Source organism: Mytilus californianus, unplaced genomic scaffold, assembly GCF_021869535.1.
Source record: "Mytilus californianus isolate M0D057914Y unplaced genomic scaffold, xbMytCali1.0.p SCAF_1, whole genome shotgun sequence".
Classification (NCBI taxonomy): Eukaryota; Metazoa; Mollusca; class Bivalvia; order Mytilida; family Mytilidae; genus Mytilus; species Mytilus californianus.
Window position 1 is genome coordinate 128,057,891 of NW_026262581.1, and position 120,707 is coordinate 128,178,597.

At 32.3% G+C, this 120,707-nt stretch overlaps 2 protein-coding genes and 1 long non-coding RNA gene across 5 annotated transcripts; 2 read left to right on the forward strand and 1 right to left on the reverse strand.

Annotated features, from left to right (window-relative positions):
- Positions 1-17,195: 17,195 nt before the first annotated feature.
- On the forward strand, positions 17,196-90,705 carry LOC127733868 (atrial natriuretic peptide receptor 1-like). 2 transcript variants are annotated; one of them, XM_052243307.1, is made up of 19 exons: positions 17,196-17,322; positions 40,138-40,255; positions 49,008-49,161; positions 51,126-51,454; positions 52,705-52,856; positions 53,175-53,247; positions 55,022-55,121; positions 70,100-70,186; positions 76,521-76,664; positions 78,076-78,197; positions 79,564-79,745; positions 81,925-82,029; positions 82,644-82,763; positions 83,046-83,139; positions 83,965-84,192; positions 84,880-85,029; positions 88,692-88,790; positions 89,817-89,908; positions 90,373-90,705. In XM_052243307.1, exons 1-19 carry the CDS (start codon positions 17,293-17,295, stop codon positions 90,475-90,477), a joined length of 2,484 nt encoding a protein of 827 aa, XP_052099267.1. In that variant the 5' UTR covers positions 17,196-17,292; the 3' UTR covers positions 90,478-90,705. The 2 variants fall into 2 exon arrangements, with proteins under 2 accessions (XP_052099267.1, XP_052099277.1); XM_052243317.1 differs by lacking the exons at positions 17,196-17,322; positions 40,138-40,255 and adding an exon at positions 40,349-40,429.
- Positions 82,043-84,998, reverse strand: LOC127733913 (uncharacterized). The gene is made up of 3 exons (XR_007997285.1): positions 84,870-84,998; positions 83,974-84,163; positions 82,043-82,573 (listed from the first exon to the last, which is right to left on the reverse strand). It is a non-coding gene; the product is annotated as an uncharacterized LOC127733913 (long non-coding RNA).
- Positions 90,706-94,264: 3,559 nt separating the features above from the next.
- On the forward strand, positions 94,265-100,108 carry LOC127733875 (cholesterol 25-hydroxylase-like). 2 transcript variants are annotated; one of them, XM_052243326.1, is made up of 2 exons: positions 94,265-94,409; positions 99,032-100,108. In XM_052243326.1, exons 1-2 carry the CDS (start codon positions 94,355-94,357, stop codon positions 99,988-99,990), a joined length of 1,014 nt encoding a protein of 337 aa, XP_052099286.1. In that variant the 5' UTR covers positions 94,265-94,354; the 3' UTR covers positions 99,991-100,108. The 2 variants fall into 2 exon arrangements, with proteins under 2 accessions (XP_052099286.1, XP_052099287.1); XM_052243327.1 differs by lacking the exon at positions 94,265-94,409 and adding an exon at positions 94,495-94,569.
- The last annotated feature ends 20,599 nt before the right edge of the window (positions 100,109-120,707 follow it).

The window sequence follows — 120,707 nt, forward strand, 5'->3', positions numbered from 1 at the left end:
CTTCCTTTTGGAAACTTCAGAATGAAGAATTTCCTTTGTAAAACTGTTGGACAGGTTACTGTGTTAAGGTCATTTTCCTCGAAATTCTTCCAAATGATTGTTTCCTGGGAAAACTGACAGGAAAAAATAGTCTTTGACGGAAGTTTTACTGTGTAAAACTTGATTTTCTCAATGGTTTCTTACGAAACCTCTTTCCGAAGGATTTCCTATGGAAACTGACAGTGTTAAACGTAATTTCATGTTATTTCCTAAAAAGTATCCCTTGAAAACTTCTAAATGAATGGCTTCCTGGCGAAACTGATAGTGTCAAATGAAATTTGCAAAACGTTATGTAATCAAAGGTCTCCATAGAAATTCTAAATGAAGTGTTTACTAGGGAAACTGTTGAAATGTTTAGTTTTTCCAAAAAATTTCATTTCCTAAAAAGTTCTTTTTAATGAATTGTTTCTTGAGGAAACTGACAGAAAATAATAGCGTTTGAATGAATGTTTACTTTTTCAAAAGTTATTTCCTCAAACAGAATATGGAAGTGTTTATTAAAATGTTTACTATTTTAAATGTAGTTTTCCTCAAAGTGACACTTCAGTCGTTAGGGCCTTTTATAGCTGACTATACGAAATGGGTTTTTTCTCATTCTCGAATGCCGTAAGGTGACCTGTAATTGAGTGTCTTCGTGGGGTTCAGACAACAGAGAATAATGGGCTTAACAATACAGAGTAAAGGACCAACAACGAAGAATCGAAAAAATTGATATTAGAAAATAATGGGGTGCTAAAATGTAAAGAATATAGAAAAATGGCCTAAATAATAAAGAATACAGAAATTATTGCCCCCAACTCAGACCCTCATGTTTGCTTATATCTTCGTAATCTGAACTCTGGTGGATAGCTTTCATTGGACTTCACACCAAATCAACTATTTATTAATGTTAGATGAAATAACAGTTAATTTCAATTTTCCAGAGAACCTCTATCGTGTATTGTTTCCTAGGGATATAATGATTTGCTCCTTTAATTTGACGGATCCAAAACATTCTTCAGTTATAGTTATTATAGGCTAAGAAGATACAAAGAATAGGCAGAAGATACCAAATGGACAATTAAAAAGCATAAGTTGAAGAAAATCCGATCATGCCATCACAAATAGAAACGAGTACTGACAAAAAGGTAAATAACAGTCTACAAAACAATACAGAGACAACGTAAGACTGAGCAACATGAATCCCATCGGAAGGGTTAACAGATTTCCCGCTCCACATGTTAAAATCGTCGTGTTGTTCATCGATCGCACACACACATTGGGCGATAAGTCTCATTCGTTGATGCCGCAATTGTGGAAAAGAGTGTTATTTTACGGCTACGTAAATGCCTCAATAGTTCCCTTGGAAACCTTCCTACGTTAACTGACATTATCAAACGTAATTTCTTGTTATTATCAAATGTCATTTCCTCAAAATTTCCCGTGGAAACTTGTAAATGAACTGTTTCCTTCTGAAACAGTTAAAATGTTTACTGTTTCAAATGTCATTTCCTAAAACGTTTTTCTAAATGAATTGTTTCCTGGGGAAACTTGCAGAATACATTAGAGCTTTTTAGAATTTTTACTGTTTCAAATGTTATTTCGTCAAACGTGGTGTTTCTAAATGAAGAATTTCATGACGAAACTGTCAATATACAGTAGTGCGTGTTGAATGTTCATTCTTGTGAACGTCATTTCCTCAAATTTTCCTATGGAAAATTATAACTGAAGGGATTAAGGGAAACTGGCAGAATTCATTTTTTTTTTATTTGACTGTTTCTAATTTAATATCATTGATATGTTCATTTTCAGTAGATCTACTGTTTAAAAATAATGATTATTTGAAGATTAAGGGTTTTCACCTCCGGGTATAGAATGCTTGTTTATCGTCTTAATTACGTGTTATAGTGTTCTTTTTATTTGTCTTTGTATATTTTTTTACCTTTAATGTTTAGTGTAGTTTTGGTAATATCCTTTTGGCATGGCTCGGTATTTATTCATCCCGCCATTGTGTTATTGTGCTATGGTCATTTTTTGTATTCTTGTCTTTCATTTTTGCATATGTGCTTTGTCTATAAAATGTCTATATGCAATTTTGGTTTCCTTTGTTGACAAAGGAAAACAAAATTGCATATATTTTTTTATAGTGTTTAAGATTATAACACAATGCTGACTCCTGTACCCCATTTTTGTGACATTTTTACCTTCTAGTATTATGTCTGGTTTTTTTGCTCACACATTGTTGTCAATATAAGGGAATTCTAATCGACTGTCATACAAATGAGAGGTTTAGCTAGCTATAAAACCAGGTTTAATCCACCATTTTTTACATAAGGAAATGCCTGTTCCAAGTCAGGAATATACCAGTTATTTTCCATTCTTTTGATTTTGCCATTTGATAATGGACTTTCCGTTATGAATTTTCTTGGAGTTCGGTATTTCAGTTATTTTACTTGTTAGTAACATTTGGCACAACTTGTCAAGAGTTTCGGTTTTTTAATGTTCTTCAATTTTGTATTTGATTTTGGCTTTCTTACTGTTTTGATTCGATCGCCATTGATGAGTCTTATTGAGACGACTCGCGCAACTGGCGTACTATCTTATAAGCCTGGTATTTATCATGAGAATTGTATTGTTATACTTACGAATTATCAACATATTTTTGTAAATGTCCCCCCATTCAAACTCTGTCGTGTATTGTTTGCTTGTGAAATAATGGTGTGTTTTTCAGAACCAACATGTTCTTAATGGATCATTATAAAATATTGATACCTTTGATCAGCTACTTTTATGCGATTAATTCTAGTAGATGGCTATACATGTACAAGATAGATGGGTGAGATTTATGTACAATTATATGTTCATCATCATATATTCAGAGATCGGCCTTTGGTAAAATTGGAGGCATTATAACGTTCCCATACTGCTAGCATTGTTGACGTTTCATCAGAGAATATCTCGTGGGAGACAATAGGTAACGAATTTAAAGTGTTATTGTGTTTAACTTAGATGGTAAACATCTATCATGCATTTTTGTCTTCATTACAAATTTAAGATGGGATATGGTTGTCATTGAAACAGCTTTCTGTGAAAACAAAGGGACAAGATGTGACGATGACAGGTCGCTGTACTTCCTACAACAATGAGCGAAACCCATACTGTATTGTAAGCTCAACAGTATAACAAGAAACAAACTTCAAGTATTCACAAATTGGTCTGTGATTGTACCGGCCGACAAAACAGCCAACAGTGTAATATGGTGGTGGTATGGCGTAAATACTACACGGAAGTTTTGAGGAATGAACTTATAAATCATTCAACATTAAAGGCCGTGCTCTCCTCGGAGAGTCAAATACTAGTAGTAGACAATCAAATAATAACCACAACTCAGCTTTATGTCTGGTATCTCTCACGAGTTTAAAAGGGCTCATCTGGACATCTGAAGATGCCTTCTATGTATCGGCTATCTAAACCTCACAACGACCCGTGCCAGCTTGGCTTCTAATGAGTGTTCTACAACTATTTTTTTCTGTGCTTTTTATTTATTTACTGCAAATCCAGTAAAGTCTTTTTCTGTAATGAAAAATCAAGTTTTCTATGTGTGATGAGATTATTGAAGCTACAAATGTTCAAAACAAACCACTACCAAGCCCTTATAAATCAAAATTCATTTAAAAAGGGAAATATTAAGGTACAGCCTCTTCAAAGAAGGTTAGGTTGAAGAAACATTACATTGTTAGAAATAAAGATGCTAACAAAGTTTTTTTTAATTAAATGGTCGATCGATAATTCTGATTGTAAATGTATTTGCTGCAACTCATATAAAGCCTTTTTCTCAAACGAGAAAGGTAAATATGCTTGATATACTCACTGGAGGTGTGATGAGATAATTAAAGCCATACATTTTCTCCTTAACAATATTTATGTACGTTTCGGCAATAAGGTTTATCGACAGATTGTAGGTATTCCCATGGGCACCAATTGTGCCCCTTTAATAGCAGACTTGTTCCTATACTGTTATGAATCACAGTTTATGGCCAAACTCAGTAAAGACCCGTCTAAATTCCATTTAATTGATATATTCAACAACACTTACCGTTATCTTGATGATATTTTTCCGTTAAATAATCAAGAATTCTCTAAATATACTGCCGAAATTTACCCACAGGAACTTACCTTAAATAAATCAAATTTTAACAGCAATAAATGTCCTTTCCTATATCTAGACATTTCAGTTTTACACCAGAAACTCTAAACAAAAATTTACGACAAAAGGGATGATTTTTCTTTCCCTATTGTTAATTTTTCTTTTTTGGACGGTGATGTTCCTCTGGCACCATCTTATGGTGTTAATATATCCCGAAGTCGTTCGCTATGCCCGTGTCTGTAGTAACGTTTTGGATTTCAATGAGCGTAATCTATGTATTACTGGTAAATTATTAAGTCAGGGATTTCATTACCACAAATTACTTAAAATCTTCACAAATTCTTCCGTAGATACAAATATTTGGTTTGCATGTTTGGCTGTACATTAAGAGAACTTATTTCGGACGGAATAGCACGTCCTAAATTTTACGGTGATGTTGTTTACCGAGCCCGGAAATTCATATACGATTCGGGTAAACTTATCAATCCTTAAAATAAACTTATTCTAAAAGGATACCAATTCAAAACTGTGATTAGGTCTTTGAATGTTGTTTTTATTGGTATAAAATATTGATTTTGTTATCAGTTATTTAAAAACATACTTAAAAGTATTGTTATACACGTATGCACTTTAACGGTACTACAATCTATCGATACCTTTATGTTGGCATTGCACAGGGTCATATTTTTCTCTGACTGTTAATGACGTCTTTACACTAACTCCCATTGGATGTTGGGTGTGTACTGATTGATAATTTAGTCTTAGATACATGATTTTTTTAATTAGTTGTAATTGGCTTTGAACTAGCTGTCAGTAACTGTACTTAGTGTCCTTTTGTTGTTAGGGATGAGAGATGGATAAATACCCTGCCACGTCCGGTATGTGTTTTTGTTAGATGATTTTCTGCTTTGTTTCGATCTGATGAGTTAAGCCATTTTCAACCGATTTTTATAGTTTGTTGTTATGTTGTGCTGTAACACCACTGTCCTTGGTTAGGGAAAGGGTTGAGCGATCACAAACATGTTTAACCCCGCCACATTCTTCATGTGTTTGTCCCAAGTCAGGAGCATGTAGTTCAGTGGTAGTCCTTGGTTCATGTCTGTCATATTTGTTTTTCGTAAATTGTTTTGTTATAAATTAGGCCGTTAGTTTTCTCAATTGAATTGTTTCATATTTTTCATGTCGGGGCCTTTTATAGCCGACTTCTCGGTATGGGGTTTTCTCATGGTTGAAGGCCGTACGGCTGCCTATAACTGCTTATATCTACTTCATTTGAACTTTGGTGGATAGTTGTCTCATTGACAATCAAACCACATCTCCTTATTATTTATATTTAACACATGACCTAGACAAAATCTCTCTGTTATTACTGTGCTTTAATCTGGATAATGCATTAATTACCTCATGATATACTGCACAGTTCGAATGAACTCTTACATTTATGTTGGCGGATCCTGGATTTTTCAAAGGGTGAGTAATTCCATATAATGAAAGAAAAACCGCCAGGCGCAGCGAGGCGAAATAAATTATTTTGACGATTTTATGCTAAAAAAGATATATTTTCCAATAGAAGGGGGTGTACGCCGTCTACGCCCCATCTGAATCCGCCACTGACCTTGCAATTACGACATAGTTGATCAATTAACAACTTTGTATAAACTTCGTCTTTTCAAAATATGATATAGAACGTGTTTCTCCTTCCTGAATCTGGAAACATTTTATGATAAAATTTGTGTACAATGTAAATTTTAAATCAATGTTTAAAAGTCAAAATAGATATTTTTTTTTTATTTCTGCCAAAAAAGAAATGTATTTTAGAATATTCAAATAATAGAAATCTGACTTGGGTTAGTTTTGTATTCAGTGGAATTAATAATGACTTTTAAATATCTATTTCTTTGTAAAGACTATTTTGGAATGGAATTTAATGAGGTTCAAATTCAAGTATGTGACAAAACAGGGAAAATATCAGTTGCAGATCAAGCAGACTTCGTTTAGATGCGATATGTCTTCAAGGATAATCGTAGAGTACAGCTATAGGAGGAGGGGGGTAGATATTGAAAAGTAAAACTTTTTTCTGCTTCACTTTGCACTTTAAATTTTGGCATATCTCTCTTTGATTAATCTTCCTCTGAACATATTCTTGAGAATACTCAATAAGCTTTCAGTTATAATTTGTCATAAACAGATTTAAAAGTACATCAAACGGAAACAAAACTGTATAAAATAAATAAATAAATACGTCAATAAGACAGCAATCAAAAGACAAAAACAACATAAGGATATCCAGAGGGCAACACACAGCTTTCAACAACAGACAGGTATCTACACAATAAGTCAAGTTCTAAATCGTTCCGAATTTATATTAAAAAAATGTGAATCAATAGAACAGAAACAATCATAGATCCAACATTACAAAGCAATTCTCAAAATAATGTAATAATTTAGGAGAAAGCCTGAATATCAAAAAAAGTTAATGACTTAAAAGTTATCAACCTTATACTACTTAAATCCGTATTTCCTCCTTTCTCTACCCTACAGGAGAACATTCCAAGGAGCCGTCCGCATATTTCCAAAACATGCATGTAAATTGATGGCGTCATGTGTTAAAATAGTTAATGGCTAATCAAATCGGTATATGTCAATCTGCACGGCAGGGATGGCCCTTTAACCCGAACTCCTACGTCATGTAGGATCACCCGAGCCGTGCAGATTAGTTTAAACAATACTCATTCATTAAATCATCACAAAACGATATGATACGATTGAAATAAAAAATTAAGGATTCAGAAACAAGCAAATTTGCTTTTACAAATCTGTCTCTTATTACACAAATAATACACTTATTGAACAATACATAAATATAAATACTGGCATGCTCTGTAATAAATATATAAATATGAAAAAGATGGAAAATGCAATAGAAAAAAAAAATAAACATGAATTTTTGTAATGTATACAGTGTGAAATGCTTTGGTTCCTATTAAATGATGAAGCAGTAACATTAAGGGTTAAAACGTTTCCTTTGATAATATATTTCTGCACCAAACTAAATAAATGACTATTTTGCTCATCTGAGAGTACCATTGATCCAAAAAGCAACATTTTTGTGTCAACTTGGACAGGAAGAACTGAAACAGAAGCTAATAGTTCATGTGTTAAATCAGTGTATATGGGACAAGATAACAGGAAGTGAGAATTTGTTTCTACATCACCACAACGACAGTTTGGGGAGTCCATTAAATTGCGAAGGAATAGGTGAGAATTCAATGAAATTGAATCCGTTCTTAAGCGAGCATGCAGAATTTGACCAAGACGATATCCTACATAATAATACATTGGGTCCTTACTTTTTTGGGTACGAATTTGTTTTTTGAATAATGGTAGAGATTCACACTTTCTTATGTTTAAGTTAAGAGTGTTCCATAGTCTTGTTGTTGCTGGGATAAAATATTCAGAATATAAACGGGTCCGTGTGTTGAGTTGAGTTGTGTAATAATATTTCTCTGTCTTGTATAATGATCATGTCTACTTCCTACTGAATCGGACATTAAGTCTCTTAAATACTCTGGAGTTTTATTATTCAAAATTTTGTGATAAAGAATTAATCTATGATTGCGTCGTCTATCGGATAATTTTTCCCATCGAGTTTCCACATATCAATTATTAATACTGGTAAGTTTAGTACCCCCCGTGACCGCGCTGCGTCAAGCTGGATAGTTTCAAGTTTAGTAATCAAATTCTGATTTTGAGAGTCCCAAACGACATCGTGCAGATTAAACGACTTATACCGATTTGCTTGTTCAATAACTATAAAATATTTAAAGATAATTATAACTGTTATTTTATTTTTGCATAGACATCATAAATATACACGGTGGGGAATCGCGGGTTTGAAGCCGTAACAGTAAAATATTTATTTGTTGGTTAATCTATAATTTTTTTTTTGCGATCGGGAACTTCTTAAAAAGTGAATCAAAATGGCCCGAATATCGAACAGAGTTTTGAATATTGTGATTACATTTAGAAAATCTTTATATAGTATAGCAATCTTATTAAAATTCATATCTATATTAACTCGCGTGCTCGAACATATAAATCGGAGATCTATATTTTAAATAGATTGATATTACGTGTATGGAATGATTGTAAGTTGAACATATCTGAATGGCATGGATAATCTGACCTTGACCTCATTTTCATAGATAGATACTTTATTCTCTAAAACCAATTAACAAAGGTACGGAGAAGGAAACAATAATTTAACATACAATGCTTAAGGTGATACATGGAGTAAATTTGTACAAATGACAATTCAAAAATAGAAAACAAAAAACAAAAATCAAATAAGAAACAAAAAGAAACCCAGAAACATTAAAAGATAGAAATAGATGCACAATAAAATGTCCATTAGCCAGAGGGACTGATTTTTTCAATTATTACTCCAATAAATTTACACAGTCTTTTCAACGTTGGAATCCTTTTTGAATTAAACAGAGAATAAAATTTGGCAGTGTTTGGTCTTATGTAATAACATGGTGGAAGAAGATTTGTCCTTTCGATTTCTATAGCAGGGCATTTCATGATGTAATGATATTCGTCGCCTATTTCTTGCGTATTACAGATATTACATTTTCTTTCTGATCTGTGATAATTATACCAACGTCTACTTTCTATAGGTAATGAGTGGTTTACAGTTCGAAATGTTATAATGTCGTGATTTCCCAGAATATCAAAGTAATCTTCAAAACCCAAGTCTTCTTTAAATATCCTGCAATTTAAACATTTCGGGGAGTTCTGAATATCTGTATACCGTAGTTGTTTATACTGATCAGTGAGTGTTTGTTTTATGCTTAATGTAAGCCACTTATGTTCATTCTGAGGTTGGAAAGTATATGCAAGTCCGAATTCGTTGAGAATTGAATGAGCATGTGTTATCCAAGGCAGATTATAACCGTTATTTGTATAATGAAAATATGTTATATATACTGTATGATAACTTCTCACCTCCATTTACAAGTTTACACCAGCATGAAATAATCCTTGTTTTAATAGATATACTTAATGAGCATTGCCCAGTTTCTCCATATATATTTTGCTGATGGGGTGCTCCTTTTCATATTTGAACTGTACACGTATACCTAACAACAAAATTATTTTCATTTGCCTGTGTTTAAAGTAATTGCAAATGGCTGATATTTTTGTTTTAGCATATTGTTTTTCTTAAATTGTTTAACATTTCACAGCGGTATTACATGTTACTTTAATTATTCTTCCCTTAGTTTATTTATTTTGTATTTATATTGTATCATAGATCAAATGTATTTGTTCAGTGTATGTTCAGTGGTGTTAATATGTCTTTTGATTGAGTTAAGCCATTTCAATTGGTATTTTATAGTGTGTCTTTCTATGTTGTGATGTTACACTATTGTTTCAGATAAGGGTGAAGGTTTGGTACCATTAAAACGTTTAAACCCGCTGCAATTGTTTGCACCTGTCCTAAGTCAGGAATCTGATGTTCAGTAGTTGTCGTTTGTTGATGTGGTTCATAAGTGTTTTTCGTTTCTCGTTTTTTATATAGATTAGACCGTTGGTTTTCCCGTTTGAATGGTTTTACACTAGTAATTTTACTGTGGCCCTTTATAGCTTGCTGTTCGGTGTGAGCCAAGGCTCCGTGTTGAAGACCGTACTTTGACCTATAATGGTTTACTTTTATAAATTTTGACTTGGATGGAGAGTTGTCTCATTGGCACTCATACCACATCTTCTTATAAATAAGAAGTCTATCATATCGTTGATATATAAAGAAAATAACAATGAAGATAGATTTTCTCCTTGTCTAACTACATAGATATAAGAAGATGTGGTATGAGTGCCAATGAGACAACTCTCCATCCAAGTCACTAGTTTGAGAATTCAAATTTTTCGTGATAACTCTTGATTTGATGATATCATACATATTTCTTATTACTTTATACATTTTGTCATTTGTGTGGTTGAGAATTAGTTTATACCACAGTCCATTTCTCCAGATGGTATCAAAGACCTTTGCAAAATCAATGAATGCACAGTAGAGCTTTTTCTTTCGACTAAGCAGTAAGTATAAGATTGAATGAATGAATGATAAATATATTATCAACAGTCGTGTGGTCTCTCCGAAATCAACTTTGATTATTATAAATCAGGGAAAACTACTCGGTGAATTTAGTTAGTCTTTCATTTAGTAGTGAAGTAAACAATTTGCTAAACCAGCTCAATATAGTACTCTCAATATAGTAATTGGACTATAATTGTTTGAATCTAGTTTATTCCCTTTATTTTTGAAAATCGGATTTATGTTTCCTGTTAGCCACGAATTTGGTATGTGCTCGGACTCAAATATCAAATTGAAAAGAAGTACGTAAATTTGAATAAATTGGTCTGATGTAGATTTTAAGTATTCGTTGAAAATTTTGTCATCACCGCTTGATTTGTTATTCTTTAACTTCAAGATGAAATTTTTTATTTCGTCTGTTGTTATAACTGAATTCACTATGTCGTTTAACTCACTAGTAGTATCGTTTGTGGGATTTGCAGGGTCGTAAATATCTTCGTTATCATCAGCATTTAGATTTTTAAAGAAATCATCCAATTGGGAGATTTACTCCTTTGGCCTCGATTAAGAATATTCCCATATTCCCATATTCTTTAGGATTTTTACTTTTCCATATTTTTTATATTTTTCCTAATATTCGTTCAAAAGTTATTTAAACTTTTGTTAAGTATCTTTTTGTACTCCTTTTCACTTTCATTTTTTCGTTTTTTAAGTTTTGTTCTGTGAAATTTTGGCAAACAAGTCTTTTATTCTTATTGAGAACTTTTTTTGCTATTTTGCTATTAAAGTTATACCAAAGTTTGTTATTTTTTGTTCAATGATTTTCAACCTTATTTCCTAGGGTGGGTTGTTGTACCAAATGTAAGAGTAGCAGCTTCCGTACACAATTAATATATTTCGCTTATTCATGGATCATTGTTAATGTTAAGTTTATATGATGCTTGTAGTAGAACCTTCATATTACAGACTTCCAACATACATTCAATCATAGGTAAAGCAGGCGAGACATTTCAGCGTGTAATATTTAATATACAGATTTTAACCTTCCCGCTTTTTTCATCTAGATTAGAAGATTATTCAAAGGTATATACAAGAACAAATAATAAAATATAGTTTTTGACTTTTTGCTTGGATGTCTTCCTATGAAGGAAGGCGTCCAGCAAACGAGCAGTAAAAAATGTCAATTATTTTGACTATGATAGACTTTTTACGTGTCCCATTCCAAACTATGTTTATTTGCCCCCCCCCCCCCCCTCCCCCTTTTTCATCATCCTTGATCCACATCTGGTAAGGGGAAGCACCGCTACAATGTACAATTTTAAAAAGTGGTTACTGTTCTCTAATTACCACGATTACGATCCGACCTCACGTCAAAAAGCGTACGGGGCACATCTGGAAACTATATGACAACGTCATAGATTTCAAATATTCATAGCAATAATTATTATCTTACTATCGGATTTTTTTGTATTGAATGGTATTGTATGATGTCTTTACGACGAAAGAGATCTAAAAATATGTGTAACCAATGTAACAATCGAAGCGAACACTGTTGTTGAATAAAATAAAAAAAATCGGTATACTTGTCATTCGTCCCATTGTTTTTATTTTTGGATACCCTCGGGACCTCTGAATGAACCACATACAAGTTATTGTTCCGCGTGCACTGTTAGTATGATTCGATAACTCGAATTCTGAATGGTTGAAAAAGTCACATCCTTCAGAAGTGAAACTATATCCACATCGGTGTTAGATCTCATATGAGGATAACGATGAAGTCTATATTTTAATTATATTGATAGTAAAGTGACAGCAACTAGCATATTTTAACTGAGCCATTAATTATTTAAGCACGACTTATTGGAATCATTCAAATATTTAATTATCTAATAGACACATACACAGACGACGGTTCATATCACATAATTCCGCTTCCAGACAAAACAGATTTCTTGATTCATGTAGTTTTGTGATGAGATTTCTTCATTTATGGTTTATAGCACATATTATTTGTTGGAAATATAGTCTGAATTCTATACAGCATCTTTGACTTTGTTATACATGTATATCAAATTATTAAAACACCCTTTTGAGTTGCAGATTAAGTATCTTAATTGCCGACCTAGGCTTAAAATATTATAAATATTTTTTTATCTATTTTGCTAAAAGTTTTGTGTTCACTCATAAGTTTATGTGGAGGATCTGTTGGTTCTGAGATGATTATTATCATTGTATTGCAGTAAATGCTACCACTGTTTATTATTTAGGGAAACGGAAGGCATACTTAAAGCCTAAATATTTTAATTCAAACCAAAATGATAACAGCTAAATTTCGGAAGAACATTAATTCATAAAAGTCTTTTACAAACAAAACAAACAAATATGTTTAATCTATATCAAACTTGACCAGTTTTATATAATCAAACATGAAATAAAATAACAATTGTCAGCAGTGAAAAATCAAAAGTTAGGAAAAAAGAGAGTTTCAGAATAGATGTCCCCTTGATTTAGTTTAAACTCTATCATTGTTTTTTGTCCTAAGTTATGCACCGTTTGGCCACTAGATATGAACAGAATTAATCCGTACCAGGGTCTCAAATTTCTCAAAGATGAATTCAAATCATTTGCATGAGCAAGAAGTGTTCCTTTATTCTGGTTTAACTGCCACTCCATTCGTTTTTGCCATGGCTTACAAAAGTCACAGTCTGACTGCAATAATCTCCCTTACAAAAGTCAGTCTGACAACCATAATCTCTCTTACAAAAGTCACAGTCTGACTACCATAATCTCCCTTACAAAAGTCACAGTCTGACTGCAATAATCTCCCTTACAAAAGTCACAGTCTTTCTGTAACAATCTCCCTTACAAAAGTGACAGTCTGACTGCAATTATCACCCTTACAAAAGTCACAGTCTGACTGCAATAATCTCCCTTACAAAAGTCACAGTTTGACTACCATAATCTCCCTTACAAAAGTCACAGTCTGACTGCAATAATCTCCCTTACAAAAGTCACAGTCTTTCTGCAATAATCTCCTTTACAAAAGTGACAGTCTGACTGAAATTATCTCCCTTACAAAAGTCACAGTCTGACTGCAATAATCTCCCTTACAAAAGTCACAGTTTGACTACCATAATCTTTCTTACAAAAGTCACAGTCGGACTGCAATAATCTCCCTTACAAAAGTAACAGTCTGACTGCAATAATCTCCCTTACAAAAGTCACAGTCTGACAACCATAATCTCTCTTCCAAAAGTCACAGTCTGACTACCATAATCTCCCTTACGAAAGTCACAGTCGGACTGCAATAATCTCCCTTACAAAAGTCACAGTCTGACTGTAATAATCTCCCTTACAAAAGTCACAGTCTGACTGCAATTATCTCCCTTACAAAAGTCACAGTCTGACTGCAATAATCTCCATTACAAAAGTCACAGTTTAACTACCATAATCTTTCTTACAAAAATCACAGTCTTTCTGCAATAATCTCCCTTACAAAAGTCACAGTCTGACTGCAATAATCTCCCTTACAAAAGTCACAGTCTGACCACAATAGTCTGACTACAATAATCTCCCTTACAAAAGTCACAGTCTGACTACAATAATCTCCCTTACAAAAGTCACAGTCTGACTGCAATAATCTCCCTTACAAAAGTCACAGTCTGACAACCATAATCTCTCTTACAAAAGTCACAGTCTGACTGCAATAATCTTCCTTACAAAAGTCACAGTCTGACAACCATAATCTCCCTTACAAAAGTCACAGTCTGACTACCATAATCTTTCTTACAAAAGTCACAGTCTGACTACAATAACCTCCCTTACAAAGGTCATAATCTTACTGCAATAATCTCCCTTTCAAAAGTCTCAGTCTGACTGCAATAATCTCCCTTACAAAAGTCACAGTCTGACTGCAATAATCTTCATTACAAAAGTCACAGTTTGACTTCCATAATCTTTCTTACAAAAGTCACAGTCTGACTACAATAATCTCCCTTACAAAAGTCACAGTCTGACTACAATAATCTCCCTTACAAAAGTCACAGTCTGACTGCAATAATCTCCCTTACAAAAGTCACAGTCTGACTACAATAATCTCCCTTACAAAAGTCACAGTCTGACTACTATAATCTTTCTTACAAAAGTCACAGTCTGACTGCAATAATCTCCCTCACAAAAGTCACAGTCTGACTACAATAATCTCCCTTACAAAAGTCACAGTCTGACTGCAATAATCTCCCTTACAAAAGTCACAGTCTGACTGCAATAATCTCCCTTACAAAAGTCACAGTCTGACTACAATAATCTCCCTTACAAAAGTCACAGTCTGACTACCATAATCTCCCTTACAAAAGTCACAGTCTGACTACCATAATTTTTCTAACAAAAGCCACAGTCTGACTACCATAATCTCCCTAAATATTTGATATTAAAATTGAGAACTCACAAGCATATCAATTCATACTAATAAGACAATCTAAATCATACAAATGTAACATAAACAACACTATTTCATTTCTTTGAAAAAAAATCTTCTTTAAAATGCGAAAAATCTTTCGACTAATAACTATTTCATTATATATATGTGCTGTGAATTCGGGCATTTGGACTTCAGACCTGTGTCAATTTATCATCTGATTGGCAGTCTAGAACTAGTGAAATATCTGATATACAGACATGCGATAATCAATAACAGGACTATTATTTCAATTCATAGCTATACAATACATATTAAATGCTTATTTCAATCAATGCAAATATTTTGAAAGTCCAAAATGCAAGACTTCAATTAGAGAAACGAAAAAAAAAATTCCATATCATAGTTTGTGTTTGACCGAAACATTACGTTTAAATGGAGTCTTATGATAACCCTATAATTTGAAAAGGCGGAGTAGCACAGTAAGTTCTCTGGTCATTGAACTAGAAGCAATATTTTAGTACTTTTCAAAACTTTTACATAAAAAAAACACAGAAGAGCGCGACACATCTATCCAATACATAAAGTGTTATTCTCATTTTTTAATGTTTAGTGTTATAAATGATGTTACAGTAAAAAGCTGGGTGATAAGTACCACTTTTTAAGAATATTCTGCAGGCTGAATATATTTCCACTATAAATGTCTACATTTGTGGTAAATTTATTAAAAATTTAAACAGAGCTGCACAAATTGGACGAAGTTTCATAAATTTTGTTGAAATATTCGGTCCTATATTATAAAAGGGTTGTCGCACTTACATTGCATTTGTCTTCCCTCGCAGTACATCATTTTGCACCGTCGCATTGTTTCAGAGAAAATTTCGCAAGCATTGTTAAAAATATCTATGAAGTGTTGTTTCGTAGGCTCGTTATAAAGTTTATTCATAAATTAAAGGCATTAATCAACAAAAAGAGGGACACTGTTGTTCTGATCGGAAGACCAATCACTTGAAGGTATATTCGATAAATAATAAGTGTATCTTACAATAACTTTTTAGATGGCTATTTGGATTTCCGACTTTGTCTTGTCGTGTTTGATTGTCACATTCTCTGTTATATATTCAATACTAGTTTAAAAAAAGGCTTTGCTTTGACCTCAATTCAGTTGTCAGGCTTTCCCGATGAAGGTAAATCCAGAAAAGCGCTTTGAACGCATGAAATTTATAAAGTGATGTTTTCATTTTTTTGTAACAGAGAGTCGAAAGATACTAAAGGGACATTCAAACTCATAAGTCAAAAATAAACTGACAATGCCATGGTTAAAAAAGAAACAGACAAACAAAAGAACACGAAACAATTGTAAATTCGTTTGTATTATATTTTTAGTATTTGTTTTGATTCCATTTTGTAATGGAATTTCTGATCTAAAAAAAACCTTAAAACGGGGCTTTGGTGCAATATACAACTAACGGGACTTCATTCCTTTGATTCATTGGTTTAAATGTTTTTGCTTGTGTCACTTGATTTAGAAATTGCCTAGTAAACTTATTTCTTAGTCTAAGATAGTAGGAGAGGTGGCCTATGCAATGTCAAACTACTTCACCCAACACTTTCCATCATTGTATCGGAACAATTCTAAAATGCAGTTTTTTTTATTCTGCATTGAAATTACTTGCTTCTAGATTTTTTTGTACAATTTACTTTATTTTTTATAGATAATTCAAGACTGCTTAACTCACTGGTCATCAAGAGATCGTAAAGTTGTTAGTTGTCTCTTCAAAAGTTTAACAGGTATCATTATGATTTGGTTGACCGTTATAGAATATCTCTCTGATAGAAGACCACGGATATGTTCCACTTGTCATAGTTACAATATCGTCCTCCCTTCCGTGATATTGACATCACCGAATGTGACTTGTCACAACATTTTAACATGATATGAGCAACTTGGTGAACGTTTTTAAATTTCCCATTGGTTTCTAAAAAGTAAAATCACAAAAATACTGAACTCCGAGGAAAATTCAAAACGGAAAGTCCCTAATCAAATGGCATAATCAAAATTAATGATAAAACACATCAAACGAATGGACAACAACTGTTATATTCCTGACTTGGTACAGGCATTTTCAAATGTTAACAACGTGTCTTTTTTGGTACGAAAAAGACTGTGGAAACACCTGTAATAGTTGAGAATTGACTACAATTGAATCATTAAGAAATGAAATCAAAGGCAATAAGCTGTCATCATTAATTACTAGAAATTTAAAACTGAGACACATAACAACGATACGAAGTGCATATGTTTGGGGAATTCTGCTTTGATTCCAATACACAATACATGTTTCGTTCGCATTTCTATATTTTCCTATGATTTTGGATAATTGTTCATTCATGTTCATTCTATAAAAATACTGTAAAAGTTAAAGCAGTTATTGGAACCTGGTTGGAATCATCGATTATGAAGCTTTTCCTATTGGTTGATTAAAATATTGATAACGTGCCTAAACTATAACATCTATGATTGAGATATTTCATACTCAATCTCAATCAACAATCATCAAATTGAATAACAGGAATAATGCTTATAGATGTGGACTATCGGTGTAAATACTAAACATGGAAATTACATTTCAATATCTTTTTCTTGTGAGTACAAATTGTCTATACATATCACATAATATGCAATAACAATGGTAATAATAAATTGGTAATACGAACTTCGGACAGTTAAAGCTGTGCAATTATTATTACGCAGTAATAAATTTTAAACGTTCATTCCCATATTTCCAGTAAAATGACATTTAATGTCTGTTCATAACTACTATTCAATCGAATATTTTAAAAAAGGATCATATCTCAAATTGTATTCATGATTGTTTATTTATAAGTCTTTATTGAAACAACAATTGAAATGAATTTTGAGAGAAGTGACATACACAACTCAGTTAATGTTTTATAAAGTCTTCCTCTACAAAAGGACAAATGATGATATGATTAAATGAGTGTGCTAAATTTAAGAGTATAAAACGTTTTCTTAAGATTGAACAACGGGGTTTTGACACAAATGCGTAACATTCTTATATATCCGAGAACATAAAAATGAAATAGAATGTTTAGTAACATGAATTGATAATTTTCTCTAATCAGACAGATGATATCTCAGTTAAACTTTTAAATAACATAATCACACACAAGTTTCGCCACGACTTAATTTTTTAAGAAATTCTCGTTTATACTCTATATTCGGGAACCTGAAAGATTCATAATCATGATGTAATTCATAATGTTAATTTTTTTTCACAAAACCATAGTGCATTGTTTTGTGTGCATAAATATCATGCTGCCTACAAATGCCCTTAATTTGAACGAACAATAAGCATTCTTATTCTTATCAATCTTATAATCGTACACAAGTGCCGTTTTTATGACGTCATTACTACCTTTAGTATGACTTTATAGAATCTGAAATACTATTTTGCAATATTCCAGTTCTGATAGAGGCATTAACAGAAATTGAGACTACCAGTTGTTAAAAAAATTTCAAATGCGTATAAGATACTTCAAATTAAATTCAGTAGCACGTAATTGTGTATTAGAACCATGTTAGTAATTAGAGACCTTTGTTGGAAAACATTGATTTGTTTTGCTTCTGTTTTTAAGTGTGTTCTCAACCAGGTGAATATAGGGCTATTATGAAAATTCAATCTAAATCAACTTTTCTTGTAGAATATTTTCTCTTTATTCATACATGGTTAAGGGGGTAGGGTGCTCATTGAAACGTTTAACCCGGACACATTCTATATGTGCCTGTCCCATGTCAGGAGCCTGTAATATAGTGGTTGTTGTAGGCTGTTGTCTAGCATATTTGTTTTATGATTGTTTTGTAATAGTCAGACCGTTTCTTTTGTTTTTGTTTTAATTGTTTCACATTTTGTCTTGTCGGGGCCTTTTATAGATCACTATACGTTATGGGTTTTTCTCATTGTTGAAGACCGTACGGTGACTTATAGTTGCTTTAAATCCACGAAATTTGAAACTCAAATTACGAATAATTGTGAGACAAATATCCCCCATTTAGACGGTCTTAATCAAAATGTTAAATGTACTTTTCTACAGTTGATTGAGAAACATCATCAACTACACAACAACAAATCTACATGCTTAAATCTGCTTCCAGTAACAATTTGACTGTATGGAATAAGAAATAAAAGTATGACCAAATACATTAACTGAATTGATTTTTGATTTAATGTCAATAGTGGGAGATCTGGGGACAACTTTCAATATACTTAGTTCGATGATGCTCTCGCATAAGATTTACTAAAACCGCTGGACGGCCCACTCAAGATCCCCAAAAAGAACAGACCGTCACACAATATAGGACTACATAACAAAAAAGCTATTAGAGGCCAAAGAGAGAAGGCAGAACTAGGCCATTGTTTTGGCTGTTTGATTTCGTACTCAGATGTTCAATATATAGGTATTGTTATGTCAGATATAAAGTATTCATACTTTTTTTTCTTTTTTTCTTACATATTTGCTTTTGGCCTTTACACTTTAAGATTAAGGAAAAAATATCAAAAACTCCCATAAGCCTTTTTACATTTTAGATATTCACATCAATATTCAAATATGAGCTTATCTATTCTAAAAAGGTGTTTTGCTACAAGATGTCCTGGGCAAACTAAAGATGCTGCTATGATTAAAATAAATTTTTGGGTAAAGGCTGAACATGCTAATAACAAATTTAACCAAAACTATGTAAAATTTATGTTATCGAAGAACATTCTATTTTTTTTTTTATTTATTTTTTTTTTTGCAATTTTAAGGAGCAGATCACGACTCTTCTTAGTCTTGTGCGTTTTTTTTTACCTTTTGGTTCATTTAAATGTTTCGCATTTTAGTGTGACGTCCATTTTCTCTGAACTAGTATACATTTTTGTTTAGGGTCCAGCTAAAGCCCGCCTCCGGGTGCGGGATTTTCTCGCTTTTTGAAGAACCATTGGTGTCCTTGAGCTGTTGTCTGCTCTTTGGTTGAGTTGTTGTCACTTTGACACAGTCCCCGTTTCCATTCTCATTTTTATCTTATCATAACTGCATCTTTTGTCTTCAATCATAAATAAATATTATTACTATTTGTAAAGCCAGACCGATTGGCCTCGATTTTAGACCACTTATTAATGAGTTTCAACAGATAAGTCGAATACTTTAACATTTAAACCCATTATATACGCTGATCCTATCGACATACCCCATTTGAGTTATAATTCCCCATTTGGAATCAGTTTTTTAATCAGGATAAAGACCTGTTGTCCTTTTTAGACAACTGCTATTTTAAAGATATACCTTTGCATCAAATTAATATTTTTTCAAAGGATCAATTGTGCCAGGATACGAAAAACATTTGCTAAAAATTACGTGTTTGTATACTTATCAAACGGCTTATGCTTACCTGATAGATATAGTTTTATAAATCTTTCATAAATTTTGACGACTTTAAAACAATAAAATACGGAATAAACAGGACTATGTTGGTGGTGTAATCGGATGGCACTGTACAACAAAAGACTGTACTGTTTCGTATATGCAGATGAATAATGTTCGACTGTGTTTAGTGGATTAGACCAACCCACAGAAGAAGCATCATATACTTCGAACGGCTTTAAACAGAAAGGCACCAGCAATGGTATCCTATAAATATCATTTGCTCGATGTTGTTCAATATTGACGAAGAGCGTCTTGAAAGGAACGTCCGAATTCAATGAACAGAGAAAGAAGAACACTGGATCTAGCTCATATGGAAAAAGAAAAAAAAAGTTTCAAGAAATTTTACAAGAAGTCTAATCATGACGAATAATGATAACGACTTTGTTTCTGTTAATGATCGAAAGTGACATTGCAATTATCATAATAATCTTGTAATTGAAGCTGGGACTGTTATATTAGGTAGTATACTCGGGATAATCAGTGTGCAACACATTTTTTATGTTATTTCTTCATAGACAGAAAAACTATTACAGTCATTCCTTATTTTTTTTCCATTACTAGTCTATAATTTTAAACTCTATGTTAAAGACTGTGTCAATGTGAACTAACTAACCACAAATATAAGTTGAATTCATTTACCCTAAAAATTACAGGTAGACGTGCTGTGCCCAAAATTCAAAATGTAGGAATAACCAGAATAAATCAATATAAGATATTAAAGGGGCATTAGCTACGATTAAGACAAACGCAATGAAAATATGATTTTTTGTTCGTTTGAAACATTTATTATTAATATACCTCACATTATATAGTAAGACCCTCGAGGAATGACCCTTACTCGGGTTGACAATTTTGGATATTCACCTCCTCAGCGGGCCATAATTGTATATAGTTGAATATTGAAATACGAGACAGTCTTCTTTAATTCTGTCTAAATTAGCCCCAAAACATCGCTCATGTATTATTGGCTTACAAGTCAATGATTTAACTGCATTTTAATCCATATTCATGCGACCTTTCATTTAACCTTTGTTGGAGATATTTTGAGTATGTGCTCAGTATGTCCATGATTGCAACGAATGTCAGCTGAAAATTGAAACTGCGGAAAGCAGCAGAAGTTCGACCGATATCGTTGATCGCCATCCAAACTGTCTAACGCTAATTTGATCAGTATTACCTTGTATAAGAGAGAGTAATATCTCCATTCTTGTAAGTAAGTACAAGTGTACAAAACAAAATTCTTGAAATAGACACAAACTTAAAGCACTGAAACAAACCATTGTTAAAAACAAACATAACTTATCTGTATCTGTATTTCCCACTTCTGTATATGGATGGGTACGTCACAGATTCCTTTCGGCTATTGTGTGACGGGTTGGTCTGCGCACAAGTTAGTCGCGCTTGCTGAGGAGTGCTGATTTAAACTCCTTGGTTGTAGTGACGCACACTACTGAGTCCTCCAGATGGTTCCAATCTACTGCAATGCGCACAAAAATAGAGTTTTTGAATTGGTCTGTCTTACTATTTGGAACTATGACCGCTCGTTTGTTGTTACGGACTTGTTGGTCTATAATATTCTTAGTGACAAAGTTATTAAAGGTTGTTGCTCTAATTTGTCGTTTTGGTCTGTAGAATTTAATAAGGTCGTCCGGAGGGAGCGCTGGTATCTTCCCCTAAACCACTTTGAAAAAGAAAATCAGTCGTTGCTGTTGACGTCTTGATTGTTGTGACGGAAGCTGAAGTTCTAATAGCAACTTAGACAAATAAAAACCATGGATGTTAACTTTGATACAATGTAACTATCGTCTTGATGAAAGCATGAAATTCTACAGCCAAACCAGAAAATATCATGTTTCTGCTTGAGAAGATAAATACAGAAAACTGTAATTACATACAACAGAAAATTCTTTTTAAATAAAAACGTGTCAAGTTTCATGCAATAAGAGAATTAATTCAGCGATTTCCTTCAAAACAATATTTTAAGTTGGATGTGAAACTCGTACAAACCAATATGTCAAAACGTCTGAGCCCCAGGAGAGCTGTCCTTTAAATCACATACTGGATTATCTTTGGATGATTTCCTTTCTTAAAGGTGCATTTATAGCTACGATATATAAAAAAGAATAGTATATAAAATATGATTTTTTTTCCATCTTTAATGAAAGCAAAATAGTGAAATAATAATTCGTTTTTAGCAGTCATTTTGGTTCAATTTGATCAAAATAAGCTAAATAACATCGCTGGTGAATTAGTGTTCAGCTATTATAAGGAAAAAAATGTCGACATTAAAAGTTAAACCAGGGTAAACCATTTGGTTGACTGAATCGATCCACAAAAACCTATTCTTATACAGGTAAAAACGATGATGAACATATTTTTAACCTATATTATGAAATCAAACAGACTTAGACAAAAATCAGATATCACATGTTCGCTATCTATTTATAACTGTATTTTTGTTTATAGTCGGCAGTCTTCGGAGGTCACCTTTCTTTTCTTACTTTCTATGCAGTAAATTTCTCCGCTATCTGGAACTCCACAGGATATATGTGTAACAGAGCAACGGATTTAAAAATATGCGTGTTTTAAAAAACTTCTTCAGTGTGTGCGGGCCGAAGTCTTCGGTAATAGTCTTCGCAACTATACAGTAGAATATGGTCTATACAGCAACATTGTTATATATACATTTACCCGACACCTATAAGATAAACGAAATGTACAGCATTCTTAATTTAAAAGTCTATTATTGGTTCTAAAGGTCTTTCTTGTATTTAAAAAGTCTATTTCTCGTGTGATTTAAAACAAACTGTTCTAACAACTGTCTCTGTTAGCCTTTCACTATAAAATGTCCAATGTGTAACATCCAAACAATATGAGATACATTTTCTTAAGCTTAAAAGTTATCCTTAAAATTAATCTATTGAAGATATTTTCGCTTAACTTAATCTAAATGCCACAAAATGTGTCTACTTTATCCATTAAAACCTTAAACATTTATCAAGTTGTTACTAAAAGGTTAAAGGACTATGAGGTAAAATCGACTACTAGCATAACCAGCCCTTGGACTATCCCAGTCTCACCCAACATGTATATCAAGCCTGGAACATCTTTCCCGGTGTAAGGCAAAACCCTCTGGAAATCGCTTCTATCTGAGATATCCTACTGACTTGTAATACCATTAGCAAAGACGGATGTGACATGTCTAGTATCAATTGAAAAAATAGTCTACTACACTTTATATGATTTAAAAACTGTCCATTTGTTCCACCAAACTTTCCAGGCTATTTATATAAAATGTTTTCTAATATTTTCTAATGTCTTACACTTTAATATAAAATGTTCATTATCTTTTTTGCCATCATTTCACAACGGACAAATTGGTTTCTCTCTGTCTGTTTCCGTAGAATTTGGACCTATCCTTCTGTAGGACATATACTCAGTAGCAATTCTAGCTCTGATACATAAAATTGAGAATGGAAACGGGTAATGTGTCAAAGAGACAACAACTCGACCAAAGAGCAGAAAACAGCTCAAGGCCACCAATTGGTCTTCAACACAGCGAGAACACCCGCACCAGGTGGCCCCTGAACAAAAATGTATACTAGTTCAGAGAAAATGGACGTCACACTAAACTCCGAAACATACATATCAGGGTTGCGTTCAATATCGTAGCGGCTACATAGGGCTACGTAGATTTATGACTATTGAACTAGCCTAGCTGCTACATAGATATTGATAGCAGCTAGGCTAGCTACTCGTTCAATAGTCATAAATCTACGTAGCACTACGTAGCCGCTACGATATTGAACGCAACCCTGTTACATGCCTTCTTGATCGACACGGTTTCTAAACCTGCAGATATCCAGATATTATGAAGTGCACCAGTTGTCACAGTGCGATTTACATCGATGGTTAATTAGATGGCGTCTAGAATAAAATACACCTGAAATGCTGATACATATTGTACATGTATCGTAAATTGTTTACTTTAGACTTTTTTATAATTTGGATATACGTTTTAGTATGTTATAAATCAAATATGAGAATTTGAGTCAAATCGGTGAACATGATTTTGACAGCTAATGCCCCTTTAACATAACAATAATAGCGGGATTTTCTACATTATAGTATGCTGGACGTACTCTACAATTTCTATTTAATGTATATTATGTTTTAATAACTGTATTAAGCACAAATGACACACACAAGAGGGTCAAAGGCATAATAAAAATTACATGTATAAACAACAATATAATGATGACATTTAAATTTACATAATAATGAAACGCAATATTAAATACACATTACAACATTAGACCTCAAGCGCCCCCTGTCCTCAGTTCCATAGACTGTTTAATAAAGGAGCCTAAAGATTTCACTTGCTGACTAGTAGTTTGATTTAGAATATATTTCATTTTATCATCAGAAAAAAAAAAAGAAATGTCTTAAATCATTATTTATTACTAAACTATATATAAAAATATTAATTTGGGTGAACCATTTAGGTCGCAAAATCCATCCATAATTACCAAGAGTGAGGAGAGTTGTAATAATAATGTGAATACACAGAACCCCTACCCAATCCTTCTAGTGCTAAAAGAGTTCATTATTCCCTGTTGTATATCTACTAAAAGCATTCTATTGTACTATAATTTCCATTTTAGTCTGCAAATATCTGCTCAAAAAAAGATATAAATAAACTCATCATAGATACCAGGATTGAAATTTTATATTTGCGCCAGACGCGCGTTTCGTTTACAAAAGACTCATCAGCGACGCTCGAATAAAAAAATGTCAAAAAGGTCAAATAAAGTACGAAGTTGAAGAGCATTTAGGACCAAAAATTCCTAAAAGTTTTGCCAAATACAGCTAAGGTAATCTATTCCTGAGGTTGAAAAGCCTTAGTATTTCAAAAATTCAAAGTTTTGTAAACAGTTAATTTAAAATTATGAACATATCAATGATAACTCAAGTCAACACAGAAGCGCTGACTACTTGGCTGGTGATACCCTCGGGGAATTAAAACTCAACCAGCAGTGGCTAAAATTCCGCTGATAGGTTGAAATTTACTTACCGGAACGCATTCAATATATGCATCATAAATAGTTATGTTAAAATTAAAGTTCCGCTAACTGGATGGTCAAATTTAAAATTCCGCTGATTGGTTAAAACTTACTTTTCGGAACTCATTGAATGACGTCGGTGGTCTTCGGAATAACCTCAACTAAACGAAACATCTAGAAAGAAATATTTAGGCCATCGTTTCAAAAGTAAATCGAGCCAACTACAACACTAACGCATTGGTGAAAACTTTTTCTGTTTCAATTTTGAAATGGGTTACATATAGATATCTATATTTAGCTGGATAGTTGATTGAATAATTGAGATTATAGAAAATCTAGTTTTACATAATAAAAAGAAATGGGTTTCATCATTCAAAACTTTGCACTTATTACAAAGTCTTTGAGGGCGTGGAATATTTTTTTATATCTTCTAGTGTCAACAGCGGGGGAATGATCACTAATTCTAAATTTGCATATATGTTTTTTCTTGTATCAAGATAAGGGTATGTCACATAAAATTCTTGTTTATATGCAGTGTTTATATGCTTAAACAAAAGGAGTTCACTATTTTGATCAAGAGATGATATCTTATTGTCATATATTTCTTTACATCTTTGCTGAAGTTCATGAATCCTCAAATATTGAATAAAAGTTTTAATAAATTAAGCTTATTTTTCTTTGCTGTCTTTGTTAAGAATTTGAAATTAGTTTTAGCAAAATAATCAATGAAATTTAATATTCACGTGCATCTTGATGTAACCAATATCTTTTAAACAATACATCATCAGAGTTTGCTTTTGAAGTATGCACAAAGGCAAAGGTGCTCAACTAACAACCTAACAAAACAAGAAGCAGGTACTATTCAAGATAAAATGGGTCTAAAGTATGGCATGGTATTGGTTGCAAAAATTTAATATTTTTCATTTAAATGCAATATTTCTTATTTAATTGGTATATTTCTTCATTTAAATGCAATATTTTTTTATTTGAATGGTATATTTTTCATTTAAATGCAATATTTTTCATTCAGATGGTATAATTTTTCATTCAAATGGTATAATTTTTCATTCAAATGGTATAATTTTCGTTCAAATGCAATATTTTTTATTCAATTGGTATAAAATGTCATTTGAATTCAATATTTTTTATTCAATTGGTATAGTAGTTTTTATTTATTTTATAGCTTGCTGTTCGGTTTGAGCCAAGGCTCCGTGTTGAAGACCGTACGTTGACCTTTAATGGTTTACATTTACAAATTATGACTTGGATGGAGAGTTGTCTCATCGGCACTCATACCACATCTTCTTATATCTATAAACAACGTAAACCAGACGTTTCTCAGACTGTTTTCTTTTTTTAATAAATCCTTTGCTGCACGTTGTGTACTGACTGATAACTCAGTCTGGGAGAACAAGATTTATTTCAGTACCAGTTGTAATAAGTTTGAGCAAACTTCCAGTAATTGCAAATACTCTTATGTCGGTGCTTTGTGTCTATTGTCTGAATGTTAGTTTTTTTGTGTGTCTCGTACCGATCTTATGAGTTAATTTGCTGATTTGTGCAGGTTGTTATTTTATTGTACTGTTACACCACTGTCCCAGCTTCGGGATGGGTTGCTCACAAACATGTTGTTGTACTGTTACACCGCTGTCCCAGATTAGGGGGAGGATTGGGATCCCGCCAACATGTTAAACCCCGCCACATTCTGTAAGTATGTGCTTGTCCCAAGTCAGGAGCCTGTAATTCAGTGGTTGCTGTTTGTTGCTTTGTTATACATATTTGTGTTTCGTTCATTTTTTTGTACATTAATTCGGCCGTTAGTTTTCTCGATTGAATTGTTTTACATTTTTGATTTCGGGGCCTTTTATAGCTGACTATGCGGTGTAGGCTTTGCTTATTGTCGAAGGCCGTACGGTGACTTATAGCTGTTGATTTCTGTGTCATTTGATCTCTTGTGGAGAGTTGTCTCATTTGCAATCATACCACATCTTCGTTTTTATATCCACCCTGCTATATTCTTTATTTGCCTGTCCCAGGGATGGAGCCTGTAGTTTAGTGGTTGTCGTTGGTTCCTGTCTCGACTCATATTTGATATTTTGTAAATTGTTTTGTTATGTATAATATCACACTTTTCATGTCGGGCCTTTTATAGACGACTTTACAGTATTAGGTTTTTGTCATTGTTGAAGGCTTTACGATTGTCTGCAAAAAGCATTTGTCTACATGACGGCAAAAAGCTCTACAGAGCTTATGTTTGTAGTATTTCATGTAACCCGACTTAAAATATTTTTTTCTTATCTTATCTTATCTTATCTATAATTGCTTACATCCACCTCATATTTGAACTCCGGTGGATAGTTGCCTTATTAGCAATCATATTCCATCTCTTCATTTTTATATTATATACGTTACTTCTAAATTCGTGTTTTCATGAACAAGCATGAAATAATTTTCACTGGGCGTTTAAATTAGCAACAAACAATCAATCAATTTAAACTTGTGTTAAATAAGAGGAAAACCATTTGATCTTTATTTATTTGTTGGGGTGGGGGACAGAAGGATATCATATATGAATTTGGTTGCCTGGTAAGAGCTGAAAAATAGGCATGATTAGCGACAGATTGAAATGAATAATAATGCCCTCTTTTTCATTCCCCATCTATAAATTTAAACTGACCACCACGGTATAGCCCAATAGTGTTGAAAGTAGCGTTACACACCAATCAATCAAAATCCCTTCCCTAGAATATCAAATAATCGTCCCTTAACTGTTATTGTCCGTGTAGTTCTTATATTTATCCAGCTTATCGTCCTACAGGGGTGTCCTACTAAGGCTGTCATACCATAAAAACGTTTATAAAACAGCTCACATTCTAATATATCTGCATTCATAAATTTATTAATTTCATTTAGACTAAACGACGCCATGTGTTATGTGCCTCTGCCGTCAACCTATCAAAAAAGAAGAGGTGGAAGAGAGCCAGAAGATCTCCCCAATGCAAAAAAAAAACAGAAATGGACTTTTCTGGCTCACTTTTTTCGAAGAACAAAAAAAAAACGCGCCCCATTGATATGTTTTAAAAACGCCTTGCCCCTACCCTTTTTTCCAAAACAAATGGCATTATTAAATACATAAACATATATATAATCATCAAAATTAAAATGCTATTGTATTTTTATAAGACCTACTTTATTACATGACCTGGGACTAATGACATCTATCTATAAGTCCTAGCATACATTAATTATAATATGAATATGTTTCTTGTTTTAATAACCACATATGATGCTATGCATAAGTCACCATCTATCAGGACATGAATTGGGTTTACATAGAGAGGATAAGGGACGACATCAGAAAATCAATGAAGGATGAAAAACTTAATTCAAATAGTTTTTTTTTTGGGGGGGGGGGTAAAAATTGCTGCAAGTTTTGTTTAATTAACATCGATTTTTTATATATCCTTATTGGTCAATCAATTTTTCCCAAATTAAGTTAAGAGGGGGAGGGGGGGGGGGGGGGGGGGGGGGGTAGGGGTCAGTGAAAAAAACTATATGAATTAAGTTTTTTTTTATCCTATATTGAACTTTTGATGTCGTCCCTAATGTGCAAAAAAATAGATAAGGGGCGGGACCAAACCTATAGATAACATAATAAAGAAATGATGAAATATACAGAATACGTTGATTGACTTTTGGTTGCCTTATGTCCAGTGGCAAATATGTCACGCATGTTTAGGACAAATGTAATAGAGATCAAAGGATAAAGAATAGAGTGAAATGGCAAAAACTAAAAGATATAGAATTATAGAAACGATCTTTGATCTGAAGCCCCTACCCTCACACACACCATAACCATTACTGCCAATACTCGCATATATACATCTCTATACAAATATCTAAATTTGAACCTATATACCCCCTTCCCAATGCAGTATTGAAAAGTAAATCATTTAAAAGTCCTGAAGATAAAATATGTTTTGAAATTTGCCCTGCATACTTATTTATGCAAAGACATATACTAATTATTGAACTACTGTGGGGCTTGAAAAAAAATCTATTTAAGGGATTCGGAGACGAGAACAGTAAAAAAAAGCCGCTCAGCAACGAATCCTAAATGTAAAATGATTTGCAGCATAAGACATGAGAGCACATATTATAGATAGTATTAAATATGAAGTTCACGCCTCATATAGTGAAGTCCTATGTCATAGGACTATTGTTGTAACATGGGTTAGTAACTGGTTCCAATTTATCCTGAATTGTCTTTATTAAAGAATTAGTTCCGGAGTATAACAACTTATGTCTCTACTTGTGGGTTTCTGTTTCTGCTGTCGTAATTTGGTGATTTTTTTTCTACATGTAGTAAAAAAGAGGGAGCTTAGTCCAAATAATTGTAACGTCCTGGATGCTTTTTATTCTTTTTTCATGTGTGCCTTCCTGCAACGTCTCTGAGGATCAAGAAAAGTAAAAAATGATATAGCACTAAAGAACGTCATGATTACATGTATCTGGACTTTGAAGGGGGAGGGGGCTAGCTATGTATTTTTTTTTTTATTTCAATGTGTAGACTGTAGGAGAGTTTCTTCAGAAAAGGTTTTCATTGGAGGTGTTTTTACCATGCACGCAGGCATCTGTTTCTATCCATGAACAAGTTGTGTGTCAAATTAATTATTATTACTTGTCACTCGCATTTTTGCTCGTCCTGGCCATTATTGGCGTTAACAGCCAGTGCACCAACTCGCACGAACGCCAAATTTAGTTAGAGGGGCGATATTCTGACGCGTTTTTTAATTCTTGGTCACTCAAGTTTAGAAAGAAAGAAGAGAAATCCAAACAATTACCGACCAATCACAAACGTTGTTGCAAATTTGACCTTATGACGTCAAATAATTTCCCATAATGCAATTATTGCATATACATAAAAAAAACTACTATACCAATTGAATAAAAAATAATGCATTCAAATGACATTTTATACCAATTGAATAAAAAATATTGCATTTGAACGAAAATTATACCATTTGAATGAAAAATTATACCATTTGAATGAAAAACTATACCATCTGAATAAAAAATATTGCATTTAAATGAAAAAAATATACCATTCAAATAAAAAAATATTGCATTTAAATGAAGAAATATACCAATTAAATAAGAAATATTGCATTTAAATGAAAAATATCAAATTTTTGCAACCAATACCATGCCATACTAAAGTCAATAATATTTCAAACGTTCTTCAATTGCCCGATTTAAGGTTAATTTTGTGGTCCTCTAATACACGTAGATATTTTTCTGGAAAATTCTTTCTACAGTTACACAATTGTGAGGTGACTGTAAAAAATAACGATGAAGGTAGGACGAGATAATGAATACGACAATTTGTATATCCGTTGTCATCTGTCATACTGATACTCCAAAAGAATCAACCAATTCACGATGGTAAAACTTTAGAACGGATGATTTAACTTTATTTTTAAGAACACTTGTGGTTCAATAGCATCTTCGTTAGCAGCAACAAACTAACAAAGAAATCATAATAGGAAACACAAGCCTCTGAATATTTTGTAAACCGAGAGATCTACAAGGTGTTCTGCTGGAGTATTGATGCATAAAAGGGAAAGTACAATGGAAAAAAAATCATCTGTTATATGTATTGTCTTAATATTAAGTTCGCAACCTACCCTCTTCATACCAGTTACGAAATGAAGGAGACCAACGGTATCTATGAAATCTTTATTGGTAAATAAGAAATAGTCTTCAAATTTTATTTTTTTTTCAAATATTTTCACAAAATGTAAAAGAAACAAATTACTTTGAAAGCTCCGACATTTATCAGTGCTTTGTGCTTTGCTGAGTGTAACGTGGAATACAAGAAATAAATAGTATCTAAATACACATCTCGGGTAAAAAAACTCACTTGGAAAAACAGAGGTTATTTTTTCCTATTAACATCGGTAAATCAAGTGTCAAACATGATATTATTACCTCCCATGTAAACACTGAAATTTTTTCCCCGTTTTTGTAAAAATGTTATTAATTATTAATTTACAAGAAAAGTTTCTGGTAAATAGTAAAAACAAAAAATAAATTTCCATAAAATGTTATCATTTTCCTTTCAAAATAGCAAACAAGGAGTACATCAGACTATAGGAGTTTTTTGTGTAAAATTTGTTTAAAATGTTGCTATGCGAATAAATTCCTGGAGTACCTACTTCAATTTATTTTTCTACTGGTTGTATACCTCTCTTGAACTTATCCGTATATGTATGCAGCTAGATCAGAGAAGTTTATGGAAAAAAATATCAAAAGAATCGATTGATACACAACAAAGATTAACCCTTTTGAAATTATGTTACAAAGCAAATTCAAATTGACTTTATCCCTATGTAAATGCTAATTCATCGAGAAAACAGCAGATACATGTACAAAAATCTGGACGACTTATTTTAATCAAAGTACTGAAGTACTGAACATCGGATGACCACAAGTTCTTGAGGATGGTCAAAAACACTTGTCTCAGAAAAAAAACAACATATCTCTTAACCTGAAACTGAGGTTAATGTACAGAGATATTTTTTTTTCTGAGACAAGTTCGTGCGTGGATGATGAATAAATGACAGGAAATTCAACTTCACCGTAATAACTATTATATTGTAGTGATACAAATCAGTATACACTGATTTGTTGTTATATATTATATTAAAATAACAGTTACATATATATATGATTTACATCCATGTGTATATCATTCTATTCTACTATTATAATAATAGTGCAATGCAAGTGCATGGTGGACACTTTTCTGTAAAAATTCGATTTTTCTAAGATTAGTTACGAGTTACGAGTAGGCATTCATATTTTCCCCCAAAAAAAAATACAGAGTTACCGGTCCTTGCCGGTATTGTCGCAAAACGTTCTTTGAGATATTCTTCCGCATGCTTTAACAATTTTTCGGTACGTGTGCATTGATATGATCAATGATTTTTTACTTATATATATATATCTAACTACAAAATATTTTCATATTATTAATTTATGTTGTAAACAAAAACATTTTTATCAGTATTCATTGAAGAGATGTATTTATATCAAACGATAAGGAATGTTATTTTGCACTCGATTATGTGCGCATATTTATCATGTTTATAGATCGGTTACAAACCCAAAACTAATTTACATAATGGAAATCTAGGCGATAGCAATACATCGGAATGACCTCAAGGTCATCGCGATGTAAAAATTTAAAAACAAATTAGTAAAAATCTTTTACAAATAACCTACTTTACAAAACAGTTATCTTAATTTGTTTTAACCTGCACAGACACAACTTATTAATCGTTATATTCACAAAAAGACACAATTTCTATATTGAAAGTTCACAATACAAGAGCAGACTGGGTGTACTTGAAAACTTAGATGTGAAAATTGGGTATATTTTGGGAAATTGTAACATCTGGACTATGTGACACACTCCAAGAACTTGTGACTTTAAAGAGCTTTAGATTTTGTATGCAAATGAGTTTTTCAATATTTTATGCATCAATATGCAGCAAAGATTAACATTGTTTTTAAATTTCAGTTGCAATTTCTCGACAAATAATGAGAATAAAACATCATATATTTGCATGTTTATTCCTAATAACACAGTTTAACAAATACTTTCTTTTAAATGTACGATTGATGTTTAATTAGAAATTATTGTTATCTTAATCAGTATCGTTACTAGCATAGTTTTACTATTGATTTTGTCGACTTTTTCATAAGAAGAGTTACTTTTCTATTGTTTTTGCGTCACAAGTTTTGCCACTGATAAACCGGTGCAAAATATCAAATCATCGGGGATGAAAAATTCAAAGGAACGTAACTAGATTCCTTAATTTCTTCTTTAATCTTGCTTCATTAGGAAGTTTGCAATTACATGTATTATATTCAATTCCGTCTTGTATTGAAAAGTGTGATTCAAATGGTTATATGAATAATTGTTCAATTTTAAATGACTTTTAGTGTGATTGTCCTGCGAGTATAACCTTAAGCAATACTTTATGACTAAATTATTAAGCTGTCCTTTGTGTGTACTATTTTATTCGTACCTATTTCACGGGTGTCATTCGGTTTATCGAGAGAAATGATCGTGAAAAAATGACTAACGTTGGTCAATAGAAATAAGAAGATGTGGTATGAGTGCCAATGAGACAACTCTCCATCCAAGTCACAATATGTAAAAAGTAAACAATCATAGGTCAAAGTACGACCTTCAACACGGAGCCTTGGCTCACACCGAACAGCAAGCTATAAAGGGCCCCAAAATGACAAGTCTAAAACAATTCAAACAGGAAAAGCATTGCGATCGGATCGTGAATGCAATTAAGTGTAATTCTACTTAAATCTATGAAAAATCTGCTGTATTTTCAAAAGGTGGGACAAATCAGGAAAAAAAATTATGTCTGTCAAAATGATTCAACTTCCTTAATAATACTGTGCACTAAGTTAAAGAAAAAATGCAGTACTTTTTAAGAAAACACAGAAGGCGACAGATAATCCTATGAAAATCACTAAGAAAAAAATCACGTTTTGTATCTGTAATGGTCACATTCCAATACATCATGATATATTTGAAACTTAATCTTTATAGTGTCAGATAGTCCAGTAAAATAAAAGTATGTTATTACTTGAAAAAGTTCATAATACTTTTGAAAGAGTATATTTTTACTGATTTTTAATCAAAATTGATCGTGAAAGATCATTCAACGCATTATTTTGATCGTGAAAGACAAGGCGTACCAGACTGAATGATAAAAAAACAGCATCCCTTTAACCAATTAATATACTTGTAATTGGTTGTGGCGTGTAATTACTTACTAAGAACGTAAATTAATGCTTTAATTTTTGTTGGTGATATATATATTATATACATATATAGTCAAGTCTAAATTGAAAACAATGTTCAATCCTATATATATATCCTATTTCGACTCCTCAAAATTCAAGAGTCTATCCTAAATTGAGGTAAATTGTATGGCCTTCCAAATACCGTTTCGATTCCTAACATCACTGAAGAGACATTAATTGTCGAAATCCGGATATGGTGTACAAAATTTTTTGCACCTTTTGTTTGCGTTATACCATCTTTTCCGCAAGTTTATTGTTTTCTGTTTGGTATTAAATTATGAATTAAGATCCATTTTGTTACAACTGTGATCCATTTATTTGGCAATCGCCAATGGCAGTCAGCAGGATTTAAGAACATTTGTTGTTGGGCCTGTTAGTCAAATGCGTTTCCTTAAAATATACTTTTTCACTTTTTTGGTCTTTTGAAAAATGTTGTTTGTGCTGTATTTAGACCCCTCTACCAAGAAATTTGTTTTGCATGCACACGTATAAAAGCTGCGGTTTTTTATATATAAACAAGTCTAAATTGAAAACAACGTTCAAACCTATGATTGCGTTGGATAAAAACCGCAACTTTTATACGTGTGCATGCAAAACAAATTTCTTGATAGAGGGGTCTAAATACAGCACAAAAACATTTTTCCAAAAGACCAAAAAAGTGAAAAGTATATTTTAACAAAACGCATTTGACTAGCAGGTCGAAATACAGATGTTCTTGAACCCTGCTGACTGCCATGGCGATTGCCAAATAAACGGATCACCAGATGTAACAAAATGGATCTTAATCATTAATTTAATACCAAACAGAAAACAATAAACATCTCGTCCTTTTTCTCAAAAAGTTTATTGGAAAGTACCAAGACCTAATAAAATAATATTCACTGTCTACTTAAAAAATAATACAGGATGGTCTTGAGTGAAAGATTATATGTGCTGACTTTGTGTAGCATTCTATATATATATATATGCCCATATTAAAACCTGTTTTCATTTAAGAGGCAATGCTACATGTAACTAGGCATTCACGATAATAAGACCTCCAGGAGCGTAAATTGTCGAAAAGTAAATATCTTTGTATATATAATGCGTAATGCATCCACAAATGATTGATATAGTGGGGATCTGGTGGTCTTCCCCTGGAAATTTCTTAGTGTGTATGTTTTTGTTTTCGTAAGGGTTAGATCAAAGAAGCTATATCGTTCAATTTTACATTCAGGTGTATTGGAGATGTTCTTTCCATTAACAATACAAACTTTTCTGATTGGGACCCATTAATAGTCATGAATAAGAGATTACAGACACAACATATACAGCTTCCTCGGCCGCTTTTTTTAGACATATATCCCGAATTTGCTTACACCGGTCATCTCAATACCAGAGTCTATAACAAACGAGATGATTTCAATTTTGATATTATAAATTTTCCTCACCTTAGCAGCGATTCACCAACTTCATCCGATTCACCAACTTCATCCGCGTATGGAGTATACATTTTTCAACTCATTAGATTTTCAGGAGCTTGCTGCTGCTACTCAGAGTTTGTAAAACGTTATTGGTGCCTGAGCAAAAAATTAATGAGCAGGGTTTTGTGAAAGAACATCTCGTCCTTTTTCTCAAAAAGTTCATTGGAAAGTACCAAGACCTAATAAAATAATATTCACTGTCTAATTAAAAAATAATACAGGATGGTCTTGAGTTATAGATTTTATGTGCTGACTATGTGTAGCATTCTATCTACTTTACAGTTTTACCTTTATTTGTTTTTGTACTATTATGTTCCATTTAGTCGTATGCCTCTTGGCGTGGTTCGGTATATGTGCATCCAGCTTTCAGGTTTTTGGCTTTTGGCGTTCCTTATGTTCCTTATGAAAGTCATGCGTACAAGTTTGAAAGTCGTGCGAACTAGTTCTTGAAAGTTGTGAACACCATGTTTTAAAGTCGTGAGCACGAGTTTGCAAGTCGTGCGCACCATTTTGAAAGTCGTGCACGCCAGTTTGAAAATCATGCGCACCAGTTTAAAAGTCATGCGCACAAGATTGAAAGTCATGCGCACCAGTTTGAAAGTAGTTCTTGAAAGTCATACACATCTTGTTTGAAAGTCATGCGCACAAGTTTTAAAGTCATGCGCACAAGTTTTAAAGTCATGCGCACAAGTTTTGAAGTCGTGCGCACTAGTTCTTGAAAGTCGTGCACACCATTTTTGAAAGTCGTGCACACCATTTTGAAAGTTGTGCACACCAGTTTGAAAGTAGTGCGCGCCAGTTTGAAAGTCATGCGCACCATTTTGGAAGTCGTGCGCGCCAGTTTGAAAGTCATGCGCACCAGTTTAAAAGTTATGCGCAAATGTTTGAAAGTCGTGCGCACGAGCTATAAAGTCGTTAGCACCAGTTCTTGAAAGTCGTGCACACCATTTTTGAAAGTCGTGCGCACCAGTTTGAAAGTCATGCGCGCCAGTTTGAAAGTCAAACGCTCCAGTTTGAAAGTCATGCGCTCAAGTTTGAAAGTTGTGCACACGAGTTTGAAAGTCGTGCCAACGAGTTTCAAAATTGCGTGTTCGATTTTTCAAATACAATACAAAATTTTCTGATTGGGACCCATTAATAGTCATGAATTAGAGATTACAGACACCACATATACAGCTTCCTCGGCCTCTTTTTTTAGACATATACCACGAATTTGCTTACACCGGTCATCTCAATACCAGAGTCTATAACAAACGAGATGATTTCAATTTTGATATTATAAATTTTCCTCACCATTGCAGCGATTCACCAACTTCATCCGATTCACCAACTTCATCCGATTCACCAACTTCATTCGCGTATGGAGTGTACATTTTTCAATTCATTAGATTTTCAGGAGCTTGCTATCTACTTTACAGTTTTACCTTTATTTGTCTTTGTACTATTATGTTCCATTTAATCGTATGCCTCTTGAGGTGGTTCGGTATATGTGCATCCAGCTTTCAGGTTTTTGGCTTTTGGCGTTCCTTATGTTCCTTATGAAAGTCATGCGCACAAATTTGAAATTCGTGCTAACTAGTTCTTGAAAGTCGTGCCAACTAGTTCTTGAAAGTTGTTTGTTAAGTTGTATCAGTTAATTGATTATGAAGATATTAAATGTTGACGGAATGACTTCAGTTTTCAGTCATGAGCACGAGTTTGCAAGTAGTGCGCACCATTTTGAAAGTCGTGCACGCCAGTTTGAAAGTCATGCGCACAAGATTGAAAGTCATGCGCACAAATTTTGAAGTCGTGCGCGCCAGTTTGAAAGTCATGCGCACCATTTTCGAAGTCGTGCACACCATTTTGAAAGTCGTGCACACCAGTTTGAAAGTATGGCGCGCCAGTTTGAAAGTCATGCGCACCATTTTGGAAGTCGTGCGCGCCAGTTTGAAAGTCATGCGCACCAGTTTAAAAGTCATTCGCAAATTTTTGAAAGTCGTGCGCACGAGCTGAAAAGTCGTTAGCACCAGTTCTTGAAAGTCGTGCACACCATTTTTGAAAGTCGTGCGCACCAGTTTGAAAGTCATGCGCGCCAGTTTGAAAGTCAAACGCTCCAGTTTGAAAGTCATGCGCTCAAGTTTAAAAGTTGTGCACACGAGTTCGAAAGTCGTGCCAACGAGTTTCAAAATTGTGTGTTCGATTTTTCAAAATTCATAAAAATAAAAGACGAACAACAATAACAAAACACTACATGAAAAATACAAGAGATTGAACCCCACCAGTAATCCGGGTAAAGCTCAAGCGCTCCGGGAGAGTAAGCAGCGCTTAGTCATTCCCGTCGTATTACTATTGTTAAAATACATTTATGAGTCATATCCTGTGATTAGGCATCTTTCAATAGCGGATTTATAATTGTTTCTTATCTAACCTTAGACATAACCAAATGCAAAATCCATAGGTACATGTAAAGTCCCAAAGAGTTAACCTAATATTAAAGGTTAAAATTAATGAAAACATGTCAAGGACAAACGAGTAGCGCCAACATAGACATTGAAAAATTAAAAAATAGCTAATAGCACAATATACAAAACGGAAAACCAAAGCATTAGGGGACGACCATTTGATATTCTGGGGGGAGGGGGGGGGGGGGGGGGGGCATTTGAAAATAAATAACTCAGCCTTGATAATAACAATTATGAATGGTTTGCTCTGTGCTAGTTCGAAAACAAATAACCTGACTTACAATGTATTGAAAATAAATAACTCGCCAGGTCTTTTAAGCCATTTTATAAATGCTATTCTAAAGTATGAGATGACACCAGATTCTTCCAAAATTCATCTTTTTCATATTTTTTTCGGGAAAAACTTCCCAAATATTTTAATAATACAATGTATAAATATTAATGTACTCAGTGAAATGTCTGAAAATGGGTTTCATTTAACTTGAGGTATATTGTCTCAGGAACATTTACCTCACTTTTATCACAGGGCCGTAACTACATTGAGGCAAATGCCTCATGTAGGAAATTACAAAAACAAAAGCTTGTCTTCATATCAAATTGTTTTTAGGGCGAGTGCCTTGCAAGAAGCAAGTTCTGTTCACCCTCTGACATAGCCCCCGTTTTTTAGGATCCATGTTTCTCATTTATTTTTAGTTTTCAGTGTTGTTTATCTATTGTTTGTCGTTTTGTGCTTTATCTGTCCCCGGGTTTGCCCTTCTTTAGTCTCTTAGTGTTGCATTTCATTTGTAATTTAGTAATTTTGTTTTAATCTTGAGTTTTATTTTATTTAAGGACTTTTTATCTAATTTTACAAACTACTTTTAATTGTATCCCAGTTAGGAACTACATCAAGTTGTAATTGAAATGTGTTATAAAAACTTACTTGACATAGCTATATCAATAATAATCAGCCCCCTCTTAACTTAATTTGAAAAAAACCACATAATTGACAGGTATAAAATATTTTCTGCAAGCCGAAACACAAAAAAAAAAAACAGCAGCCACATACTTAACTATGTGAATTATTTTTTTGCTTTATCCTACATATTGGTCTTTTGATGTTGTCCCTAAAAACTAAAAGTCTTATACTGAATCTATATATTTTGCTTTGAGACCAAAATATGGTCGAAAAATTATTAAACAGAATTTGCGTTTCAGATTAAGAAATAAAAGGGTCTGAGAAACGCGCAGAATGCACGATTTTGCATCATTTTTTCTATAGCTTCTTGGGGCCTTCAGTGGAGTGTCCCCCAAACCCTTCACCGAAAATTTATTCGCCTCGCTGTAATGATTGACATTACTTTTAAAAGAGGCTAGTTACAGCCCAACTTTAATACCTTGTATGTACGCAATATATGGAGTTGGGAATTCAGAAGATTCACTTCCAGACGAGGAGGATTAATTCTGATTAAATGGTACATAATGACTTGACTATACATGTATTATTTATTTAAGAATAAAAAAATGAATTTAAAAATTGTGTGTTCTCAAATATCATAAATATAATTGTGAAAATAAATAATCAGTCCCTTGTTTTAATAAAAATGAAAAATCATGCTTCAACAGTGCAGAAAATAAATAATCTGCCCTTTTAGTCCATAAAAGTATATAATCGATCCAAAACAAATCCTCCTGTCCCCCCCCCCCCCCCCCCCCAGAATATCAAGTCGTCCCCTTAGCAAAAGAATCCCCTATAATTTAGTGGTGTGCTCCGGAAGGGTAAGCAGTTTCTGCTCCACTAGTGGCACCCGTCGTGTTACTACTTGCAAGTAAAATACGATGATAAGTTACATTCTGTATTTTCAAAAGCAAGAGCTTCCAAAGATTCAACACTTTCTTTTTTTCTTTATGAAGATAGAAATTATAAACAAATTACTAATTAATTTTATGCAACATGCTTATCAGAGCAAGAGACGATATCGTAGATAAAAAGTCCCCAAAACAGCTCCGACAGCAGTTAAATATGTATCTATTATAGCGTAACATTCAGGCCAATGAATCGTAAAATGATGCATGTAATATAAAAAATAAATAAATAAAAAGAGTGCATCATTGTTTTTCTATTCACAGGTAACACTGTACTCGGAAGTTGCATGGTCATGGCATAACCTTGATAACGTAGATTACCATTGTTGGTCATTATCAGCCAGTGCTGAACATCCAACACCACATTCGCCAGTATGCACAGGTTCGTAGGTACATAAGATAGATTACAATTGTTGGTCATTATCAGCTAGTGCTGAACATCCAACACCACATTCGCCAGTATGCACAGGTTCGTAGGTATATAACGTAGATTACCATTTTCGGTCGTTATCAGCTAGTGCTGAACATCCAACACCACATTCGCCAGTATGCACAGGTTCGTAGGTATATAACGTAGATTACCATTTTCGGTCGTTATCAGCTAGTGCTGAACATCTAACACCACATTCGCCAGTATGCACAGGTTCGTAGGTATATAACGTAGATTACCATTTTCGGTCGTTATCAGCTAGTGCTGAACATCCAACACCACATTCGCCAGTATGCACAGGTTCGTAGGTATATAACGTAGATTACCATTTTCGGTCGTTATCAGCTAGTGCTGAACATCTAACACCACATTCGCCAGTATGCACAGGTTCGTAGGTATATAACGTAGATTACCATTTTCGGTCGTTATCAGCTAGTGCTGAACATCTAACACCACATTCGCCAGTATGCACAGGTTCGTAGGTATATAACGTAGATTACCATTTTCGGTCGTTATCAGCTAGTGCTGAACATCTAACACCACATTCGCCAGTATGCACAGGTTCGTAGGTATATAACGTAGATTACCATTTTCGGTCGTTATCAGCTAGTGCTGAACATCTAACACCACATTCGCCAGTATGCACAGGTTCATAGGTATATAAATACTTCCGTGTGTGCTGGATATGGTCGAGCTCGGATTTTTATCTGAAAGTTTCTGTAACAAATTATTGTAATAACAAAGAAGATACTATCTTTAAAATAGGATAACAAATCAATGGTACTTCTAGTAAACTAAAAGCACGCAACTTGTACCTTTCTATTTATGACTTTACAGCTATGGGGTATTGGGAGAATATTAAGTAGTTATATTATTATATAGTTTTCATTTCTGTGTAGGTTGTGTTATACTCAAATAATCAGTTTCGACAATTAAAGTTCACACATTTACCTCCCACGAATTATCTCTTATTTTCCTAATAATCTTTGTCATTGTTAATATTCTATTGTAATGTATTATACATTTTATGACGTTATTGTGATTTATTGACATTTTTTCTGCATTTATCTACACTATTAGCTGTCGTGAATTTTTCTGTAAGTCGCCAAGTCTTCAGATCATTGTTGTTTAACAAGAACATTGTTATTTCTATGTATTCAGTGTAAAATACTGCGATCGTCTAGTTAGGTACATCCTTTTTTTTTAAAGCTTGCATTATGTAATGACTAAAGCCAAATAACTCGTTGAAAGAAAAAAATCCATAAGTAGCAAAAGTATCAGTTCGTCACTGTTTATAATCAATACTTAATAAATGTCTTTGTATGCAAGGAAATGGTAAAAAAGTCCAAGGTACGATACCAAGACTTAAATGTTTGTCCCACTAGTTCAAATTTGACCAGAAAATGATACAAATAGCAAGTAACTACATATTACAATACTAATAGTAACTGAATACAAAAATGTAAAATTCAGCCCATTCAATAATAACTTAACTTGTATATTAAATTTCAAGTTGTAAGACAATTTTCTTAAAAACCAGACTTGGGGCCTATCTTATAACCCAATGGTTGATATAAGTAGATAGGCAGTAAATTGATGTCAGTTTTAATATCTAGGTACAAACAAAAAATATAGTCTGAATTGTAAGAACACTAAAAGGAATAAAAGCACTTGTGTTGACAGGGTATGTATCTCCTGCTATGTACTAATCTATCGTTATGTGAATCCAAAATTTAACTATCACAGCTAGATATTTTAACTATCACAGCTAGATATTTTAACTATCACAGCTAGATATTTTAACTATCACAGCTAGATATTTTAACTATCACAGCTAGATATATGATATCAGTTGGTCAACAGTAGAAAGGCGGGTTCCATGACAAAGATAAGTAGCCCCCAAGAAGTTGAGACTTTAGGAAAAGTTTTACAATCAATAGTTTTAATGACATTTGCCAAAATTTGAATAATGTTTCTTCATTTAGTATTCGCCGAGAGCAATGACCAATATAATTAAGTAGGACATATACATCATTAAGTTGATACCAAAGGGTCAGTTTCATACAAATTTAATACGTTGAAAAAATACAGATAACAAATAACACAAAAAAAAATGTTTAAATCCCCAAACCCAAAAAGACAACATAAAGAAAACTGCACACAAAGTAATATCTCGACAACTTCAGATTAGCAACATAATTACAAAGAGAAAAAAAAAACTGGGATGAACTCATCATGGGTTTTTCTCATTGTTGAATGCGGACGGTGACCTATGATTGTTAACGTCTACGTCATGATTTGTATCCGAAAGACAATATATAACTTTACTTCCAACAAAAAAGTTTGGTTTTGATTAAAATCATACGAAATTATTTTCTTGAAATCATAATGTTAAGGAAAATTTTGAACCAATGCATGTATATATACTAAACTAAAATGATTTTAACATCTAATACCAATCCATAACATACAATCGACATGAAATATGTCATTTAGTGAAAACTATTCCTACTAATTAACTTTCGTGTTATTTTGCCGAAGTTTACCGAACGTGACCATAATAAACATGATAAACACTCAACACAGAATCGTGGAGCACGTGAAAAGTAAGTGAGATGAAAGACATGCAATAGAGAAATGTTTCTTTTTTTATATATATATATTTTCCATACGTTTCTATTTGTTAATTAAACTTTTTCATAACAGTTGTTAAATCATTTGGTGTGTTAAAAATTTTTTTCGGAATCAATCAACACTATCTAACTAATCTAAAGTTAGTTTACCTTTTCTTTCATCACGATTTTCCCTCGCAATTGCGCTGTGCGGTGGCCGAAATAATAACGAAAGGTCTCGTGGTTAAGATAGTTGCATATGGAAAAGCTATCGGCGAATTAGAATACGGGAAGATGATAACTCAACAGCAGTACATTTCTGAAGATTTTGATAGGATAAAGGATTTTCTATTAAAAGAAGGTCCATATACACGTGTTTTATAGTAACACTTAGCCATTTAAATATATAAAACATATTCAACTTAAAAAAAAATGACTTTAAGAATTCCTTTTTATATTTTTTTCGATAGATATATACTATTTACTAAAATCTGTTAAGATTGCCGAATTGAGCTATCTACAGGCGTTTATAATTTGATAATCAGTCTAGATATAACCATACTATATATAGAACTTCAAAGTACAAACATGCTCCTGTGAATTCAAGTAAAGATTGTTAAACTTTTTCAAAATTGCCCTTGTGTGAAATAAATTCAGGGGAAATTGCCCCCACATAAAATGGGAAAGCTCACAAAATTAGAAAGTGGAAGTTTATCTTTAGTTCTCCACACACCATTACTATCGATTTCTAAGTGTAAGACAAAATATGACGAAGACCTAATTGTATCTGTAGAATCCTTTGTTCAATGGGATAGTCATCAAACTTAAAATTAATCGTATACAAAATGAAACGTGAAGTTTCATGATAATGCTAGCTTTGGAGGTCAGGAACACAACTGACTGTCATAAGAATGCCGACTCTCTGTTTTAAGCACGTAGAAAATACATTTTGAAAATAAAACACGGAACTTGATGATATCAATTTTAGAGTCTTATTTTAGAATCAAAGTGTTGTTTTTTTGGTACAAAGTTTGATATTTGGAAACGTTTAATTTCTGAATAATCAAGCCAATTTGATCTATAACAAAAAGACATGCCAAAACAGGAATAAAATGTTGGTATGTTTGCACTGGTTTGAATTTTAAGTGTAAAGTTTGTATAGTTATCCCTTGACTTTTTTCATGAAATGATTCTCTTGTATTTTATCTAGTTGAAAGTACCGCCTCGGTAGTCTCGTGGTACCATGATCGCCTATGGGTTAAACCAAATCCTCCATCTTGTTATTTGCTGCTTCTCGTCTAAGCATGTTATATTTGAGAATAAAAACAAAGACTGGTTTCGTCAGAGTCAGAATAATGTACGGTGACATGTCTTCTTGAGGGCTGTGAACTAGCACGTTAGTTGAACGTAGGTTCTCAGAAGATAATGTAGGGTTGAAACAATACACTGACGTCAGATAAATTGATTAAGGCTTGGAACACATTATCATATACTTTCCAGAGTAAATATAAAAAATACTTACACCGTTTAGTTTTTATCATAGCAAACATTTTCTTTTGTTGTTTGCATGTCTAACAGGTACAACACAGAACTATAGAAAATATAACGTTTCATAAATTTCTCTCTCTTACTGAAAGTAACATTACTACCGTGAGAAGAAAACTTTGAAGTATAAAACTTTCGATAGTAAGAAAAATAATGAACTAATTGTTTCATATTTTTCATGTCGGGGCCTTTTATAGCCGACTAGACGGTATGGGTTTTTATCACTGTCTATAATTGCTTACATCCACTTCATTTTAACTTTGTTGAATAGTTTTCTCATTGGCAATCATACCACATCTCCTTATTTTATACAGCATGGAAAACTCAGTGTAAAATAGTTATGACTAATTTCAACTTCCGGTATATTTTAGGAATATGACAGTTGTTTTCCATTCGTTTGATGTCTTTGAGCTTTTGATTTCGCCATTTGATAAGGGACTTTCCGTTTTGAATTTTCCTTGAAGTTCGGTACTTTTGTTATTTTACTTTTGAGTATTTATATTTATGAAGCCTATAGACAATATAATATTTATGAAACCTATAGTCATTTGAAGATAAAAAAAGTCACATTATAAAAAAAATGTTGCATGATTGCTACTATCCACCAGAGACCAAATGTGGATAAAGATATTATTACCTTTATAATCGAAATGTTTTACTGTTCAAAACAATTTTCTCTCTTGATTCAAAAAAAAAATCTGTTGAGGAAAATTTATAATGCAAAGACATCCGCGATACAATTTGAAAGACATTCTCACCTGTTAAGATAAAAACTAACAATTAACCAAAATTTATATAAAAAAAATGCAGTTTTGAACCACTTTTAAGCCTTTAAAACTTTGTCACATTTTCACAAATACGACAAAAGGTTGTTTGAACTTCAGAGTACAAACATGAAGCTGTGATGATATGAATCTTAAGTGAAGATTGGAACACTCTTTGCAAATTGCTTTTGTGTGAAATAAGTTCATTGAAAATTGGTAAATCCTCTATTGCTTGTGGATATAGGCCCGACATACATAACATATACACTCATACAATGAGGACAGGTCTCTATGAAAATTAAAAGAATATTAATTTACAATCTTTCTCAATGTTATTTTTTAATGTGTAAATGTCCTGATTAAGAATTGTATTGTCATAAATAACTGCTTTCTTTGTTATAAATCAAAAATATTTTTAGCTATGTTAACTCTCTTATAAATAGCATGTCGACATGTATGAAATGTTAATGTGCGTCTTCCGTTCTTTATCAGTACGGATATCAACTAGATCATTTCCGAGCATCTAAAACTCAATCGATAAAAATTGAAATTTTCATCAAACTACACTACTAAATGTTCAAATGCTAAAATAGAAAAATGTGTGAGCCAAAAAAAAATCGATTAAGTTGAAAGAATTCATGGTAAACGGTAATTTAGATTATGATTCACTCACTCTCGGAAATTTTGAATCCAGAAGAAAGACAAATATAATTATTTTACCAACGTATAGGACAAATATAGATTATAACATGGCATTTTTCATATCAGACCCCTTATCAGCCATAGGGATTGATATCAGCCCGAGAGCCGACAAGCTCGACGGATGATTTTGACCATGGGCTGATAAGGGGTCTGATATGAAAAATGACGTGTTATGTTCTTTTTATCATATACTTTAGCAGAAGACATACAGACAAAAATTATTTTCAAAACTTTGAAAAAATGCATTTGTTGTAATATTTGTTTTGCATTTTTTAATAATATATTTTCTTGATTCCTAATATTTTTTTCATCCAACTTTGTTATGTTTTACACAAAATACGTACCATTGAGGTGTATTTTCCGGAATTTGCCGAATGACGTCGAATTGTCATGCGATAACGTTACAGAAAAGCATGCGCTAATAACCGGAAGCAGTTGATATAAAACGGAAGCAGTTGATATAAACCGGAAACAGTTGATAACAAAAGTCATATCACACGGCTAAAGAAATTCTTCAAATTTAATGAATAAATATATGTACAAATTAGTTTTATCATGGGGTACAATTATACCATTATTTTCTATAAGTATATGATAAAACAACATTATCTTACGGTTGTGGCCTGTTATCTATTTCTTGCGGCATGAAGACGGATATTTCTCTATCACACTGCACGTAGTCTGATACGAAAAAGTGATACGAAAACTGCGTTAATTTGATTGGCTTATCCAGCATCATGAGACGATATTACGACATTTTCATTGGCTATTTATAGGTCATTGATGACTTTCAAAGGTTAAGACGATGTACATTTCGTCAATGGCAACGGACATATGTGATCTCTTCAATAATATACAAAACACTCACACTTGACACCTGAAAATCTTCTTATTGTCAAATTTTATTTCATTCTGAAGCGTACAAAAAGTTTTAAAATGTCAAATATTACTGTTTGACTCCGGAAAAGGACATATGACGTCATACAGTTATGTGCAAAAAAATAGACCAACGATTCGCGGAATTTCTAATTTAACACAATGAGAGTGTTGACCATAAGGGAAATAGGTTTATCAACTCTTGAGAATTGGATATCGCTGGATATAAACTCTCGTTATTTAATTTAAACAGTAATAACAAACTCGCCGAGGCTCGTTTATTATTATATTGAAATTAAATAACTCGAGTTGACATCAAGCGATATCAAATTCTCACTCGTTATGAATCCTATAATTGTGACAATAAATCTACAAAATGAGTTATCACATCTGCAAATATTTCTTATATTAGCATTAAACGGTGTTTAAACCAACAGTAAAAAATTACGGAGATCTTGTGATTTCACCGTTAATTCTTTCAAGATAACTTTGCACTTCCACAGAATGACATATATTTATTATTTACATTATTTTCAAACAATCCTCAAATAGTTTTACTGAATAAAGAATATTATACCAGAGTTCTTCAATTAACGGCACTGATTTACTACGCAAGCAGGAACATGATACATTAAATAGATGTATGTTTAAAGTTTACACATTTCTTTTTTTCTCAACAAACCGAATTAAAGTCACATGATTCTTCAAATTTAACCAAAAAAATTAATAGCTACTATTTTACTATAAACACGTGTACATAGACTTTCTTTTAAAAGAAAATTCTTTGTTTTATCCAAATATTCAGAAATGTACTGCTATTGGATTGTTGTCTTCCCATACTCTAATTCACCGACAGCTTTCCGTATGCAGTAACCTTAACAGTGACACCTCTCTCTAGAATTTTGCCAATCGCGGTGCGCAAGCGGTGATGAAAGAAAAAGTAAACAAACGTGGAAAGAAAATAGCCGATTTAAAAAAAAAACAATTAAATACTCCAAATCATTTTACTACTGCTACAAAGTTTAATCAACAAATGGTTACTGGTGGAAAACATTAAAAAAACCAAATAAACACTGGTAATTAGCAGCCAAAGTTTTCGATCAACAATCACTGAATGAAATTTTTTAGTAGATTAGACTTGGGACTATAATATATATTATGTCCCAGATTAGACGTTACGGATTCGTAACGTATGTAAAACAAAAACGTACACAGAGGACTTAGTTTAACATATATGCATGGATTATTCAATAATTTCCTTAACACCAGAAACTCGTCCAGACAAATGGTTTCTTTCAATCCTTTTTATATCAATCAGTATTGAGTATGAAAACGTTTAGAGACTTATATGCATACAATGTGTATATATCAAATTGGTTTGAAAGCGTCTTTTTCGCTGTAAAATATTCGCCTATTTCAAGTCCGATTAAATGATGCCTTCGAGTTTTAACTAATTTTCTGTTACCTGATTTATTGTACAATTGGTAATGCTGTTAGCATTTTTAGGGAAAAGGCTGGTGGCTTTTTATGATGTCAAAACTAGTTTATGTACATAAACACATGTGAAAAATATATTGCCACTGTTTGTGTTTGGATAGTTTAATTTTAGAGATTCTTGTTGTAAAATCCTTAAATGTCATTTTGCACTTAAACACTCAAATGTTTAATTACCAAAACCAATAATGTATAACCAACACACAGGAAAACTGTCTTCCTCAATGCATTTTCAACATGCAAATATGCTATCCAAGTTAATAGCATTAAAATGTAACAACAAAATGGCAACTATAATTTAGGACAAGGTACGGTCAATATTTTGCTACATCTTCTTTCATGTATGTTCCCCTTTTCATTGTTAAATTTCAATTTGTTGCCTGTTGCATTTACTACATAAGTTACAATAGTTGGTGATCTTAACAAAGTCTTTAGAGAATGCAATATTAGGAATATACATGAATTGGTTTTTGATTTTTTACTGAACTACCTTGTTTTCATAAAAAAAAATCGCAGATTTGTAGAGAACAAATTGAAACTACAATAATCATCGGAGTCTGGTTTATTTGAGTAAATGTTGTGAATTAAATGCCCAAGATATCATGCCACCGACTGTTGTGAATGTAGTTTTTTTATTATTATATATCGTTGGAGAAAAAAAATACATATAAACTAGAAAACAAAATGACTTATTTATCTTTATTTACTTAGGTCTTCTTTTAAGATGGGTTGAGCCTCCTCCTGTTACAGTTAGAATGTCACAAGGATTCAACACAACAACGGAACTTATTCTAACCCTACCGTTTTACCAGTGGCTCATAGACGAGGGCTTTTTTGGACAAGCGAATTTTTCATCGGGAATCACGTAGGTATTTGTAGTGAAGGGTGTACCAATATATAGATAGCATATAGCTGAGAGGGTAATAGAGCATATTGTTACCCCGGAAAAACATGGTAAATCAAGGCGAAGCTATGTGATATTAAAGTGAATGTTCTGTTATTGTATTTTAAATTGAAAGTAATAAACTATTACGTCATATATAGATACTTGGCCTTATGCTTGCGTACTGGCATGGCAATATATATGGTTTTATAATGATTTTATTTTCAATAAAAGTGTATGAAGGTTCACAAATATACGGATTCTTTTTTGTGGAAGAAACATTATTAAAGTCAAAGATAAAAAAAAATCTAGTTATAAAGCAGACATGACACCTTCTTTTATTGAACCCCTTTTGAGTACTAGTATATTTACTCTTATGGTCATGTTTATTGACGATGCGACATGAAATGTTTAAAGGTGTATAAAGGTATATTTTAGTCAAGGAAAACATGTCTTTTTTATATCTTCGTGAGCGTGAACTACCTAGAACTGTTGGATCGTTTGTCTCGTATTTATATGTAACTATCACTACTGTTTAGCTTTTACAAACCGGTCATAGTTTCAAACACTATCAAACATATTTACCTCTGTCGCTCTCATACGTATTTTCCTCTTGAAGCCGGGAACACTGTCCAATGGCTTTCAGTGTATTATATTTGTTTTGCGCTAAATTTAAGGTAAATTTTAATATGTTGGATTGTCTTGAACTAGAATCTGACACAGGAAACATTTAGCATATAGACGAAAACACTTAACATATAGAAGAACACAATAAGCATATAGACGAAAACACTTAATATATAGACGAAAGCACTCAGCATATAGACGAAAACACTCAGCATATAGACGAAAACACTTCGCATATAGAAGAACACCTTAAGCTATAGACGAAAACACTCAGCATATAGACGAAAACACTCAGCATATAGACGAAAACACTTGGCATATAGACGAAAACACTTAACATATAGAAGAACGCACTAAGCATATAGACGAAAACACTTAGCATATAGACGAAAACACTCAGCATATAGACTAAAACACTAAGCATATAGACGAAAAAACTTAGCATTTAGACGAAAACACTTAACATATAGAAGAACACACTAAGCATATAGACGAAAACACTCGGCATATAGACGAAAACACTTAGCATATAGACGAAAACACTTAGCATATAGACGAAAACACTTACCATATAGAAGAACACACTAAGCATATAGACGAAAACACAGCATATAGACGAAAACACTCATCATATAGACGAAAACACTTAGCGTATAGACGAAAACACTTAACATATAGAAGGACACACTACACATATATACGAAAATGAATAGATACTGCTCCGGTACAGACATTTTCTGATTGAAAGAAGTCAGTTAAATCAGGTTTTAAAGCGCCACAATTCAAATATTAAGATGATGAAGATTTCGTCCCTTTTGCCTGTATTGGGGTGTGTTCTAGCTGTCAATTGTACCACATCTCATTTATTTCATTGAACAATTGCTTTCGTTATAGATGCATATTTTGTTTTCTTATTCTATGGTTTTCTGCTGTTTTTCTAAAGGTTTTTTCTTTGATTGAGTTTTTTTTTATGTTGTGATTTGATATATCGGTGCTGAATAATTAATCGAGGGCACGGTAAAACAAATAAAAGGACCACATTTCTTGGAAATTTCTCTACCAAGTCAGAACAAATATAAATCAACTGCTGCTATGACATTGCCAATTACTAAGTTACTAAGTTTGAGGATGGGTGAAATTAGAGGGGGTTCATATTGTTTATAACTTTGGTTAACTTACTTTTAATTTGAAGGACATACAAGTATAAATCAGATCCATATTTGTAGAAATTTGGGTGTAAAACAAACATACCTATTTTACAACATTCAAAGCGCTTGTCGGATTAACTTTTGTTTTTTTTTTCTTCTTCAATTTCTTAGCAACTTAGATGACGCAAAATATTGGTGTGAAACTACGACATGTCCCGCTCCATCGTCTGCTATACAAGAAAATTGCTGCATACATCATATGAATTTACACAGTTGTCCTCTGACGGATGTAACGAATGGTTTGTGTGGACCTTGGATTCCTGCACGAGGTCAGATAATAACACACTCGGAAGTTTTGGTTGGAACTGCTTTAGTTGGAAATTGGACCAATTATGTTCCTGGGCTGTATGTCCTCGGACAAATGTCAATAATATCACATTTCAAAATTGCTGGATCTAGTATTGCCTTAGTGTATGATCTAACAGTTGAACCAAAAACTGGTAAGAGTACCTCTCAATTAATGTCTTGCCTTTGTATATAATCAAATGTTTGCAACCATATGAATATATGGCGGTCTTATTCGTTAGTCTGAAATATAAAAGTACAAGTGGAAAATAAAAATACTTTGTACGTCAGCTTCATGATCTTTGATTAATTTATTAAAGTATGTTATGGATAAATTCCTCTAATTGTGATTTATACCTGCATGTTTTCCCATAGATACAGGTTAAACCATTAATATAAAACGTAAATCAATATGTGTTATATATGACATATAAATTGAATCTGAATGTCTAAAGTTAACTATATAAAGAACTTAATTAAAATTTCCATCATTTTCTATTTGTACCTGTATATGATATTGAATTACACACTTTCAGGACCTATAAATTCTAATATCACAAAGCATATTAAAAATATGTCCATATGCAACAGCCTTGAGGAGGACATAACTCATAAAAGATTATTTTATTATGGATATGACGCTGCCTCTGGTGCATGGTCAACGAACACTGAACATTAAGGTTTATTTGGTTTTATTATTAACTTGTGTTATATTCCAAATTTGGGCTGTTTTTTTCTTTTGTATTATCTTTATTGTATATGTTTAATGTGCGAATCTGGTTATACGTTGTATGTCCCTTTTGGTCATAAATATTCAAATAATTATGCATACTTCTTCGGTTTTGAGCTTTCCTGATAAAGATAAGTCCTGAAATGCGTTTTGGATACACAAAATTTATAAAGTTTTAATTTGTTTGAATATTTGTACAAGAACAAAAGCCTTCCACAAAACAATCGGATATTTTGTAAAAAAAAAAGGTTTATAGGGAAAAAGATATTGTTAGAGATATATCTCTTATTATATGTAACGTGGCCATTTTTGTTTGGTCAAAAATGTAATTTATGTCATGTAAAGGGCGTCTTAGTGACGTCATCATGACAATTTATGTCATGTAAAGGGCGTCTTAGTGACACCATCGTGACAATTTATGTCATGTTAAGGGCGTCTTAGTGACATCTTCATGACAATTTATGTCATGTAAAGGGCGTCTTAGTGACGTCATCATGACAATTCTGCACTAAATGTATCGCCAAAAATATTATTTTATTATATATATATTATTATTGAATAATTTGTAATTAATAATGTTTTTGTAAGTGATGGTTACCCTTTGATAAGCAAAACAGTTTTAGTGTTTTATATTAATTATTATTTTTTTCTTAATAAAGTATTGATTTTATTTAGATTGTGGAAATGACCTATGTGAGTCAGACGATGGAGAAGACTGTACTGTTTGTCCTAAAGATTGTGGAACCTGTCCTCTTCAAGACTGGCATTACGGAATAATAGCTGCTTCTATTCTACTAATATTTATTGTAATTGGAGCTATATATGGTGTACGTTTCAATTAATATGGCTAAATAAATATATGCTAACAGCACAACTGATAGTAAAAACATTGTCAATTCAAAATTTAAGATATAGCATTATGCATAAGTATCCGATTGACAAGCAAGCAACGAGAAAAAGTAGAGGTATATGCAGCGCATACATGCCTACTTCATCAAAAACAATCATACCACATCTTATTTTTATATTAATATATGGCAACTGAAATGTAATATAAAGGAATATACTTAATATAAAAGTAAATATTGTCCTCGTTTTGAATAATGACAATTGTTATAGTTTTCTTTAAACCTTTTTATTTTCAGTATTTCTCTTACCAAAAAAGAAAATTACTATATGATAGCAGTTGGATATACAAATATGATGACATTAAAACAAGTAAGCTCACGTATACCACTGTTGTGTTGTAGTGTATTAAAACAGGTCAGGTTAAAGATCGGTGAATCGGAAGAAAACGACTGGCGCTGTAAAACGTCTTGACATCCCTTTTGTGGGAGTACCATTTAACTACTAATAATATAACTTGTGAAGAACATTTGATTTGTTTTAACTACCGTCAAACACGCTTGAATGTCATCATACTTAACAATAAGGCTTGTATTCATGAATATTGTGTTGGTCAAAAATAGCTTTTAATGATTGTTATTTCTTACATTTAGCAGTGAGTCAATGATGATGTCGCTAATTGACTGATTGTGAATTCTAGTATGGCTACTTCTACTAAGCATAACAAAGTTACTGCAATGGTTTTGGCATCATTAATTGCACATTTAATCTTCGGTTTATAATTCTATTTTTTTTTTTTTTTTACTTTTCATCAACTTTGATGATTTTAATAGCAAAAAAAATGATTACCACTTGACGATCTTTATAAAATGTTTGAATATTTTCTAATTAATCATAACCGATATATTAAAACTGGACCAAACGGAGGACGTATAGCCCCCGGTACAACTGGGGAAAGCGCTAAATCGGTTTTGTGCCTACTTTCGAAAGATCTATATCATCAAGGAAAGGAAAGGAATGATGAAACTGTTCAAGAACGAAAACAAGAAAATCTATGTTTGCTTTGTCACAAAATTTGTAGATAAATTGCAATTTGTTGCCCTTTAGATGCCTTTTGGTTATATGTGTCGTTGTCTAATTGACGTATAGCTTATCCTTGTATCCCACTATACTAAAATACTAGGTGGTAGAATAAAATATATTTCTGGTAAAAACAATACTGAATAGAATTATAAACCGCAATTAATGATGCCAAAAACATTGCAGTAACTTTGTTATGCTTAGTAGAAGAAGTAGCCATAAAATACTAGAATTCACAATCAGTCAATTAGCGACATCATCATTGACTGCTAAATGTAAGAAATAACAATCATTAAAAGCTATTTTTGACCATTGGATTTTTTTTTTCATTCATGATATCGTGTTGGTGGAATAATTTTGCTTTGCTCAAAGTTGCTTTCGAAGTGTTGAATATAATAACCAACTTGATTCATACATTTTTATAAACACTCTCAAAGGATTTTATCAGCCTTTCCTCTTATGCATTCACGACTGTGTAACAGATATATATACCGGTATAAAGGCTATATTTCGAAAGATAGACATTTTTTATACAATAACAGCAAAAAAAGGTTAAGTTCAATATCTATTTCTTGAATCTGAAGACATTTTGAATGATCCTATTTGATTCAAAATCATACCTTAGTCTTAGTTCAGTACCCGTTTTTTTTCCACTAGAAAATGTATACATACCTCAATGAACACACACACGGGATATGAATACATAGGCGGCAAATTTGGGAGGGAAGCTATGTATACCAACCTTTCAGTCGAAACTTTTTGACAGGCAGTATATTTACTCATAAAATAAGCTTTTTATATATTGTTTCAACTGATGTGATTGCAACGACTCTTTTTATGAAAGGAGGATATGAGGGCCTGTGGCAATCCTGTACTCCCTGGATTACATTAATAATTATATGACATAATAGCTTGACCTTTACGTTGTTAGTTTGCTACAAAATATTGACTTTTTTCATATCTTCATACCATAACAATTATAATGCAAGTTCGTGTATGATACCAATGCAATACTTGCTCTAGTGTTAAATAATATAATGTCTAAAACTATCATTGTTATTTTTAGATGAAAATCGTATTTGGATGGGCAGCATGATTAGTCGGACAGACGACAAGTTCGAGACAGGATTTAATCTGACACAGGTCTTTGTTTCAACTGGAGACGTGTAAGATCATTTTACAATTCAAATAAACTACGTTACCTTCAAGAAATATTGAAAGTGTCGCATTTATTATGTTTATAACAAATCCACATATATATAAACTACGTTAACCTCAAGCAATCCTGAAAGTGTCGCATTTATTATGTTTATAATAATCCACACATATATAAACTACGTTACCCTTAAACAATCCTGACAGAGTCGTATTTATTATGTTTATAACTAATCCACATATAAACTACGTTACCCTCAAGCAATCCTGAAAGTGTCGTATTTATTATGTTTATAATAATCCACATATATATAAACTACGTTACCCTCAAGCAATCCTGAAAGTGTCGCATTTATTATGTTTATAACCAATCCACATATATATAAACTACGTTACCTTTAAGCAATCCTGAAAGTGTCGTATTTATTATGTTTATAACCAATCCACATATATATAAACTACGTTACCCTCAAGCAATCCTGAAAGTGTCGTATTTATTATGTTTATAACCAATCCACATATATATAAACTACGTTACCCTCAAGCAATCCTGAAAGTGTCGTGTTTATTATGTTTATAATCAATCAACATATATATAAACTACGTTACCCTCAAGCAATCCTGAAAGTGTCGTATTTATTATGTTTATAACTAATCCACATATATATAAACTACGTTACACTCAAGCAATCCTGAAAGTGTCGTATTTATTATGTTTTATAACTAATCCACATATATATGAAAGTAAACAAACAAGTACACGAATCATTAACTGAGAAATTAACACGTGGCAAATGAACACATGTGACAAATGAACACATGTGACAAATGCAAAAGCCTCTGGCTTTTGGTTTAGAAAATGTGATTTGATCAAATAGATATAAGAAGATGTGGTATGAGTGCCAATGAGACAACTCTCCAACCAAGTCACAATTTGTAAAAGTAAACCATTATAGGTCAAAGTACGGCGTTCAACACGGAGCCTTGGCTCACACCGAACAGCAAGCTATAAAGGGCCCCAAAAATGACTAGCGTAAAAAAATTCAAACAGAATAACCAACGGTCTAATCTATATAAATCAAAGTACTGAAGTACTGAACATCGGATTACCGCAAGTTCTTGTGGATGGTCACAAGCACTTGTCTCAGAAAAAAAAAATCACATCTTTATACCTGAAAGTGAGGTGTACAGATATGAAAAATTTTCTGAGACAAGTTCGTGCGTGGATGATAAATAAATGACAGGGAATTCAACCTCACCGTAATAACTATTATATTGTAGTGATACAAATCAGTATACTCTGGTTTGTTGTTATATATTATATTAATATTTGTATATTACAGTTACATGTATATATAATTTTCATCCATTTGTATATCATTCTATTCTACTATATTAATAATAGTGCAGTGCAAGTGCATGGTGGACACTCTTCTGCAATAATTTGATTTTTCTAATAGATTGAATTTGAGTAAGCATTCATATAATTTCCCGCAAAACGTTCAACCTGCCATGCAGAGTTATCGGTCCTTGAGAGAAAGCAAGGACCGATAACTCTGCATGGGAGATTGCAAACGTTCTTGAGATATTTTTCCGCATGTGTTAACACAATTTTTTTCTGTACGTGTGCATAGATATTAATCATTTTATACTTATATATATATATATAACAAAACATTTTCATATTATTAATTTATGTTATAAAAAAATATTTTATGAGTATTCATTGAAGAAATGTATTTATAACAAGCGATAAGGAATGTTATTTTGCACTCGATGATGTCCGCGTATTTATAGATTATAGATCGGTTACCAGTCAAACACGAAAGTTACGTAATGGAAATCTCTCTGGCAACAATACATCGGAATGCCCTCACGTTCATCGCGATGTAAAAACGAGAAACGAGAAACGAGAAACACTTATGAACCACATCAACAAACGACAACCACTGAACAACAGGTTCCTGATTTAGGACAGGTGCTCACAAATTCAGCGGGTTTAAACGTTTTAACAGGCGCCAACCTTCACCCTAACCTGACACAATAGTGTAACATCACAACATAGAAAGACATACTATAAAATATCAATTGAAATAGCTTAAGTAAATCAAAAGTCAAAAGACATATTAACAAAAACAACTAAACATTAACTGAACGAATAAAATTGATCTATGACACAATGTAAATACAAAATTAATACAAAATGAGGGGGGAGATGCAAAACAATATCAGAAAGACAACCATAACCTTGGACAAAATGCCACCAAATAAAATAACGTCACAGGTAAATAAAAAATAATTTTATTGTAAGGTATACATGGAGTACGGAAATATTTTTTAAAAAATAAATAATTTTGTTGTTCATAGTACGAAAACAGAAGTGAAAATTCATCGTCATACCAAACACTTATCAAATGTGGTATATATTAAAAATAGTGAGACGAGATATAACACAAAATAAGTTAAAATTAAATAACAAAAATGCATTACAAATTGTATCAACAGGTCAAATTAACACGAAAGTGCGATTTGAGAGTACTCGCAATTACTGAAAGCTAGTTAAAAACCAAAAACAATTAATAATAAAAAATCATGCATCAGAGACTAAAATCAACTAAAACACATCCAAGGGATTTAGTGTTTTAAGTCTATAATGACGTCATTAAACTCCCTTGTGAACCGGTGTCATATAGTCATTTTCCCCCATGCCAGTTTTTCCCCCGGGGGAAAAATTGGCATGATCTCATTTCCACCTAGGGAAATTTTGGATCATTACCATTCTTCCCCCGCGGAAAGTTGACAATACTAATACATATAGCCACTTTTCCCCCATGCCCTTATTTCCCCCCAATATGGATTTCACTATACATGTATATATGTAGGACTCTAAAGTGCGATGGTACTCTAAAGTGCGATGGTCACGCTAAGATGGACAAAAAGAGTAAGGTTAGAGGGCTTAAAACGTTAAAGTACATGGATGTTAAAAAATAGTCTTTTTGCAAAAGCTAATATGCTAAGGTATAACATATGTGATAGGCTTTATAATTTACCGGTAGGCTTAAGCGATTGTTTCTAAATTTAGAAGACCGACCACGTAATAATTGCTAGAAAGGTAATTTAGGTGTCACCAAATACTATATTTCCTGTAAATAAATTGTTTACAATTCGGGCGTATTAAATATTTGGATAATTGGTGTAGCTTGCCGTTCACACAGTCTATCAATAATGTGAACACCTCCCTTACATTCGTCATTGTAAATTACAAATACAAAATTCATTCATTGTCGGAATATGTAACATTTAATTGTTTAAGGTTTAATTTAAATGAGAGAGAAAGGCGATGTTCTCCGAGCTTTCTCCTTTTTCGTAGCGAGTACAAATACATGTTATATTTTCCTGCAATGTACAAACTAATGTTTTAGCCGACAACTTATAATTTACGCATGAAAACATGTACCTTTAATTTTACCGACGTTACTTTTCAATAAAATCGACAATATTTTAACGGGGACCGCAAAATAAACTGCAAGTTACATAAACAATGATTTAAATGTATCCGTTCGCTTCCAATAGAAGCAGGATACAGGATACTTATGCGTATACTATTTTGTATCTATATAGTAAAATGGTCGACTGCAGGTTACAAGTCCTTCTTCCAGCACCCGAAAAAAAAACCACATTTGCATCAGCCGACAATGCACGGTAAGGTTTAAATTAATTAAGTCATGGACATTTGGTTTAAAAGTTGTTAATCAAATAAATTTATCTTCCGGCATGTTCATTTTTGATTTATATAAACGACTGTTAACGTCATAATCCAACTACATTTCTTACGTCTATACTTTCGCGGACCATCGGACTTTAGCGTATGGAGGCATCGCACTTTAGCGCAGACCATCGCACTTTAGAGTCCTACATATATACATAATATTACGGTCATATACTGCATATATTAATCGTATTTTCTGAAGAAATGATTGATTCCTGGAATGCTAAAATAATATGTTTTTCGGCTTGGGTTGCATAGAAGAAATGTTGGGTACAAATTGTGTTCGTTTTGTTGACACGCGTGGCACTAGAAAGGTCTGGCGTCTGGAAGTGGGTTGGGGCACCTATAATTGTTACAGGGGTGCATTCGAAAAAAATATCCCGATTCATATATTGACTCTGTCCAAATATTCTATTTATTCGTATGGCTTACATGAAAATGTGTTTCTATTCATAATTACTGTGGATGATAAAATGCCACTGTAAAATTCTGAGATTTTGTGGATTGTACATTTTGTTAATGGTTCACCCTAACAGATAAAATGGGATATTGTGGTGTTACTCTAAGGGTCAGATTAAATGGGGTTTTGAAGTTTTACTTTTATTTACTCGTTCTCAGGGTCAGGTTAATTATTTTTTTTTAAATTCAGAACGAAATTGAGTGATAGATGTTTTATAGAGCTTATAGAAAATATGTCTATTAGACGATCGAACCTCGTTCAAGCATATCGTTGGAGCGGGACGTAATCATAGAAGTTTTTATACATGGTACAACTGAATGTGCTTATCAGTAATCAGATACTGAACTTTTAATTTACTATGATAATTAAACAAATTGACGTTTGGATAGCTAAAACACTAGACTAATGACGTTTTTATTTCACGTATTATAACGTATCCCTTGAATTTTATACAAATTCTACAAATATAGTTTCGTTTCAATTACAATATTCTGTTTTTGTTTTTGTCGATTATTCATACTAGTAATTTAACTTCAATGGACAACAGCAATTCTGAGATGAATGAAAATGAATTGTCATTAAAATGGAAGTAACGGCCATTGATACGTATAATTACCTCTTATTGATATTATGTTGATTGAATTTGTGAACTTTGTAAACAGACGAATCGAATAAAACCGCTTAACTGTTTTCATCAATCAATATTTTTAATTTGAGTTTATTTGTACTGAATCTTAATATCGTTTACAGATAATTCTATAAAATTCAGATCAAAAGTTCAAACACCCAATGAAAATGCATTTGATTCATAAGCAAATGTAATCCATCTCAATTCTTAGATGCATTTAATCAATTTCTCCTTTAAAAAAAAACAAATAGTAAATATAATATGTAAATGTACTACATTGGCATAATAATCAAGTCAAAAATTTAAATGGACAAATCCGGAAAAGAATAACACTTAACTTTTTCTGATATCAGATATAAAAAACATGTAGAAAAAAAATTAGTCAGGACACTGGAACAAAGGTTTAGTAAATTCTCAACAACCAGTTAAAACAGGAGAAGATACTAAGGGATAATCAAAAACCAAAAATCTAAGTAAAAAAAAAAAAAAAAGATAAGAGCATGGCCAAACGATTGTTGATAGCTGGTTACTAGCGACAAATGGTACAGGCATATTTAGTTTTAAACTACCATCGTTGTCCATTTCTAGTTGTAAGTCAAGATATGAAGCAGACTTAAGTCTGAGAGAACATGATCTATTTACCTGTTGCTATTCGCTGGTTTTTTTTTCGTTAGGAAATGTTTCACGATGTATTTTATCGGGGCCTTTTATAGCTGACTATGACGTTAAAATTTTGATCGACTTCTGTACTAAACGTCAGTTTGCATTTTTTATACAGATAACATTTTGATTTTTAACTATTTCTTTTAAAAAATGGACACAGCAGGTTTAAATGACTGATTATATATTTTTGGCATATTAATAAAATTGAGAATGGAAATGGGGAATGTGTCAAAGAAACAACAACCCGACCATAGAGCAGACAACAACTTCTTTTCTTCATAATCCTAACTTTTTTAAAGTATATATGTCTCATATTTGTCGCTGCCCAAGACTGTCAATTATTGCAAAATGCGTATTCACTAGCATGGTCAAGATTCTATTATGATGGATATCTAAGTCTAGTCATAGATTCGCATGCACACAACTGGTCCCAAGGCTGTTTTGGGATTCAAGGGTTTAAATTTTATGAACTCGCCTTAAACTGATAATCTTTAAAACTTCAGTTTGTGAATAATTTCAATGCCTTTTAGAAATTGAGCCCCCCCCCCCCCCCTTCCCCTTTTATCCGTACTATCGACATCTGAATATCTGTCTTTCAAGAAGCTTTTAATGAAAAATAATCCCCGTTTGGATCATCGACAGCAACAGCAACCATATATCCTCTGTTTACTAGATCTTAAATTGAATTATAAATTCAACCTCAAATTTTGGATTAAAAATTTCAAATTGGAATTGTTCATTTTAAATTATAAAATGATTTACAGTCCTTGAAATCCCATGAATGAGTATTTTTCACATGCGTCTGTTTGTCGGATGCCTGGAAATGACTGTATGTGTATAAAACAAACACTCGTTGTAGCAGAGACTATTATGTCTCTGTAACTAGGTTCGAAAACAAATGCTTCTGTGTTATCAAAACATATGCTACATAAAATAATCTGAAAATGTCGGGTAACTTTACCCAAAAATTACGAGTAAGTTAACACATGAAAATTGCATGATTATTTTAAGAAAATCGTGCCTTGCAATTTTTCAACCAAATTTCACGCCCAAATCACAATTTTTTGCATGAAAAAAAATAAGTAACCTTTTGCACAATATTATAAGAATTTATCCGACATTTTCGACGCCTTTAAGATCAGCGCATGGTTTATAAAACGTTGATGGAAGTAAAATTTTTCATGTTGAATTATTACTTTTAAAAGAAGTTTATCAAACATATTGTCATTATGCAGAACGTGTCAAATGCAAAAGATATATATAAATGCGAAACTTGCAGTCAATGGAAATGAAATTATATATATGAAGTTACATTGACGTTCCATGAAAAAACGTTTAATTTGCACGTGGTGAAATATTGGGGAGATACGGACAACATTTCCTAAACATTGAACACTGTCTAAACTACCCCGGCAAAAAATGTTTGGACTCAATAGTATCTAATATCCTGGACGGTGACGGACCATCAAGAAACAGATAAAAAGGATGATTTCTGTTTATTTATTTGTTATTTTTATGATATTGAAGAATAGAAATACACATATAACTGTTTTCGATTGTGAGATGTAATATTTTCTACAACCGTTCTATATTAACGGAGAAATAAGTAAAAAGGCACGTCAAAATGACGATTTGAGTGAACCTTGCCTCGAATTTGTTTAATATCTCGATAAATTGTGCACATTGTACGGAAAGAAAGGTACAAAAAAAAATATATTAACATGGAGATTATAAGACTAGTCAATTTGAGCACCTCAATATTTGTACTTCTGTGCATGGAACGAAAAAAATGGGTCATGTCAAAATTAAAGGAACCGGTTTTGTGTATGTGTACGACCCGGTTTCGTCTTAAAAATTTCCCAAAGCAGGACCACGTTTTTCATAGAAAATAACGCATAATCGTATTACTAAATTAAAATCCGTCGTTCAATAGGAGTTTGGTGGACTGTTGGAAAACTTATCATTTATTTGAATCCGCAAACGCTTGAATTCCTGCTTTATCAGAAACATTTTTTTTTTAATTTTTGCTTTGTATAAAAACGAATACTTTAACGGCGAAATACAAAGAAAAGAAGGTTGTAACGCAATTTGAGGTTTAAGCTCTCTGTTCGTTTGTTTGTTTTTTTTATTTGAAAAAAATTAATGAACACTAAATGTTTATTATAAAGCAAGAGAATAAGACAGATGTAGATGCATAAATTTTCCTGCAGCGCATTGGATCACAATAATCATGCGTTAAAAATCTGTTTACCCCTCCTTCTAACTATTATACTTAGTATAAATTAGTAAAATAGTATCAGGTCATTCAGAAAATGCAATACTGATTATTTCATTAATAATTTTATAAATAAACAGTTCTATATCTCTCCAATGTGTTATGATTATCGTACTTTGCTTTACATTTAAGGGCATTGGTAAAGTTTAAAACTGCCAATATACAAGGGCGGATCAAGGACGATTTTATGCTGAAAAAAATATGTATAAATCGTAAAAAATATGATATAAAAATCTTTTTTGTCAATAATGGGGACGTACGCACTCTACGCCCCCTGGATCCGCCACTAATAAATGATATGAAATATAACTATATCGTATACCATCTTAAAGTTTTATAAGAATGTGAATTGGATTATCATGTTTATTTTCAAAATTCACATTGATATTTTGGTCTCGTCGGAATGCGAGACCAAGGGATGGAAATTCGTGGCGGCTTGGACTACTTGTATAAAACAGCAAATAAACCCAGACTTATCATTGGTGTTGTTTAAAAGCAGTTGTGACAGCAGATGAGCTTTCATGAATAAGCATATGAAAATACTCATCTGCTCCCTCAATAGTCACATTTTCTGTCATCTGAAGTAATTAAAAAAGATTATTTTGGTGTTAGAAATGTTTAACAATATTATTTTGGTGTAAGAAATTTTTTACAATATGATAAGTTTATACATTTTTGGGGAATCGTAATATTCTAACCAAGTTGAGTTTTAGACCCTCCCCCCCCCCATTTTTTTTTTCTTTTATAGTTTGATCAAGCCGTTAGTTTTCACGTTTGAATTGTTGCACATTTGTCATTTCTGTGCCTTTTATAGCTTTCTATGCGGTATTGATGTTTCTCATTGTTGAAGGCCATTCGGTAACATATATTTGCCAACTTTTACGTTATTTGGACTCTGATGGAAAGTTGCTTCATTGGCAATTTTCATGGGGTTAATGGCTACTTAGGTTGTTCTAAATAAGACGTAGATCTTGTGACGATAATATGCTGCAAGCCAACTTATAATCACATTGAAAATACATAATTCTAATATACATTTATTTCAAATTTTAACTTGAGTTTTCTTGGAATTTGAAATATGAAATGTGCCTGCTCAAGTTTATGTAGTAACAGAAAATTTAGTGGCGTTGGATGCACAATTTTAAAATTCGTGAAAAATAGTATAGACATAAATTAGGCCGTTAGTTTTCTCGTTTGAATTGTTTTACATTGTCATTTCGGCCTTTTATAGCTGACTGTGAGGTATGGGCTTTGCTCATTGTTGAAGGCTGTACGGTGACCTACAGTTGTTATTTTCTGTGTCATTTGGTCTCTTGTGGAGAGTTGTCTCATTGGCAATCATACCACATCTTCTTTTTTTATATAAAGTCTTTTTTCTGACTGTTCGTCAATGATTTAAAGAGTAAACTATCGTAAACATAGCGCACAGTATAGAATAACACACTAGCTTTACTCTTTTGATAAATTGATATGGTGACGCAATCATACCACATCTTCTTATTTTTAAATCATTTCGTGCTAAGGTATAATAAACAAACATACATCATAATAAAGTATAAAAGATTTAATGTAAATGCATGCTATAAATAAGATAGGTGCGTAAGGTATACGTATAACATTAAAAAAACGTGTACTCTCTATTTCGAAAAGTTCCCGTGTAAAATAAATGTTAAAACGACAGGTGTGTTTTATAATAGCATATATATTGAATTCTTTTAACGGAGAATGTTCAGATCCGTGTTAAGGTTGCTTTTCATAATTTGTTGGTTTTCAAACGAAACAAAACCGGGTCTTATACAAAGACAAAACATGTAATCATCGCTTAATTATATGATAAAACATAACACTAAATGTATTGAAAGCATTTTTTGTTTGATTTCGATTCAAATAATGAATCAAGACAGTTAAATATTTGATAATACGTTGAACTGATTTGTTTTAATCCTATTTATGCATCAAGAAAGGGTCAATGAATAATAGGGCGAACACCATTCGTATACAGTATGGGTTTCGCCTATCGTTGGATGCCTTGCGATGACCAATAATTGCTTACGTCCACATCATTTGGGTGCTAGTTGTCTCATTGGCAATCGTAGCACATATCATTATTTCATATACACTCTATCTGTGTATACTTTATTTCAAGTTCAATAGGAACGCATCGTTCAACATGGCCACATATCTGAATCATTCAATCAGAGTACATTGTGTTTTTGGCGGAACGTGAAGTTGAAGGATAACGTTAGCTTCTTTTCATATTCTCGAGAAGCCAACCGATTGAAGTTCAAAGTAATGTTTTTATATGATTCAAGCAAAAAAAGTATTTCAGACAAATCTTTCCCCAATTTGTGTCATTTGAAAAACTTAATTTGTTCAATATGATATTCATTTTACGCCTCACTTCTGAAAACCACAAACACGCACAAATCTTGAACACATTTGTATCACCTTAATCAGCGTAGGAAAAACATATTCCATTACTATACAAGCACGTTTTCGTATAAATCTGGGAAAAGATGGCATTCAGAGGTCAACATAAAGATCAAAGATCAATGATTGTATAACGATGAAATTTCATTTTCATTGTGAAGACATAACGATCGCGAGGAAATGTTTCGTGTTAAAGTAAACATTTTAGCCACAAAACCAATAATAAAAAAAAAAATATAATACGCACAGTCATCACGTAATACTTTTACCAATATTTTCTTTTAGCTAAGAATAACAAAACTTTGATGACTAGGTTTTTTATGAATTGATTTTGGTTATATCACTCTGTAAGTGCTCCATACATAACGGTTTCCAACGTGCTGCAAAAGGTTTCCAACGTGCTTCAAAATGTGACTTGTATAGTGTTGTCAAGTTTTTCTTTTGAATTCATCCTCTTGAAAATGATATTTGTCAAATATTATTTTTTTAATTTTTTTTACTAAAATATGCGCACTGTATGATTTTCTCTTATTGCTTCGCATCACGATGCGGAGCTATTAGTTTCAGTCGATATACACGCCATCTTGAAATAATTACTTATCACATAAAGATTCTGATTGGTTGCTTTATGATTCGGCTGCGATACAGCAACAGCTATTGGCTTAAATGAGATAAAGAATTACAGACTTTTCTCGTCTCAGGATAAGACATCAAATGCCGGAAAATTAACTATGTGTATTTCAGTTCCGATCAAGTGTTACTAATTCATGTTCGTTTTATTATGCAAATATTGCACACTGAAATTCAATATTGAAATATCAATTCTTTAACACCTGTTTATTTGCTTTGTTAATCTGTAAAATGCACGATTTGTTTAGCTAAACAATGTTCCTATACAATGTTTACAAAAATGCATTATCTGTATTTAATAACTTCTGCCAATCTGGGCACACCCCGAGAGTCGTGTTTTGGGGACTTTCCTTTTTGAATTTTCCTCGGAGTTCAGTATTTTTGTGATTTTACTTTTTTTTTTTTGTAAATGTTTTAAATTTCAACAAGTAAATCGAATTTTTTTTAAAAGCATGGGTGTATAACGTACAACACTGAACAGCCAGTTTAAAATTTTAGAAAAGTTCATCTTAATATATATACGAAAATTGATATTCCAAGACTAAGACATCTATTTTATATCAATCAATATCTAAAAATACCACATTTCCAATACTAAATCAACAACCACATGCACACGTATTACCTTAAATTAGGATAGAGCGAAGCAGTCCACAGCTTTTTAAAAAGCTCAAACTTGTGTTTAATTGTGGTCAGTCTGGAAACATTCTTTCATTTCAAATTTTTTCAACGTTTTTTCATGTTTATTATCAGAATTTTTCTTTCGACTTTGATGAACAGTAAAAACTTCAATGTGTATGATTATTATAAGAAGTTATCTCATTCTCAACAGATAAAAAAAATCAGTATGACTTGGAACATCATTCTATACTATTTTGTATGACTTGGAACATCATTCTATACATACTATTTTGTATGACTTGGAACATCCTTCTGTACTATTTTGTATGACTTGGAACATCCTTCTGTACTATTTTGCATGACTTGGAACATCCTTCTGTACTATTTTGTATGACTTGGAACATCCTTCTGTACTATTTTGTATGACTTGGAACATCCTTCTGTACTATTTTGTATGACTTGGAACATCCTTCTGTACTATTTTGTATGACTTGGAACATCATTCTATACATACTATTTTGTATAACTTGGAAGATCCTTCTGTTCTATTTTGTATGACTTGGAACATCATTCTATACTATTTTGTATGACTTGGAACATCCTTCTGTACTATTTTGTATGACTTGAAACATCATTCTATACATACTATTTTGTATGACTTGGAAGATCCTTCTGTTCTATTTTGTATGACTTGGAACATCATTCTATACTATTTTGTATGACTTGGAACATCATTCTATACATACTATTTTGTATGACTTGGAACATCATTCTGTACTATTTAGTATGACTTGGAACATCCTTCTGTACTATTTTGTATGACTTGGAACATCCTTCTGTACTATTTTGTATGACTTGGAACATCCTTCTGTACTATTTTGTATGACTTGGAACATCATTCTATACATACTATTTTGAATAACTTGGAAGATCCTTCTGTTCTATTTTGTATGACTTGGAACATCATTCTATACTATTTTGTATGACTTGGAACATCCTTCTGTACTATTTTGTATGACTTGAAACATCATTCTATACATACTATTTTGTATGACTTGGAAGATCCTTCTGTTCTATTTTGTATGACTTGGAACATCATTCTATACTATTTTGTATGACTTGGAACATCATTCTATACATACTATTTTGTATGACTTGGAACATCATTCTGTACTATTTAGTATGACTTGGAACATCCTTCTGTACTATTTTGTATGACTTGGAACATCATTCTATACTATTTTGTATGACTTGGAACATCATTCTATACTATTTTGTATGAATTGGAACATCATTCTATACATACTATTTTGTATGACTTGGAACATCCTTCTGTACTATTTTGTATGACTGGGAACATCCTTCTGTACTATTTTGTATGACTTGGAACATCTTTCTATACATACTAGTTTGTATGACTTGGAACATCCTTCTGTACTATTTTGTATGACTTGGAACATCCTTCTGTACTATTTTGTATGACTGGGAACATCCTTCTGTACTATTTTGTATGACTGGGAACATCCTTCTGTACTATTTTGTATGACTTGGAACATCCTTCTATACTATTTTGTATGACTTGAAACATCATTCTATACATACTATTTTGTATGACTTGGAACATCCTTCTGTACTATTTTGTATGACTTGGAACATCCTTCTGTACTATTTTGTATGACTTGGAACATCCTTCTGTACTATTTTGTATGACTTGGAACATCTTTCTATACATACTAGTTTGTATGACTTGGAACATCCTTCTGTACTATTTTGTATGACTTGGAACATCCTTCTGTACTATTTTGTATGACTGGGAACATCCTTCTGTACTATTTTGTATGACTGGGAACATCCTTCTGTACTATTTTGTATGACTTGGAACATCCTTCTGTTCTATTTTGTATGACTTGGAACATCCTTCTGTACTACTAGTATTTTATTTAGTCCTTCCCGAGGGTAACACCAACCCGGTGATCAGCACTTCTGTGTTGACACGAATTATCATTATATGGTCATTATTACAAACTAACTGTTCAAAGAACTTTGATTTTTTTGAAATACTAAGGATTTTCTACCACAGGAATAGACTATCTTAGCTGTATTTGGCAAAACCTTTTTGGGGTCCCCAATGCTATTCAACTTCTTACTTTAATTGGCCTTTTTAACTTTTCTGATTCGTGCGTCACTGATGAGTCTTTTGTAGACGAAACCCACGTTAACTTAGCTGTATTTAGCAAAATCTTTTTTGGGGTCCTCAGTGCTTTTCAACTTCTTATTTTATTTGGTCTTTTAAATTTTTTGATTCGGGCGTTACTGAAGTCTTTTGTAGACGAAACGCGCATCTGACGTGCAAAAGTTTAATCCTGGTATCTATTATGAGTTTATTTTCAACTCCATATTTTTTGTTTCTCCACATATAGACGTAAAAGGTAGATGGTTGAATAATCACCGAACTATCTTAACATCGCTGTATGATAATGTGTCCGTCTCAAGTTGGGAAAGCTCTTCAATAATTGTTGTTTTTCATCATTTATGCTAATCATTCCACTACCCTGTAACAACATGTCATCATGCAAATACTTGAGAAAATGAACTTAACATAATAAACTATGGCGTATCTAATGGCATTATATTTCAAGATGATCTGAAATCGGTTAACTTGTATAGGTGTCAAACCACCAATTCAGCCACTCCAATTTAGAACGTATGGAAAAATAGCCCTACTCTGACAAAACATAGTGCTTTTGATGTCATTGTTTACTTAAACTAACCAACAAAAATGCAGAAATGAAACTTTTGGTGAAAGAGAAATATATTTAGACCATTTTGAGCCAAAATTTACTTGTATATAAGTTTGCATTAAAATCTGAGGATTAATGCGCTCCATAGTATACTAATTCAAGATTTCCAGAAAACCGGGGTTATTTTTAGTAGTACTTGTCTTCCGAAAGACAGTTCTTCTTTATAAGACTTTAAACATGGGTTAAGAATTGACATGTAGAAAGGTGATACATGTATAATTCAGGATATAACTGGTTTCTAAGGAGTTAAACTTAAGGTAAAATATTTAGAAAGCTGTGAAAATTGCAAAATTTGGTTGAATAGATAGGTATTTTGAATTGGAGGTCTGACACCTATAAGGTAAGTGTAGGTATTATTTTCATCTGGTGTGTTTTTAAGGCCATACTTTTTTGTACGAAACCTTTAGGATTTTATCATTGTGAAATGCAATGTTACAAGGTCCGCATGTATAGAGGAGAGTCTTCTTGCAGTGAGACGGCCGGGAAACTATGAGAGTCTTTGTCCGTTAAGTACCGTGATTTGTTGTTATAACCCTGTGTTTGCGTGCTTCTAGCCTTGTAGAAATGAATTTCAGTCAAAACTGGTAAACATACTTATAAAAGTTATCACCAAGACTTTAATCAGATCTTAGGACAAGGAATATGTTTTCTTTAGCATAAAACATGAAAACAATTAAACAATTTAGTTATATATAATCATTTTACTTTTCAGAGACGGAAAGACGGTGGCAATTAAAAGGATTGAAAAGAAATCTTTTTCATTGACAAAATTTATAAGAGAAGAAGTTAGAACTGTGAGGTATGTATAAAAGATAATTGCAATTAAAAGGTTATCTGATTATATTAGCCTTTATATTATTGACAGAAAATATTGCAAGGATAATTCTATAGTGACTTAAGTGACTGGCAATAGTGCTGTTGACGTCTCTTTAACAATATCTAATAAAAGTGTCCAGTGTTATTGATTTAGGATATTGATGTCCGGGTCTGGAATTTGCAGAATGATTATAATTCAATAGTCAATTGAAAAGTAACGAGAGAAATGTATTGTATAAGCATGAACATTTTTTTCAACAAAGATAGAGAGCCATGTTACATTTTACCTGCTAATTACCGCTAACAATAGCGGAAATTATTGCATATTTTCATCATACACAAATGAGTCAAAATTGGAAAGGTTACCGTAGCCACATTTTTGCGCCTGTCCCAAGTCAGGAACCTCTGGTCTTTGTTAGTCTTGTATGTTTTTTTTAATTTTTGTTCATTTATATGTTTCAATGTTTAGTGTGACGTCCTTTTTTGCTGAACTAGTATACAATATTGTTTAGGGGCCATTCAGCTGAAGCTCGCCTCCGGGTGTGGGATTTTCTTGTTATGTTAAAGATCCATTGGTGGCCTTGTATGGAACGCCACAGCTGTCTTATGTGGAACTCTGATATTACTTTATGTTGTTTTATTATTACTTGATGATATTTTGTCTTTACTTAATATGGTTTTGACATTACGTAATGATGTTTTGATATAACTCAATATGGAATAGTCATTACTTAATGATATTTCGATATTACACGATATGGTTTCGTATTGACTTGATATAGTTTTGTCATTACTCAATATGGTTTTGTCATTACTCGATGTGGTTTCACCATTATTTAATGTGGTTGTGTCATTAGTCAATGTGGTTTTAACATTACTTGATGTGAATGTGACTTAACGTTATGTAGTTGTTTCATTACATGATGTGGTTTTTTTATTTCGTAATGATGATTTGCCTATTCTTTATATGGTTTTAACATTACGCAATGATGTTTCAAAATTTGACGATTTTACACTACATGATGTGTTTGTTTCATTATTTGATGTGGTCCTGTCATTCTTTGGTGTGGTTATCCCATTACTTGATGAGGTAAAACCACGTGACCAATTCGGAAAAAAATATGTTCTATTTTTAAACATTTCAATATATCGTTTGTTTAAGGTGCTTTGGATGGGTATCGCTAATCCATTGAGTTAAAGTTCAAATTAAAGTTCGAGTGGTTGTTCAGAGTTATTTGGTATGAAAAAGGGGAACGGCAGACAATAATAAGAAAAAAAGTATTAAAAAGTTTACAGTATTTCGGACATAATTGGGATATCCCCAAACCACTTGGTCCTGTTGTTTTTATCCTAAGTTCTCAAACGGAAGCAGTATTTTTGTAATAAATTTGTAAAATATTCCACGGAACCATGTGTCTCGTCTGATATTGCTGCTGTAAGTGTAAAAGCGTCATGTTGATCGACTGTACATTTATCTATACATTTATCGGTAAAAACAAAATTAAAAAAAAATGTATTTCTGTAGATGCTTTTTCTTGAAATTGAGGAATAACTCCTATACAAGTTTTAAAACACTTCATTGAGGTTTACAAATTTATCATGTCAAAACAGTTTAATTCGGTTTTTATTAACTAAAACAAAACTATATGGTTTTCAACAATGAGCAAAACCCATACCCTATAGTAAGCTATAAAAGGTCCCGAAATGAAAAATGTAAAAAAACTAGAAACCTAACGATCTATAGATACATAGATACTTTATTCTCTAAAAACTAAATACAAGTTTACAGAGAAACATACAATATAAATACAGATACAATAGTCGAGGTAAACAAATACAGTATGATATTCTAAAAGTACAAAATTATGATGGCATACATGTTTAGTAACATGTATAATGAAAGGTTAAACTCAATAGAAATAAAAAAAAAATGGAGATGGAGACGCCGACGCCACTATCGACGACGAAATATAGGTTTGTTGTGTCTCACTGCCGCTACATTGATGTCGCAGGCTCGACACAAATCAAAAGACTTGAACTTTATTGTTAACAAATGAAACACTTCAAATCAACTCACACTAAAGTTACAGGGAAACGGGGGTAGAAGGGGCTCGGACATAGCGACAAAGCATCAATACTATAAAATAAGAATTCTCCGAATTTTTTTTTAGCGTAAATGATCATTTGAACTTATACGAATATCAATCTTTTATTTGTAATCAATTGAATTCCCTGATCTACCTCGCACTAATTGAAAAATAAACTTTTCGGAATATCTGTTTCACATGTGACGACGGACATGTTCCAGTGGTCGTAACCATAATACCGTCATCTTTTCCTTGAATGTAAACTTCCAAATAAACCCAAATCACTGGGTTTGTACTTTCTCGAATAACACGACGGGTGCCTTTCTGGAGCATCCGAGATCACCCCGATGGATTTATATTACCCAGTCATACCGATCTATTGAATCAGCCAAATGAAACTGTTTTGTATGCTACCGCAACTGAAAGCTGGGGGGCATATTGTTTTACCCCTGTCCGTCCGTCCGTCCGTCCGTCTGTCCGTCCCATTATGGGTATATAGTTATTCCGCATAACTCCTCCTACAGTTTGAATCCTAGGAAGTTTTCTCTTTACTGTCTGTTTGTACATATATTGAAGGTGTGCATGTGGTCAGGGTTTAATGTTTATTAATATTTGCTTTTTTGGGAGATAGTTGAACTTTGTAATTTTTTGGGAAATTTCCTTGCATAAGAAGAACATTTCCAGATAACTCCTCCTACAGTTTGAATGCTAGAAAGTTTTCACTCTGCTGGCTGTTTGTACATATATTGTAGGTGTGCATGTGGTCAGGGTTTTTATTTTTATTATCTTTTGCTCTTTTTGGGAGACAATTGAACTTGTTTTTGTCATTTTTGGGGTATAAGCGGTTAAATGAGTTGAGTGCGGGGGCATCACTTTGTCTAGTTTACATTTTTTTCTCGTGTTGTGCTGTTACACAACTGTAACAGTCCGATGTAAGGTTAGGATTTAGCGCTCACATACATGTTAAACTCCGCCACGTGCACTTTCTTTATGTACCTGCCCCAAGTCAGGAGCATGAAGTTCAATTGTTGTCGTTGTATAAATGTGTGTCATTTTTTTTTTGTAGATTGTTTATTTATAAATAAGACCGTTTGTTTTTTCGTTTGAATTTTTTCACATGGTGCATGGTGGCCTTTTGTAGCTGACTAAACGGTGTGTTGAAGGCTGTACGGTTGCCTATATATGATTTCTTACATCCACTGCATTTAAACTCTGGTGGATAGTTGTCTCATTGTCAATCACACCACATCTAGCTTTATTTCAACTTCTATGTTGCGTTTTGTATACTGTAACATTGTTTATCTTTTGTACGCATAACTCGGAGCCCTCTTTTCGGAAGCCCGAGCAAAAGTCCTTGTTCCGCGATAGAAATTTAATTACGAACCCATATAAGATAGCTCGAATTTCAACTCATAATCTGAATTAATCTAAATGAGACTTAAATTCGAATCTTACTCAAACTCTACCTCAAAAAGTGACTCAAATTTAATGTTGTAACTAGAACTCTACCCTTAAATGTGACTCAAACTCGAAGTCCAACTCGAAACTCAATGCTAACTAAAATTTTAATTCTGATAATGACTTGAATTCGAAATCGAAGACTAACTCAAAGTTTAACTCAAACAGTAACCCGAACTCAAATTCGATGGATGGCAACACTCATCCCAGGTACATACAACCTGAAATCTATCTAAAAATAGAACAGGTTTTTCCGAATCGGTCACGTGATTTTACCTCATCAAGTAATGGGATAATCACATCAAAGAATGACAGGACCACATCAAATAATGAAACAAACACATCATGTAGTGTAAAATCGTCAAATTTTGAAACATCATTACGTAATGTTAAAACCATATAAAGAATAGGCAAATCATCATTAAAAAATAACAATACCACATCATGTAATGAAACAACTACATAACGTTAAGTCACATTCACATCAAGTAATGTTAAAACCACATTGACTAATGACACAACCACATTAAATAATGTTAAAACCACATTGACTAATGACACAACCACATTAAATAATGGTGAAACCACATCGAGTAATGACAAAACCATATTGAGTAATGACAAAACTATATCAAGTCAATACGAAACAATATCGTGTAATATCGAAATATCATTAAGTAATGACTATTCCATATTGAGTTATATCAAAACATCATTACGTAATGTCAAAACCATATTAAGTAAAGACAAAATATCATCAAGTAATAATAAAACAACATAAAGTAATATCAGAGTTCCACATAAGACAGCTGTGGCGTTCCATAGCCTTGGGCTGTTTTCAACTCTATGGTCAGGTTGTTGTCTCTTTGACACATTCCCCGTTTCCATTCTCAATTTTATTGAATTTGAACATTAAAGTCTAAAAAAAATATCTCCACACAATATCATCTATTTTACTCTGTAAGTGCTCCATAATATTAAAACAATATTTCAAATTTTACACGCTTTTGTAAAATCGCATCGGCAGGCATCCATAACCATGAAGAAAAATTTGTAACTATAAGGAAAATACTTAACTCCTGGTAAGATTTCGGTTTCGGTTATTTTCAAAGTGTGTTAAATTTGTAGAATTGAAGCATCTTGCAGCTTTTATACTTGAGTAACATGTTTGACATAAGGTTTTTCATAACCTCAAAGAACATATATGTGGCGTTGATACTGTAATTGTTAAAAAGTGTTGACAGACTTTTAGAAATAGCTGCAGTGAAAAGTAAAATACATTTCGTGTCCAACGCACTTTATGGATAACCAATCATCAATACAACGTTCAAAACCAAACTGTAGAAATCCGAAGATGTAACATCCGGGGTATCCAACGTTTATGTTGTCTACCAATGCTATGGTAATTCAATTTCTTATCATTGGATTTTACTCTAAAGGAAGCGAAACGGTTTACAGCTCAATAGAATGTCTAATCCGGCGATTTTATTTTGCCATTTTTTTTTTTACTTTTAACTTTATGTTCTGATTTTGAACATTCTTACTATTAACTTTGTGTCCTAATTTAATGATTCTTATGATAATATTATGCTCTTTTTTATTATTTAGGTTATTGGTTCGCGTACTCTTACATTATTATTATTTTAAATATGTAAAGCATGAAAAGAATTTTATATATGATGATTATCCTTCTCAATTTATTGCAAATATTGTGCCATTGTCGATATTGGTGTGTTTAAAGCACTATTAACAATGCTAATAGATTCTTAAGAGATTAAAAGTGTATTTCATGTTTATCGTCAGGTATGTCGGATTTGTTGCAAAATGTCGGTGCTATTTTATGTAATAAAGCAGGTAGACATTTTTTTCGGTTAACAAGATCGTGTCAGTGTTATATCAAATAAGATTTAGTTTAGTTATTGAAAATAAAATCAGATTATATATCAATCTTGATTAGGGCTTCATACTTGAATTAATAAATGTTTTCATAATATATATAATACAGGTTAGTTGCAATTAGTAATTTCTACTACAGAATAATTATTTCCTGGTGTCTTGTTAACCATATTTTTATGTAGAAAAAATCTTAAGATCTTTTACAGTACACACAATCAAGGTCTATCCAAAGCAACCGTATCAAAAACATTTGATGGCCATACGGTGACCTATAGTGCTAACCTTCTACGTCATTTGGTCTCTGGTGGAGAGTTGTCTAATAAGCATTCATATCACATCTTTTTATTTTTATATTTGACATCTTTTTAAATAAGTATTCTTCATTCTAAGCATCTATACTCTTGCCATATATCCTATATCATCTTTTATTTTAAAACGGGCGATAAATAATCAAAGTTTGGCAACTATTCATGTAATCAAATCCCATCCAACTTAATATAAAGAATCACAGAGAATCAGATTTTACTATAAAAGTGGTTACTTTAATTTTCTTACCGTGCACTTTCCATTTATATGCAGTAAAATCATTATCACTTACAAGTGGAGTACATTCGTCCAGGTTGATTCCATTTTCCAGTGCGCTTTTTACATTACTTGCGTTTTAAAGGGTTGCATTTACAATACAGCTACTAACTGTTTACTTTTGTAAACTAAGTCACCAATTCGGAAATCAACAATATACATCGACTGTAGCTTATACACATAACTTCCTCCTGTAGATATTGTGCAATCAAGATATTGATTACAAATAAGATCTGTTTTTGTACATACGCTATAAGAAGTCAATTTAAACAATGTTTAACTATGTGTTTGTAGACAAATGGATCATCAGAATATCTGTAGATTTGTTGGGGGCTGTATAGAAGTACCAAATGTTGCTATCCTAATGACATATTGTGCCAAAGGAAGTCTTAATGATGTGTTACTGAATGAAGAAGTTCCTTTGTCTTGGTCATTCAGGTTTGTTGCATTTTCGACGATTGCTGTCATAAAAAATTTGTTACTCGAACACATGATGCGGTTTCATTGTGCAGTAATACAAAATCGCCTTATTTTTATACAAAATGTATTACTAAAAGAAAAAGAAAATCACTTTATAAATTTTGTACATCCGAGCGCTTTTCCTGATTTAAATTCATTAGGAACGCTGAAGCCAATCATTTGAAAGTCAGAGAAGTATAAATACGTAGAAACGTCCGTAGGAAAGCTATATTACCGAAAAGGACCCAAAATCAATAAACAAATTAATCTATGGTCAACTTTGCATGAGGGAGTTGGAAACCTAATTTCTTAATAATTTCATAATTTATCAACGGGAAGTTATTGACAAAATTTGAATAGTCCCGTAATCAGGCTTGGTCCACGTGGAAAGGATAAAAGATTGGAACGGAGACTTCATAAGTTTAATGCGAATTAGCAGAATAACAGACTCCATTTTTATAAATCATGTCTTTTTATTGCAAATAAAGCTAAGATGGAGGCATATCACTATGGCTTCTTAGTTCATTACACAGGCAAAATTTGCTATCGTGAATTTCACATGAATCTCACATGAAATTTTTCATGTGAATTTCACGTGAATTGAGATTCACATGAATCTCACGTGAAATGTTTTCACATGAATTTCACGTGAACTTTACAAAAAAAAAATAAAAACAAAAATGGTATTTTTCATGATTTTAAATAAATTTGAAAATTTAGATGTTATATGAATTACTTTATTTTAAAAACCACGTGAATTTCATGTGAAAAAAATTCATGCGATTTTCACGTGAAATTCACATGAGTTTCACATGAGATTCACGTGAGTTTCACATGAACTGATTTCACGTGAGTTTCACGTATACGCTCTTTGAGGTGAAATTCACGTGAATTTCACGTGAGATTCACATGAATTTAAATTCACGTGAAATTGATGTGCGTGAAATTTCACTGTGTAAAAAGACTTAAAAAAATGCATATTCAAATGTTTAATCATTCATATTTGTTCCTTTTTTATTTGCCTGAAATATGAACTAAATACACCATACTAAATTTTGCTCATACTAAAATATTCGGATGCCCTTTTTATATTTATCATGTTTATCATGAAGACAAATGATATACTAGTACACTTCAAAAGCTTACTTGTATTTATACCAGTAACCCGATTATTCATAATGATCAATGTGGTAACGATCTTTTATCACAACCCAAGTTAACCGATGTTCAAATATCCTAAATTCATTGAGAAGATATAAAGCAATCATTGTTGAGCTGAAGTAAAATATAACATGCAGTTTCAAATAGAAAAACAATAGCAGATTGACCATTAAGAAATCATATGACAATAAAATAATCACTTGGTCAACCATTTGATCTCTGTTTACAGATTTTCTTTTGCTACCGATATTTCGAGAGGTATGAAGTATTTACACAGTCATAAAATAATACATGGGAGGTTGTGGTCCAGCAATTGTGTGATGGATGACAGATGGTCAGTTAAAGTAACAGGTATGCATCTTAATCAAATACCATAGATCATACATTTTTCCACTGTGTTTGGTTCCATGATATAAAAATTTACAATATTCAAAGATATTTTTCCATTTCTACCGAAAACATGTATAAATTTAGGTAACAGTAGTTTACCGATGTTCAAATCTCACTAATCGATGAAGAAGACACAAATCAAAGTAATAACTAAAAGAAATCACGGTGACATTCAAAGCTGGTAAGTCCAATAAAAACTGACAACTCTGTGGCTTAAAAAAATCAAAACAAAACAATACATAGAAAACTAAAGACTGGTCAGTGAGAAACCTCACCAAAACCCCGCGGTTGATCAACAGATACCACGAAAGGGTAAGTTGAGATACTAATCCTCATATGACACCCGTCGTGTTACTCCTATATAATACGTTGATAGTTTATAGGTGTCATACCACCTATTCACTCCCTCCAATTTAGAACGTATGTAAAAGCAGCCCTACTCTGACACAAAATAGTGCTTTTGATGTCATTGTTTACTTAAACTTACCAACAAATTTGCAGAAATGAAACTTTTGGTGAAAGAGAAATATATTTAGACCATTTTGAGCCAAAATTTACTTGTCTATGAGTTTGCATTAAAATTTGATGATCAATGCGCTCCATAGTATACTAATTTAAGATTTCCAGAAAACAAGAGGTTATTTTTAGTAGTTCTTATCTTGTGGTGGGCATTTTTTTCTTAGAAGACTTTATATATGGGTTGAAAATTGGCATGTATAAAGGTGATACATGTACAATTCAGTATATACCTGGTTTCTATGAAGTTAAACTTAAGGTAAAATATTTAGAAAGCTATGAAAATTGCAAAATTTGGTTGAATAGAAAGGGATTTTGAATTGGTGGTCTGACATCTTTAAATCAAGCGATTAGGCATTGCTAAATAGCGGATCGGTAAAGATGTCTTTCATTTTCATTTATAAAAAAAGATAAAGAAAGATACATGAAATGCATTTAAACATACTTTTCCATCACAACTAAAATAATCAAATGTAGTCAAATATAACCTTTCATTACAACCAAAAATAATGTTTTAAATGGCATATTTCTATCACACCCAAGATCATGAATTACAAAATATATTTCCATTACATTTGATAAACTGTAAAAGCTACATACACAGAACTCAGGTTATAAGATTTAAAATTCTGCAATATCATTGCAACACTTTTGTGTAAGAAAAGTATACATTTCTGTTAATAATTCTAATATAATTAAAATTTTGATGACACCATCGTATCTAACATATTTGCCTGAAGTAATTCTCATCGCTTCCAAATTACTGTTAATGGAATTTTCAAATAACTTGGGTTATCCTTCTACACTCTAGATTATGGTTTGGAAAAATTCCGAAAATCTGATGTCTGTGAAGATGACAACATTAAAAAGCAAAAGCAAGTATATTTGGAGCCAGATCTTGTGAAAAGTCAAGCTATTCCAACTGAATACAGTGACGTATACGCATTTAGTGTTATACTGATAGAAATAGCAACGAGGGGAGATCCATTTCAGGTAAAATTTGGATGTCAATTTTATACTAGTGTACTCTGTAACGGTATTCCTCACGTATGATAGTGATAAATGTAATTTTCTGGTAAGTAAATAAACCTACAGACATGCAGCCAGAGTATAAAAAGATCAAATTCTATACAAGCTCTTTGCTTATATAATATTAAAAAAAATGTGGTAGCGATGAAATTAAAATTGGGTTCAAAAGTAAAGTTTTTCTGTGTGAAGTAATTTTTGTCCTTCTGTTTAGAAGGACTCCTAATGGTAAAGAGATCCATTTCAAAAATGTTAGGGACACCGACTTTATTTTATTGACCTTATTTGTGTATCTGTGTGACAGATGACTCTAGGTTGTTAGACGACCTCGAATATCGACACTGTACATGATAGTGTTGCCCAATCTTTAGCGTTCTGTGTAGTGTTTTGTAGACCGTTGTGTCTTCTGTACTTTTTTCTTTTGGCAATAATATGCCTGTTTTTCTTCGACTAGCTTCACATATTTAGTTGTTTAAGTTTGTTGCAATAAACAGAAAATAAGAGACCTACAAATATTACATTTAATTAAGTCTATACATATATTGTTTATACAGGTGTTACAAACTCATCAAAGATACGACATACGACTGATCAATGTTTCTCGAATGAAACAGTTGAAAGGTCAAATTAAAAACGAAGTTGTACAGCTTTAAAAACCAAAAATTCAGAAAAGTTGTGCTAAAAACGTCACATTTTACACTAAATTTACAGAACAGTAACATATCAATGATATTTTTAAAACTAAAGTTTATTATTGTATGCAATATATCACTCATTGATGAAACAACACACTAAAAGACGGGACATTTTTTGTTTGCTAATGTAATGATGTTAAAAATATGCATAAGCAATGTCAATAGAGATTATACGTTTCTGGAATTCTTATATTTTGTTATGTTTACTGTAAGTGGTAAGGCTGATACATGTAAGTAGCAATCAACCCTTTTTATATTTCAAGCAGCTTAGTTGTTTTATATAATGAGGAATGAGTATAGGGTTTTTTTTTCGCAATGGGAGGAAAACAAGTTCACCCCTTTCCATTCATGCGGATTGCATCTGCCGTTTTCGATTCTATTACTCAAAGACTAGTTTTACTATCCAAATTGACATCTTCATATTCCAGCTTAGTTCTAACGAAAAACATTTATATTCTTCTTATGAGTGTCTGTATCCAAGATCAGTTTATGTGTTTTATGCTTTGTATTGCCGAAATGCGCATCTGGTGCATTAAAATTAGTATCGTACATGTTATTTACCAGTATAAACAATGTGATCGTATCATGAATAAATCCTTAATGTTTGTGTGTTTTTGTTTTCACCTCTTGTAAATAACTGGTTTATATTAGGAATCTGTGTTGTCTGTTGCACAGAAAAATCAAATAAATTCACTACATTGTCAGTAGATACCTTCAAATATAAGACTTTAACTCTTGCAGTACGAACGCTTAGTTCAATAGTATCCTTTTAAGCAGCAACACTTAATCAAGGAGTTGATAGTTGATGTTTATTTTTCAAGTTTGCTTGTTTTGGTGATCTACGTGAACTGTTTAAAGTTCCTTTCTGTTCTGGTCACACTTCATTTTATCGCTAGCTTTGTTCATATTATCCGCAGGCCAACCAGTCTACTAGATTCCTAGAAAATTAATATTTCCTTTTTTATGATACCAAAAAAGTATAACAAAAATACCAAACTTCAAGTTAAAATCAAAAAGGGGAAGTCCATAAAAACTGTTATCAACCAACTAAACGAGTGGAAAACAACTGTCATATTCCTGACTTGGTACAGTTATTTCCCGAAATAATGGTGGGTTAATCCGTGTTTTATTTCAAGCTAAACCTCCCACTTGTATGATAGTTGTTAATATTTCCGTTGTATTGACAAAATTGGGTTAACCAACTTATACCAGACACGATCTAAAGATTTACTGAAATAGCGAACAAATAACATGTACTCTGTATTTCTTGAGTCCTTATCATTGCCCTTCCAAAATTTATTAGCTATGTTAACAATCCGATTGATTCCCGAATCACTTGTCATGAAACAATATCAACAAATGCTGTACTTCTTTATATACACGACACTCTGCTTAGAAATAATTCTGAAAATAAAAAAATAGGCCTACAGTTTATTTTTATTTCTACAAAGGAAGAAGATCCATATTCCGTGCCTATTGACTGGCAACCGCCATTACCGGTTTTTGAGAAAACGTCAGACGATAACAATTGTCCATGTCCGGATGAATATTGTAAGGTAAACGAAACAGTCTAAAGACATGAACAAATTTTGCAACAGATTTTTGACAGAATATATGTATTAATACTGAATCAATATGTTTGATACGCTACTGATCGCGTGATTGTGTTTTAAATTGAAAACAGAAATACTTTCGTTTTAAATTGCCTGCCAGTTGCGTGTGAGAAATACATGCAGTACTTTTTCTATTCAATGATCAGTTATTGCGCTTAACTACACATTAAGAGGTTCTTAATACAATTAAATATTAATTTACGGTTAAATACAATTATTATGTTATAATTGTAAGAACATATTCTTAAAAGTGCACTTATCGTTATTTGACTGTCTGCTAATACACCAAATCTATATACAAATCTTTTTATACAACCAATCCAGGATTTACAAATGGTCTCGACTAAATAGGTTTTTTTGTTGCTGTTTTCTTGCTGGACCAGGAACATATATATTGACATATTAGATATACTATTCCCAGGCTGGACGTAGGACAGTAAAAGAAACTATGTCACGTGACACTGGGATATTTTTGTGTTCTACCAACCTGAAATTAGAATTCAATGCTTTTTTTCAATTTGCCTCAAAATAAACATTTTTATGTTGTTTTTTTTAAGCTTATTTCAATATGCAGATCTCATAATCCAATAGAAAGACCATCATTCGAGAGCATCAAACGACGGCTGCAACGTATGAATCCTAATAAACAAAACCCTGTTGATTTGATCATAACAATGGTGAGTTCTTTTTACACTAAATCCGACAACTTATAGAAAAAGTTTAGAATAAATGACACAGGCTGCTTAAAGACTTCATTTCATTTACTTTTTTTATTTTGACAATTAGATGATAAGAAGTAGACAAAATGATTCACAAAAGTTTATTTGTTACCACCAACGTAAAACAACTTGCAACAATATTGTTTTTTTAATCCAAATTGTATGCCGCAATTTCCAGGATTCAATTTCTGTTTCCTTTGCCTGTGATTAGTACTACAATTATCATTTTATTATTTTCAGATGGAAAAATATTCAAAACATTTGGAATCTGTTGTTGCAGAACGAACTCAAGATTTGATGGCAGAAAAGCACAGAACAGAGACATTATTGTATAGTAAGTGGTATTATAAGAGAGACTTATTTTCTGAAAAATTATCGACAGATTTATGATTTTGTTGCACGAAAGTCTGACTATGTGTTCGGATACATAATTCTGTGAAGTAGATTTTTTTCAAAGTGAAATTTTAATTTCAAGGGAAAGCAGGAAATTATACAATATAATATTAGCGCAAACTCTATATAGCATGAATATAGGACAATTATGCTAGGTTCTGGTTCATTTTTTTAGGGATATAAAAGTTTTGTAATGAAAAAAATCCTACAAAGCGTTATAAATGAAAATTTTAATATCGAAATATGAAAAATCAATAAGGGATACAAATCTTGTTTGATTATTATATTATTAATTTAGTATTAAACTACATTCGTGTCAAATTATATAAGGACATTTATTCTTTTTTTTTGTACCTATGAATAAAAGTTTTTGAGTCAAGAAATTTTATAACAAATTATAACCTGATGCATTTATACAATACATTTAAAATATATGCCTCTTGTCGATTGCAATAAAAGGGATATTATAATATTTAAATAGAATTTTATTTTATTACCAAACACGAATTACATACTTATATGACTATGAAAAATACAGTTATACACTTTTTGGAATTTTGGGTTCGGTTTCCAATGCTCTTCAAAGTCGTAGTCGATTTGACCTTGTATCTTTTGATTTGTGCCACTGATAAGTTTGTAAGAGAAACACACACTTATAAGTATAAACATGCTATGATATCTTTGGTGACTTTAAGATGTACAACCCGTTTATCCGAATACATCAAAACATGTCTTAAGAATTGCTAATATCTTTTTTGAACTACAGGTATGTTACCTAGATCAGTAGCTGATTCCTTAAAGACCGGACTATCTGTGCAGGCAGAATCGTTTGACCAATGCACCATATACTTCAGCGATATTGTTGGTTTTACAGTACTATGCTCCAAAAGTTCGGCATTAGAAGTTGTAGGATTACTGAACAGACTCTACACAGTATTTGATGAAATTATAGAAAATTTCTGTGTCTATAAAGTAGAAACAATAGGCGATGCATGTAAGTGATAGCATGTAGCATTATAATCTTTCAAACGTCGAAACGGTATATACAGACGTGCCGCTGGTATGGGTCACTTTTTTTGGAATGTCAAATATATCAGTGGGGTGCAACTTCACGGAGGTAATGTAACAATGGGTAAAAATGTGTATGCCAATGTGTCATAAATGTTCATCTTCTTTTAAGATGTCTGTAAAAACTGTGTTCTGATAATATGAAAGATCCCATGTGGTTAACGTCTAAATAAGATTTCATGATAGCTAGGAAATATATATATAAATGGGTTGTGATTTCCCTATAAAATATATAAACGGATAGAGTTTTGAATAAATCAATATATGAATGGAGTGTTTTTTAAACCCGTCCGGGCGTCTGTATCCAAATTTGTACGACAGTTGAGATCCCCCTCCTCGTGATTTTTCGTAAGTCGAATAAAACCTTTTACAACATAAAATAGAGATTAAGTAGGTCATCATGTTCATCATACTGAATGTTTACCCTAGAAGTATTTGGGAAATTAGAGAACTGCTGTCTCATTTACGTATACACACATTATCTTTTTATTTTTATATACCAATATCTCCGTTTTACATAGAAAAATCAGTTTTATAATTAGATGAAAAAATCATTTTATTATCAGGTATGTGGATCATACTATTGAACTGAAAGTATCTTACTTTATTTTAGACATGGTTGCATCAGGGTTACCCAAGCGTATTCCAAACCACGCATCAGAAATAGCTAAGATGTCCCTGAAAATCGTGGAAGCAGCAAAACATTTTAAAATTCCTCATCTGCCAAATGCTCCTCTGAAAATAAGAATTGGTTTGCATTCAGGTAAAGTAATCAATTATATTTCGTACTGTGCTGTACCTTATTGAAGAAATATTATAGTATTAATTAGTTAATATAGTCGAGGATGCCTGTATTAGAGATTTACGAAAGTCTAGTCTCGGTACCGACTTTGACAGGTAAAATGAAGGGGATCGTCTCAAAATAAAAAAAGTACGAAGCAATTGGCATTTCAAGGTATATATAAATTGCAAATAACTGTTAAACAAGATTTTACATAATGACTTATTTAATTCAATAGAGATTATTGTCTATTCACAAGTCCTGCAGAGGTCTCCACAATATGTCTGAGCTTTTGTCTTGCGTTCCTCCATAAAGGTTTTCTATTGAAATTAACATGAGGAGATGTGGTATGACTGTCAATGAGACAACTATCCACCAGAGTTAAAATGAAATCGTATTAAGCAATTATGGGCCACCGTACGGCCTTCAATAATGAGAAACCCCATGCTGTATAGTCGGATATAAAAATCCCCGACAGTTCGAACTAGAAAACTAACGGCCTAATTTTATAACAAAATTTACGAAAAATAAGAATGTTGCGGGGTTGAACATGTTTGTGAGCGCCAAACCCTCCCCTTACCTGAGAAATATTGGAATACATGCATTTATTTTGTGGCAACACTTACGTCGAAAATCAACAAGAGAACATGGTATGATGAATACGACTGAAATCACATTATATACAAAATAACCTGATTTTTTTAGGTAATTTGTAGGGACTCCTAGTATCTTGTAAAAATGAGTCCTTGACAATCTGCAGAATATCTAGCATGTTTCAGGGTTTCGCCAGTTGCAAGATAAAAAAAATGTCTGTGATTATTAAATATTTTTTGCTACCGTCATTTTCTCAATTTATACAAGAAAATAGTGGAATTCTAAATTCGTAAAGCTTTTGATGGACAGATTGAGATTGAAGAATGCATCTAATATCAAAAATAAGATAAATAATAATATACTTAAACAAGTCTAAATTGAAAACAACGTTCAAACCTATGATTGCGTTGGATAAAAACCGCAATTTTTATACGTGTGCATGCAAAACAAATTTCTTAGTAGAGGGGTCTAAATACAGCACAAACCACATTTTCCAAAAGACCAAAAAAGTGAAAAAGTATATTTAAACAAAACGAATTTGACTAACAGGTCGAACAACGGACGTTCTTAAACCCTGCTGACTGCCATTGGCGATTGCCAAATAAACGGATCACAAGATGTAATAAAATGGATCTTTATTATTAATTTAATATCAAACAGAAAACAATAAACTTGCGGAAAAGATGGTATTACGCAAACATGAGGTGCAAAAATTTGTACACCATATCCGGATTTCGACAATTAATGTATCTTCAGTGATGTTAGGAATCGAAACGGTGTTTGGAAGGCCATATAATTTACCTCAATTTAGGATAGACTCTTGAATTTTGAAGAGTCGAAATAGGATGAACGGATCATATAAACCCGAAAGCAAATATAATACAAGCCCAAACGAAAAAATATAAATGAGTCTAAATTGAAAACAACGTATATATATATATATTATTATACCAAATGCAATATTAAAAAGAAACTTTTTAAGTGATGTGATGGAATAACATGTAAATGTAAATATAGTTTTATTGTTGTCCTATTGAAAGCAATTTATGGCATAAAAAAATACAAGATTTCATTCTAGATTTTAAAACTCAAGATTAAATGAATTGATAGACATGATGGAATGTATTATGTGATTATCAACTTGACATCTGGGTCAAATAAGATGTCATGAGTCTTGGGAACTTTCAATTTCTTGATGTTTCTTTCCCCAGAAATGTATTTGAATTGATAACAACTGAACATCCGTAATAGCCCTTATTGCGGACCTGTTTCTGTATTGTTATGAGTTACAATTTATGACTAAAATCAGCAAAGACCCATCGAAACAACATCTGATTCAAAAATTTAATAACAATTTTAGATATTTAGATGATATATTGGCTCTCAATAATGACGACTTCAGTATGTACACTAAAGGGATTTATCCTGCCGAACTGACTGTAAATAAAGCTAATACTAACAATGAACACTGCCCTTACCTGGATCTTGATATCTATATCTTTAACGGGAAGCTTAATACCAAAATTTATGATAAAAGCGATGATTTTTCATTTCCTATTGTTAATTATCCATTTTTAGATGGTGACGTTCCCTTGTCACCATCTTATTGTGTTTATATATCTCAACTTGTTCGATTCGCTCGTGTATGTAACAACGTATTTGATTTCAAAGAAAGAAATCTCTGTATTACTGAAAAATTATTACACCAGGGTTTTCGATATCACAAACTAGTCAAAACATTTACTAAATTTTATCATCGGTACAAGGACATCATTCGTAAATATAAATCAACATGCAGACATCTTATACGTTCAGGTATTTCACATCCAATATTTTATGGTAATATTCTTTACAAAGCACAAAATTGTCGGCATTCACCTCAAAAGCTAACCAAACCTTTAAACAGACTTATTCGGAAAGGATATAGTTACGATACTGTTGTCAAGTCATTAAGGATTGCATATTTTGGTATTAATATTGATTCACTCATAGGGTCTTTGCATCGGAAATGCACACATTTATTCTAAAACCAGTTGTTGGCATGATACGGGTTATGTTAGGTATGATACTAAACCCCTAACGGGAGGGATTGTACTTGATTTTCATATGACGAAGACATAATTTTTCAATCAGTTTAATTGAGGTCTGGAGCTGGCATGTCAGTAACAGCTAGTAGTCCTTTGTTCATTTATGTATCATTGGAGGGTTGAGATCTCACAAAACATGTTTAACCCGCCGCATTTTTGCGCCTGTCCCGTCAGTAGCCTCTGGCCTTTGTTAGTCTTGTATGTTTTTTAATTTTAGTTCATTTATATGTTTTGGAGTCTAGTGTGACGTCCATTTTCACTGAACTAGTACACAATTTTATTTAGGGGCCAGCTGAAGACCACCTCCGGGTGCGGGATTTTCTCGCTGCGTTGAAAACCCATTGGTGGCCTTCGGCTGTTGTCTGCGCTTTGGTCGGGTTGTTGTCTCTTTGACATACTCCCCATTTCCATTCTCAATTTTGCTGATTATTCATAATGGCCTTTTTTTCATAATGGCCCTGTTTATTCATAATGACCCTGTTTTAATGCGCTGTTAGTCTGTAATGGACCAGTTTTGCTTTTATTGATAAAGGGGCAGTTTCATACAAAATGCACTAAACTGGTTAATAAAAGTGTTGTATTTACACCAATAAAAGTAATGTGAATAAAGTCTGTCCTCGTTCGTTGCACTTTATGTTATCTATAACTGCAAATCATGTTATTTTCATTGTCTATATCATATAATAATTAGTAGCATTATAATAACATTTAATCCCCGTTCATCAGGTAGGACATAACGTTTAAATATAAAGCCACCGAAAGGACATCCCTTACTTGAAAGATTCCTCACTAGTGTCTTGTTCATATTATTGAATCGTCTCAAATTGTATAAACCTTGTTCGCTGGTAAATGTTATCCATAGATTAATCAGTGGAGTTTTCATTGGCTACAGTTCTTATCATTTCACCCTAAAATATATGTCTGTTCTAAAGATATGGGTACTATATGTTTTGGATTTTTTAGGGTATGTCTGTGCTGGTGTTGTAGGTAGGACTATGCCAAGGTATTGTTTGTTTGGAGACACAGTTAATACAGCGTCAAGGATGGAATCAAATGGAGAACGTAATTAAAACAATAGTGTATCTCCTAAATAGTAGTCCAACTATTAGTTTATCTTAAAAAAAATAATAGGAACAAACTCCCTAAATATTTTATATGAACACTTTTATAAATCATTTAATTTTGTTTTATATCTGCACTGATATTTAAATGAACACAGAACTTTCAATACGATATTGGTTTTGGTAAGATTTGCAGACCGTCCGGAGGTCTAATTTTTGTCTTTGGTTGATAGTTGACCCATATAAAAAAGATCTTTTTATTTTTAAATAATAAACAATACACGTTTTTATCAATTTTCATCAGCTAATTTAATGAATTCCATGTAAGATATAGAATATAAAATCATCATAGGTACCAGGACTATAATTGAAGCAATAGGAATTCACAAAATCACAAATTCATTGAAAGTATTTAAGATTTATGGTTTAAAAGACAGAAGGTATATTACATGAAATGAATTTATGATTTTAAGTTGATTCGAATGGATTAATTTATTTAGATTGATAACAGAAGATGACTTTTGAACTCTATCAAATATGTGGCGGCTGAGCAATTCAGATTTGACATACATATTATAAGTTGGTTTTGTCTTCTCAAACGTCCATAGAGGTTATTACTTCACTAGGCTTGATGCACAAAATCATTTCACTAACATATGTACCTATTAGAAAACTGAAGTATGATGATTGTAGATGTGAAGTTTTTGTATAGAAATATGTAATCCAATTAGTTTTTACGAAAAACTACTTTTTCCTCAAAATATAGTCAATATTTATCTACGTTTACATTGATTTAGTATTAATATTAGAAATGTAACATGAAAAACTATATCATACTTATGAAACAGGTCAACTTAATCTTTTTTATGTTTCAGGTTTAATATGTTTAATGCAAACATACTACCAAGCATCGAAATTTCATTCATATTTATGATAAACATCAAAACAAAACGTGAAATAAAACATTATATGATAAATAATATAATGAGATTATGTATACTAAAAATCATACTGTTGTTCTTTTCAGCTTATAAAATTCACATAAGTGATGATACATATACAGAGCTGGCAATTGCTGGAGGGTTTCAGGTCGAGGAAAGAGGAGTAATAAGTGTAAAGGTAATGTTTGGTATTTTATTGTTGATACTTCAAAATACGGAAATCATAACCTAATGATAACATTTTATCATTTGAAATAAAAATCTAAGGACAGGATGAGACACAATAGGAAAACAAACGAAATCGGCAATATTTCTAGTAGTTAATTCTGACTTTTTTTCCTTTTTTCATTCTTGGCAGTCAAACAGTATATACATAAATCTTATTAAAAAAAATGAGCATTATATTTAGTGTGCATTGAGTGAAGAATGGGAGACAACTCCGATAATTTTAAATGAAAATTCAGTAAAAAATCAATTAGTCTTTCACAAAATTGAAATGGCTTAAATATCTAAATGTACATGCAACTTTGCAGCCTGGACATTTGTTATTGGCTTCAAATATCAAACTTAATTTGGATAATGCTGTTCACTTTATTGAATGGCTATATTTTGATTTAATCAAGATTATTTATACATTTGTAGGGAAAGGGCGATATGCGAACATGGTGGCTTACTGGATATGACCCTTGCAAGATGGATCAAAAACAATTTATGATAGAGAACAGTAAGGGGTATGAGATGTTTTGAGGATGGGATTAAAATCAGACGTGTTATACATGAAGAAGGCTAAAGTATACTACGATTTGCAGAGAGATTTTGTGCAGCAATTTAATTCTTATATATGTCCACGAGAAACTAACAATTGTTTTATTATTTTGTTAACCATACCAGGAAAGAAATATTATGTAGAGCATAAAAATGTTCGACATCACTAAAATAAAGGAAGTCAAATCGACATATCAAATCGATATATATATATATATATATATATATATATATATATATATATATATATATATTCGACCGAAAAAATATTCGGTTATAAGAAGTTTAGAAGTTGCCGAGGCAGTCCCATGTTTACCGATGTGATTTTTTTTAATAACAAAGTAGTTTTTCCCGGCCGCCTAGCCAGTTTCCCTATTGATTATTTTAAAAGTACTAAGTTCTTAAGTGGTATGACAGAGGGAAGGAAGTTGGCTGAATTGTATACATATTTTACTTTGTGGTTTGCATATCCGCCATGGGTAATGTCTTTATCGAAATAAAAAATTATTACATTTTTTATTTTTTTTAATTGATACCAATCTTTGATGTTTTGATTTTCATTATGTTTTCAAATAGAATTTACAGTGTTAATGGCATAATAAACTGCATCATCTATTTTTTGCAACCTCATGTCGTCGCCAGGTTTTCATTGATAAATTATAATACTTTCCATACACTGTTCAACGGTTATTTGCAGATCTAGGAGACATAGTGACGGCATAACACACAAAGCTTAGAACACGGGGAGCTTATTCACAAAGCATCCGTTAACTAATAAGAAATGCACATATTGTTTACTGCTATACACCTAAAAACCAACAATTAACCTACACTACATCTAGGTAAGGTGTCATTTGGTCATTTTTCAATTTATTATATTTTCAACTTATCATTCAGTTGATTTTGCTAGGGGTACCGTATACACCTCAAATGTGGGACATCGCTGTTTTATGTTTGTCCAAGTCCGTCTAAGTTTTTAAATGTATTTGCTACGTTTTCCCGAAGCATGTGACGTTTTTAAGAGTAAGAGCAAAGTATTGTCTGCTCATAGTAAGAAAAAATATGTTCTATCAGGGTTGACATGTCTTCTTAACATTACATCCTTGATAATCTCTGCAAAAATATTGAAACTTGGCACAACTTAACACTATACTTGTATATTGTGCCATAGGGTTAGGAATTTTTGATATTTGTCCTTAGATAGATGGGTTAAGATTACATGCGACGAATATCAAAGCATTTTTGATTATCTCCATTGCTTTGCTTCATTAAGCACGGGATAATGAAAACTGAGTTATGATATAATGTAATCATTTTCCTATAAAAAAAACAATGACTAGAGCAGCCTATATGAGTGTTTTGTGAAATTTGTTAAAAATGTTGAAACAGGAACACACCAAATCTCTGTACATGTATGAAACCAAACCAGGGAAGTTAAAGAAAATAAAAATATCAGATTGATAAAGCAGCAAAGATTTATATTAACAATTCTTACTGTATGATTTTCAAGCAAGCTGAAACGGACCTTATTCTGACATAAACATCTCATTCGAATAAATCAATAACTTTTGCAAATGGAAAGTTTGTGGTTACATGTGTACGCCAGTTTACGGGTAACCAATAATGGTAAGTCATTGGTAATTGGTATGCAGTTGTATCAGCATTAGCACATCTTATATCCATGGGAATTTCTTAGGTCCGCCCCTCAGTCATTGTCTAATGACTTCGAAACTTTTACTTAGATTAAATATGAAAGTTTATGATTAGGCCACTTTTGCGTTGCTTCATGTAAAAATAAGTGATTAGGTCAGTTTTAGATAAACCGGTAATGGTAAGTCAATGATATTTGGTAAACAGTTGTAATATAATTAGATTATGTCATTTCAATGGATTATATGGCCCGCCCCCTCAATCATGGTTCAGTGATGTTAGAACTTTTCAATAGTTTACTTGTTAAAATTTGAGATCAGGTCAATTTAAGGGGAACTACCGATGATGAGTCAATGATATTGTATAAACATTGGGATATCTCATATCCATGGAAATTGATTAAGCCTTGCACCTTCAGTCATTGTTCATTAGCTTTTTACGTTTTGCATAGTTTACATGTTAAAGTAATAATTTGCTTTAACATTTGATTAAACTATTAAATTAAATAAAGGCGAGACATATCTCTGTGTCAACAGTTACTTGTTAAACTATTTGCTTTCATATTCATCCCTGAAAAAAAACATTTATTTTAAATCGGTGCATGGCTGGTGGCTTATAATCCTGTTAATCTATGCAGACGAGGCATAAACACCAATTAAATTGCTACAGAAAGTATTTTTTCTCTTTGAATGTCATCATATTTAATAATTAAACGTCTATCAAGTTTATATAGGTGAAAATAGATGAGTTTGAAATAAAATTGTCGTTTTTTTTTTAAATTAAAAATCAATGAAAACTAGGAAATTTTTATATTGATGTTATTGATGGATCAGCATCTTTAAGTACAAAATAGCTCTATTTGAAACATCACAAACATGATTGTATAAGGAAAGTGACAAAATTGCATGACCATAAATTACAATTTTGAGTCTAAACTAAGATTTTTTCATAAAATCTCCGAAACAGGAAACCGGAAAACTTGTCAAACGTAATGCAAATTCAGACTTTTTTGTTGATATTTTTCAAAATATATACTGAATAAGTTGAAATATTTAAAATCTCTCATGACAAACAATATTTATGCTATGTATCTTGGTCATAAGCTTTCTCGAGTCTGTTCCTTGTTAAGTAGCACATTATGGTATTTACTATTAAGACTGAAACACAAATAAAGTAACCGAAAATTAAAAATAAAAGTAATAAATACTTGTAAAAAAACGAAAAAACAACCTGTCGTTTCCCTTAAAAATTACGCTACAACAATAACAAAGGCTGACATAAATTTATGATACTTCGAAACACTCATAAGAAAGGAAAAACCTGTACTTTTATTTATGTGTATTTCGGGTAGTATATAATATAGTATATATTTAAAAAAAAAGAAATGTATGTAATTTAATTCTTTATAGAGGTTATTTAACTCTGAGATTTATCATGCATGTTAACGAATACAAAATTGTTGTAGTTATACTATTTAAATATCATCGAAGCAACCGGACGTAATAAAACGGACATACAACAGGAAATAAGCCGAGTACAATCATAAGTGGACAATAATACATTCGAATTAAACAAAACGTTGTTACTGGCATTCTTAATAGACTATTCATACTCATCTAAAACATACTTGTAATGATATATATGTTGTGGTTCAACGGAAATTTGAAAACCATGTTATTCTTATTTGAAGTAGATATGAAAAACCCTTTTTGAATGTATCTTTATGCTCAGATTTTATTATTTATATCCCCCCACTTCCTACCCCATGTTACATGTATTGTATGACATTTATGCAGTTTTTTGTCCGTTAGACTTGATTTGATCTTGTTGAACAACTATATATGATACCATCGTCCTTCCATATTACAATTGATGGCTATCTATATCATCTCCTTCCGGATTTGAAGTTATTAGGCCGTGTAAAGGACATCTCACTTCACATTATTTATTTCACCCTGTACAATGTAAATTATGGTGACTGTGCACATTCAAATAATGAACTATGTTGAATAGTGAACCGTAAATCAACGCTTTGTGATTCAAGAAATACGATTTATTTTTAGATAAAGCGATCACGAACTCCGGCAAATAAAATAGTATGCTTGTCAAATATTTTAAATGGAATTGTCGCGCTTTATTTCGATAGCAACACATTTTTTATTAGTCAATTAAGTAACTAAAACAGACACACTTTACCAGAGACAGGTGAATGACATACAGATCGATTGTATTTCAAACTCAGGATTTGATAACCGTACACACAGGTAAGTTAGACACCTATTGTATTATTGACCAGTTGGCTGCATTGATTTTGATATCAGAATGTATTTTAAAGCTGGCGCATGCATGCTTGGTTACACTATTTTCTGTTTTAATGTTTAGGCTTTTTAAAACGTGTTTCCTGGCTCAGTGTTGATCTTCAATGTACGTTTATGTAAGTAGAGTTAACATGCTGTTCAATATCATAAGTTGATGAATACTACACCCAAATAAGGCATACAATTGCATGATTTTAATAAGCTCACGCGTGTACTGAACGACATAAACTTTTTACTATACCTAAAAAAAATAACCATTTCATGTGTGAGGGCTTGGAGTTCAAAGAAATGTAATTCTCATATAAGCCTTATTGACATGTATAATTCAAATACACAGATATGAAAAGATAAATAATATAAATCGAATATTTATGAAAATATTGTGTTGTTTTAAGTCAGTCAATGGATAGCTTAACACTATTTTATTTCGTGTTATTATACACCGTTAATTTGTTAATGATTTTTATAAGTTATAATCATCAATCAAATAATCTATAAATCTTTTAAAGGGATTTTAAGAATTAATGCAACTCCTATCAGGTTTCTTTAGATTTTAAAGCGGAAGCAATCAATACTAAAATGATGTATTACAAAGGGTAGTATATATCAATTAAAGGGGGGCAATAGAACATACGTTGAAGAAAGACAACCAGCTAAAGTGAATATTGAACATATAAATCATGTTTAGGAGGGGTATTTGGGAAAAAACAGTCGAAAAATTTCCTGAGCCATAAGGCGAATAGAAATTTCTTCACAAGACTGCTATCTTTTGCATGCCCTTATGAACATGTTATATCTGTTTTAATAAACCGAATATTAATATAGAAGTGGTTAAGTTAAAACATTCTTAATCTTATTGCATTATTCAGAATTTCTCTCCCCTCAAGATGTAAGCAAATACAACCGCCTTCCATAAAGCACATAAATGATCAGGTGTCTCCATGAAAGGTAAAAAGACACGTATACGTTTTTCCAAATACCACACCAGAGAGGATAAAAATGCATATCCTTGTGAATATATTCCGGCGATGATGTAACATGAAAAAAAACCACCATATTACACCCATCATCTGTCGACAAGTCAACCATCTCCTACTTTACACAAATCATCTTTCGATAAGTTTGCTATAAATAAAGGCAACAGTAGTACACCGCTGTTCAAAAGTCATAAATCGAATGAGAGAAAAACAAATCCGGGTTACAAACTATATGAGAAAAACAAAGGAACAACAGAAACACTGAAGTGCAACAAAAACAAACGATTAACATGTACAGTAATCACTTGTCACACCGGGACGCCAAAAGGTAACCATCTTCTACTTTACATCCACCACATGTCGACAGGGCAATCTACTTCTGCTAAACATCCACCAGATGTCAGCCATGCAATCTTTTCTGCTTACAGACCTGGGGTCAATTACATGCCAAATAATTAATTACATTTCAATTACATTGATTTTTAAATGTAATTAATTTCATCACAATTACATTGATTTTCAAATGTAATTAATTACATTACAATTACATTGCCAATGTAATTAATTACATTTCAATTACTTTTGTCCAAAGAAATATAAGAGCTACATTATTTAGAATAAAATCATAAACATGACAACAGGCTAGAATAGAACGAAACTTTTATCTATGCATGCACTTTTTAACAGTTCAAACATTTGTAAAAGATTTGTTTTAAGTTTTCAAATTTCTAACATTATTGTTACATTTAATCACTATTAGATTTTCACTTTGATTATTTGATTGCATTTCTTATTTCTATGGGAACAAATTTATATAATATATATATATATATAGATCCAGATGAATATATATTTTATTCTTAAAAAACTTTTTCTTAAAATTTCAAGTTTATATTTAAAAATGATAATTCAGATGTTAAAGGTTTTCTTGTGTACCTCGTGTGAAATTTGCAGTAACTTTCAAGCTTCCATACAGAAGAGTAATGGTAGCATTTTCCAGACTTGTCTTTTGGCAAGTCAAAATTTTCAAGTATTATTGGACTCCATTCTTGTATGTTTTGACTGCTGCTGTATTTAATTTTTTTTAAGAAAGTATTTAAAAAATATCCATCCATTTAACATATAAATATGATGGTTTAAAATAAAAATTGCCTTTGGCATTTTAATCAAGGGAAAACTTGTACTTTAGAATTAGTAAAATGAAAGGAATAACCTCAAGGCTAAGATTATTGTTACTTAGAATATAGCAAAGTACTCTCGACTAATGAAATTGTAGGATTGGATGCCTCTTAATTGTGAAGAATGAATGTAAATCATGTTCTTAGTAAGGGATTATCCTATTATTTGGGTCTATTTACAGTTCAAAACAAAGAGTTTCTATAACTGAGTTACAACTGCCCCGAAGCACATTTATCAGATTGAAAGGATTTATCACACAGTGATTGAAACTAACTAAAAGTTGAATTGTGAAACAAACAAAAATCTCAAAATAAGTTGAAGTTTACTGGTGCAGAAAAATTGGTACCGTGAATGTTATTATGAAAATATTAATAACTTCAAATTACTATAAAATTAAACAACACCAAAGCAATGCAAAAAATAAGAAAAAAAATCTTTCAGACAAAAAATAACCTAAATCTTTAGCTTTCCAAAACTTTGATAACTTGATCAGCGGTTGGGGAAAATAGTTATTTCCAATACATGTATTCCGATAAAAAAACCCAGGAATTTAATTTTGAACATATTAAAAACTTTTAAGGGCACTATTTTTGAACATTTCCCTGACACAATGAAACAGTATTTGATGTAAAAAGCCGGACCAAAATATTGGCTGTGAAATAAAATTTAGTTGTAACTCAAATGTATTGATTGGTTTAAACTGTAAATAAAAAAAGGATAATTCCTCACTAAAATATTATATGATTTACATTCATACTCACAATCAGGAAACATACAATTCCTACCTTTTCTTTCTATTGTTGTGTCACCTAATATATATAATGCTTTTTTTTTTAAATATTTCCCAAATGATAAGATAGTCCTCATTTCACTAAAACTAATCTATAAATGACATGCCGAAAAAGGAAGTCATGCATCAATTATAAACATTGCACTGACAATGAAATTAATTCTTGAATAGATCATTTGAGCCTTGAGCACTTTACAATATTCTAAGTTTGTAAGAGAATGATAATCCCTTACTTCATGATAAGTACTCGCTAACGCTCGTACTTAATCATGAAGAAAGGGATTATCATTCTCTTACATATACTTGTTAGAACAACATATTTACAAATTGTAGGTAAATAAATTGGTATTGTTTTTAATTTTTAGATTTTTTATGTAAACATGTGAAAAAATCAATGAATTTAAATACAGATAAAGATTATTATACATGCTATTATGTTAAATGAAATATCAAGAAATGTTATATTTTTTTATCATGATAAATATTTAAAAATATTTAAATCAATGAAAGTACCAAGTGTATACTAAATGCAGTGGAAACAAATTATAAATTGCATTAGAAAAGCCAAAAATGTTTAAAATTTCTTAGAAAATGTTTAAATGTAATTCAAAGTAATTCATAACTACATGAGAAAAAGGCAACGTAGTTCATTACTTTCAACTACATGTAATTGAAAATATGCTCAATGACACATTACATTGAATTACTTTCAAAATTGTAATTAATTACAGCTAATTACAATTACATTTTTAATTACCCCAGGTCTGTCTGCTTAACATCCACCGCATGTCGACACGGTAATTCTTCTGCTTAACACCCACCACCTGTCGACAAGGCAACCATCACCTGCGTTACATCCATCACCTATCACAAAGTTTTGTCGCCAAGGCAAAAATATCCTGTTTAACACCTATCACATGCTGACAAAGCAATTATATCCTGCTTGACAATCAATACCTGTTGCCAAGGCAACAATAATCTCCTTTACATCCATCACCTATCACAAAGTTTCGTCGACAAGGCAAAAATCTCTATTTTCACATCCATCATCTGTCGACAAGGCAATTGTTTCCTACTTTACACAAATCACCTTTAGTTAAGGCAAATTTTTGCTTTAAATCCATCACCTGTAGACAAGGTAACACTCTTCTTCTTTGCATCTTTCACATGTCGACAAGACAATCATTTTCCATTTTTTACATCCATCACCTGTCACACAATTAGTCTGATACAGTATGTCGGCAAGGCAACCATCTCCTGAGTAACACCCATCACCTTTCACATAGGTACGTCGATAAGGCATTCATCTCCTGTTATACCTTTATCACTTGTCACACAATTCCAACATCATGCCCAGTATTAATGAGTAAAGGATCCAAAATGACAAAAAATAATAATAATTTTTGGACGAGAGTGTAAGATGCGTACCGACTAGTAAATACAGATATCTTTGTCATGGTATCATTTAATATGCGCTGCTTAAAAATAAATACTATTAAATGATTTCTCGTTTGACGTTGTACCATCATCTTGATGTTATTTCAAACGTAACTGCTTTTATCGCGAAAATTAAGTTAAAGTATTTATTTCCTTAAGACACAATACAATTATGTATTTTTCAGATAAAGCTATAATGTCGACAACCTCGAATAAAGTATCTCCAGTTTCTAAGCAACAGAAGAGTAAGAATTATCAGCAGAAAGAAGCCTTATATGACGAAAGATATGATTTAGTATTGATGACAAGAATAATAATCGTTGGTGTTTTAGTATTAACGTACATCTACAATAACCAAGTTCAAACATGGATTGACCAACTTTGGTATTTTTTACTTACATCTACAATATACAATTCAGTATATTTTGAGACATGGTTTACAACTTTTTGCTATGCGTTTATAATTGCAATTTATCCATTTGTACTTCACTACATTAAACCGTTAGAAAAATACAAAATCCATCCATCAGTTACTTATGAACATCAATCAGTTTTATTTCTTGTGTGGAAAGCTATTCTTTATATGGCGCCATTAGCTACCATGGACACATTCATTGTTAAAAAGTATCATGGAGTGCAACCTGACGTTTGGGATGACAAAAGAGTCAATTGGATTCAGACGTCACGTGCTTTACCGGAAATGCCACCAACAGTATTGCAATTGGTTGTTCATTTGATTGGAAGCGTTTTGTTGTTTGATTTAATTTTCTTTTTTATACATTATTCACTTCATAAAAACTTTTGGTTGTATAAAACATTTCATCGCTACCACCATGATCATGACGTTCTTCATCCACACATCACTGACCAATTAACGGTGACCGAAAGATTATCTCTCGTATTATCTGCTAATTTTGCACTAAAATGTTTCAATAGCCATCCACTTACAAGAACATTTTTTGTTCCAGTATTTGTTTTTTTATTAGTAGAAAACCATACTGGTTATGACATACCTTTAGGAATACACCGAATAATTCCATTTGGAATACTCTCAGGGCCTGTCAAACATTACAACCATCATGTTAACGGTGAAAGAAACTACCAGCCTTTTCTTAATTATATGGATTATATTTTTATAAAATAGTTTTGTATGATATACTTTTAATATTTGCTTTTATATCGTATTTATATAGAAATGAAGATCTGTGATAACGAGCACAGGGGAAACTTATATTTCTTTAAATAAAATTACAATAATCAAATTCGTTGTTCATTGATACATATGCTATGATATACTGTGAAAACAATACCATGATACAACTGTTCTTTATTACTCTATAGAGTAAACTATAAGTTGCGTTTTTGTGTTGATACATGTAAAGCAACGTTTTCATGCAGAAAAAAAAAATGTTTTAAGGAGTGGGCTCAATTGGAGCCCATTTGAATGCCAGTTGTCAATTTTTTGAAACAGATTCATTAGCAAATATTATGCCTTCTATTGTTACACCTTATCGTGAGTAGCCTTTTCACTGTTTTCTAATTGAAATTTATTGTTGTTCAGATGTACATGAAAGATATCGTCCTGTATATAAGAATAAGAATAAGAATAAGAATATTTATTGAATCCAATTAAAGGGCCCATTTCCGAGCATATACATATATATATAGTATTAATTATACAGTAATTTTTTAGATATATTACATTAAAAATAAATGATTAAATAACTATACTCCATACCAGATGGGGTTTGAAAATAAATAAAATAGAATATTAACCCTCTCGAATACATAAAAATAAATAAACTACTGTAACAGCTCTACTACATGTATATTTAGTTAGTTACCGGAATGCAAATTTTCTCTTATTTCAAAGCAAGTACTTATAAATCTTGACACTGACATATTAACATTTTCAGACTCACATGACATTAACCAAATAAATTGTTCATACTTTGAAATAAAAGGGAAGTTTTTACATTGAATGCATGCTTCATTAAGAATACAATTCCGTTCCTTTTCATAAGCAGTGCATTCCATTAAAAAATGAAACTCGTCTTCAACCTGCATATTTTTACACTGACCACAAAATCTTTTATCTTTATCGATTTTTTTTTATATCTACCTTCCTCAATAGCTAACTGATGAGCACTGATTCTATTGTATATAAGAGTAGATAATAGAAGGACTTCAATATGTTTTTTTTTATAATTTTTTTTTTCTTCATGAATTTACAGGTATTAACATATATTTATCTTGTGGCACAAAAATCAAGCAAGTGAAATAAATAAACATAATAAGCATACTATGATATAACAGTATGAAATCTATGGATTAAGTTTGATAATAACATTTTCATTAATATAATAATAGTAGTAATATGATAGTGAAAGAACATATATGTACATACATATGGTATAACAGTATAATATACATTCAAATATACACCAGTCTAAATTGAAAACAACGTTCAAACCTATGATTGCGTTGGATAAAAACCGCAATTCTTATACGTGTGCATGTAAAACAAATTTCTTGGAAGAGGGGTCTAAATACAGCACAAACAACATTTTCCAAAAGACTAAAAAAGTGAAAAGTATATTTTAACAAAACGCATTTGACTAACAGGTCGAACAATGGATGTTCTTAAACCCTGCTGACTGCCATTGACGATTGCCAAATATATTGATCACCAGATGTAACATGAATCTTATATTTAATTTAATACGAAACAGAAAACAATAAACTTGCGGAGAAGATGATATACCGCAAACATGAGGTGCAAAAATTTGTACACCATATCCGTATTTCGACAATTAATGTCTCTTCAGTGATGTTAAGGATCGAAACGGTATTTGGAAGGCCATATAATTTACCTCAATTTAGGATAGACTCTTGAATTTTAAAGAGTCGAAATAGGATGAATGGATTATATAAACCCGAAGGAAAATATAATACAAGCCCAAACGAAAAAATATAAACCAGTCTAAATTGAAAACAACGTTCAAACCTATGATTGCGTTGGATAAAAACTGCAATTTTTATACGTGTGCATGTAAAACAAATTTCTTGGAAGAGGGGTCTAAATACAGCACAAACAACATTTTCCAAAAGACCAAAAAAGTGAACATATACATATACACATAAAATATACACACATATGTATATGAATTTACACCATTAAAATTTATTCAGTGACCTTAGCCCAGGAGTTCCAGTACAAGTTGTATTCTTCCACACTCAATTTTTTTGAAGAAATATGTTTTTTTCTAAAATCAAGTTTTCTTTAATCTAATTTTGAAGTCCTTTTATATGAGGTTTTACATCTGGCATCTAAGATCTGTAAATGAAGTACTTTGTCAGTAGAATAACTTTAATTTTGATAAAATTCAATTTATAATTTTCATAGAGGCCAAAAATGACAATATCCAAATTAAGTGGAATTTCGATATGTACTATAAACAAGGTATTAAATAAAACTGGAAATCAACATCGAGTTTAGAAAACCTGCATTACTTCTTACCGCTTTATTTCATGCTGCTAGTAAGATTATTTTTTAATTTGATGTTACTATCATTTTTTTCTTCTTAGTTGATTTTTTCATATTCAACCTATTTATTATGCTTTAAAGACATATTGTGCATAATAACTTACCTTAAGAAATAAATTGCAAACACTTGATAGTATGACTAAACCTTTTCATGTTATGTAAACATGAAAACTTGAGAACTAAGCTTACTCCATGCATGCATGGATGAAGGAAACTAATGTTAACTTAGTCCATGCTTGCATAGACTAAGTCTACTTGAATCATTGAATAATTTCAAATATCTATGTAAAGTTAGTTTAGCTCATGCGTTCATGGACTAAGTCTGTTGTGTTAGTCCATGCAACATAAGTTGCCTTCGTCCATGCATGCATGGAATAAGCTTAGTTCCCAAGTTTTCATGTTAACAAAACATGAAAAGGTTTAGCCATTCTATCAAGTGTTTGCAATTTATTTCTTAAGGTAAGTTATAAAGCACAATATGTCTTTAAATCATAATAAATAGGTTGAATATGAAAAATCAACTATATTTTTTTAGGAAAAAACCTAATCCGAAATCACGAATTGGAAACCGACATCACGGATTATTAAACTGAGATCACGGATTATAAATCCAATATCACAGATTGAAAACTGAGATGACGGATTGGGAATCCAAAATCACGGATTAATTTTATTTTTTATGTGTCCCTTAATGGCTTCCGTATGACGTTATCCGACAGAATCAAACACCGAGAACCTTGTACTTTTTTTTCTTTTTATTGTGTGAAATTAGGTATTATTAATCTTTACTATGTGATTATGATACACACTTTATTTTTACTTATTACTTATAAATTTAAGCCTGTACTTCGTACTACCGTAAAATACGTCAAGATATATCCTGGTTTATAAAATTGTTACATGCTCGAGACTAAAACTACCCTTAACAAACATGTCGTATATATAACTTCTTTGATATCCTATAATATTCGAGTGAAAAGTACTTATCTGCTTCCTGATTACAGGTTGAACCATTCATTTTCGTGACAACTGTATTTATGGATTAAAGTAAATTTATTGGATATGACGTCTAAGTGTAAATTTAGCGAAAAACAAAAGTAAATTATTTCATGTATTTTCCGTCATTTAAATTTCTTTTTTTTTCACTTTTATTTCATTTTTTTCATAACCAAATCAAAAATAAGGAGATGTGGTAGGTTTGCTAATGAGACAACTCTCCAACAGGGTCCAAATGAAATGCTTGTTAACAACTATAATTACGACCTACAACAATCATCAAAACCCATATCGTATAGTTGGCTATACAAAAAACCCAAAATGACAAAAACGAAAAAAAAAAAAAACAACCTGATTTATGACAAAACAATAAACGAAAATCATTTACGACAGACACCTACCAACGACAACCACTAAGCATGTTACATATTAAAATTCCTAATTATACAACCATTTGTATTATATAAGCTATCTTATTTTCATAAACCATTCAAATCCCTTTCGCCATTCTTAGTTATTAACATCTTCCCATGCTTTATAACGTGATCTCGTAGTGATTCTTTGTTTAAAATCGATTAAATATATTTACACCTTCTTATCTAAAGCATGGGAATCCAATATGAGGTACGAGCATATGACAATGTTTCTCTTATTTCCGTATAAAAACCCTTCTGCCGACGGGATAAGTATCGAAATGTCAGATTTGTTCCCTAAAATCTTAAGATTTGTTTAATTAGCCTTCATCATGTTCAACTTTCTTGAATGCTGAGATATGTGACAAACATAAACATTTTATGTATTTTGTATTTTCATTTGGTGTATGATAAACAAAATAAGTAAACCTGTAAATGGATTAAAATTGAAACTGAAATATGTATAATAGTATATCACATCATATTCACCATGTAATTGAACTTTGCGTCGAGTATAAATTTGTAATCTACTCGTCCCGATTACGTATTCATTCAGTGATATAAGTCTGTTCAACGCCATTAATTGGAAAATGTGAAAAATACTGGAATCGCAAATCAAGAAAGATCTAGGGATTCAATCATGTAAACAACCCTTGCAATACATACATTTCCTGTTTCCAATTCCAAATTCACACCACAGACCAGTGACACGACAAAACCGGTCATATCCACCATTTTCTTCATAAGGAAATGACTGTACCAAGTTAGGAATACATGTTTTCCATTTGTTTGATGTGTTTGAGCTCTTGATTTAGCCTTTCCAATTTGAATTTTCCTTGGAGTTCGATATTTTTGTGGTATTCAAATTTTTATATCATTAGATAGAACATAGTGACCATTTGGGATCTGTAACAAATGTAAGAGGAGGGTCGGGTGGCTATGCATCACCGTCCCCTCGTGTTTGATTGAACCAGTCCGGATCATCCGGACAAAGATTAGTTCCACTGGGACTGAGCTCTGGCAAATGAGACCAAAAACAGATGTTCAGATACTTTAATATTCTAAATAAACATTATATATGTATGATGAAGCAAAAACGTAATTTAGATAGATAAAATCCACAGTCAAAGTGTGCGGAGCTATTTCAGCTCCTCTTGGTCCATTTCAACACCAATGACCTGTGTTTCTTTGATAATAAAATTGAGAATGGAAATGGGGAATGTGTCAAAGAGACAACAACCCGACCACAGAGCAGACAACACCCGAAGGCCACCAATGGGTCTTCAATGCAAGGAGAAAGTCCCGCACCCGGAGGCGTCCTTCAGCTGGCCCCTAAACAAATATGTATACTAGTTCAGTGATAATGGACGTCATACTAAACTCCAAATTATACACAAGAAACTAAAATTAAAAATAATACAAGACTAACAAAGGCCAGAGGCTCCTGACTTGGGACAGGCGCAAAAATGCGGCGGGGTTAAACATGTTTTTTGAGATCTCAACCCTCCCCCTATACCTCTAGCCAATGTAGAAAAAACAAACGTACAACAGTACGCACAGTAAAACTCAGTTTAAGAGAAGTCCGAGTCCGATGTCAGAATAGGAAACAAAAGAAAATAAACAAAATGACAATAATACATAAATAACAACAGTTTACTAGCAGTTACTGACATGCCAGCTCCAGACCTCAATTAAACTGATTGAAAGATTATGTCTTCATCATATGAATATCAGGCACAATCCCTCCTGTTAGGGGTTTAGTATTATACCATCACAAAATATATGAGTAGAACATAACACGTATCATGCCAAATACTGGTTTTAGAATAAATGTGTGCATTTCCGATGCAAAGACCCTATGAGTGAATCAATATTAATACCAAAATATGCAATCCTAAATGACTTGACAACAGTATCGTAACTATATCCTTTCCGAATAAGTCTGTTTAAAGGTTTGGTTAGCTTTTGATGTGAATGCCGACATTTTTGTGCTTTGTAAAGAATATTACCATAAAATATTGGATGTGAAATACCTGAACGTATAAGATGTCTGCATGTTGATTTATATTTACGAATGATGTCCTTGTACCGATGATAAAATTTAGTAAATGTTTTGACTAGTTTGTGATATCGAAAACCCTGGTGTAATAATTTTCAGTAATACAGAGATTTCTTTCATTAAAATGAAATACGTTGTTACATACATGAGCGAATCGAACAAGTTGAGATATATAAACACAATAAGATGGTGACAAGGGAACGTCATCATCTAAAAATGGACCCGTTTCATGCCAACAACTGGTTTTAGAATAAATATGTGTAATTCCGATGCAAAGACCCTATAAGTGATTCAATATTAAAGCCAAAATATGCAATCTTTAATGACCTGACAACAGTGTCGTAACTATATCCCTTCTTAATAAGTCTGTTTAAAGGTTTTGTTAGCTTTTGAGGTGAATACTGACATTTTTGTGCTTGGTAAAGAATATTACCATAAAAGATTGGGTGTGAAATACCCGAACGTATAAGATGTCTGCATGTTGAGTTATATTTACGAATGATGTCCTTATACCGATAATAAAATTTAGTAAATGTTTTGACTAGTTTATGATATCGAAAACCCTGGTGTAATAATTTTTCAATAATACATAAATTTCTCTCGCTAAAATCTAATACGTTGTTACATACACGAGCGAATCGTACAAGTTGAGATATATAAACACCATAAGATGGTGACAAGGGAACGTCACCATCTAAAAATGGATAATTAACGATAGGAAATGAAAAATCATCTCTTTTATCATAAATTTTTGTAATAAGCTTCCCGTTAATGATATAGATATCAAGATCGAGGAAAGGACAGTGGTCATTGTTAGTATTAGCTTTATTTAAAGTAAGTTCAACAGGATACATTTCTTTAGTATACATACTGAAGTCGTCATTATTGAGAGCCAATATATCATCCAAATATCTAAAAGTATTGTTAAATTTTTGTATCAGATGTTGTTTCGATGGGTCTTTGCTGATTTTAGTCATAAATTGTAACTCATAACAATACAAAAACAGGTCCGCAAAAAGTGGTGCACAGTTAGTCCCCATTGGAATTCCGATAACTTGACGATATACGGAATATCCAAAGCGAACAAAAATGTTATCTAGTAAAAATACAAGGGCAGATATAGTATCAAAGCATGTCCAATTGACATAGCTCTTTTGTTTGTTGCTACTAAAAAATGACCTAAAAGAGTTTGAACATATGTATTCGCATTCCAACTTTGAACAGATTCAAAATCACCAATATATGCATGCAATTTATCAAGTACTTCAAACGAGTTTTTCACACTCCAAAAGTAGTTAATTCCACTATTTTCAAAGGCCTTATTTGAACAATTTATTATCAGGTTTTTGATTGTACCAAGTGTACTAGTAAGTAGAATAGACAATTTAGTAGTGGAACAATGACTTGAACTTGAATCTATATTTGTAAGGTGATTTGTGTAGCTTCGGAAGCCAGTACATAGTGGGACTTTCATTGTATTTGGTTCTGCTTGTAAAGAAGTAGCTAATAGTTTATGTTTGTTACAGATATCGTTTTCTGAAAATGAAGTCAGTTGGAATGTTGGTGAATTCGAGATTTCCTTTTGCAGAACCTCAATGTAAAATTTACGTCAAACTATAATGATATTATTAGCAGCTTTATCAGCCGGGACAAAAACAAATTCCTTGGCTAGTTCTTTTAGTTTATGTTTGATACGAGAAATAGGATTTTTATGGTTGTTGTTAAGAGTAAAATGTTCTTTAAAATGTTGTATACGTATATCAACTATCTTCATTACTGAATTAAAAAAAGAGTTCAAAGATTTTTTGTCAGCTTTTTCCCGTTTTATCCATTTCAAACAGTAAGCACGAAGTGAGAAGTGGATGATATTACGACACTCATTCCAATTAATAATTGACGGGGGACGATATTTAGGTCCTTTACTGAGGAATGATTTTAACTCTCGGTCGCGAACGATGTTAAGGTCTCCTGTTATAACATGGGAAATGGGGCCATTAGTGTATTCGGAATTACTACAGTTACATGACGTAGGTGTATTTTCACTGATATTTACATCTTTACAGACTTGGCTATAATTAAACACAAATTTTCGGGTAGATTTCTTGTAAATATAACAAATAAGAGGGAGTTCAGTTTTATCAAAATATCCAGGAATTTGTTCTTTAACAGAATGGTCGTTAAAAATACCGGCAATATTTACAAAATCAAAACCTTTATTGACATACTTTATTTTAATAAAATGTTTTTTATGATCTTCAGGGCGATCAATTTTGGGAAACAGTTTAGAATAACAATATGCCATTATAATTTGAACGATTTCATACTTAGGACTGCAATATGAAATTGTGTTGCAATCCTCTAAAATTTTATTTAATTTATTTATAGGTAAAGAACAGAGCTTGGTTAATAGATAATGTCTGCCGTTGTTTTTTGAAATAGAAATTAGGTCCGAAATATTTGTATGGTTGGTCCGAAATTTACTTTGATTGCAATTTTTTCTACGCCCATGAAAACGGTTTTTACGAACAGTTTTAGAAACTACATCCAAAATGTTAACAGAATCGGTTCTTGATATATTACCAATTCCCATGATATTATCATTAAGACCGAGAGGGTAGACTGTCTGTAATTTTTTAATCCAATTTAATTCAATTATTTTCCGTGATCGTACAAACTTTGAATGAGATTCACCAGGCTGCTTATTTACTACTTCTAAAGGTTGAACTGTTAAATATTTAATAGGATGATTGTGCTTTTTAAGATGTTGATAAATGAAACTTTTGAATTTATTGGGTCTTTTAAAACGATACAGGTGTTCTTGAGTGCGTTTAGATAAATATCGTCCAGTCTCACCTACGTACTGAATACCGCATCCCGGTTTGTTTCATGTGAGAAAATAAATAATACTGTTTGTTTTTCAAGTTATATTCAAGTCTATTCTTTTCACAAGTACATCTTAGTAGGTATAATTCCTCCATAAGAATGGCAAAGTCTTCTACAAAATATCATGTAAGTTGAAGAAACGTCTACAAAATCATCACAATACAATTTCATTTAAATATTCAACTCATTATTCTGCTCTTGCACAGTGATATTGTTCATTTTGCGTCATCCAATATTCTTGTCAAAGGAGATTATTTCAGCATCTCCGTTACACAAAATAAATTAGTCTCTATAGGTTGCAGTCTTGTAATTGACTGCTCCATAGGCTTACATGCAAAACAGCTGATCTTTGAAAATAAAAAAATAAAAAATGCTACATAGAAAATGTTTTTCATGTTCATATCATGTATGCACTAATGTGAAATTGTGATTAAATCGAAAAAAAGTGGGTCATGCCACGAAGAATAAAAAGTTATGTAACCCTGAAGTCAAAACTGTTCTTTTTTTCTACTTTCTGTTTGCTGTTTTTACTAGACCGCACCACTTCCAGTAAACATGATATCCTTCCACTTTTCTGGATTGATATCCCCAAAAAGATGCAAGATTTTTTTTAAATCTATATATATGTTTCAATTCAGCATAAACTTTTAATCAAACAGAAAAAATTGAGTCCAGAAAAAAATAAAGAAAAGAATAGACTATTTTATTTCTCTCCATGTTTCGACATGCACCGGAAACTGGAGTTGTAATACAAGACTGGTACCTATAGTATGGTCGGATCATATGTTTTCGAAAGTCATATGAATTCGTACTATGCATGCTTTTTCAATGGAAATTGTGACGTCACAATGCACTCCTTATAGCATCAAAACCCATGAGACGATGATATTTGAAAACAGTGTGAACTTACTCGTAACCACAGAACGTATCACACGATGGTTTCAGTTGTACTTATTTCTTAATGGAGAAGAAGGGATATGATATGACAAGAAATCCTTACTCGCACTTGACAAAACAACAGTGCTATGATAAACTGGATTGTTTTTATTTTCATTTGTCAACTTTTCAATTAAGGTTCATGTGGACCCTTTGACTAAAATGGCTGCGTATTCACCTAAAAAGTTACTCTTAGTACAGACAAACTGGTGTATCTGAAAAAGTTTTAAGGCATCGCATGCCCTAGATAAATAAAATTCAAATGCATTGTATGTTTTAGAAAATTTAAAAACTTAACTGGATTTTGCAGTGCACTTTTTTCGTCTCTGCAGAAGATGATAAAATTAACAAACAGTTGAGTATCACTTGATATGGTCCACTCAGGTACACAGTTTAAATCACCAATTATTGCCAGGTATCTAATGTCCATCTATTGTTCATGTCAATCAATACAGTTAACTTCAATTATTACCTGTGGGGAATTTCTCAATCCTCTTTCCCAACTTAGTCTATTTTGGCACCTTCTGGAGGAACAAAAAAAGTGCACAGCAAAATCCTGTTAATTTTTTATTTTCTTAAACATAAAATATATTTGAATTTTATTTATCTAGGGCATGCTATGCCTTAAAACTTTTCCAGATACACAGGTTTGTCTGTACTCACAGTAAATTTTGAGGTGAAAATGCAGCCATTTTAGCCAACGGGACCACATGAACCTTAAAGTAACTTACTCCTCCCCTCATATTTTAGTTCTGACTTTTTCACCAACAGAGGTTTTAAAAAACTACTCCAGCCAGGATTTAAGGAAGAAAGACTGAGTTTATCTTTGAATAGGATGTATTGAATTACAAATAATAGCTTGATCGTTGTAGTGTCATTGTCCTTACTGGTGTTCAGTAACTTTCTTTAATCTTTTAGTACTTCATTTAAAAGGTCTTATCAATTAGAAATCTCATGATTTTATTTGGAATTTACAAATCAAGGTAAAATCATAACCCCTCTAATGTCATGAACCACGGAAAAGAAGTGAGATCAAGTATGACGACTGGTAAGCATCTCCTGCTATGCATGCATTAACCATCATGCAATTAAAATCTCAGTCAAGATGTCACAATCACTTAATTTATAGACCAGGCGTTTATCCTGGAATCTAAAGGTCTAATAAAAAAAATATTCATAATATTAAAAGTTATCATTGCCCAAGAGGGACAATGAAACTTAAGGAATGCAGTGTACAAAACATAACATAGAAAACTAAAGATTGAGTAACACGTACCCCACGAAAAACCGAGGTTGATATCAGATGCTCTTGAAGGGTAAGCAGATTTAATCGGTACTTCATTAGAAAGTTCCCATTGAAATAACAAAAAACATCGACAGCGAGGTGAATTCAAGTGTCTATGTTCCGGACCATATGGGTATTTGGACCATACGCGTATGGTCATGACCATATGCGTATACTCATATTGTTATCAACGGGCCGGAACATATGAGTATTTAAACCTTGTAGGTATTTTTTCGAATAATCCTTACTTCCTTTGCAGGAACACACAGCTCATTCTCTAGACTATATACGACACAAGTTACTATCTGAAGTCCTTTATCTTTTACACATTGTATGAATCTTTGGTGTATCTGTTACATTCGTCTTCATATTGTCGATATTCGTCCGTAATTGAAACCGCATGCGTTTGGGGCATGTAATTTTTTCTCTCTTTTTTTGGGTTTAAATTATACTAGTCAACAAAAGAAACTATACAAGGCAATGTATTATCCATATATATTGAAACTGGATAAATTGTAGCAAGGTAAATAATTGCCCAGTTAGTCTAATATTTAGAAGCTTTATTTTCTTATCAAAACCATTGATTTAAGGCAAATACGCGAACTTTTTATTTCAAAAATTTATTTTCACCCCAAAATTCTAAATTCGACAATAGAACTTAAAACTTTAAAATTAAACATGGTCTGCCTAAAATTTGTTTATGCCTGTGCAGATATTTGAATACTTTATTCTAATCTTCGAAATAAAGTGCCGACTTTTGTCATCACTTTCCGGAAAATAAATTTGACCCCTGTGTTTAATAACACGGTATTTTCTCATTTCCCAATTTGGTCAGATTCTTTTAATCATATGCATTTGCTTCGCAAATGAATGCTTTTCATTTGATAATTTAACAGTTTTTCCTATTTATTATATTTTATGATAAATTAGAGTTCAATCTTGTGTATCGTTACTTTTGTTGACTAGTAAAAATTTTTTATTAACAAAATTTAATCTTATTTCTGTTTATTTTCATTTAATTGGTGTGTTCTGGCTCTTATTGATACGATCTTACTGTCATTGTTAGATCGCATGAATAGGAGCAAGAAAACATTAAATGACTAAAAATAATAAGAAGTATTTAAGAAATTTCAATTTAATACAAACAAATTTAAACATCAAACTAAATTAAAAAAGAAGAAATAGGGTTCAATGATCAAAGTTCCTGTGAGTTAAGCAATCGACTTATTTCATTTCATTTATTAGATATTTCTTGAATTTATTTTCCAAAGTCGACATATTGCGTTTCGAAAGGACAACTCGATAATGATCATGTAAAAGTTATTTCATCATAATTCTAAAATGTTAGTAATATTCTCTTTATCAAATAAATCATGTAACAATGTGATTGGATAAGTCAAAATTTCATTTTTAGAAACTCTTAATTCATGTGACACCTTTTCGACGTTCACCATGTTAATTACCCGGACCATACCATTACGCGTATGGTCGGACCATAATATTACAATAATAACAAATATTGAATACTATACGCGTATGGTCCAAATACTCATATGGTCCGGAACATCTATTCAGAAGAAAAACCATGCTCTGAACTGATTTGCTATCAAATTAAATCAAGTTTTATTAGGCTTTTTTTAGAACGAAACTAATCAGTCTTATTTTAAATAAGACTTTCATTCAATCTATTTTTAACAATATTTAGGAATAACATCTGAACGCATATTTGATATAGTAAGCTATTTTTTGTCAACTTGAAAGGTTTCTATTTTTAAAATGACTATATTTTAAAATATTACATTCAAATTCTCTATCTCATTATCATAAACCCAATCAATAACTTTTCAAACTTGTTACGATTGCACAGAAGTAAACATATTTACACGGACTTATTTGAGAATTATATATCTAATTTGATAGGTACTAGGATATAGAAAATAATTTCTTATAACGATTCATTTGGCAAAATAGGCGTAAATATATATTAGTGGAGTGACAAATCAAGAAAAGGGTGCTTATTTTAAGACTTTAAAAAAGATTTTTTTGCAATGCCAATACATTAATCTAACTTTTTTGCCACTCACAGCCCTTTCATACGGTGCAGTTTTTTTTAATAAAATGGAATGAAAAAAGACATTTTGATTTTTGTTAATTTTTTATGGTCCTTTAACATTTGATTTCGCATTTATGAAGAGTTTAAGTGATTATTCATATTGTTAAACTAAATTAAAAATATACCTCCTATTTATTCTTATTTTTGCCCGTTTTTACTCAGTTTAGGGAATACGCACTCTGTTTTTTTTTAACGAAGTAGTTACAACATTTGTAAATTTGCGTTAACTCGATATTTTCCAGATTTTCCGAAATAACAAGTCATAAAACTTCATTTTGTATAGTTATGAAACCACTCCCGATCAATATTTAAATCTTGCTTTATATTTCAATGAGATTCCGGATTTAAATGCCTAAACGATAAAAAGTAAAATTATTTTTATTGACATATCGCTTTAGGGAAAACAGTCATATTTATTCTTCCATAGGCGGCAATACTAGCATTTTCTAAATTTACCACTTTTCATTAAAAAAAACCCGGACAAAACAGTTATGTGTGGTATTAGTACTTTATCATTCTGTTTTAGAAATGGCCTTCTTTAAAGACAAAAGTAAGCTCCGATTCCCTTTTCAGAAAGCAGTCAACAATTTGTCCCATTTTGGACCGGCTTTTACAAAAGACTATCAAAGTTTACACGTTTGTAGCCTATGCTCCAGTCATAGATGTCAAACCTAGTGACATGGCAACAGTATTTACAACTATGAAATAATGTTTAGATATGTCGAAACGTGCCGGTCAACAATACGCTGTGCGAACGTTTGACCAGCAATTGTATAAATGCTGATGCCAAACAAGTGAAATGGTCTATGCCAGACGTTTTTTAATCTCACATTATAAGACTCGAAGGATTTCATGTACTTTCCTGTTTGATAAGTTAGTAAGTAAGTTATGGTCATCAGCTAGACATTATAACTTACTTGTTGAATCTGGAACTTATGCTCCAATACAGTAGACCAGATGCTTGTTGGCAAACAGTTTAATCGTGGGGTTCAAAGATTTACTTGAGGCTTTCATGGCGCTTTTATTTAAATTCTCCAATTGGTGCAGAGACGAAAACCGTTTAACAGTATTGAACCAAATGTATGGAAGGCGTTCTTTGACTGTGACACTGTAGGTGCAATTTTATCATGCTTCTTCATACCAACCGGACAAACTATGATAGGTGGACACCATGCTACATATTGAATATGTTGAATCTGCCTGAAACGGAAATTTTTGTCAGGTGAGTTTTCAGTAAAACAAAAACCTGGAGTGATATGGCGTCAGAGAAAACTATCATTAAAGATTACAAAGATTGTAGCGGCATTATAGGACTCACAAGAAAAAAAGCCGATTTACTTCGATGGATGCTTACCCGACACATCCTTGTGCATTTTAGTTCAGAAATCAGATCAAGATCCGGATTAATCACAGACATAGACTCTGAACATGAAAAAAAACAAGGACAACAATGACACGAGACGATAAAAAATGTTTCTGATTTGATAAGCTATGCGCATTCAAACGTGACCGATCCATTTCACGTCGCCGATCATCCGAAATCGTTGATAAATATTTCTACAGGCGTGCAAGCCTCAAAAGATGTTCAGGATTTTCTTCTTAAATGTGTTGAACGAACTAGATGGGTCATTCCTTTGTGGATGGCTGCTTTAATGAGACCAAAAACCGTGTCGTCTACAGCCCTATTTCGAGGTCTCCTCTCAAGACCTTCGAGGATATGACCAAGACCTCAAAGTATAAATCAGGTGACTTTGTCATGGCACATAACGTATACCCAAAAATAATATTTTGTCGCGCTTCAGCTCTTTCTAATTTTCAAGACATTTTGACTGTCGACAAGATCTTAGCATATCCTATTATCCCCATTCCTTCAGCTCTGTTCCACGATGATAATACCATGAGGGAGTGTTGTAAATCTGATGTAATTCACCTACTAGATGGGGAAATTTGCACTTACTTCAATCTCCAAAGTTATGACAATTCACACAGAGTTTTGATACGCGATGGTATGGGAATTATTCAGAGTATAGGTGCAAAGAAAAGTAGCACGTTTGGTGATTTTCTACAAAGCTACGTCAAAATTTTGCTGAATTATTTTATGTGACGTTGTGTCAAAATCTGTTGATTTATTGGGCACGAAGGAAGAAGCAGACACTCGAATACAAAAATGTCTAGATTATAACTAAAGGTCGTATTATTGTTGAGTTATATGATACTGATGTGTTAGTGCTCTGTGTTTACTATTTTCCTAAACTTGCAAATACAGAAGAGTTGTGGTTCTAAGCGGGATCCGTTTAAAATTTAAAAGACAGAAGCCGTTTCACACCAGTCCATGAAATCTGTTGGTCGCTTGGATCTTTAATATGTAATCTACTGCTAGCTACACATGCCTTGACAGGTTGCTACACAAATTCATCTTTAATCGGTATTGGTAAGAAGTCCATATATAAGCTTTTGCAGAGGGATGCAGAAAAAAATTTCAAAATCTTCCTATAATTTTTTCAGCCTTAGATCAGGAGACCGCCGTTAATAATAGAAGTGCATTTGTCGCATCTTGTATGAGCCTAAGGGAAAGTTCAGGAATCTACATGTAATCTAAACAAGTTAAGGGTGAAATTTGCCACCACAAAGGATTCTAATCTTGCGAGAACTCCCCCATCCGAAGCCTCGTTTTTACTGCACATTCTACGTGCAATTATACAAACGCAAGTTTGGATAAACTCTCATATTGCTAAACCAGCGATCAGACTTCCAAAAGACTCTGGTTTGCAAAAGGGTAAAAATGGTTTGCTCCCGGTTTTCTTTCAGGGACTTATGTCATCAGATTTCTTTAAAGACCTTGTTTGTACGTGCAACTGAAGGGTAAACACAGAATTTGGCTTGTACCAGTATTTGTTCATGTGAAGGATTTGATGGATGTAGGTATTACCTTTCTCAACGAGCAGTTCCTGAAGAAGATGACGTTGAAAGCGATGACAGATGCCATGCACTTTGCATGTACATGGACCATTGCAGCAATTAGTTTTGACTGGTTCATATGAGCTACTGTAATATACAATTCCAGGGAACCTTAAAGTTCATAGAGCTAAAATGTACGTTCACCCACCAGTCCTTCATTTAACACATTTTATTTAATTGCCTACTGAAATATTTGTCACCTGCAACCGATATGTATCAAAGTCTAAATAAAATTTACTTCTATTCTTGTTTAAGAAACCGTAAAATGCTGAAGTAAATCTTTAGATTTACATGTGATGTAAAAAAATCAATTTATATTCAGTCGTTGTTCCGTCTTGTGTCTTCATATTGTTGCTAATCTGAATTCCCTTTAAAATGGGCACTTGATGCTTTTATTGTTACCAATTTAGTTGAAATGAACTGTTACAGTTTATTCCATCATTAATTTCTTGCTTATCAAACAATTAAGGTATTATTTTTTGACTTTTTATAACCTGTTGTGAAAAAATTGAACACTCGTGAAAAACTCAACCACCAACCTTTGACCATTTTTAAAATGCTACATATTTCGATTCTACGTCCAGACAAAAATTAAAGTATAAACATTTCTCTAAACGAAAAGTCATGATTAATTCTGCAGTAATCGGTGGTCCATTAAAGTTGAAAATGTGTTAGCTTGGTCACTCCACTATATTGTTTACTCTCCACACAAAAATGCTTCAACAGGGTTATGAGGAAGAACGACTGAAATCGACACTACTTAGGTTAAACAGTCACCATCACGAATGTGTTGAATGCTACAACGTTCCTTGTGTTCAACTCACTAGCGACACATTTTGCGGCATTAGATCTTTCGATATCAGAACAGTCGTCTGATCCACACATTTTGCGGCATTAGATCTTTCGATATCAGAACAGTCGTCTGATCCACACATTTTGCGGCATTAGATCTTTCGATATCAGAACAGTCGTCAGATCCACACATTTACCGATTGTGTCCTATTCCCTATTGTGACATTTTAACTGAGTGTGGCTTCACATGACGGGTGATGTATGTACAACATACCATAAGCTTGTCGACGCACACAGTCTTGTGACTTCACATGACGGGTGATGTATGTACAACATACCATAAGCTTGTCGACGCACACAGTCTTGTGACTTCACATGACGGGTGATGTATGTACAACATACCATAAGCTTGTAGACGCATACAATCTCTCTCCTTTTTTTTTTAGTTTATGTTATTTCCTAATGTTTCATTGATTCGTATGTTCTGAATGGATTTATGAGTTTTGGACATCGGTTAAAAAAACAAAACCTGAGGGACTTGCATAAACTAGAAAAGGAGCGAAACTGATTGCGTTGACAAGATTAGCGTCTCCTACTATACATGCACCTCCAGTCATGCAAATCCACACATAGTTAAAATACCACAATGGAGAAATAGGGTACAATCGGTAAATTTTTAGATCTAAAATCAAAATATCTAAAACATCAGCTAAAGTCAGCATAGCCCATTTGGAACTGGTAAACTTAAGAGATGCATTGTCTTGTTAATGTTAAACGATGTTCTGGAATGGTAGGTATTTCATCTGAAAGTCCATTGAAATAGCCCCAAAAATGTAGAGTCGGCGGTCCGTTTGTAGCATGGAGATGAAGTAAAACACGTGTCCCTATGCAGAAGACTGTATCATGATTTGCACTTATTTGAAACTAAATTAAAACATTCTTTATTGTTTTTTTTTCATATGCGTTTTAATTTTATATCACACTTTTATCTAATTTGATTTTTGATAAACTTCAGGAAAAACTGTTGAATGCATATTTGATATAGCAAACGAATTGATGTCAACTTTAAAGTTTTTATCCTTATCATTTTAATTTACAAAGAAATTATCTGGCCTCTTAATCATTCGAGTGTCACTGATGAGTCTTTTATAGGCAAAAACGCGAGTCGTCTAACGTACACAAAATTTAAACCTGGTATCCATAATGAGTTTATCTGTATGGTATTATCATAAACCAATGAATATCTGTCGCCATTAAAACTTGTCACGATTTTATTGTACTGTCCTCATTCCGCAAAATGTATTCTTGTGTATTTATGAATCCCATTAACACTCAAGTATTTAAAGAAGGAAACAGACATTTACCGTGTGGAGACAGTTGAGTGCCTCCCCGTGCGTTGGGTTTATGCTCTTATCTTATACAAGCTAATGGAGTGCGTGTCCGAACGAAAACTGACTTTTACTGTGCGTATTGCTGTGTGTTTGTTCATTCTACATTGGCTAGAGGTATAGGGGGAGGATTGAGATCTCACAAACCATGTTTAACCCGCCGCATTTTTGCTTGTCTCTAGTCAGGAGCCTCTGGCCTTTGTTAGTCTTGTATGTTTTTTTTTAATTTTAGTTCATTTATATGTTTTGGAGTTTAGTATGACGTCCATTTTCACTGAACTAGTACAAATTTGCGTTTAGGGGCCAGTTGAAGCCCGCCTCCGGGTGCGGGATTTTCTCGCTGTGTTGATGACCCGTTGGTGGACTTCGGCTGTTTTCTGCTCTTCGGTCGGGTTGTTGTCTCTTTGACACATTCCCCATTTCCATTCTCAATTTTATTTCATTTGATAGGTACCATGATATAGAAAATAATTTCACTAAACAGACTCACAAATGGTAGTGACGAAGAATAACTGAAATCGAAATTACACTAGACTGACGGTCAGCAATACGAATTGGTTGACCGGTACGACATGTCAGTGACCAAGTCACTACCAACATGTTTTCGCAATACTACATCTTTAGATTCCATAGCAGTCGTCTAGTCTGTAAATTTACCGATTGCGTTCATGTCGTATTGTTACATTTCGATTGAGTGCGGATTCTCATAGTGGGTCATGCATGCATAGCAGACACTTATCTTCTCGACAAACACTGTCTCGCTCCTTTCGGAATACTTGCATCCCTCAGGTTTTGTTTACACATTGATATGTAAGTTCTGAATGGATTTATGACATTTGAACATCGAATAACTACTGTTGCGTCTTATTCATATCGAGATCTTATCAGATCCATTTCCACCGATTTTTTAATTGCCCGTCATAAGGGTCACTACACTAACACAAATGTTTGTGTAAAAGTTTTGATTGTATCAGTCTTATTTCACAATTAAAATCCTCTTATATCATATATCAGGTAAAGAATCATTAAAGGAAATATTTGATCTTGAATGACTTGAAACTATGTTATCTACATTGTTTTATATCATAATAGCATCTCATATTAAAATATTATAGATCATCCTGTATGTTCACTAATTGTACAATTATTGAAAGATGAAAACGTCGAAAACAGATGTAACTAGGTCCGACGTTTCGTGATTTATTTCAACTGTTTCGGTTCTTATACATCAAGTATTCGGTTTTGAGCGTTCCTAGTGAGGGTAAATATAGAAAAGTGCTTCCTACACTGCAAACACGTCCATATATAACCTTAGAAATATACACTACATAAGATGGAGCAAACGAAACATCATCATCAAGGAAAGGAAACCGTTTATAATTAATGTATGGGAATTTCAATTTGAGATTCTAATATCAAGGTCTGAAAAGGACATCGGTAACTTTTAATGTTTCATTTAGTAAGAATGAGTTCAGTTGGAAAATTTTCATTTGTATATATAAAATCTGGATTGTTTACAGTGAACATATCATCTGAATATCTGCTTGAATTGTGGAAAAAAATACCGCGTAGTTTTTTGTTCGGTTTTCATAAAGATTTGCAATACATTTGGATTCATGATTGTAAAGGAGTAAATCTACAATAAGAGGGACACATTTATTTCCTGTTGGAATACCAATCACTTGTCGGTATACTTGATTCAAAATGGACATAACTATTATCAAGCAAAACATGCCTGGCTTTAAACATATATTTGAATGTCAAATATGTTATTATTTTGCTATTTTATGTTGTATGGTTCCACAATATTTATTTCAGTACTTGTCAGGTTAGTAACTGGCTCGGTATTTTACATTACTTTGACAATGTTGTCGAGTTTTACTTAAAACATACGTATAAGTGTAATTTATTACAATCAAATAATTTTAGAATTGGGTCTATGATGAAAAGAATATTTTAAGTTTTTTAAGATACCCCACGGAAACCCGGGTGTTAATAAACGTTTTATTGTATTATATATTATACCACTGATCGAAACTAAAAGCGGGAATGTTGAGTACTCAAGCCATTAGTTGCATCCCAATAAAAGTTCAAATTTTATTTCTTAAGGATCATATTATCATGCCGTTTTTAAATCATGATGTTTTACATACAAAACCATATTTCAGAACTTTTTTGATGCTATTTTGTTCAATGTAAGTAACCTAGTACCCAACTTTAAAGCCTCAATTAAAGGCGATGTTTGTTCTGTTTTCACTATTTCAATGTACCTGATGTAAACTGTTGTCAGGTTTATTTTTAGTTTATTTACTCTTTTTCTATATAGATTTAATCTGTAAAGACTGTTACTGCTCCTATGAATATTCATGGCAACATGATCTACGGGTACGTTATATGAATCTTCGAGACATGATTTACAGTTGAATCCATTACATCAACGTATGATAGACGTGCACAAAGGGAAAAACCAGCTTCCAACACCAGCGAACAT

Coding starts and splice junctions, on each gene's coding strand:
- LOC127733868 (XM_052243307.1), top strand. CDS start 17,293: ATGGAAATTACATTTCAATATCTTTTTCTT. Junction 83,140..83,964: donor AACAGAGACATTATTGTATA/GTAAGTGGTATT, acceptor TTTGAACTACAG/GTATGTTACCTAGATCAGTA. Junction 89,909..90,372: donor GAGGAGTAATAAGTGTAAAG/GTAATGTTTGGT, acceptor ATACATTTGTAG/GGAAAGGGCGATATGCGAAC.
- LOC127733875 (XM_052243326.1), top strand. CDS start 94,355: ATGACATACAGATCGATTGTATTTCAAACTCAGGATTTGATAACCGTA. Junction 94,410..99,031: donor TTTGATAACCGTACACACAG/GTAAGTTAGACA, acceptor TGTATTTTTCAG/ATAAAGCTATAATGTCGACA.